Source organism: Brassica rapa, chromosome A08 (genome assembly GCF_000309985.2).
Source record: "Brassica rapa cultivar Chiifu-401-42 chromosome A08, CAAS_Brap_v3.01, whole genome shotgun sequence".
Taxonomy (NCBI): domain Eukaryota; kingdom Viridiplantae; phylum Streptophyta; class Magnoliopsida; order Brassicales; family Brassicaceae; genus Brassica; species Brassica rapa.
In genome coordinates, this window is record NC_024802.2 from 9,547,645 (window position 1) to 9,648,887 (window position 101,243).

The following is a 101,243-nucleotide window of genomic DNA, read 5'->3' on the forward strand; positions in this document are numbered from 1 at the left end:
CATTAATATGCAGATTTAAGTTAATAAAACAAAAAAAAAAACAAAATCTAAAATCTAACCCTATGAAATCAACTACTAAAAGACATAACATGTTAGAACCTTTTGTTTCTAAACTATGAACATAGTCTAGCACATGATAACCAAATTAGTATATATTCTTCAAAATTGTTCGATTATATGAAATTTTAATTTATTTACTTCATATTATCCATTATATTGATGATTAATTAAAAATATCACAATAATTATTTTTATACATTTTCAAAATTAAATTAGTAGACCAAATTAGAGTGTAGACTACAAAACAAGTCTATAAAGTAGACTTCGTAGGAAGTCTATATATATGTAGACTTCTTTTATTACGTGTAGACTTCCAAAGGATAGAAACGTAAAATACATTTATGTTTTTTGTTTGGTCATAAGGGTGAAATAGTACTTTCACTACTCCTTTAGGTTGGTTTTGCATTTGACTGAAAGTGGGGTACACTTTTACATTTGACTTGAATATTTGGGTTGGTTTTAGCAAATGTCCCTTTAATATATAAGATAGAGTAATTGGGACATTACGGCAGTACTGGCCCTGGGCACAAGTGGGAGAAGAACGTGCTTCCGTCCCTGTTCAGAATACATAAAATGTCGACCTTCTTTAGACTGTATTCTTTATTAGAGCAGTTGGTTTACACCTGTTGTTTGATAGTTTGGGGTTATGAGTTCGACTCTAGCCGGCCACCATATTATTTTTCATTTAAAAACAAGCTTAAATTTTCATTTTTTGCTTCCAGCCCATATTATGTCCGGGCCGGGCCTGATTACGGGGACGTGAGGGCTGGGTATGAGGATGTTTCGGAAGGATGCGAGACTAAAACTGACCCATGAGAACCCATAATTTTTATGGCCTTTCTACAACAACAAAAAAAAACTGATGAAGAAAACAGTAATTAAGTTGAAGAGGCACTTCACATGACTATAGAGTAATTGGGACATTTACAGTGTTTTTATAGTAACTAGCTGTCAGGACTGGGCACAAGGCGGTTACTTGCTATTTTGCGTGTACTTGCGACTTGACTTGCCTTGTACAAGTAATGAATTTTTTGACTTTTTTTTGCCTTGTTTAAAACGAGTACTTGTTATTTCAAGTACTTGATCAAAAATAAATTACTTGCAAGTTACTTGTCTTTCTCTATTACTTACTATTTACGAGTATTTGTGAACTAGTTACGAGTTTTTTGGAATATTTAAGAACTACGTACTAAATAATACTCTATTAGAAATAAACATAAAAATTTGTTTTGTTTATTCTACCTGAAAATTTAGTTATATGACTTGTTATTACATGTTACTTGTTTAGAGAAGACATTTTTGTTATCGTGGAAATTATACAATGTTTATATCGAAATATGCATATATATTTTTATTTGTCTTCTTTATGTAATACTTGACTAGAAGACAACGATTATTTAAAAGTCAAGATGAATACAAAACAAGTAACAAGTATAAAAAGAGTAATGAGTATTTGTGTCGAATCCTAAATACAAATAAAAGAACAAATATAAACAAGTAACTAATAGATCATGTAACAAATAGTAACTAGTGGGACAAGTAATGGGGCGTAACGAGTCATATACTAAAAATAATAATGATACTTGATACTTGCCTTGGTCTTGCAAGTAATAAAAATTATCGACTTGTTATTTGGCTTGACAACACTGAGTACTTGAATTTTCAAGGTGGGTACGAATCAAATACCGAATTTAAGGCGAGTAACAAGTAAGGATGTCCGGCCCTACTAGCTGTGGCGGAGCCATACAATGGTTTCACCGGGGGCAACACAAGATTTGACCTAAATTTATAGGAGGCATTAGAAAAATTTTGATCACCCTAAACCATAGAAATTTTAAATAATCAATGGAAATTTAAAAAAATTCAATATTTCATAGGGGGGCAACTGCCCCCTTCTTCATGCTCTCCCTCCGCCACTGGTAACTAGGTGAGAGCTTTTCGCTATGCCATAGAACCAAATATTTCTTCTCTTCCTCCTTTATGTGCACCAAAACACCAGCAGAGTCTGGAACAACCTGTCCGCTTCAGTTTGCTTCTAGAAGTGTTTAACTAGCATCCAAAAACCAATATGGGTTTAACCAAAAAAAAAAACACCCAATATGGTACGGTATGTCTTTTATAATTATAATTTTTTTTTTCTACGATAAGGGTGTTTAAGGAAAAATAAATTACGTTTTTGAAATTAAAAATACGGGTATACGGATTATAGATGTATTCATTCACATTATTTTTAATAACAAAAAATATAGAATACTATATATTTATATATTATAAATATAAATATATCTGTATTATTTAGAAATAAATAAATTATATACCATAACTTAACTTTTATGATAATTTTATATATAAATCATTTACTGCTCTACCAATCACCTTATTAAATATATAAATGGAAGCATACTGCTTTTATATTATACTATTTAAATACTTTATCATGAGCTTACAATCAAGGCCTAAATGAGTATTCACCTCGATTCGTTTTTTCTCTTGAATTTCTTTACTTTTTTCAAGTTAGCCAGCGTTGGTTAATAACACTCCTTCTAGCTTTGCATATATCTCATCTGATTGCTTATGCCTCGTGTGATTTCCCGGTTAAGTCAATCCGGCTAAGAACTTTCTCCTTGTACACATTCTTTTCCTCTATTACTCGTCTTACCTTCCTTACATCGTCCCATCTCTGTTATCTCGCGTGGATATTGGACATCAACACAAGAGCCCCGTCATGGTCAGGTTCCAGCTCGAGGACATGTTTAGCCGCGAGTTCACTGTCACCTAACTCAAGCTCTCCATGGACCCTACAAGCTGACATCAGTGATCCCAACTATCAACTGTACAGTTTGGAAGTATACTTCAGGATGGTTTGGGTTCGGTTGATTCTGATTGGTTTGGTTTGGTTCAGTTTTCTGCCACTCCTTTTTAAGCATTACCTTATCCGATACCCTTGCGCTTGGCCTCATACTCGGAAAGATCATTAATTTGGAATATGAGTCTGGTTATATGTTGAAGTAGACTAGTTGGTTCAGTTCTGATGATCTGATCATTATGAAAATATATAAATCAAATCAAAGTAAAACTCAAACTTATTGACAGAATGTGTTCTTCACAAAGGAAAACAGAGAAAATCCAGATTGATTTTTATTCTCACACAAAGATTACAGAAACACAAACACAACAGACGCACTGAAACTGAAGATGAAGATTCTCTTTTAGGAGAAAACTAAACAGCTCTCTTTTTATTTTTGGCGTCCCTAATGAAAAGAAATTGAGAAATTTTAAGGTGAGACAATTCAAGCCTGGAAGGTCATTGATTCTGCTTCTTTCCTTGTGGCATCGAATAGTACAGTCGACAGGTACCTCTCCCCGAAACTCGGGAACACCGCCTGTATAAAATAACAATTCAGTTGAGTTGTTTTAACCTCAGAATCAGTAACACAACAAAGACTCAGTTCGATTGCTTCTTGTTTCTTAGCTTTGAGAGTGATGGTAATGACATACAAAACCCAAAATAACTTACCACAAAAAGCTTCCCAGCATTTTCTGGCCTCTTTGCAAGTTTGATTGCTGCGGCCGCTGCTGCACCAGATGATATTCCCACCTACGATTTTTAGATAGATTTTTTTAAATAATGAAATGTGAATATGCAGCAAAGCCTATAAACTTAAAATGTATCAACTTATCTTAAGCAAAGATCAGGGAACCAAAAAGTACGAATTTGTAACTCTTGTCGAGACAAATGTGAAATACTTACAAGAAGACCTTCTTTAAGAGCAAGAAGCCTTGCCATGTCGATGGATTCATCACTTGAAACCTGTAGCAATCGTTACAGAATAAGATGGGAGGGAAAGCAAAGTAAGAATCGTAGCTCTCTTACATGATGCATTACAAGTTTCTGATCAGTAATAATATAAAAATTGGAGACTAGTAGTCTTACTTGAACAACTTCATCTATAAGATCAACCTCCAACACACTTGGTATAAAGCCAGCACCAATCCCTTGAATCTTGTGAGGGCCTTCAGCAAACATCAAAGTGTTAGGTAACTTCAATAATCACAAGAATAAGACACTTTACATGCATGAGTTATTGTAATAAAACGGACAGAGGATCAAACAGGTCACCTGGCTTCCCACCGGATAGAATAGCACTTTCAATTGGCTCCACTCCATACAGCTGAAAGAAGAGAAAAGAAAAATAAAGAAACTTGCAATTACAAATTTCTGAAGAAGACAACTTGTATGAGATAGATGCACACCTTAACGTTAGGGTTCTGTTCCTTGAGATACTTCCCTGCACCTGTGATGGTACCACCAGTACCAATCCCAGAAACAAATCCATCGATTTTTCCATCAGTGCCTTTCCATATCTCAGGTCCAGTAGTCTCATAGTGTATCTGCATTGAACAGCTTCAAAACCAAAAAGAAACATATTTCACCAAAAATAATAAGGCATTTACCTTTGGGTTGGCAGGGTTCTCAAACTGTTGGAGCATGTAACCATTGGGTGTTTTGGCCAAAATCTCTTCAGCCTTTGCGATAGCTCCTTTCATGCCCTTGGCAGGGTCAGTTAGGACCAACTCAACTCCAAAAGCTAAGAGAATGATCCTTCTCTCCACACTCATTGAAGCTGGCATAGTAATGATGAGCTTGTACCCCTTGGCAGCAGCCGTGAAGGCTAAACCAACTCCGGTGTTTCCACTCGTTGGCTCAATCAGCACACTCTAAAAAATAAGAACACTATCAAACACACAATGAACAAAGAAAATTATAGGGGTGGTTTGAAAGAATCAGGACCTCTCCTGGCTTTATCAGACCCTTTTCCTCTGCATCAGAGATCATGCTAAAACCAATCCTGCACAAGAAAAAAAGAAACAAAGTTCTCACATAACAGAAACTCAGAAATAAAATAAAAACACAGCAGAGTTTTTGGACAAAACCTGTCTTTGACACTGGAGCAAGGTTCCATCATCTCGAGCTTAGCAGCGACACGACCAACACATCCTTCAGCCACATTGTTCAGATACACCAATGGAGTGTTCCCAATCAACTGCGGAGAGTAAGCAGAATCAAATCATTACATGGAACAAAAGCCTCACACTTTTTTATTTATTTATTTAAATGAACAGGTGAAGAGCCTTACTTCGGTAACATCTTTAGCAATACGAGATGCCATGATTCAAGCAAGCAAGCTTCACTGCTTATATTCACAAAGAGAACGTTAAGACCAAAGGGGCCATAATAAAACAATCCACAGACAATGGTTCGTCTAAAACTTTTCCAAACACACATAATCAAAACATGAATCTCCAGATGTATGAACATAAATCTAAACAAGAAACCACTAGATTCAACATCGAAATCAGCTGAATACAACCAAACAGAGTCGAAATCAAATAAAATAAAAAATTTGGGAAGAGGAAGATGATGAGGATACCTCGTGAGTGAGAAAGAGAATGAAGAAGGTATGGAATAAAATCGTCAAATGATGATTTTATGGCTTTCTTTTATTCCTTTATTATACAGGTAGATGCCACATGCTTTGGATGTATTAAAACACGCGGTGGTTGTTAACCAAATTTCATTCACGGGTTTCGTATAATCTAATCCGGCTGAAACCGGTTTAATCCGGGTTAATCTAGTTAATCCTGTTAACACCGGTTTTAATCATCACTAAACTGGTTTAAACATGATTAATCCGGTTGATATGGTTTATCCTAGTTTTAATACAGTTTAATTGGTTTAATCAGGTAAAACTAGATTTTAAGCGCGGGTTTCTCTTTTTTAAACTATAAACAAAGTTTGATATAAATTAGTATTACTATTTTGGGATTGTTGTATATTTTATGTTACAAAATCGTATTATATTGAAGCATGGAATTCTTTTTTAAAATATAAAATATATAAACTAGTTTATTTGAGATTTTGTCTGTATATTTTTAAGTAATTCTCTCTCTAGACATTTTATTTGAATCCAAAAACACGAACAGAAACTGACGCGAAATATAGGTTCGGTTCGATTCAGATTCAGGAAAAATACCTATTGGTTATTTTTAAGACCCGCGAGTTTCGATTCTGGTCCAGATCATACCCGAGACCAGATCGAATATCTAAAGTACTGAGATTTTTTATATATTAGGTATGTTTGGATATTTCATATATGTTTTGGTATTACAGATATTCTTTTCAGTTTCAGGTATGGGTTTTCGTTTAAAGTTTCTAATTTTTGGGTAAAATTTCAAATTTTAAAAATAAATTTTAGGTATCCAAAGTACTGCGTACTTTTTGTTTCTCTGATCAGTTTTTAGATTTAAAAAAATTGGGTTTTTGGGTATTTAAATATATTTCAGGTATTTATTTGGGGTTTCCGGTAGTTTTGAGTATTAGATATTTTCTGGTTTACTGGCACTTGGATCCTAAATACCCAAACCTACCCGGATTCGCTACATACCTGAAAATTACATATATTTTACGGGTATTTGAGTTATTGATCTAAACTGAATCATAACCAAAAGAAACTGATATGGACCCAAACCAACAAAAAAATTTGGCATCACCAAATTTTTTTTATATTTTTAGATTCTCAATTGATTATTAGTGTATAAGAGAATATTCTTTATTTTATTAAATAAATTATATGGAATTAACTAATATGATTAATATATATATATGACAATCAATGATTATGAATAAAACATATTTGATAACAAATTTTGTATATTCTCTCTTTTTGTTTAGTTTTATATTATTAAAAGAAATTAAACAATCACATTAAGCATATAATAAGAAAAAACTTAAATTTTTTATTATATGTTATATTTTGAATTTTTTAAATGACTATAAATTACTAAATAAGGTAAAAAAGTATCTAATTGAAAATTTTGTGATCAATGGTTTATTTTTTTTTGTTCAAGCAACATACAAATGATAATAAATCATATGAATATGAAGTCTCATTAATAGATATTCATATATATTAGTATCATTTAAATTAAATTATATACTATATAAAATATATTAATATATTAATTTCACAATTTTCAGTGAAAAATTATTGAGATCTTAATATTTTCTAATTTTGAAATTTGTTTTGAAAAATCTCACATTAAAAGTTTTGTTATTAGCGGTTTAAATTATTGTTAGAAAAAATATACAAATGTTAATAAAATTATATGAGTAGGAAGTATCAATAATAAGTATTTAAATTAAAATATTATATATATATATATATGTATGTCAATATCACTAAAGTTTAATTATATACTATATAAATTAAATAAAATTATTTTTTATTTATTTACCAAAAACATGATTGTAAATTAATAAAATCTACTGGTTTTTATTTATCTGCTTACTCTAATGTATATACTTTTAGGTATACAAAATATTTTTAAAATAGGTGGTTTCTAATATGTTATTTGATCCTGACAATCTCAGAACTACACTTCTTCAAATTAGTGTGATTTTGAATATTGGAAGCACTATATATATATATATATATATATATATATTATTTCATTCACATTAAATAATTTTGTCTTTTTTAATTCATAAAAAGCTTTTAGTGAAATGTCATGACAAGATTCTAATCACCTCCTTTTGAGTTCGTACGAAGAATGACAGATTTGATCATTCGTCTAATATTTGTTTCTCCCTAATATCATATCTAGCTATTATAATTATAAGAATGAAATATTTGAACTATTTATTATAAGTTTTATGGTTTATCATTTAATAAATCAATCAGTTCTTAGTTTATAAATAGTTTACATATACTATAATGGTAAAGTATTATATATATTTTTATATGTATATTCTTAAGTAACTAAACCTCAAAAGTGTAGGTTAATAAAATAAATAATTTTTGTTGTTCTAGAATTAGATGATTTTTATACCGAACTGGTGAATATATATTAGACATACATTTATATTTCGAGTATGCACTTATATTCTATAACAATTTAATATATTAGGATTGAACACTAACATGTTAATAGAGTTTGCTCGTGATTTTCTTCAAAAAATTGATTCTTAGATATGTATCAAGAGTGGAACTAATTTTTACAGATGTTCATTTTTTTTAATAGAAGAAGTTACAAAAACAAACAAAACTCATATCAAAGAAACAAAAACGAAAACACAATTGTATAGAGGTAAAAATGAAATCATTTATGGAGAGTCAATAGTAATCAAATTGAAAGCAGAAAATTTAATTCCATTTCGTCATTTTATAATCGATGTTGCCTATCTGGTTTTGGTGATTTGTGTCAGCCGCAAAACTTAATTTCCTTTTGTGCATATAAATTCTTAAAAATAATTAAAATGAGTTGTAATATGTTAATTATTTAACAACAATGATACATTTAAGAGACCAACATTTGTATTCATGATGTTAGAATCGATAAAGATTGTAGTGTTTCAAAATATTAAAATAATTTAATAAACAAACATTAGTATTAAAAAAACTCACTCTGCGCATACACGCGGATTATCATCTAATTTGTAATTAATTTTGAAACACAGAAAAGTTTGACCAGTGATGTGGTGACAAGTAAGCAAACTAGTTTCTCAAAGAAACAATTACATTAAGAATCAATTTTATGTTTATTATAACACAATAGACCACTTTCTTCTACCAAAACACTTTCTCCCAACAGCTTCTCTCTTTCATAACAAATTAGTCTACATATAACTAAGTAGCTGACCAACCAAACCATTATTTAAGCGGGAATTAACCTCCACCACACATCACTTATCCAAATTGACTGTTCATATTAAATTTGTCTCTCTTGACAAGAATATCTGTCTATTTTTCTACTTATTAGATTTGCTTTTTCACTTTTTATTTTAACAGCCTAGATCTACTCTATTGGATAAAGCCAAATTCATCATCTCAATTTTTTTTGTGTTTTTGCTTGGTTGTTCTGAAAAAGTTCTTAAATCAAAACTTTAAGGAACTTTAATCATTACTTCATCTCTCTGGAATATTGCTGCTTAATGTTCCAGATTAAGAAAATTTTATTAATTTTCTTATTCTTTTCTATTTCATCATATTTTTCTTCTTAGATGAGTTTTTTTTTCAATTCAAGAAAATGACAAACCACTGCTATTGATAATAGAGATGAGGACAGAGACGACGGTGACGAGGATGAAGACAGCAAAGATGAAGTATGAATAAATGATTATAAGTTAATATTTAACGGGCACAAAAATTTGTCTGGCTCTTGAGATATCAACGGAGCCAAATAGAATAACCATAAACCGTACGGCGGTGCAAATGGCGACATGCCCGTGTATTCTTTTAGAGAGGTAATGGTGGTAGTCTATGTGGTCGCCTTTGTTCTTTTTTTTTCTAATTTCTTTTTGCTTTAGTATATTTTGAGAATTTGTTGTGTTCTTTGGTTAGATTGAGGTTGAGAATCCAATTGAGAACATTGGAGTGAAGATAGTAAGACGAGTGCTTTCATACTAATGACATATCTGGTGATGGAACAATGACTTTGGTTGTTCTTGCGCTAGGTATCATGATGAAAGTGTAAAAATTTGTAATTTTTGAATGTAGATATATGTCTTTGTGAATTACACAAATCGTTGATTGGTTGGAATGTGATGTGTAAATTGGACGTTTGTAAAAAGTATTCATAAAAATGTTTGTAAGAAGTATCCAAGTAGATGTTTTGCAATCAGTGTACACATTATTTTTTTATAATTGATGTACATGTCGAGCCAAGATCGTGTACACCTTGACATGTCGAGTCAATATCATGTATATATCCATGTGGTTACTCAATATACATGTGTACACATTAGTAAAGACATTATTAACCGACAATGTTCATTAATTTTTGGACAAGTTTGGGTGAACGCGAATACATGTTTGATTAGAAACTGTGTACAATTAGTAGGCAGTGTACGTAAAAGCAGGTTGTGATCCAGTGTACATGACGCCTGCTAATGAAAACGTCCACGAGTACATGTATCGTTTAACAAATGACAAGGGGTGTGATGGCCAATGTAATGAACATGTATTAAAATCAAAGAGTGGTTTTGTGGAAAATGGTGTACATTTGTTGTGTAATATACATGTGTACATATATTCTATGTATCGGTGTACATGGTTATGTGTTAAACAGCGTACAATATAACTGATGTGTATCTCTGCGCTGTGTACATATATTTTGGGGACATATTAGTGAAGACATTATTAACCGACAATGTTCATTAATTTGTGTACAAGTTTGAGTGTACTAGAGTACATAGTTGCTTAAAGTGGTTTCATGGGAAATGGTTGTTTTACTATGTGTACACCCCCGTGTGTACAAAATTCTCCATCCACGTGTACACTATATTCGATGTACAACATTACTAAAACACAATCCTTGCTCTCCTAACCGTCATATCACTCATCGTCAGCCTTTTCTTTCTCACGTCGGCTCCAGCTCCGTCTCCTCAGGATCTTTCTCGAAACAACTATCTCACAATTTCTTTCGCCGGAATTCGCCGATGTATCTCGTCTTCTTCGTAGACCTTTGGGTTTCTCTTTATTTTCTTAAAAAAACTATAATTTTTACACGTCCAGCTAATTAAATTTGATGAAATCTCTTCTCGGGTCCACCACTGATTTTCAAATTTCAAAAGACAAACCAAATAAAACCCACCTAACTAAAACATAATCAACCGGTTACGTTTTTTAAAGGGCGAATTGAGTCCTTTCACTTAAAAACTATCCAAGTAGCACAAACTGTTCTAGAGTATTATAAAAATTTGTAAATTGTCTTTGAGTGTAAATGACTCATTTTTCTTTACGTTTCTTCCGGGGAAAAATCCCCTCTCATCTGTTTTACGTTATTTTTTTTTTCTTCTTAACTTTTCCATTTCTTTTGTCATTTTAACTAACACAATCAACCGATTATGTTTTTTAAAGGGCGAATTGAGTCTTTTCACCTAAAAACTATCTAAATAGCACAAACTCTTCTAGAATGTTATAAAAATTTGTAAATTGTTTGAGTGTAAATGACTCTTTTTTTTTTTATGTTTCTTCCCGGAAGAAATCCCTTCTCATCTGTTTTACGTTTTTTTTTTTTTCTTCTTAACTTTTCCATTTTTTTTTGTTATTTTAATGTGGAGAACTGGTGGGAGAAACCATCCACTGCGGTTGCCCTTAATATATTGATTTTTACAAAACCCGTTAATGTATTGATGGACATATATGTTTTATTTTCATCAATATATTAATAGTTTTTTTTAAATCAATATATTAGATTAGGAAAACATTCATTTTAACACGGAAACAATTCATTTACTTGATACGGTAACTAGCACAAATTATTGTATTGAACCTTTTCTTAGATTCACTTATTGGTGGAGCTTAACGCTGATTCCACCATCTTTTCAGTATCGAATCTCTCTTTTTGTCTAGTTAGAGCTATGACAATTAATGGGTGAAGATTAGGAAACCATTAATTTAAAAGTAAAATAAATTAATTAACAATTAGTATATGATTTCTCTTTAGGTGCTTAGTGCTTACCTAATTCAGTAATAGCTTCGTTTCAATTTTCAATTATTAGCAAAATTATTAATAAGAGGAAAGCAAATGTTGGCAACAGACGTAAACTGATTAGGAAAAACACTAACTTATTATAGATGAAAGCAAAACAAATATTTGAAAATAAGGGGAGCCGTTTCTATACTAGGGAGTGAGTCATTCGTTTCAACACGGAAACGATCCATTACACCTTAATAAGGTAATCACACAAATTATTGAATGCAAGCCCTTTCTCACTGCCACTTATTGTGGAGCCTATAAATAAATAAAACGCTTGCTTCTTCTTCCTTGGCTTATCTTAAGACTTAAGATTACAGAGGCGATGGCGATTAACGGCGAAGATCGCATCTCCGGCGAACGCCCGATCATCATGGTCACCAACGACGACGGGATAGACGCGCCTGGTCTCCGTTCTCTCGTTCGCGTCCTCGTCTCCACCAACCTCTACGACGTCCGCGTCTGCGCTCCCGATTCGTACGCTCTCTTCTCTTAAATTATGTTCAAATGTATAGCGATTTTCGAGCTCGTGCTTTGTATACATTAGGATTCTGAATCGCCTTACCTTGGCCGTTGTGATTGTGATTGTGATAGGGAGAAGTCTGCTGTTAGTCACAGTATCATATGGAGTAGACCTCTCACTGCACACCGTGTTGAGATTGAAGGAGCTGAGGCCTATGCTGTTTCTGGTTTATTTCTCTTTGAGCACAGTTTTTTTTTTCTGGTTGTTTGTATGGTTTGAATGATTTGATTTATAGATTAAATGTATTTTATTATACATGTGAAGGAACCCCTGCGGATTGCACTGGTTTGGGCTTATCCGAAGCGCTCTTCCCTTCTCTTCCTGACCTGGTGATAACCTTCATTGTGCTGCAAATTATAATAGTGATCCTGTAGAATGTCTGTGTAAAATGGAAAGTGAATGACTGACTTGATTAATGTGTCAATATAACCTTGATTATAGTATATATGTTGTTTTTTTTTCGCTTCTATTGTCCTTTTTTGGAGATTGTGATGTCTGTTTGCTTTCGTCTTGCAGGTTCTTAGTGGTATAAACGTTGGTAGCAACTGTGGCTACAACATGTATGTCAACATTTCCTCCTTTGTTTCCACCAACCTCGATTTTTTTTTCTCTCTGTTTGGAAATTGCATTTAAGCTCCATAAAACTAGTAAGAAATTTGAAAGCTTTTTCCAAGATAAGAACAATATTTTGAGAATGTTAGAAAGAGAAATACTAGTTGGGATGTTTCACTTGGCCACCAAACTTTTTTCTATGCTTCTATGATCCCTGCCTGCGTTTTATCAAATTAGCTCTTACCTGACATGTTGATTCCATGGCAGCGTCTACTCTGGAACTGTTGCTGGTGCTCGTGAAGCCTTCATTTATGATGTGCCTTCTGCCTCCATATCTTATGATTGGTAAAAGAGTATAGCCTCAAGAGGCTTATATTTTTCTGTAGCCTTTAAATATTGTTATCAAAACCATCTATTTGTTTTCACCACTAATACCTTTTAATTCATTCAACATCCTTAATGCTCTCTCTAGGAAACGTGGAGACATCAATGTTAATGATTTTGTTCTGTCTGCCCAAGCTTGCTTGCCTATTATCAACGGCATGCTGAGTGCCATCAAGAACAAAACTCACCCAACAAACTGCTTTCTGAATATCGATTTGCCGACTGATATTGCTAACCATAAGGTAAAGTCCCATGGCAGATTTTAACAGATATTCTTTTAGTCACTGTTACAGTTACTGCGTTTGATAAGGACTGATTCTTTATCTAAATGAAGGGATACAAGCTAACTATACAAGGTAAAAGCTTGGGTAAAATGGGATGGAGACAAGTGGAGGAGGAAGCACAAGGTGCGAAGATGTTGTCAACAATGTCAATGGAAACAGATTCAGGAGTAGTCTCAGACAACAACGACACTTCTGCTCATCATTCAAACGATAGCCGTTTGTTCAAGAGAGAGGTATTCCTACTCCTAACTTCCTGTGGTGTACATAGAATTGAATCCCTTTGGTTATTTTTTGATTGAATAGCTAAGGACTGTGGTGGTGGAAGAAGGCACTGATCTTCACTTTCTGCGAGAAGGATATGTAAGTATCCTCATATAATATCTCTTGAACTCATCTCCACACTGTTATTCAAACTTGATGGTAAAATGCTATTTTGAACCACAGATTACAGTGACGCCGATAGGAGCTCTCTCTCAGGTTGATGTGGATTGTCAAAACTACTACAAAGAATGGCTTCCCAAGATTTCTTCATCCTTGTGATGTCACCAAATGAAAACATAAAACTCTTCTGATGATTTATCCATTATGGACCACAGTTTGTGGTAGACCTATTATCAGTACTCTTTTAAGTTATTTTATCTTGTGATCAGCTAGTTTTCTTGCAAGTCAATTACTGCCAGACATGTTTCTTTTTCTTTTAATTTATGCAGTAGCTTAACCTCAACTTAAAGCCAACGAGTCTACAATCATATTACATCATCTTGACCTGTTTACATTGACAGCTTAGAAGAAAAAACTGGAAAATATGTTCAAACCGATGTGTTTGTTACGTATAACATCACATCTACGTACTAATTGATATGCAGGCATCCAAAAATAATTGTGTTAGGCATCCAAACATTATTACTTACACTAGCTTTTGATATACCAAGCTTTTCGGTTTTAAGCAATGTTTGGAAACTCGATTCGGAAGCTGAACTAGATAATTTACCGGATCACCAGGTTATTGGATCAACCATGAATATTAATTAATTCTAATATATAATAATATATTAGTAATTGAAAAATATAAGAAAAGTTTTATGTTTTAAAATAATTTCGAAAAGTACTTAACTTTAGTTTTTTTTTTTTACTTTTTATTTTCATTTCACATAAAAATATATATATAAAAAGAGAAATTTTTTAGGATAGCCTTTTTTAATTTTTTTCAAAAAATAGCCCTTAATGAGAAAAATGACCAAAATAAGTTTTATTAAAAATAAAAAAAATACATTTATACCTTAGGGTTAACTAAGCTAGACTTAGGATTTAGAGTTAGGGGTGAGATTTTGAGGATAGGGTTTCAAATTTTTAAAAATAAAAATAAATATTAAAATTTTCAAAATAAAAAAGAACTATTTTGGTTATTTTTCTTATTGAAGTTTATTTTAGTTGAAAACAACTTAAAAGAGGATATTTGAAAGAATTGCCTTATAAAAAAATAGACTATTTAGCAATTTTGTAACAAGTTAAAAATTATGACACAAAATAAAAATATATCAAGAATTAAAATCTATAACTATTAAAATGTCAAATGCAAAAAATTAAATTAAAATTTAAATCCAAAATACACCAAAATTAAAACATGAAATTTTAATAATTTATCATTAACAAAAATAAATTAATGTCAAATCATATCAACTAGTTTTGTTAATAAAATCATAATCCACATGATCATATAATCTTTTTTAAACTAAAATTTAATAAAATCCAATCCAGTTTTCATAAAATCCAAATTAGATTACATACCGGATCACCGGATTTACCGTCGCTGATCCGGATGGGGTTTCGAAACACTGGTTTTAAGTGAAAACTGGATTGGATCTCCGGTTCAACCGGTCACATCATCATGATGAGAACCGTAGTGGGCCTCTATAGCCCATATACCTACACCGACGTCACTAGCGTTTTCGCGAGAAACTCTGTTAACTATACGTTTGCGGTTGCTTCGGAGTCTCTTGATTCCATATCTGACTTCCTAAAACAAAAGTCCAGGTCTCCTACTCCTCCTCTTGGTCTATCTCAACCAAACCCCACACGTCACGTTACAACAAAAAATCGCTTAATTGTTGTTTCTGCCCATCTCCCCCAATATCCTCTTTTAAAAACATCCGAATCTATGATAAAACTCGAATCATCTTTATCCTGTTGATATATATATAGTTGGTGACGCACGCATACTCACAGATGGGATCCGCCGCCGTAGCTAGTTCTTCTTCTGATGCTGCAATCTCAGGCAAGTTTCCCCCTTTTTAACCCTTGATCGATTAGGGACTATAGAGATGCCTTTCGAGATCCGAATCATAAGCTTTTGATTTTCAGTTAGTTGCTTTAGCTGAAAATAGGAAACTCACACCAACCAACAACGAGTTAGCCTAGTGGTTTAGATCATGAAGATCACAGGTTCAAGTTTCCTATTGTTGGGGGTTTAGTAATATAATCTTTGTTAAAAACTTTGTAGCTCTGCGTGAGAAGCATGAGAAGGAAGTGGAGAATCTAACACTCACCTCACAACCTCTCTATACATTGAAGTTGTTTTTCGAGGCTACTTTTCTTTACATCAAGCGGTCGATATTGTACCTACTTGCTCATGGAGGCTGGTTCATGCTTATAACCACTTTGTTGGTCGCATTTGGAGTCTTGCTTGTAACTGTTGATGGACCTCATGGAAAGGTACGACACTTTTTCTATTGGACTACTTCATACATTCATATCTTGACTGTCCAGGATTGTGTAATTTTGTTGTTACAGCATGTTGAAGAGCTATTAGAGTATGTTCGGTACAGCTTATGGTGGATAGCACTCGGCGTTGCATCTTCTATTGGTCTTGGTTAGTCAGTCACACTTGACTCCTTCTCACTCGCATTAAAAAAAAATAGTGATATTTTTTTCAAATTGTTGTTTTCTTCTTGTATTCAGGATCTGGTCTACACACTTTTGTTCTCTATTTGGGTCCGCACATTGCTTTGTTCACTCTAAAAGCAACGCAATGTGGACGGGTCGATCTCAAGTCTGCACCTTATGATACGATACAGCTGAAACGGGTTCCCTCGTGGCTCGACAAATCTTGTTCAGAGTTTGGTCCTCCATTAATGGTCTCAGCTGCTGGGTCTCGTGTTCCTCTCACAAGCATACTGCCACAAGTTCAACTAGAGGCCATCTTATGGGGTATTGGGACGGCTCTTGGGGAGCTTCCTCCTTATTTCATCTCAAGGGCAGGTTCGTTTATTGCTTCTCTCTCTCTCTATATCTGCGTGTGCATTCGTTTCTCATTGTTTATTATCATCAGCTAGTATCTCTGGAAGCACGGTGGATGGAATGGAAGAGTTAGATGCTTCACCGTCTGAGGATAGTGGAGTTATGGCTCGGTTCCTGAACCGGATTAAACGTTGGCTACTAACGCATACGCAGCACTTGAATTTCTTCACCGTCTTGGTTCTTGCTTCGGTTAGTCATATCATGTAATGTCCTGATTGGGAACTACTATTCAATGATCTATACTTACACACTGCTCTGCAGGTCCCAAATCCTCTGTTTGACCTCGCTGGAATAATGTGTGGGCAATTTGGAATACCGTTTTGGGAGTTCTTTTTGGCGACTTTAGTCGGAAAAGCCATCATCAAAACTCATATACAGGTGTGGAACCTCATTGATATTTTTACCTCTCTGGACTTGTTCTTAGACCTAAGTGGTTTTTTAACTTTCTTTTTGTTTGATTTAAGACAATATTTATCATCTGTGTGTGTAACAACCAATTGCTCGATTGGATGGAGAACGAGCTGATCTGGATACTTAGCCATGTCCCTGGTTTGGCTGCTGCATTGCCTGGACTCACAGCCAAACTCCACGCCATGAAAGAAAAGTATATTGATGCTCCACCTCCTGTTCCATCTCATATCAAGGTAAACAAAACCAACAAACCAACAAATTAATATTATTTGTATTGAATATGCTTTTGCGTTTTTTTTTGTTGGGTTAGGTGAAAAGATGGGATTTTTCATTTGCATCAATCTGGAATGGGATAGTGTGGCTGATGCTCCTCAACTTCTTCGTCAAGATTGTGACAGCGACTGCACAGAGACACTTGAAGAAGAAGCAAGAGAGAGAAATAGCTGCTTTGACTCATTTAGATTGATCTTTCTTCCTTATGCTCCAACATCAGAAGGAGCTAAACTAAACAAGACAATGACAGCTTTTCTTCTCATTTTCGCATCGTTGACACATTGTTCTGGTGGGATTTGTACTTTATAGAACATAAAAGGGTTTAGGAGGAATTGGGAGATTGCAGGAGGCTTATTTTGACCGTGTGATTGATTCCATAGAGAAAGATTTGTGGGAAGAATTTAGAAAAGAAAAGCCCTAGTTGCTAATTTGCTACTCTGCTTATTAAAATGGAAACTAGTGTTTATGGCCCAATCAATGACAATTTCGTTGTTTTTTTCCCTTTTTCGCTCACTGTCAACTTTTATTTTCAGTGATGCATGAAAGAAGGATATATGTTTGATTGTCAGGTGCCAATATGTTCAGTTACCGGCCCTGATCTAAAACACAGACGCCTAATCGACTAAGCATCAATGGCAGTCTACCGCCATGATTTTAACCAAATCGGTACAATTAATCGGAAATTCAATTAGCTGTGTATTAACTAATTAATCGCCGACTAATCGACTATAAATCGGATATAAACCGATTTAAGCAGTAAATATTGAACTCGGATGACAAATAGCCATAAAACAGGTCCATTTGTTTGAAAAGAATTGAGATCTTCTCTATCTATTATAGAAGACTTCAAGACTCTTTTTAGAAAAGATTAGTGGATGTGGGACAAATGCAATTGTTTTTTTATTTATTTTTTCTGATTCGCGCTATTATAAAAAAGAGAAAAATTGAGCACATCCAAACTTGGTAAGAGGCAAATCTTTCTAAGTGCAAGAAGATTGTGAGATCCAACTGGGTGTTTGCCATCAAGTACAAGAATAATGTGGAGATAGAGTGTTATAAGGTAAGGCTGGTGGTAAGGAGGTTTACTCAAACATTTGGAGAGGACTACTTGAATAAATTTGCACCAATCACCAAGCTACACATATTAAGAATCACCCTCTCTTGGGATCCTTGGAAGATGGTGTCAATAATGCATTCATATAATGTAAGCTAGAGGATTGAAGTGTACATGAATCCCCCACCAATTTGTGAAGACTCGGTAGCACAAGAGAAGGTTTATAGTCTTAAGAAAGCCATTTATGGGTTGAAATAATCTCCTAGAGCTTAGTACCATAGGCTGAGCTCAACCCTCAAGGATAGATGATTTAAAAAGTCTGAGACCAACAACACTCCATTAATCCTTCCAAGCCAAGAAGGTATTGTACTCATTCTCATTTATGTACTCATCATCTCTAGGAATGACAATGTATGTATTCAAACAACTAAGACATTCTTAAGTATGTATTTGGTATAAAGGACTTTAGTGAGATAGAGTACTTCATAGGGAAAGAAATGTGTAGCTCTAAAAGAAAGACTCTTTTTTATCTCAAAGAAAGTACACACTTTTGACTAAAGCAGAAAATCTTGGAGTCTTTCAGCCAAGACACCTCTTAAAGAAGGCTATAAAGTTATAAGATAATGAGAGGTTGAGGATATGTCATTTGAGGACGTTAAGCAATACATCAGGATGGTTGGTAAGTTGATCTTCCTAACCATCACTCAGCATGACATTTGTTTTGTTGCAAAGCAGGTGAGCCACTATATACAAACTCTCAAGATGTACCACTGGAACATAGTGGACATGATATTCAAGTATCTTAACGGAACCCCTAGTCAGGGTATTTGTATGAGATGCATTGAAAGTTCAAAAAGTGGCTATTGTGATGATGATTAGGCTGAAGATAAAGTGGAAAAGAGATACAACCGGCTATTACACATTTATTGGAGTAAACTTATTCACTTGGAAGATAAATAAAGATAAGATGGTATCTTATTCAGAATATGAGTATATATATAGCAATTCATAAGCTCAAATCAAAGTCGTGCATGTATATATAATTAATATAAGAGGTTGAAACTAAAATGTCTCGGATTTTATAGAAACTATAATAGTAAATAATATTGTCACAGAAAAAAAAAACAACGTAAACATCAACAAAATAAATATTTTTTTTCTAAACATAATAATGTTCTATTCTTTTATGCAAAATCGTGACTGAACTTTAATTTAATATTCATAAACAGTTTCTTTATGAAAGATATAACCAATTACTAAATATTTTCATTTTTTCACTAAAACTTTTCTATTTTAAATTTTTATTTGGTTATTCTATTATTAAAACTACGACCATGTTCATAAGACCATAATAATCAATATTTTCTTACTTTTTTTTATCTAACCCCTATTCAGCTTATCCAAATTGCTATAAAATTTGCAACACAAATCCATATAATCTATGTTATCTTCTATTATTTAAGACTAAAATAATATAATTAATAAAAATGTCTCTAAAACAATAACTATCACAAAATGCCCGCTTAATTAATGCCTTTAGAGGAAGTTCTGTAAGTGTAAAGATGATACCACAATACAGTAATCCAGAAGAGATAAATCAAGAGACAAAATATGATACAAGCAAACAACTATTACTTTATTAGAAATCGTCCGAACAAACTATACAAGACTTGTTTAATCAATTTTACACAGTCTATTAACACCCTAATAGCTGCTACTGTAAGATTCATAATCTACCCAAACATGTTTCTCCATTGTCGGTACTTCAACATTTGCTTTAGCACAATCCAAGAACACCCCTAAAACATTTTCACCCTTCCTCTATAATAATACCCCCAGTGTCTTATGGAATACACACGACTCCATAGTCATTTTATAGTGATCTCCGTGTTCCCAAAACCTTTTGTCCAAGAAACATGGATATGGACAACTTCCATATAAATAAGTACATTTTCTTTTTCTTGAAATTGTACTTATTGCTCAAAGCATAAATTTGCTCTCTAAATTTATATCTTGTATTTTCTCCGTGGTATAAACTTGCTTCTCAAATTTTATCCCACACCATCTTAACATTTTGCATCCACATGGTCTCCACCGCTCTGTATGCCTCATTCTTACATCTATTTTCATTTGATCGAAAGAAAAAGTAGTTGTGATTTTTTTCCAATTTTATGGCTATTAGGTAGATATAAAATAATTAAGACCTACAACTAATTTCTAAAGAGTTTTGAAAGAAGATTAACAATTTAAAGAATAATCAACAATTAAAAAGATTATTACTTCAATAATGCCATGGGTGTTAGTTAGATCAATTAGATCTGTTTGTAACTTAGTTAAATGGCAATGTGATTTTTGAGTTGGAGAAAGCTATTTTGAACATTAAACACATAAAAACCTGAAAGTAAAAAAAAAAAGAAAGAAAGAACCTGAAAGTATATAGAGAAAATGACACAAAGAACACTAAATGAAGTTTTCCTCCCCAAACTAGCACTCAGGATCAGAATTCACAAAAATAGGTTTCATTAAAGGGGCAATTTACCCTTATGCCCCCTTCTTTAACTAATTTAAAAAACAAATTTGAAATCAATTTGTCGCCGTCCTCGTTTCATCGCTTCTTCTTCTCGTCTCTCCGTCGTCGTCGTCGTTGTCTCTCCGTCGTCGTCTCCCCGTCCTTGTCGTCGTCGTCTCTCCGTCGTCGTCGTCGTCGTCGTCTCTCCGTCGTCGTCTTCGCCTCTCCGTTGATCCGTCGTCGTCGTCTCTCCGTTTATTTATCGTCGTCGTCGTTTCTCAATTGATCTGTCGTTTCTACGTCTATTCATCTCATTCTCTCTCTCGTGTGTCTGATTTGATTAAGGTTTGAATCATTTCATTTTGTTATACATTATCTAGGTTTTGTTATATATTATTCATTTGTTGATGATTTGAAGTTGATTTTGTAGAACAATGGAAGTTTTGTGCATCTGTGGACAATGGATCTCAAAAGAATCTCTCCAGTGGGAGTTTCTTGTTGATTTGAAGAGGAATGCATCAATCATTTCCATAGAAGAAGATCTACTGTATGAAGATTTGATGAAGATTGTCTCTGAAGATTTTAGTGTTAAAGAGGAAGAAATCAGTTTGAGTTATGGTTTTTCATTGGATATGAAATGTATTATTGAAAGTTTCCCCCCACTCTCGATAGGTAATACTCGTCAGCTCAGAACTTTCATTTCCAAGACTAGAGCATTTGATGGAACCTGTCGTTTGTGTGTTAAGGTTTGTATGATTTTTTCTTAGACTTTTCAGGATATGCTTCATAACCAAGTATTATGCCTTACAGAACTACTTGACTTATGCAGGTTAGTACTGATCCAGTTAGCTGTAACACTCAAGCTTCTGATACATTTGCTTCTACTGTTCCATTGAATGCCAATCCAGCGATTCTTTCTACTGTGCAGAGTGAAAAACAGGTACATTGTCCTTAATTCCCTTTTTCTGTTTGTGTTTGCATGATATGCTTCATAATCAAGTACTATGCCTTACAGAACTACTTGACTTTTGCAGAGTCTTCTATATGAAGGTGTTTCTACAGTTCCTCTGAATGCTCTTCCGGATTTTAGTACTGATTCAGCTAGCTGTAACATTCAAGCTTCTGATACATTTGCTTCTACTGTTCCATTGAATGCCAATCCAGTGATTCTTCCTACTGTGCAGAGTGAAAAACAGGTACATTGTCCCTAATTCCCTTTTTCTGTTTGTGTTTGCATGATATGCTTCATAATCAAGTATTATGCCTTACAGAACTACTTGACTTTTGCAGAGTTTTCTATATGAAGGTGTTTCTACAGTTCCTCTGAATGCTCTTCCGGATTTTAGCCCTGTCCATATTGGACTTTCACCAAACACGAGAGTAGCTGGCGATATTAAGGTGAATAGCTATTTTAAGACAAAGAGAGAGTTGATGTTGAGGATGAAGAAATGGGCTTTAGAGTGGAAGTTTGAGTACAAGACTGTCTCTTCTAACAAGTCAAGAGTGCTTTTGAGTTGTGTTGATGAAAATTGCACGTGGAGGATGCGTGCTATCAAGCTACCTGTTTCAGATTTTTTCGTTGTTAAAAAGTATGTTCATGAGCATACATGCGATACAACACACAGGAAAGCCAACCACAGACAAGCATCTGCAAAGTTGTTGGGTTCTTTGATTTCCAGCAATTATGGAGAAAAAAAGGAAGGTCTCAAACCGAAACAGATCATTGAACAGGTCAGGATGCTGCATGGTGTTCACATCAATTACAAACAAGCTTGGAGAGTGAGAGAAGAAGCTCAGATTTTGGTTAGAGGGACTCCTGAAGACAGCTATTACAATTTGTCTAGGTGGTTGTATAAAATCACAGAAACAAACCCTGGTTCCTTGACTTATCAACATGTTGATGCTGCAGGAAAGTTCAAGTATGCATTTGTGGCTTTTGGTCCATCGATAAGGGGATTTTCATTGATGAGGAGAGTTATTGCAGTAGATGGTACATTTCTGAAGGGAAAATTCAATGGGACTTTATTGGCAGCTTGTGCTCAAGATGGGAATTATCATCTATATCCTCTCGCCTTTGCAGTGGTTGACGCAGAAAACGGCGCCTCTTGGAAATGGTTCTTTAGAGGTTTGAGCCAGAAGATCCCGGACGCTTCGGATCTTGTTTTTGTATCAGACAGGGCTAACTCCATTTCTTCAGCGTTGGAGGATGTATATCCCTTATCTCACCATGGAATTTGCAGGATCCATCTGCTCCGCAACATCACTCCTACATATGCGAAGACTGGGTTGCTACCTCTGGTGGAAAGCGCTGCTGATGCCTATACGTGTCACGAGTTCTGGTTAATCTTCAAGGACATAAAGGATAAATGTCCTGAATTGGCTAAGTATCTGGAAGAGTCTGATTTTAGGAAGTGGGCACGAAGCTATGCGCCTGCGAACAGGTATAATATCATGACTACCAACATTGCAGAGTCTCTCAATTCTATGTTGAAGATGCCTCGTGAGTTGCCCATTATCTCTCTCCTTGAAACTATCAGATTGACGATGACCACTTGGTTTTTTGAGCGACGCGAAGCGGCTGCGAAACATAAGCACCTGGTTACTCCAAAAGTTGTTCAGAAATTGGTATCTAGGTTAGGGGCCGCAATGTTGTTGAATGTGTATCAAGTTGATCGAAGCGAGTTTGAGGTGAAGAATGAAACAATGAAGTTTGTTGTTGACTTGGAGAAGCGGCATTGCACATGTAATGTTTTCGACATTGACAAGATCCCCTGCATCCATGCCATCGCTGCTGCTAAGCATATCAAGAGAGATGAAAACCGTTTTGTTGATGCTTCTCACTTGACAGAAACGTGGGCTAAAGCTTATGCTGAAAGCATACATCCTGGTGGAGAGTTGTCAACGTCCACCTATCCAGAGAATATTGATGAACTGTCTTGCCCACCTCCAGCTACCAAAAAGAAAAGTGGACGCCCTCCTACAAAGAGAAAGAGATCCGTTGGCGAGTTTGGGGTTCCTGGATCTAAATCTCAGTCCCACAAGTGCAGCAGATGTGGCACAGGAGGGCACAACAAGATCACATGCCAGAGGCCTATAGGATGAAGTTCTACATTTTTACATTTTTATCGATTATTATTTGGATGTTTGGCTATTTGATGGTTACATGATATGCACAAGACCATATACATTTTTTCTTTTGGAACCCTATCCTGAATAAGTATGATTTCTTACAACTTTTGTAATATACAACATTATCTTTTGATCTCATTTCAATTTTTAGTTTAAACTTCTTTGCTAGAAAAAAACACAGTAATATTCAACTATTCTGGAATCCCATCCAACTTTTGTAACATCCAACTTTTGTAATATACAATGTATTATACTATAAATTGTATGGGTAAATTCAATTATGTGGAAGCAACTAACAGATGATTCTCCTCAGCCTAGCGGCTAAACCACGAAACCTATGATACCGAAACATTTGATCGACCCGGGTTCGACTCTCCTACGAGTAATGGGTGATTTTTTTTTTTTGTTCAAACATATATCTCAGGAATCACATTTGTCGCAATCGGAAGCCCATCCTGAACTATCAAAGATCTTTCCAATGTATTATACTATAAATTGTATGGGTAAATTCAATTATGTGGAAGCAACTAACAGATGATTCTCCTCAGCCTAGCGGCTAAACCACGAAACCTATGATACCGAAACATTTGATCGACCCGGGTTCGACTCTCCTACGAGTAATGGGTGATTTTTTTTTTTTTGTTCAAACATATATCTCAGGAATCACATTTGTCGCAATCGGAAGCCCATCCTGAACTATCAAAGATCTTTCCAATGTATTATACTATAAATTGTATGGGTAAATTCAATTATGTGGAAGCAACTAACAGATGATTCTCCTCAGCCTAGCGGCTAAACCACGAAACCTATGATACCGAAACATTTGATCGACCCGGGTTCGACTCTCCTACGAGTAATGGGTGATTTTTTTTTTTTTGTTCAAACATATATCTCAGGAATCGAAGAGTCTCTTCCAAACGACATCATGTAACTCAGTAACCGAAGAGTTTCTTTTCGTCAAGATTGGGTGTTATATGATTGGTTATTTCAGTAACTGACTTCAATAATCGAAGAGTTCCACAATAATCAAGAGTTTATTTTAACTGACTTCAATAATCGAAGAGTTCCTTTTTGTTCTATAAATATAAGGGACGATATCAGACCTTTTATTCACTCACTTCATTTCGCTTGATATATCCTTTTGCAATACAAGTTAGTTTTCGATTTTTCTCATTTTCCATTCAATTCATGAACTTTTTTCTATTTCTATTTTATCGTAACATCTTAGTTTCGATTTTGTTGCAGGACAAAGTTTCAATGGAAGGAAGTTCAAAGAAGATGATGAAGCGTCCCATAGAGGAGGTTTACGGATGTGATGCCGCCGAAGGTTTCAAGAAGGGGAAGAAGGAAACTGTGGAACATTACAGGGCTCTTCTTCGTTTGTCCAACGAATACAGGCTATCTGAGAATGATTGGAATCTTGCATCCAGCAAAGCAAATTCAATTGCTGTCCAAATCGAGTTGCTTGAAGATATTATCAAAGCTGATGGAAAATTTGATTTAACTGCTGAGTTGGAGAAACTCAAAGAAGAGCACTCGGAAGCGGAAGGAATGCTTGCTGATGTGAAGGTCAAAGTCCCTGATTGGGATAAACTTGGCGAAAGTTGGCTCCATCATGAGTAATTTCATGTTATCGTCTTCTCTTTTTATGTTTTTAAGGACCACATTATGTTTGATTTTCAGTTTTTATTTTAAATGAATAAGCACTTTTGTTTCTCTTGTGTTGTTTCTTCAATTAACAACCTAAATAAAAAACTTGTTCAATGTTTTTCACTATTTTGTAATGGTTTGGCCTAGTGTTCTTATAACTTGGTTATCTGATTTGCTTATTTGTTTTTGGAAAGCCATCCTGAATACATAAAATGATATCCAGATTATATAAATCTATCGTCTGTGAATAAATGAGTTCACATTTACTCTGTTATCGAATATCCAACGTAGCCTAGTGGCAAGCCCTTCTACTCTTAGTGTACCCTTATCACACAATAAGTCGTGTTCGATCCCCGTTGTGTATACTCACATTTTTTTTTGTTTTTAATTAAATATTCAAACGTTATTTTCGTTTTATTGTAGCTTTTGGCAAGTATAAGACCCTTGGTACAACGGCTGCACACTTGGATTAATCTATCGAGAGTTCACGAGTTCAATCAACATCAGATCACATTCTTTTTCATTTTTTTTTTGTAAACTTTAAAGGAATTTGTTTTTGGAAAGCTATCCTGAATACTTAAAATGATATCCAGATCATATAAATCTATCGTCTGTGAATAAATAAGTTCACATTTACTCTGATATCGAATATCCACCATAGCCTAGTGGCAAGCCCTTCTACTCTTAGTGTACCCTTATCACACAATAAGCCGTGTTCGATTCCCGTTGTGTATATTTTCACTTTTTTCTGTTTTTAATTAAATATTCAAAAGTTACAAGTTATTATCGTTTTATTATATCTTTTGGCAAGTATAACACCCTTGGCACAGCGGCTGCACACTTTGATTCATCTTTCGAGAGTTCACGAGTTCAATCAACATCGGATCACTTTCTTTTTCATTTTTTTTGTAAACTTTAAAGGAATATGCTAGGCTTTGGTGCATTTTGCTTTCTCACTCTTTTTCTGGAAACCCATCCTAAAAGTACCATAAGCATTTGACAATTCATCAATACATCCTAAAAATTTTTCAATAACAATCTAAATGAAAAAAACGTTAGGGATAATTCATTACAAACTTAAACTTAAACGTTAGGGATAATTAATATCAAAGTAGAAAAACAGTGTAGAAAACAGAACAAATATGACATTTTCACTTCCTTTGACCTTCCTGGAAATCTTTATCCATAAACTGGTCGAAGATCTCACAACATAGCTTGCTTCGTAAGTCCATCGCAGTTTCATCATTTATATTAGCCATGCTCTTCAATCCCAGTGACCTGCATTCCAGCATCTTCACAACAAAAATACCACAGTTGTATGGAAATTTTGTCTTTGGAAGCCCTTCTGCAAACTTAACTTCAAATGGACTGATATCTTCGAAATTAACCTCTTCACCAAGAAGTTCCATCTTTATGGCACTAATCAACACTGTCATAAATACCCAAAATTATACAATAAATCAATCACCAACAGACAACAAAATGAATATGTAAAAATGCATCACAATCACAAGCAGCAAGTGACAAACTTTTATTTTCTAAATTAGCTAATATTTTTACCTGCCAGTTCTTGGATTTGATTAAGAGCACGTTTGATATTTGCTTTTGGAAGACCACAATGGAAGAGTGTGATTGTGTTGTCCATCAATTGTATCTCCACCCCAATATAGTGACAGCTCAACTTATCTTCAATGACACCATATATAACATCAACATCTTCCAGCCATACCTTCTTTGGATGTATTAAACCTTTCACAAGTTCGCCTACACAGCCCTCCAATAACTTTTTTTTTTCTTATGTGGCTTCCTGACAGATTCATAAGCGTACCCAACCTCTTCTAAGAATTTGACTGGTACAAAGCATGCTGGTGGAAGATTGTTGTTGCGGAACCAAGCACCTTGCTCAACCCTCTTACAATTTAGCATTTCAAATGCAACATTTATGTGCTGCCAATGTAACAATATAGTTAGAAACTTCATATAGAACTGCTATAACATGGACATCTAGCATAGCTCAACTCAACCTCTTCCTAAACATATCACACAATCAAATAGAAGACAGAACAGAGTGTTGATTACCTCTTTGTTGAGATTGTTTTCTGCATCGTCCATTTTTTGAAAGAACTCTTTTTCAATTTCTTTTCCATTGATATAAAACGGTCTGTAGTTGATAAAATTAACTAGTATCAATCGAAACTTTTACAAAATAAATTAGGAATATTTATGCGAGGACAAAAAGTTGCTTACACACGATATATGCCCCGTAGATCCATCCAGTGTGTAAGCCTTGAAAACCGAGGAAATTCAGGTGTCACAAATGGATCAATTGGAAGGATTACCTCAGGTGTTACAGGTATAGGAGGGTTTCTAGGTCGTATTGGCCTCTTCTCTTCTCGCTGTAGAAAAGGAAGCAAATCTACTGGCTGAGCATTTGCTTTCTTCTTCTTACCAACATGTGGCTTCCCCTTTAATTAAAAATAAAGACAAAAATTCAGGATCGTTTTTATCTTTATACTTGAATGCCTTCCTAATATGAAGTAAAAATATTTTTTATACCTTTTTTGCATGATCGTCTTGACTTGGTTTCACACTCTTACCCTGCTTTACTTCTATCTGTGAAACAAAACCGATATATCAAACTATTGACCTGAACTTCAATTCAAGTGGATCTTATTCATTTTTATTACCTCTTTTGCCATTTTCCCAACACCATCTTCTGATGGACCAGCTGCTTCATTTTTCTTACAAGCGACAGCCTTCGCCTTCCCCTTTTTGAATGACAAAAATTCAGATACATTTATATCTTAATTCCTAGTATGATGTATAAATATTTCATACCTTTTTATCACCATCTCCTTCACTTGGATTCACACTCTGCGTCTGCTCTTCTTCCATCTGAAAATCAATACCGAGATATTAAACAAATGACATTATTTTTCAATTCAAGTGATCCAAGGCATTTGTTTTACCTTTTTTGTCATCTCCCAAACACCATCTACCCATTTTCTTGGTTTTCGCATCTCAGAATGGTGGAAGTAAATTTGTTCTTTAGAATTGTTCAAAGAGACAAAACACGAGCCATCAAACAAAATGACTTTAACTTTTCCAGCGCACCAGGCACCATTGTCGAACGCCTCCACGTCCTGCATTAGCTCATAACTTTTCTTCGCTCCAGATCTCTCAGGTGGTGGTTGAGGACGTATTCTGTCAATTGATACACGTGTCTCAACACTCCTTTTCCTCTTCTTTTCGTCCAGAGACGGGACGAAGTACTCAACTTTCACCATCTCAACCCCATCAACCAAATATGTTGCCAACACATTTCCTGGATACCATTTATGACAAGTATTGTCATCTTGTGATGAAATCTCCACATTTGCTCCGATCTCAAAGGGATTTTGAACTCTGCTTTCTACATCCTGTGATGGTTTAGATTCAAGGATATCCAGTCATTTTGATAGTTGCTGAGTATTTATTAAAGGTTTTAATGAAAGTAATACCTTATTTTGCTCTGTTAAAAGATTTCTGCGAGCTCGGGTATTTGGCTGTGTGTCGGAAATGTTTGGTGAAATGATCTCATTCATAAGCTCGTGAGTCTCCTGAATTCAGGAATGGTTGAATGAACACGTACAAGGGCTTCCAAAAATTACTTGAAAAGTCCAATTTTTTAAAGAAGGTACCTGCTGCGTCTGAATTGGAGTAAGGACTGGAGTCTCAATATTCTGTTGAGCTATTGGAGAACCAGGTGTCTCTTTCGTGATCTCATTCATAGGCTCTCGTGTATCCTGATGTCAGGAATGGGATTATGAACACGTACCAAATTCATAATTTTATAAATACCAACAGTTTTCAAAATTATACTTGCCTCATTGTTAAGTTGTTCATCTGCTTGATCTGCATTGGCTTCACCTTGTCTGGAAGCCGTCTCATGAAATGGAGTTGTGTCAGTCTGTGCAAGTACAACAAAAATTAGGAAGGCAAGCCTAAATATGTATAACATCTTCCAAAATTACTTGACAACTCAAAACTGAATCAAGAACTAGATAAACATTAATTTTAATTTCCGAAAAAAAAGTTACCTCATTGTTTGGAGTTTCATATGAAGTAACTCTTTGTAGTTTCTCTAGGTTTGTCACACGTTCTTTAATCTGTTTCCTGTCTTTTTCAATCAAACACAAACGATCGTTCATGATCCTTAAATTATCTCCCACCATCTCGCTGATTCTGTTGATCTTTGATTCCAAAGACTCCTCCTGATACGAAGTAGAAGCTTGACTCATCCCTCCATTCCCAAACAGTAAAGATGCTCTTCTTATTTCTTCATTAGCACCGTATAGGTCTACTGACATGTTTCGCCAATCTCTAATTTTAAACTTATAACCTCTCTTGGATAAATCGGCCATGTCATCCAGATCTTTATTAGCTTCGTCTCCCATGCAAACATCATCTTCTGGATCATTAGAAATAGGAGGTAGGATGCATGTGACCTTAAGCTGAAACCATAAAAATAATTAGCTTTTAAATGGAGAATCATAAGGCAAAACAGAAACAAGAAAAAAATAATGTAAAAACTTACATGATCTTTGATTTCAATTAGGAGAACATCTATCAGCTGTGGAGAAGCTATTTGAAGGTACTTCTCACACAAAAATATTGGGGTAGACGGTTGAACGCTCAGAATAGGAACAACTTGACTGAATGCATACTGTAGCAAAGGTACTGACTCAAGTATCCATATAAGAAATGCCATAGGGAACCCTTGCAAATCATAATTGTTTTTGTCGAGGCTTTTGTCGACAGCTCTCTGAAGTGATTTTAACAGCAAATTATAAGCTGTTCTCCCCCATGGGTATGTCATCAAGACATCCATATCCTGCGCTATTTTCACATAATCCAAAGTAAAAGTTGTGCCACCGTCGAGAAGGCTCTTCTGTAGTAGTATGCTCTCAATCAGGAGGAGCATTGCAAGGCAGAATCTCTCATCAGAAGCATCTTCTCTTGTGTTTCTGAGCTGCTTCTCCACGTCCTTTACTGTATGAGTACGCCCTTTTAGGAAGTCCCACTTAAATTTCTCGGTTCCCTCTCGTGGTTCTCTTGCTTCACCACTACATTTCAAACCAGTCACCATGTGGAATTCTCTTATAGAGAACCTCATTGGCTGAGCACCAAAATGGAACCATGCTTCGTGTCTCTTCACTGTCTTGATGCTTTTGGTGAGAACTGCGTGCACTATCTTAGCTGATAATTTCAAAGACCTCTCTCCAAGCTTGATCACCGGTCCCAAAAACGTCCCTCTTATTCTGTTGAACTCATCATTTCCTAGAATTTCCTTAACAGTTTTGATATAAGCAACTATCGAGTGTTGGTTTATCGATATCGTCTTCTCTGGCTCTGATCCAATCGGATACCTCAGCTCAGGCAGTGCTAGTCTTAATGGTAATGGATCTCCCATCTTGTTTCTATCCTGCGTAAACAAGAAAAATTTTATTTGTCTAAATTAATTAAAATCCAATTTTCAGGAAGGGTTTCCTGAAAAAAATACAAATCCTTCCCGAAGTCTATACACATGCTTTCACATGAACTAGAATTCTACGAATCATATTAGGTTAAAACGAGCAAGTCTATACACAAGCAAAAACCAGGAGACCAATCTCTCAGAAAGAAAACACACATAAGGTTGAATCTGCAACATACCTTCAAGAGATAGAGCTCTAGAAATGGTTTTTCTCGGAGAATAGAGAGAGCTCGCGTAAAAGATCGAGAGAGAGAGAGTTCTGGAGATGGGTTTTCGTCGGAGATCGAGAGATATGGAGATGAGAGAGAGATTCGAGAGGCGGAGACGAGTGAGATTCGAGAAGTTTGAAACGGCGAGAGTGTTGAGACGGCAAGAGTTTTGTTTTTTTTCAATCGAAATGTATTGTTTTGGAAACCTATCCTATATTAATTGGGTTAAGTATGCTTATGTAATATTCTTTAACAGATGATTCTCCTCAGACCAGCGGTTAAACCAAGGCTTTTTATAACTCAAAAGTCTCTCTATCCCCGGGTTCGATATGTGGTGGATTCAAAATCTATTTTAATTCTTTTTTGTGTTACAGTTTGGAGTTAAATAAAATTAAATGTAATCCATAACAGATGATTCTTCTTGGCCTAGTGGCTAAACTCCCACACTATCCAAATACGCAGACTCTCTCCCTCTGGGTTCGATCCTTTGTGGTTCTAAATTTTTGTTGTCTGTAAACATCACAATTTTAAGCTTACCATATACATGTCCAATCCTTAGTATATAATCTCATTTCATTCTTTTTTACATTTGAAACACTTAACTTTTTTTCTGGAAACCCATCCAGAAACAATATTTTAACCTTCCAAGATATATGATACCCAAATAAAATACTTGATATCCTTCCAATCTTTCTTATGTAACCAGACGCCAACAACATAACAAAATAAACAGTCATAACTAAAACCGAGTCTTAACTAAAACAAAAAATGTTTTCATGCATCATTCTCATTTCCCAAAGCTCTCATCCACAAATTGGTTGAAGATCTCACAAGACAAGGTTCTCCTTAGCTCCAATGCATTGTCATCATTAATCTTTGTCATGTCTCCTATCTTCAATGACTGGCACTCCAGAATCTTGACAAGAAATATCCCACAGTTGAAAGGATGTTTTGTCTTGGGTAAACCTTGTGCCTGCTCAATCTCAAATGGAATCATCTTCACCTTATCTACCTCATCACCAGAAGATTCCACCAGCAGATTAGAAATCAACACTGTCATATTTAAAAATCAATATCAAGATAGAATCAGTTGAATATTTCAAACCAAGAAACAGATGAATACATCAAATACAGATTGTTTATACATACCTGCCAACTTTTTCACTTGAGGAATATCAATGCTGTTGCTTTCCTTTTGAAAACAATCATATACTGTGATTCTTTTCTTCTTCAAATGAATTTCCATCCCAATCCAGACATTGCTTTTTTTTCCAAGAGTAATCCCATACACAACATCAACATCTTCTCCCCATGTCTTCTCTGGATATACCTTCCCTCTCACAGTATCTTTAAATAAATCGTTGAAAATCTTTTTACCTTTGACCTTTTCTTTCTTGTAAGCCAAATCATCAGAGAGCAAGCAATGCAAGAACTCCATAGGTAGGAAGCACGCCTTTGGAATCTTGTAGTTGTGGAACCAAGCAGCATTCTCATTTCTTCTGCAATTTAGCATTGCAAAGGCTCCATCAATGTGCTGCAAAAAAAAAGGCAAACATTATCTAATTTGTTACTATATAATTTCCTGAAACTAAACAAATCCTTCCTGAATTTTTTTTTAAAAAAAAAGCTCAAGGCAAGAACATATGTAAACAAATTACCTCTTTCTTAAGGTCCTTTTTTGCATTTTCCATGCTTTGAAAGAAAGATTTCCTTATCTTATTATCATTGATTGATAGGGACCTGCAGTCGATTAAAGATTCAAAGGAATTACCAAACCTCTTATACATAAATATAAGAATATATAGACAAGGACAGAAACATGCTTACGTTTCATGCATGCCGGGCTTTAATGTCATCCAATTTTGAAGCCTTGAAAGCTTATGTTCCGCAGGAGTTGAAAACGGATCAACTGCAGGTATAATCTCAGGTATTACAGTTAAAGCCGGATTTCTGTCAGACTTGAATGGAGTTTTTGTGTCTCTAGATCGTTTAGGCACCCTCTCGCTCCTTCTTAGGAAAACATTATCCATTCCTGAATTTTGTGATGAGGCAGCAGCTTTCCTTTTCTTATCAGGCTTCACCTTTAATCAAACAATAGACACCAAGCAAAATATTATCAAATTTGTTGCAATCGGAATTTCTGGAAACCATTCCTGAAACTAAAATGTATGTATATCAAACAATTCACGTGAAGTATAATTCTAGTTATGATTTACCTTATCTGCCATCTTCCAGACTCCATCTTTCCATTCTCTATGAATTCGCAAATCTGAATGTTTGAATAGAATAGTTTCCATAGAAGTATAGAGACACACCGAGTATGTGTTATCACCAAGTACCATGCTAATTTGTCCGCTGCTCCAGCCATTGTTGTAGAAGGCTTCTACCTTATCCATCATCTCAAAGGATTTTTGGTCACTAGTTGGTGTTGCAGGACGTATTTTGTCAGCCGTGATAGTATCCTGAAGTTTCTGAAGTCTATGTTGGTCTGTGAAGAGTGTCGTGTACTCAACTGTCAGCTCCTCTAGTCCTTCACACAGTTTAAGATCAACAACCTTTCCTGGATACCATATTTCGTCATCAGTAGACAAAATTTCAACCTCTGCGCCTATTTGAAAGTGAGCTAGAAGCCTGCTTACTTCAACCTATTAAAAATGAAGATTCAGTAACATCAGCGGTTTTAAATTGTTAGAATAATAATTAAAGATCAAATATACTCGATGCATACCTCGTTTTTTTCTGAAAAATCTATAGCACTTGTCTGAAGATGCTCTGTTTGCTGAGTAATAGGCGGCATCTTCGAAACATATGTGGAAACTAGCTCAGTAGTAGGTTCTGTAGTATCCTTGAGATTTTCTTCTGCTTGATTCTGCTCTGATGGTGTCTCATCGGATTGATCTCCCTCACTTGTCTGAAGGTGCTGTGTTTGCGGAGTAAGAGGCTGTGTCTTCGAAACATCTGTGGAAACTAGCTCAGTAGTAGGTTCTGTAGTATCCTTGAGATATTCTTCCGCTTGATTCTTTCTGCTTGATTGTGAATGCTCTCCTTCACTTGTAGAAAAATATTGGGTCGCAGTTTCTGTCTCACTCTATAAGACAAAAGTAAATGGTAAGAGTTAGTTGAATAGAAAAATATTACCTAAACATTTTAAATATTTCTTCTTACCAAAGCATTCTTATTTTCTTCAATAACTAGTGCAATTAGTGAAGACAATGGAGAGGAAGGTCTGTAATGCACAGCATGTGTATCCTCCTGTAATAACAGTAAAATAAAAGAGGTAGTTATGAAGAAGTTTCTACAATTTAAAATTCAAGTTGTACTTATGAAAGACATTTCTATGCTTACCTTTTTATTGTTTGCTGAAATGATCTCAGTCAATGGCTGTGTAGCCTCATACGTTTCCTCTGTTACCGTCTGCAAAAAAAAAAAAAAAAGTCAGGTAGGGGATCAAAAACACGTACAAAAGCTTTCAAACATTACTTGAAATCTCCAAGATTTTTTGAACATTTACCTGCTGTTTCTGAATTGGAGTAAAAACTTGAGCCTCAATACTCTTTGGAGATATTGGAGAAGAAGGTGTCTCATTCATTTCCAGTGTTTCTTTTTGCAAAACTTGAGTCTGAGCAGCAGGTGACTCAATCACAATCTGCAAAAAATATCAGGAAAGGCCATCATGAATACATTCAATTATAATTTCTAGAGTAAATATTACCTCATCATCTGGTTTTCCTTCTCCTTGATTAGTTTTGGGTGGCGTTTCATCAGTAGAGGTTTGTGTTTCCCTCTGCCAAAAATTAGAAAGGTCTATATATGTAAATCACCCAAAACTAATTGTAAACTCCAACTGTCATTGAGCATATACCTCTTTTGTCAGATTAGGAGTAAAAACTTGAGTATCAAGGGCAGGCGTGTCATCCGATGGCTCTCTCTCAATCTGTAAAAATTATCACGAAGTCAATCCAGAGTACGTTCTAAAGCTTCCAAACATTAACTTAAAAATCCAAGATTTTTTTTGACCATGTACCTGCTGAGTCTGACTTGGAGTATAAACGGGAGTTTCAATACTCTTTGGAGCTATTGGAGAAGAAGGTGTCTCATTCATTTCTACTGTTTCTTTCTGCAAAACTTGACTCTGACTAGCAGGTGACTCACTTGTTAATTTCTCTCTCACAATCTGCAAAAAAATATCAGGAATGGCCATCATGAATACATTCAACTATAATTTCTAGAATAAATATTACCTCATCATCTGGTTTTCCATCTTGATTAGGATTGGATGGCCTCTCACCGGTAGACGTTTCTGTTTCTTTCTGTCAAAAATCAGAAAAGCCTTTATATGTAAAAAAAAATCACCCAAAACTAATTTGTAAACTCCAACTGTGAAAACAATATCATTGAGCATATACCTCTTTTGTCAGATTAGGAGAGAATACTTGAGTATCAAGGGCAGGAGTTTCATCATCTGATTCATTCATTGTGTCCTGCAAAAATCAAGAATGCATTCTAGAATATGTACAAAAGCTTCCAAATATTACTTCAAAACTCAACAATATTTTATTGGTTACATACCTCATTTGTCAAATTAGGCTGTTGAGACATTGGAGATAAAGGCGTCTCACTCGATGATTGCGTGTAATCCTGCAAAAATCAGGAAGGCATTCAGGATTTTGTACAAGAATTTCCAAATATTTTCTTAAAAATTTTTGAGCATATACCTCATTTTGTTGAGACTTTGGAGATGCAGCTGATTCAATCATTGTCTCCTGCAAAAATCAGGAATGCATTCAAGAAGTACAAAAGCTTTCCAAATATTACTTCAAAACTCAACAATATTTATTGGTTACATACCTCATGTGTCAAATTAGGCTGTTGAGACATTGGAGATAAAGGTGTCTCACTCGATGGTTGCGTGTGAGACATTGGAGATAAAGGTGTCCCACTGGATGGTTGCGTGTGAGACATTGGAGATAAAGGTGTCCCACTGGATCGCTGTTTGTCAAATATTAGGAAGGCATTCAAGAATATGTACAAGATCTTCCAAAAAATACTTGAAAATGCAAATGTAAAAGAAGATGTTTTGAGAATTTACCTTTTGTGTCACGTTAGTGGGAAAAACATTGCTGTTTCCTTCCAACTCTGACACACGAGCTCTAAGATGTATGTTTTCTTCTTCCAGTAATGACATTCGATCCTTCATGCTCTTCAGATTCTCCTCCATTACCGTGATGATCCTGTTCACTTTTTCATTTACTGAATCCTCATCAATCGGAGTAGAAGCTTGGCCAGTCTCCTTATTTGCCATCATTTGAATAAGAGCATCCAATGTGTCAAATGTGTCTACACACCTATTTTCCCAGTCATCGGCTGTAATCTTGTACCCTTTCTTTGTTACATCTTTCACTGTTTCCAACTCGTCACTATATTTGTCTTCAATGGAGATATCATCTTCTGGATCATGAGGAATAGAAGGTAGTATGCAATGGACCTTCAGCTGAGAATATTTCAAAAAAAGACCAATGAGAAACATATTAAAAAGAAGAAGCCAAATAAACTGAGAAACATATACTTGGAAAAGCTTACCTTTGTATCAGCTTCAACCTGTAAAACCCTATCAAGTGATGGATTCTCTATCTCAGTGTATTTTTCACACAAGTAAGTCGGCCCAGGAACCTCAACTGTTGGTACACACTTACTGAACTTATTCCTTAGCAAAGGAATCGACTCTAGTATCCAAAGAAGGAATACTAGAGGATAACCTTGCAACTCAAATTTGGATTTATTCTCCAAATGATTCGCGACAGCGTTTTGAATTGACTTCAGGAGCACAATGTAAGCCTCTTTTCCCCATGGATATGTCATATCCTGTGCATTTTTCGCATATTCCAAAGGAAAACTCCCTCCTTTGCTCTTCCGCAATAATATGCTCTCTACCAGGATGAGCATTGCGAGGCATATTCTCTCCTCAGAAGCATCTTCTCTTGTGTTTCTGAGCTGGTCCACCACGTCACTTAACTTATGACTACGCCCCTTTAGCAATTCCCAATTAAATCTCTCGGTTTCCCTTCGTGGTCCTTCTAATGCACCACTACATTTCAAGCCTGTCATCATATGAAATTCTCTTATAGAGAACCTCATTGGCTGCGCACCGAAATGGAACCAGGCTTCATTCTCCTTGACAGAAACGATGCTTCTAGTGAGAATGGCGTAGACTATCTTTGCTGATAACTTCAATCCTCTCTCACTGAGCTTCATTACAGGTCCCAGAAATGATCCTCGGACTCTTATCATCTCATCTGGTTTTAGGATGCTTTTGACAATAGAGATATAATCTGAACCAGAGTATTGGTTGATTGCTGACTTTTCTTTTGGCTGTGAACCAATAGGATACTTCAGCTCTGGCAGTGCTAGTTTTAGAGGTACTGAATCTCCCATCTTGTTTCTATCCTGCGTAAACAAGGAAAAAAAAAATTTCAAACTTTTCTGGAAGGCTTTCCTGAAATAACACAAATACAAAACAACACAAAAGTCTTCATTTGCTTCGCTTGTTAATAAGAACGAGTAACACACAAATCAAAATCAAAACGCAAGCTTCCCAAATTTTAATTCAAAAACCCTAATTTTAAAAAGTTACCGATTTTGAGAGTAGAGAGTGTGACGCTGATGATTAGATAGCCGGAGAAGATGATTATCGAGCCGGAGAAGATGATTAGCGAGCCGGAGAAGACGATTAGCGAGCCGGAGAAGATGATTCCCGAGCCGGAGACTTCGATTCCCGAATCGGAGAAGATGATTCCCGAGCCGGAGACGACAATTCCCGAGTCGGAGAAGATGATTCCCGAGCCGGAGACGACGATTCCCGAGTCGGAGACGACAGTGCCGGTGAGGGTTTGAAGATTCCCGAGAGGAGACGACACGATTCGCGATCGAATGAAATGAAATGTTTTTTTTTCTATTCTTATAACAAAGGGTATAAAGGTAAATTACCTCTTTAATGAAACCTATTTTTGTGACTTCTGATCCTGAGTGCTAGTTTGGGAAGGAAAACTTCAAAAGGTGCTATTATTGACAATTGCCCAAGTATATATGTAGTAGAAAGTGTCTAATGATATAAAGTAAGTTTAGAAAAGTGTATTATTCTATAAATTTCTCATTTTATTTTTACATAAAGGGAATGGTCTTTGTTTTATATTTTGCTAAAGAAAAGAAGTTAGACGGGGCATGTGCCACGTACTTCTTTTGCTATGTATCAAAATGACACAGTCCAAGATTCAAAGACCAGAATCTCTTATTTTTGCTTCCTAAATTTCTCATTGATCTACAATCACAGTCTTCAAACCAAATTTTTTGCACACTAGATTTCATGGGAAAGCGAGTAGAATTGTGCCCTCTAAATGAGACTGAAACTCGTGTTCTGCTCTTGTCTCTCAATATTTTTGTTAACCTAATTAATTGACTCATAAACTTTGTATTTATGGAATAAGACGTCAAACTTCGAATATAGAAAGATCTGCGATATAGTGTTCATCCTTATCAAATATTTGAATATTCTCAACAAGTCTCCAATACCATATCAACGTATCATAAATTATAGTATATGTCACATTCCTCTTTATTCCCACGTCGTACCACAACAGTATTATGCAACGACTTCATGTATTACAAACAACTTGTTTTCTATGGTGCAAACGTTTGTTTACTACGTATGGAACTCTTTTAAACTGGTCCCAGAATTATTTTTGATTCATTTCTTCCTTTTTCCCATATAACTGAATAAAATTGTAAAGTTTGTGACCACCATCGATTTGCACGTTTGGGACTATTTCTGTGACGACTTTCTTTAGTTATTCTTCCACTCCCACCAACCATTAAAGTATCTTTTAATTAATAAAAACTAGACACTGATCCGCGCACCAGTGCGGCTATAAATTTTTAGTTTTTGGTTATTTATTTAATTAAATGATGTATTTATAATATTTGATGTATTATATTCACCAACTAAATATTTTTTTGGTATCTTAAACCATCTATTTATGACGAATATTCGATATCATATAAAAAATTGAACAAATAGACGTAATTAGAGAATTATAGACGATATATAAAATGTAAAAACAATGGTTATTAATGTAAAATATGAAGAAATATTATATTATGACTTAGTATGGCATAAAAGATTATAAATTAGTTGTACATGTTTAAAGAAAATACAATGATTTTTAAATTTCTATGAAAAATTTAACATATAAAAAAGGGCGATGAATTAGTCATCAAATTGTAAATAATTTCATAATTTTATTAATAATAAATTATTTATAGTCTTTATTTTTCGTCAAGATAATTATTAAATGTCCATAACATTAATATGTTACAAGGTCATATTATGAAAGCCTATATTGTAACCGTTTTTTTCCAGGAAGAATAACGAAAATAAATTACATTTAGCTCTTTGTTTTGTTTAAGTTAGGTGTCGGTAAAAGATTAAAAAAAATCTCTATCTTTTTCAATGTTCAATTTGAAGCTTATTATGCGAAAATCATACGCAAAAATAGGCAATTGTTGGAATCTCTATATCTTTATATTCTTACAAATTTTAAATTTATTGTTTCCTCTTCTCCAAGCAAATCAATTACCGAAGTAATAGATCAATTGGTTGGAATCAAATCTATTCTTATAATTAGTGTAATTATGGTTACAATTTATATATTTAATAGGTACATTAAAGATACGACATTGAAGATATTTTGTTTTGATTAATAGAAGATATTGGATTTTGAGTCTGTATTTATTGATTTGTTTTTTATAAAACTTAGAAAATCAATAGGATGATTGGTTGATCGATACATCCTATAAAGAAAACAAAAACTATAAGTGGTTTGAATATTGTACATCGATGCATGATGTAAGTTGACTATATAAAACTTGAGCATGATCATTTCAAACTAAAGTATAGGTAGGTTATATAGATTTTTTATATTGTAGTTAATATATTTAAAATATTACATATGTCAAGTGATTCACGTTTTCGTAAAAAAAAAAAAAATTCAAGTTCATTATTGGGCCGTACTTGTCCGTAATAAACTACATTAAATATATGATTTTTAATGTGTACTTCTATTTTAATAATATAGATAATTGATGTGTAAACATAATTCAATTAGGTTTCAGTTTAAGTATTTAATTAAGTTTGGCTGGTTTCTTTTCTCCATCCCTTGACATAATGTAGAAAACAAAATATTTATTGAGAATGATCATCTTCTTTATTGATAATTTTCATTATAGTCTGCAAAGAGCTTTATTGAGAATTTATACAGTGGTAGGTAGAAGCTCCTGATATATATATAGAAAGAGGAGTCATGAAGATGATCTTGATGAGGTAACTAAAGTGGGTTGGGTATTTTATGCATCTGCGAACTTCTTATTCTTCTCGAAGGTGAGGCTGGAGCGGAGAAAATCTTTCTTCAGAGGGTTCTTGATGGCAGGGCTTATGAACTTCTGATACCATTTTCCAGAAAGTTTGAGGTCTCTGTCAGTGACATTATTCCAATCAATGTAACTGAGTCCGAATCTGACGGTAAATCCTTTGTCGAATTCATAATTATCTCCAAGAGACCACGCAAAGTATCCTTTCACGTTGACATGCTTCTCCCTAAAAGCAAGAAATCATTCATTAGAGGTCATACATGCATACACAGAAGGAGAGAGGCATCAACTCACTTGATGACTTTACTGAGAAAACAGAGATGGCTGCAGAGATATTCGATGCGCTTGTAATCGAACATAGACTCATCACGCGTTTCATTACCGGGGGTACTGATTCCTAATTAAACCGTCATAATATGAACAATCCATAGTATTTTTTTGTCAATTTCTTGAACCAACCTCAAATTACATTTAACATTTAAAGATGAATTTAGAGATGGGTAATAGAACTCACCATTCTCAGTGACATAGATTAACGGGTTATAGTACTTGGTTTTGAAGTAGTCCATTACGTAATAAATGCCTTTAGGGTAGTAATAGGAGTTTTCGGTTTCGTCACTGTTTGCCTCGAACTGAGAATGGGAAGCAAATATTAATAAGAAAAAGCAATTTTTGGTTAACAAATAAATGAAGGATATGGGTGGATCATGCATACATACCAGTGGACCAATGTAATGATTACTTGCATTGATATCTGTAAACACAAGTTTGAAATAATTGATGGTCACCGATTATTGTAATTTGAAAAAAAAAGAGTGGGTAAATAAATTAAGTTTTTAACTAAGTGGAAATATATATAGTACATGTGAGCTTTGCGCCTGCGTCCATCATGGCAGTGTGATTAGCCCAATGAACTGGATTAGGGCTTGGTTGGGCATACTGAGTGACATAATAGTTGAGACCAAGAAAATCATATGAACCCTTTACGAGGTTGGATTCTTCCGGAGAGAACGATGGAAGCCGATCACCCACAGTGTCTATCATGATTTGAGGGTATGTTCCATTTGTTAGCGGGCCCATGAACCTGATGCACATACACATTTTCATCAGTTTATATATACAACATATGCTAATGTTAAGTTTATTTTATAAACATATACCATCCCAAGAAGAATTCTTTCATCCTCTCGGTTGCAGCTATGCTGTCTGGATCAGTGTCATTATATGGAAGAAACCATCTAGTTATCATCACAGGTCCAATCTTACCTCCTTGATGCTGTGGTCACGCAGATATATATATACACAATGATGTGATTAAAATCAGAATCAGATATGTTGGATTACTTTTTTGATAACTGATCAGTCAAATATGTTAGATTACACAAGTCACAAAATGGAGAACTCACCGAATAATTTTTCCTGTAAAGATCGACCACCGTGGCATGAGCGAGAAGCTGGTTATGTGCAACGATATAGGGTTCAGTTGAAGAATTACCGGCGTAACAGGTAGGATCAACCATTGGAGAACATCTACCGGGTGCATCTGATCCTGCTCCGTAGCCTCTCGTAGGCACTGTGTAGAGCTGGTTGATCGTGAGCCAGTTCTTTACTTTATGACCAAATTCTTGGAAACACAGATTCGCGTAATCTTTGAAATCGTGTCTGCGAATATTACAGAATCATTTCATTAACCCAATACCAAAACTTTGTATGTTTTCGTCTTTTCTTAATAAGCAGCATGCATGGCATAAACATGACATACATGATCTGGGGGTCCAAAAAACCTTCATATTCATCTTGTAGTACTTGAGGAAGGTCCCAGTGAAAGAGCGTAACGAAAGGTGTTATGCCCTTGTCGATGAGTCCATCTATGAGTCCGTGGTAGTAGTTAATACCATCTTTGTTTACTCCCCTGCTCCTCTTTCCTCCTGCTCATCATATGTATCGTACATTTATTCTTTCCAAGAAATCACATATATATACATGGATCAGTGATATGTGTACATACTTGGAATGATTCTTGACCACGCAATGGAGAATCTGTAACCAGTAGCGTTGAGTTCGTCCAGCACATCTATATCTTTCTGCAGTTTATATATATAGTTGCATGTCAAGTCACACGTAGTTGATAGATAAGTCAGTGAATAACATTAGTTAGCACACATGACACATATATATATATATTGTGAAATTTACCTGCCAGTATGAAAATGAGTCACAAGTAGTGTCTCCATTTCCATGATCGGGTCCTGATTTATCTGATAGTAAACAAATACATTACTATAAGTGTATATGAACATGTATGTAACCAATATTATATATATAACCATGCAAACAACAAACTTGGGTATCGGTGTGTGAAACCATCCCAAACGTTAAGTCCACGACCTAGGCAACCTTCAATCTGAAATGAAAAAAAAAACACATACAGTTTTGGATTGTAGTGTTTTAAATGATTTTCTTGTACGTAAAGTGACGTATGACAACACAATATTAGTGGTTTATTTGTTACACGCCTGGTAAGCAGAAGATGCAACACCGAAGATGAAGTCTTTCTCGAAGCTGCTACTGTTGAGACGATCAGGTTGACTACATTTGAATGGCAGGTTCTCTTCGCAAGTTATTTCTTCATCAGCTTTGCAAGTTGCCAGAGCTAGTAGAAAAGCTAATATGAGCCCAAGATGCTTCATGGTTAATTTGTAGATGTGTGTGTTGTGTAGTATGTAACCTTTGTACCAATCTAGGGTTTATATAGCCTTTACAAAGAAGAGTAACGTATGCATTTTCTTGTCTTAGTGTCTTGATTAATATATTGGAAGAGGTGTAGCCGTGTAGGTGACATGAAACCCGTGGCTTTTTACCGTGGTTGGCTCTTCAATCGATCATTTCATAAGAAAATATTGGATTTTTATGTCAATTGTGATCGGTTGATTACTATCATTTTAAAGTTAATCTGATAAATAACGATGGGGTAGAATTTTTATATTTATCAGAATAACTTGGCCAGAAAAAATACAAACAAGGTATCAAAAGAGTTGAGTAAGGTTCCATGAGCTTCTAATAATGAATGCATGGCATGAAAATTCAGTCGACCGGAAGGTGATATGCAAAACACACACTAATTTACAAAGAATTGATGAGTCAACGGTGACATAATGCAGCATATGGGTCAAAGGTTTGCGCAAAAGTATAACGACATGCATCAAGATTCCTTGTACTAAAGCTCCCCAATAAACGTTTTCTTCTAGTACAGATGATGTTCAGTGCCGTTTTACAATTGACTTGGAGTTCGAATTGACGCCACAAAGTTATTGAAAAGTCTATAGGGATACGTACTATACGTACTCTTCAATCTGAAGTAACAATGCCGTAGGAAAAAGAAAACCAATTATCATGTGATCCAAAAGGCCACATTCATCACAAGCCTCATCGGCTCACCGATGACAGTCACCGCATATTTTTTTCGCTGCTCGATGATTTATCACATGAAACCAGAGACTTTCTCTCTCTCCAACCGATAAAAGAAAGCAACAACCAACTCATATATTATTTAAATCGTTATTGATCATCTGCAAAACAGTTGTGGTGCAGGAGATGGACGACTTGCCGATTCGTTGCGTGGGATATCTAGCAGTGAGGTAATGTTTTTCTACATTTTACATAATCAACGAAAATTATGGAAATGTCAATTCTTTTATCTTGCCATAGTGCGGTCGGCCCGACTATTTAAGTGGCTTAAAGCTAATTAATAAAATTGTGATATTGAGTTTCACGAGACAGTACCTAATGATACATGAACAATAAATTAAAAGTAAGCTCACCATACTTTTCCATTTAGTAGATATTTGTTAATTTGTTTGACAAACATTTTTTAGGATAGAACTATAAATATATAACAAATATAAGACACGCAAATTGAATTATACACTTGAATTAATTTTCCAATAAATACTTAGACCAAAAAATTGATACTATAAGTATACATATAATGAATAACAAAACATAGACCGTAAAAGAAATGAGAAGAAAACTATATGAAAACACAGTAATAGATGACATAATTCTCGAGAGATGTTGAATTGAATTCCCACGTTAAGCAGATTTCTTCTAAAAAAAACATATTAGTCGGCTAAAAAGTTATGATTTGTGGCCTAGATTTGTATGTTACTGATTTTTTTTGTCAACGAGTTACTGATATATATAGTACCCTAAAGCATATGCTTTACATGTTATGTGACAGGACCGGGGGCCTGATAGGCTTATATCTTCTAAGCTATTATTACTTTCTAAGACATTTGATGTTTATAATCTACTAATTCGATTCTGTCCAAGTGAACGCATGTCTTTCATAAATGATTCTTATTCGTAGGTGAACAGCATTGTCCACTGGCGAGGTTTCTACTCCTCAATCTGCACGCAAGTTATATATTAAATTTACACAATAAAGTGCACATAATGTTTGGTTCACCTTGATCCCTGTATAATGAGGTCCGGAGGTTTGTTTTGTTAGGGGGGTGAGGGGAGGGGGGGGGGGGGGGGTGGGGGGGGGGGGGGGGGGTACTATGAAACTACGATAGCCAACTGGCCAAGGGAACCCCACGACATCCTGAAGAAGACAAGCAAAAAAATTGCAACTCATGATGGAGTCAAGATGAAGGTGGAGAGGTATGTACTCTTGTTATAGTTAACTTTAAAACTTACAAGTGAATCTTTGATGGCATTAAAAGCACAGCATAACAAGGGATAAGCTAATGTTGCAGTTTTTGTGTGATGTTTGGGTGGCAAGATTACAAAGACCTTTGGAGATAGCAATAACGGTTGGATGAACAAACGTTGCGCTTGCTTAGAGGGAGACCAACTTGATCAATCTGGTTTGGAGGTCTATAAAGACACTGAACCACTTTCCAAGACTTTCAAAGTTTGAGTTTGATCACGTACGAGACGTAGGCTTAACCAGCTTGCAATAGCTAGTTCCTTCAGCATTGAATTCATGTATAACAAATAGTTAATGAAAAATTACCAAAAATATCACATTCATAATATCATTTTTCATGTTTACACTAACCACTTTGACATTCACTTTTAAAGAGAGAAAACAGAAGTTGAACAAAAAAAGAGAAAAAAAAACATTTATATTCATAGGGTTAACTAATCTAGAGCGGTTTAGAGTTGAGAGCTGGAATAAATTTTTTAGAATGTGAAACTTAGGATTCTAATAAATAAATAAATAAATAGTTAAAAAAATTATTATTTTTTTAAAAAAATTAGAAAATATTTTCAAAAATAATTTTCAAATTTCAAAAAGAAATTATGAAAAAATAATTTCGAAAAAAATTATAAGAAAGTTTGAATTTGAAAAATTATAATTCGAAAACATAAAAAAAATATTTTTTATTTTTTATTTACTTGATAATTATTTATTATATATATGGAGTAATGGTATAAGAATCTTTTTTCCTCTTATAAAGAATGTATTTTTGAAAATATATTTTATTAATGGTAAAAATGAATAATAGTACCAATAGTGGTAAACATGCAGATCCCCCATATTTAATAGGTAATACCATAGAAGTCCTTTTTGTAGTCCTTACCATTCATGTTTTCGGTTCGGGTGTGCGTCTATAAAAGGGACTACAAAAATGACTTCTATGGTATTACCTATTAAATATCGGGGATCAGCATAAAGTTTTAGGTATGTGTATTTCGGGTAGACAAGTTTTAGACATATATATACATATAGATTTTAGACATATATATACATATAGATTTTTGGGATCTTCATAAAGTTTTGTATATATATATGTATATATATGGTATGTATATTTCGGGTAGACAAGTTTTAGACATATATATACATATAGATTTTTGGTTCGGCTTTCGATAGATTCTTGTATGTTCTGGATCAGTTTTGTTCTGAATGTTTAATATGTACCAACAAAGAACCAAATTTTTTGAAAACTTTAGTCATTTTTTTACTTGAAATTCAAATTTTATATCTGAATTTTTTATGATAAATTTAATAGAATAGCACTAAAAACTTATATCATAAATATAGTACACAAAAGTCAAAATAATCAAAATGTTTTATTAAAAATGTAAAAAATATTTATACCCCTAAAATTAGGGTTTAGATTTGAGAGGTGAGATTTTAAGGATAGGTGAGGTTTATGATTCAAAAATAAAAAAATTAATACTTAAAATTTAAAATTATAAACAATAGTTTCAAAATGATTTTTTGGATTTCAAAATATAATTTTGAATTTTTTTTTATTTTTTTTTTAAAAAGTTTGAATTGAGAAATGTATATGTCGAAAATATTTATTTAAATAATTATTTATTTTATATATCTATAAAGTAAATGTTGAAATGTCTTATATTTTTTAATAAAACATATTTTGGTAATTTTCTTTCTTGGATACTATTTTGGTCAAAAAATCATTTTAGGTAGAGTTGCCTATTTTTTACGTGTAGTGTAATTTGAATGTAAAGAGAAATTTTTTTAAGATTCATAAATTTGTAGATCAATACCAAATTAGATTATAAAATATAATTGTACTTCTCTCAATCACATTAAATGCAAAATAAAGAATATGTCATTCACTCAGAAGAGACAAATATATTGTTTTGATCTTGATGATAAAATATAATTTTACTTTTTTTGTTGGATCGGGGAAAAAAGGTAATTAGATAGTATTATTTATGTTAACATAAAATATAATTGAGCTGGATAAATAGATATGTAACCGTGAATTTGGACCAAGGCTGGTTTAAACCAATTAATTGGTTAGGCGGTTTACCTATTACACGACTACATTTTTTCAATTCTCGGAACAACACCATCGGTTAAGAATCCTTTTGGGTTTTTTTAAATGGCAAAATATTCATTTTTAATACTCCCTCCGCTCTTAAAAGTAGAATTTTCTAGATTTATTTTTTGTTCCAAAATAATATATTTTTTAAAATTCTAAAGTATTTTTAGTAGTTAACGTTGATAAGTTGTATACTTTAAAAAAACGTTAATTGAAAATATTTGAATTGGTTAAACACTATTGGTTGATAGTTATTAGAAAATGTATAAAGAAATAAATAATAAATTTAATTGTAAATATTTATTATATTTTTAATATGTGTGAATACTCTAGAATTTTTTTTCAGGAACAGAGGGAGTAAAATTTAGATAGTTAATTAATTCTAATTTTTCTTTTTAAAGTCAGATCAATAAAGAGGAGGCAGTATGAGTAGCTGATGGAGTTCTTGAAATACCTTAATGAGAAACTTGTTTCACCTTTTCTATTTTCTTTATTTTAATCTCTAGAAACTGTGTTAAAGCCTCACTTGTGAACGAAGAGGGATTATAATGGTGAAGAGGTAAACTTTATTTCTCTTAAACTCTCTTACATTGAAACTACGATAGCCAACTGGCCAAGGGAACCCCACGACATCCTGAAGAAGACAAGCAAAAAAATTGCAACTCACGATGGAGTCAAGATGAAGGTGGAGAGGTATGTACTCTTGTTATAGTTAACTTTAAAACTTACAAGTGAATCTTTGATGGCATTAAAAGCACAGCATAACAAGGGATAAGCCAATGTTGCAGTTTTTGTGTGATGTTTGGGTGGCAAGATTACAAAGACCTTTGGAGATAGCAATAACGGTTGGATGAACAAACGTTGCGCTTGCTTAGAGGGAGACCAACTTGATCAATCTGGTTTGGAGGTCTATAAAGAGACTGAACCACTTTCCAAGACTTTCAAAGTTTGAGTTTGATCACGTACGAGACGTAGGCTTAACCAGCTTGCAATAGCTAGTTTTTTTCCTTGAGCATTGAATTCATGTATAACAAATAGTTAATGAAAAATTACCAAAAATATCACATTCATAATATCATTTTTCATGTTTACACTAACCACTTTGACATTCACTTTTAAAGAGAAAAAACAGAAGTTGAACAAAAAAAGAGAAAAAAAAAACATTTATATTTATAGGGTTAACTAATCTAGAGCGGTTTAGAGTTGAGAGCTGGAATAAATTTCTTAGAATGTGAAACTTAGGATTCTAATAAATAAATAAATAAATAGTTAAAAAAATTATTATTTTTTAAAAAAAATTAGAAAATATTTTCAAAAATAATTTTCAAATTTCAAAAAGAAATTATGAAAAAATAATTTCGAAAAAAATTATAAGAAAGTTTGAATTTGAAAAATTATAATTCGAAAACATAAAAAAATATTTTTTATTTACTTGATAATTATTTATTATATATATGGAGTAATGGTATAAGAGTCTTTTTTCCTCTTATAAAGAATGTATTTTTGAAAATATATTTTATTAATGGTAAAAATGAATAATAGTACCAATAGTGGTAAACATGCAGATCCCCCATATTTAATAGGTAATACCCATGTTCGAAAACGCGGCGAGTTGAGCCGATTTCTCGGCGTTTAAGCGCTCCACGGAGCTTGGCCGTAGCGTTTATACCTTATTCGGATTAAAAATCGGACCAAAAAAATTCTGGGTTTTTCTTGTTTGAAATCGATAATTTCATCATGAATCTGTGACATTTTGTTATTAATAACAAAGAAACAAAGGTCAAGTGACTCAAATCATCAAGAAAATTGAAGAAATAAGTTAAAAAAAAACTCTGTTGCGGCTGGGATTAGAGCTGCAGCCTTGTAGGTCAAAGGAGGAAGATGAAATACAAAATTACATTTTTACCCCTCATTTAAAAAACGACAAAAAATCAATTAAAATCACCAGTTTTGGGCATTGAACTCTGAATTCTTGACTTACCACAACCCAAAAACCACCAGGCTACAACGATAACTTTGCTTGTTTATTGAAATATATTATATATAACTCAAAATATATTTAATATATTCACAAAATATACTATAGCTTTAAAAAAATCCCCGAGTACTCCCCGATTTTTTTCCGATTTAATGTTAACTCGCTAGGCCCGGTCGGTCCGTACGCGTTGCGCCTAGCGAATTTTTGAACATGGTAATACCATAGAAGTCCTTTTTGTAGTCCTTACCATTCATGTTTTCGGTTCGGGTGTGCGTCTATAAAAGGGACTACAAAAATGACTTCTATGGTATTACCTATTAAATATCGGGGATCAGCATAAAGTTTTAGGTATTTGTATTTCGGGTAGACAAGTTTTAGACATATATATACATATAGATTTTAGACATATATATACATATAGATTTTTGGGATCTTCATAAAGTTTTGTATATATATATGTATATATATGGTATGTATATTTCGGGTAGACAAGTTTTAGACATATATATACATATAGATTTTTGGTTCGGCTTTCGATAGATTCTTGTATGTTCTGGATCAGTTTTGTTCTGAATGTTTAATATGTACCAACAAAGAACCAATTTTTTTGAAAACTTTAGTCATTTTTTTACTTGAAATTCAAATTTTATATCTGAATTTTTTATGATAAATTTAATAGAATAGCACTAAAAACTTATATCATAAATATAGTACACAAAAGTCAAAATAATCAAAATGTTTTATTAAAAATGTAAAAAATATTTATACCCCTAAAATTAGGGTTTAGATTTGAGAGGTGAGATTTTAAGGATATGTGAGGTTTATGATTCAAAAATAAAAAATTAATACTTAAAATTTAAAATTATAAACAATAGTTTCAAAATGATTTTTTGGATTTCAAAATATAATTTTGAATTTTTTTTTTTTTTAAAAAGTTTGAATTGAAAAATGTATATGTCGAAAATATTTATTTAAATAATTATTTATTTTATATATCTATAAAGTAAATGTTGAAGTGTCTTATATTTTTTAATAAAACATATTTTGGTAATTTTCTTTCTTGGATACTATTTTGGTCAAAAAATCATTTTAGGTAGAGTTGCCTATTTTTTTATGTGTAGTGTAATTTGAATGTACAGAGAAATTTTTTTAAGATTCATAAATTTGTAGATCAATACCAAATTAGATTATAAAATATAATTGTACTTCTCTCAATCACATTAAATTTAAAATAAAAAATATGTCATTCACTCAGAAGAGACAAATATATTGTTTTGATCTTGATGATAAAATATAATTTTACTTTTTTTGTTGGATCGGGGAAAAAAGGTAATTAGATAGTATTATTTATGTTAACATAAAATATAATTGAGCTGGATAAATAGATATGTAACCGTGAATTTGGACCAAGGCTGGTTTAAACCAATTAATTGGTTAGGCGGTTTACCTATTACACGACTACATTTTTTCAATTCTCGGAACAACACCATCGGTTAAGAATCCTTTTGGGTTTTTTAAATGGCAAAATATTCATTTTTAATACTCCCTCCGTTCTTTAAAAGTAGAATTTTCTAGATTTATTTTTTGTTCCAAAATAATATATTTTTTAAAATTCTAAAGTATTTTTAGTAGTTAACGTTGATAAGTTGTATACTTAAAAAAAAAACGTTAATTGAAAATATTTGAATTGGTTAAACACTATTGGTTGATAGTTATTAGAAAATGTATAAAGAAATAAATAATAAATTTAATTGTAAATATTTATTATATTTTTAATATGTGTGAATACTCTAGAATTTTTTTTCCGGAACGGAGGGAGTAAAATTTAGTTAGTTAATTAATTCTAATTTTTCTTTTTAAAGTCAGATCAATAAAGAGGAGGCAGTATGAGTAGCTGATGGAGTTCTTGAAATACCTTAATGAGAAACTTGTTTCACCTTTTCTATTTTCTTTATTTTAATCTCTAGAAACTGTGTTAAAGCCTCACTTGTGAACGAAGAGGGATTATAATGGTGAAGAGGTAAACTTTATTTCTTTTAAACTCTCTTACATTGTTTTGATACAATACAAGTCTTTGTATAGAGATATAATTAGGTTTAGATGTCTACGCGAGCTCATCGCTTAGGGATTGGAATCTATTTGCCGTTGTGATAGTGTGAGCTGGAGCTGAGCTTGTTTTTGCTTTTACGGACGCCTGCATTGCTTTCCTGTTACTGACTTTATCCTTCTTGTTTTGTTCGCAGGTACTGCTTGAAGAGGAAGCACTTGCAGCTGTGTCGTTTTGCTCAAGTGAGCTTTTAGACCTCCAAGTCTGAGTGGGTTTGGGCTTCTTATTAATAGGCCCCTTCAAACTTTGCGTGGTAGGAAGGCACACGCCAAGTTTGCTTCGTAGACTTCGAAAGGGTTCTTGCCGGAGAGATTTCGTAAACACATCTGCGATCTGAAGTTTGTTGGAGATGTGTCAAACCTCAATCGCTTTGAGAGCCACTTGTTCTCTGATGCCAGCTTCGATGACCGTTTTCAGAGTTTTGGGACTTCCAAATCTGAGTGGGTTTGGGCTTCTCATTAATAACTTGGAGCTGCTCTAAATATTTGAAGGCTTTTATGCGGTCAACGATTTATTCAACCGAATTGGTGGTTTTCGCCAGGCTCACCCTCGGCCTAGCAATTATTGTCTGATTAATCGGCTAAGCCGACTAGTATTAGAACATGGCTTCCCAATCATCTTTAGCTAGTGTAGTTAGGCTAAACGGCAAATAGTTTAAAACTCTACATGTATTTAGTTACACACTATGCCGTTTTACCTTTGCGTAGACAGATCGCGTGTCGGTGTGAATGATACAATGGCGCTTCGTTGCTGACAAAATTGGCGCTTGCTTCGTCAGGGTTTACCAAAATTTTTGAAAACAAAACATCTTTCACTAAATCGTCAATCGGAGAATCAAGCCGCGAAATCGTCACCGGAAAAAAATGGTGTTTCTCTCTCGCAAAAAGCCTCCACCGCCTCCGCCATCTTCCTCATCTGCTCCGCCTCCGTCGTCTTCCTCAGCTGCTCCGCCTCCCAAATTCCCCCGGCCGCAAAAGAAATCCGCCGATGAACCCGACGCGGTGGAGAAGATGACTGCGATTCTAGCGGAAGCTGGCTGCACACTGAACAACCCGTACGGTCCTCCATGTCTCCCCTCCGATCTCCACGCCTTCCGCCGCCATCTCACGACTCGCTTTTCGTCTTGCTCCGCCAGTTCCGCCGAGAGAGATAGCGTCAGTGATCTCCGCTCAGTTTTCGTAGCTGGATTCTCATCGTACATTCAATCTCCGAGTAATCTTCGTAGGTCAGTTACTCCACTCGAATCCTCGAAATTAAAAACTGATATTCACACTCTGTAACCATTGCTTGATTCATTTGTACTGTAGAGTACTTTCCTCTTCTTCATCAACAAAGAGAGACGACTCATTAGTCCGTAACCTCCTCCTTGTATCCCCCATCCAGCTTGATCTACAAGAAACGCTTCTCGAGAAGCTTCCTGAGTACTTCGACGTCGTTTCGGGATGTTCCCTTGAGGAGGATGTTGCTCGCCTCATCATCAAGCATTTCCGCTGGCTCGACTTCATTGTTAATCCCGATGTGTTCACCGATAAGCTGATGGAAGTTCTATCGATCTCTCCTCCGCACTTGAAGAAGGAGATCATTGGATCGTTGCCGGAGATTATTGGGGATCACATCTCTCGCGCTGTGGTTGATTCTCTAGAGAAGATGCTTCAGGAGGATTCCTCTGTTGTTGTTCCAGTTCTTGATTCTTTCTCTAACCTCAATTTAGATGATCAATTGCAAGAACAGGTGAGAGAGAGTGTCAGCTTTAAAGGTTATGCATTTTACACGGATACTGATGGAATGCCATTTTTTTCTTTCTTTCTTGGAGGCGCTTACAGTAGCGATATCATGTATTAGAACAATCGACGCAGAGCATATGCCGTATCTACTTAGGTTCTTGCTTCTTGCTGCTACTCAAGCAAATGTTAGAAGAATAATCTCTCAGATACGCCAAAAGTTGAAGTTCACCGGAATCTCACAACCTTGTGCTTCTCAAAACAAACTCAAAGGAAAAGTACCTGCGTATAATTCAGAAGGTTCTATTCTCCATGCTTTGAGATCAAGCCTTCGGTTTAAGAATGTAAGTAGGTTTCGTTTTGTAGTAGTTTAAGAATGTTTTGTCATCATTATCTGGCGCCAATTTATGTTCTTTTGTAGATACTCTGTCAAGAAATCATAAAGGAGCTGAATGGTCTGGAGAAACCTCGAGATTTCAAGGTAATCGATGTATGGCTGCTTATTCTCATGTATATGAATGGGGATCCCATCAGGAAGAGCATCGAGAAGATATTTAAGAAGAAAGTGGTTGATGGATGCATACAAGAAGCCTTGCTTGATCAATGTATATGTGGCAATAAAGAGTTTGTGAAGGTGATCATCACAACATTTTTTGATTCCTGCAAAATGTGGGACTATTCTTTTGCAAAATTAACCAGGCTCATTTCTCTAGGATAACTTTGGATCGTTTATTTCTTTGGCTGAACACCTCTTGTCAAGCAAAGAAGAAAAAGCAAGGGAGTTTGGCTCGCATATCTATACTCGTCTTTTTGAAGGGTTTGCTGACAATTATTCCAGACAAGAGGTAGGAAGATGCTAACATTTCATCTCCTGGTATAATAACTTTTAGCATGATTAGTCAACTTTTGTTCTAAGTTGCATTGGTTGCAGATACTAGGTGCCCTAGTGACACATGTGGGATCTGATAACAAATTTGAGGTCAGTTCAGTCCTAGAGATGATGACGGTTCTGGCGAAAAAATATGCACAGCAACTCCTTCCCTTTTCTTCTCACATAAATGGTATTTTCTGGAACTTGTTTGTGTATACGCCCTACGCTGATCATGTGATTTTCTTATTCTAATTTCTGATTATTTCGTGTGATATAGGTATTTTGGACTACTTGGAGGGATTTAATGTGGAAAATTTGCATAAGGTGGCCATTTATCTTTTATAAAATGCCTTGTATTGTATGAAAAAATATATCGTATATTAAGTAAACACAATTGCAGGTCTATGAGGTTTTCAGTCTCCTCGCACTATCAGCTCGTGCAAGTCCTGATTCTTTTCGATCTTCAATTTCGAATGAACTTATGATGATAGTAAGGAAGCAGGTAATGTTATTATCTCACCGTCTTTCTTAGGAAATATAAGTTGATGGCAGCTCACTTTCATTTGTATTACTTTTATACCGGCAGATTAGTCATCCAGATCTCAAGTACCAAAAGATGGGGTTAGTTGGAACTCTAAGGATTGTTTCATCACTTGGGGATGCAACCAGTGTTCCGGACTGTTCATCATCTCAGGTAAGATCGAGCAAGTCCTAGTAGTTGAGTGAAATGATCTTCCGACCACGATTTCCAAGAGTTACTCTTGTTTAGCTGTTGCATTTTCTATGGATATCCATTAAATTTGTCATTTAGCAGGTTTCAGATTGTGGGGAGATTTTGGAGCTCTTAAAGACATCTGTAGACTCTTGCAGACAGTCTAACTTAGCCCTAATTATTTTCTATGATGAGTTCGCTGCCATTCTCAGCCAGAAACTACTTCAGCCAGAAATTATGGAGTGGTGAAGATTTCAGTCATTTTTTTCGGCTATGTTGTTTAGTAGTTTTCAAAGCTACACAGTCTTTATTGCTCTCGTGCGGATGATATTTTATACTGTTCTTCAGGATCGGGAAGCATCTGGGAGAATTTGAGTCACTATTTCTGGCCGATCTTGAAAACGGAGAAATGGCTAATAAGAGTTCATATTCTGGACTAGAAGGTGTAATACATATACTGACCATGGTTCTACTTAAGATTAATTGAATCTCTTCTAAGCATTGTATGGATTGAGGTTCTTTTTTTTTAATTATCGTATAGGGGATCTTTGGATGAACTTGGATGGTAGTATATCACCAATCTGTTTGAACATTTTGGCCCTGGCATCTTCATCCTCAGAGTTGGTTTTATGAGATTTTCTTTGCTCTTGATTAATTTAAAACAGTTCTCTCTGACAACTGAATCACTGATGACTGAATTAAAGATCCCATTACCTGCAGGTCTTGTTGTCTGCAGATTCTTCCTTCAAATTTTCTTTTGCTATCATCTGTAAGATTTTCCTTCCCTTGAAACTCGAGACTATTTCTAGAAACCAAAACAAGCATGAATTTTATTGTTAACAAGGTTGAGAGATTGACAAATGGTGGATCCCTTGCTGGAATTGATGCTCTGCTCGGATGCCCTTTGCACCTTCCTTCTTCCAAGGTGAGATGCAGTGTTCTTTTCAAGAATCATATCGCTAATGCTTTCAACTAGTGACAAGTTTCGACCTGCTCTCTGACTTCTGCATGACTGTAGAAGAAGTTTGTTAGGAAGTTTAAAATTCTAAATTTGAAGCCTGAAAATTCCAAACTGCGTAAAAATGTTTAATAAGCCTGAAAGTCTTCATATTTAACCCTGTCAATACTGTCCCTCCTAACTAATTTTTTGGCTTACCTTCTCAAATGTCAAAGTACTTTGCCGCAGCTGGATGGCAATCTCTGACAACAAAGCAGAGAGAAATCCTCTCTCTCTCTTTATATTATGCTGCAAACTGGATACGAGAACTCGTGAGTGACATGACCTTGTCTCTCTGCATCATTGCTGTGCTACAACTTTTTCATATGTTTTTGCTATCTTTTGCAGCTTAACGCCTTCAGTTCCCAAATTGACAAAAGGGATGGCTGCATTAGTCAGGCTACAGAAAAGGATGTGACAACAAAGCTTCTGATGCGACTCAGAAATCTAATGTATGTTCATGCTACTTTGTCACCATTCAAAGCTTCGTAATGTGCTGTTGTGTTTTACAATCTTGTTAAAGATGTTTTTAGGCGTCATAAAGCCTATTCTATATACAACTCTGATGAAACTAATACTTGGTGAAGCAGATTATTGGAAAGCTTATTGAGCAATTTGATTACGCTATCTCCTCAGTCTCTACCGGAGCTCCACCCTTATTCAGCCACAAGCCAACATACTGACCATCCAGAGAGGAAAACTGAGAAGAGGAAACTACAAGATGATGATGCTTCCCAACGCAAGGGAAACATGAAAAATAAATTGAAAAAATCAAAGCAGTCAAGTGTTGATGAACACTTGCGACAGCCAACTATTTTGGACGCTTTCAAGAAAGCAGGAGTAGTTACAAGTCAAACACAGCTACATGAAAATCCTTCCCCATCATCGTTAGATGGCAGGATAGCGTCAGGGTCAATGCATGAAACTTGTTCTGGTGATGAATCTCTAAGTGTAAAGATTCCTCAACTTTCCCCGGCCCTTGCAGCCCAAAGATTCAAATTCAGGCCTCTTCTTCCTCAATGCCTTTCCATCCTAAAATTTCCAAAGGTCAGCCTAGTGAAACCTTTTAATCTGGGTTAATATTGATATCTACTTCACAAATACTTTATATAAATATCCGACTGAGTTCACAATTAATTTTAGCCTGAGTTTTTAATATCTGTATCAACTGTGGGTGTTATAAAGACTTCTTATTACATTTTTCTTGGAATTTATGGACTTTCGCATACAGGTGCAGAGCCAAAATATACGAAACCCTGAATATAAAGCTGAGGTACCGAGATAAATAGCAAATTATTCTTTTAAATTCTTCTCGATATGAGAAATGGATCTTAACCTCTTCTTGTTTTCTGTGCTAGCTACCCCTGTATTTGTATCTTTTACAAGATCTTCATACCAAGCTGGATAGTCTTGTTCCTCCTGGTAAACTACTTCCTTTCAAACGTGGAAGCCCTCCAGGATATTTAGGGGGGTTCAAATTGGTTGAACTTGTCAGTCAAATAAAAGGACTTTTTCCAAGCCTCAGGATGCATTTGAATACAGCAATGTCCTTACTGATAAAAGGTATGACAAGTAGAGATCTCAACTTACTCAACCTAAAGGTACTGATGTAGCTTGTTCTAATTTGACCTAAATAATAACAGGTGAGGAAACTCCTCAAACTATTTGGAGAGATGAGTTTGCTAAGGCGGGAAATCCGAACACATCCAATATAGTAGTTTCTGAATCTCTGATTTACACAATGGTGTGCAAAGAAGTTTTATTCTGTTTCAGCAAGGTAATTATATCTCATCCGATACCAATTTTGTGATTCATGTGGTTCCTAACTTGAGTAGTTCGATATTGGTTGCATTTATTTCCTCTTAAACTTAACATACAAGTATGCTAACTTCAGTTCCCAAACTTTAACGTTATGTCACAGATGTTGACCCTCCCTGGGTTCGAAACAGACAAATCGCTGCTGCTGGATCTTCTGGAAGCCTTCCAGCCTACCGACATTCCAGTTGATAGCTTCGCGGATCTGCAACCTTTCCCTTCACCTGGAACAAAGGACTACTTGTTTATTGGCGTCTATTGTTTCTTTGAAGATATTTTAAACAACGGTAATTTATTTTGATTTACCTATTATTCCCTGTCATATTTTATCTTATTTTAACTCCCATTAAGACTGTTAAATGTTGCTGCAGCTTGTTCCTTCTCGTTTGATCTGGCCTTCGAATGTCTTCTAACTCTACAATTAGTGGTGACCTCTGCACAAAAATATATTGGTAAGGTATCTGAAGAAGTTACTAAGAACAGATATGTCGGTCCCATTCAGGGTCTTGTACCCAGCCTGCATGCCAAACTGGGAACTTCTGCTGAGAAACTTCTCAGGCATGAATGGATTGATGAAACTACTGATAACAAGGGTTTGAAGAACAAAGTATGATCATCTTGTGTCAAATTTCTAGGATATCACAATTTACGGTAGCGCGCTCAATATTGGGTTTCCGCAGGGTGAAATGGTGCAGAACATATTGCGAATATACCTGGAAACCAGTGGATCCACATCTGATTTGCTCGATGAACTTGCTTGTACCATTTTGCCTCAGGTACGTTGTAAAAAAATCTTTCTCTGGCCTTACTTTGATTGACTATTACATCCTACGTCAAGTCATATAAATTAACTCATTTGCGCACTGTCTCCGGAATTTGATTGCATTAGGCCTCTCTATCCAAGTCAACAGGAGAAGAGGATGCTCATGATCATGAATTCCCTACACTATGTTCAGCGACTTTCAGAGGATGGTACAAGACATTGGTAAGGCAAATTCTTAGATATCTCGTATGTATTCCAGTCTCCTGTAATAGACTAATAACCTCATCTTTGCTGGTGATTTATGCAGCATGAAGAAAATCTCGCAATTCTCAACAAACTGGTCAGTTATCCATCTTCGCTCTGTCTGATTCTGCACTGATTTACTACCTTCTCTGTCATACAATTTGATTTCTCGCCTTTTCTGTTCTACCTTGTGGATCCTGATTAGGTGAAGGTTGTTAGCTCAGAGAAACGGCAAAACTGTCAATCTGAAGCTACCGAAGCACACTTAAGAGACATTCAGAAGACTGTAAATGTGATAGTGTCTTTAGTCAACTTGTGTCGCTCGCATGATAAGGTGACGGATTTTCCTTGACATGTACCATTAGCATAGGCACATTGCTTGTGCAAAAACTGTCATATATAATGCAATGATGATGGTGTTATAATGACTTAAACAGGTTACAATCCACGGAATGGCTATCAAGTATGGTGGGAAGTATGTGGACTCATTTCTAAAAGGTATAATATCTTCCATCTTATCACACAAGAGTTGAATTACCTGACCTTTTGTTGGCTTATTAGACATTTGAAACAACAAATGTGCAGTTTTTGATTTCCTGGAAGCACATATTCAAGATCATAACGAATTAGTCATCCAGCTGGTAAGTTGGTGTTCTTCGCCTTTTCCTTTATCTCTCTCTCTCAGCCCACTAAGATCTCCACAACTGACATTTGAATTAGGTCAAAGATCTCCAAAAGGCTACAAGAACATTACAGACTCTTTGTTCTGAAGCTAAGGTTAGTTTCAGAAACCTTTTCTTTTTCCTTGTTAGAGATATAAGATGAAATGACTATGTGAGTTTGTTTTTAGGGTATGAAACAAACAGCCATCACCAGCAAAATACCAGCAACGAAGCGATCTTTAGAGCGCTTTCTGTTTCACGTGAAGGCTCTTCTCCATACAACATCACGCGGCTCCAACTTCTGGATGGGTACGACATAACTGCACGCTAATCTCGAAATCTCGATGGCTTCAATCATTACTGAATGCTGCAAATCATTTATATAGATTCTCTAATATTCAATAGCATTTAAACACTATTGAGTGCGATTTTGTACTTTGCAGGTAGCTTGAAACACAAGGACTTGAGAGGACAAATAGTGAGTTCGCAGGCTTATGTAGATAACGAAACAGATGAGGTAGAAGAAGAAACCATGTCCGGAGGAGAAGATCCCATGGAAGCGGATGAACTTCCCTCGTCACCTTAAGATTGCTAATAACTTAGTTTCTACGTTAATCATTTTTTTATCTTCCTAATTTCCGTAGCTCAGTGAGATTGGATCTAGATGAACACAAAAAAAAACTTATGTTTGTTTCTCACACTATACTTAACACATATATAGTTATTTTTGTTTGTTTTTTTTATCTATAAGAAAATTGCATTACTTTTCCAAGTTACTGGTCATGCCCCCATTAGCTGAAATCTTGAAGCTATAGATTTTTTGTCATTATCTTGATCACTACAAAACTTATATTTGCAATTAGTCTAGTCATTGACCAATGGGCTGTGTATAATATTTGCTCCCGAAAAACCAACCATGAACTGACCCGAAAATCAGTATCCCAAATCCAATTAGACCCGGACTAAATATTTGAACGTGTCCTAAACTGCAATATCCAAAAAACTACTGATATCGAACCTGATCCCATACTGTGAATCACATGAGTATCCAAACATAAAATATCATATATAAATATTAGTTTAAGAATACTTACAATTAAATTATTACCTAAAGTTAAATTTATAAATCAAATATATTACTTAGTTTGAATACTTATGGATAAAATGGATGTTTTGGACACAAAATATCCAAATCAAATTGTATTCATAGTTATTTTAAAATAAAATAACCGTTGTGAACTATATCTAACAAGTATTTTTAGTTGTTTGTGGGTAAGTTTAGATAGTTTGGATATAAAATATCAATAAAATGAGGGTAGTTTGGTTATTTCAGTTAAACTTATTTGAACTTGAAGTGGATATAACGGGTATAATAACAATCTATCAGACCATCTCCAATGACACTTTATAATTTTCTCTATATTTCACTCTAAAATAGAGTAACTCTATTATAGAGTTGGATTTGCTCCAACGGTTCACTTTATAATAGAGTTACTCTATAATAGAGTGAAATATAGAGTAATCTTGTTTTTTCACTCTATATTTGGAGTAAAAAAATAAGATTACTCTATATTTCACTCTATTATAGAGTAACTCTATTATAGAGTGAACCATTGGAGCAAATTCAACTCTATAATAGAGTTACTCTATTTTAGTGTAAATTATAGAGGAAAAAATAGAGTCCCTTTAGAGATGCTCTCAGCCGTAATATCTTCATTCAACAATAGATAACATATATATATATATATTTTATATTTTTAATGTTACTCCTAGATGAATGATTATTTTATCTATTCAATTTGAATATGTTTACCAAAATGAATTGAGAATTAGAACTAGACTCGCTTAGAGCATTTCCAAGGGGATTCTATTTTTTCTTCTGTAATTTACACTAAAATAAAGTAACTCTATTATAGTGTAACTTTTGCTCCAATGATGTTACTCTATAATAGAGTAACTCTATTAGACCATCTCCAATGGCTTACTCTATTTTTTATTCTAAAATAGTAACTCTATAATAGAGTTTGAGTTTGCTCTAATGGTACTCTATTCTAGAGTAGAAAATAGAGTGATGAAAAAAAAAACAAATTACTCTATAGTTGGAGAAACCTATTTTTCATTCTATTACAGAGTGAGAAATAGAATACAATTGGAGCATTTTTTACTCTAAACTCTATTTTATAGTGAAAAATAGAGTGAGGTTAGAGATGCTCTTATAGAGTGAAATATAGAGGAATATCATATTTTACTCTATATTTGAAGTGAAAAAGTGACATCCTCTATATTTTACTCTATAATAGAGTAACTCTATAAGACCATCTCCAATGGTGCTCTATAATCTCCTCTATAATTCCCACTAAAATAGAGTAACTTTATTATAGAGTTGGTTTTGTTCCAATGGTTAACTCTATAATAGAGCGAAATATAGAGCAATGTTGCTTTTCTACTCCAAATATAGAGTAAAAAAACAACATTACTCTATATTCCACTCTATTATAGAGTTAACCTTGGAGCAAAACTAACTCTATTATAGAGTTACTCTATTTTAGTGGAAATTATAGAGAAAATTATAGAGCACCATTGGAGATGCCCTAAGAGTAATTCTATAATAGAGTAACTCTATAATTGTGTAACTTTTGCTCTAATGGTGTTACTCTATAATAGAATAACTCTATTATAGAGTGAAATATAGAGGAATGTCATATTTTACTCTATATTTGGAGTGAAAAAGTGACATCCCTCTATATTTCACTCTATAATAGAGTAACTCTATTATAGAGTAACACAATTTGAACAAAAGTTACACTATAACTAGAGTTACTATATTTTAGTGTAAATTATAGAGAAAAAAAATAGAATTCCATTGGAGATGGTTTTAGTGTGAAAACTAGTAACTTATTTCTAGTTATATACACAAAGCTATTTCCTTGATTTTAGAAAAAAAAAGATAGGTGTAGAAAGATACATCTAAAATATCCAAATAACGGATAGAACTAAAGCAGACGAGAATTTTTTTATACTTTGGAGCTATAAGTATTTATTTGGACAATGTCAACATTTTATTTGCTAAAACGGACTACAAAGATTTTGATCACCATAATTTCGAAACCACATGCATCGCCAAATTCAAACTACAAATCATACCCCAAAGCCCAAATTAAAATGGGTCTAACTTATCGGCCCATGAGGCCTTTTCACTGGGCTAGGTTTTTTTCTCCCGTTATTTCCTCCTTCATTGAGTTTTTTTTTTTTAATTATTAAACCTAGAATTTTCACTGAAGCCGCCACCACCTAGGGTTTCTAGCGGCGATAGGAGAGAGAGGGAGAGAGAGATCTAGAGAAGTGAAGCAAAATGGTGAAGTTCTTGAAGCAGAACAAGGCCGTGATCCTCCTTCAAGGCCGATACGCCGGAAAGAAGGCCGTCATCATCCGCTCCTTCGACGACGGAAACCGTGAGCGTCCTTACGGCCACTGCCTCGTCGCCGGACTCAAAAAGTACCCGAGCAAGGTCATCCGCAAGGACTCGGCCAAGAAGACGGCGAAGAAATCTAGGGTCAAGTGTTTCATCAAGGTAGTTAACTACCAGCATCTGATGCCTACGCGTTACACCCTCGACGTGGATCTCAAGGAAGTGGCGACCCTCGAGGCTCTTTCGTCAAAGGACAAGAAGGTGGCGGCTCTCAAGGAGGCTAAGGCTAAGCTCGAGGAGAGGTTCAAGACCGGCAAGAACAGGTGGTTCTTCACCAAGCTCAGGTTCTGAAGACGTTTTGATCTTCTTTTTTATTAATTGTTGATTGAATTTTTCAGCGTCATTTTCGTTTCTACTGTTGAACAATGTTGATCTTGTTTTGGAAGATGAAAGATCTTTTCTCGGAATTTTTTTTTTTAATTTTGATTATTTACATGTTCATTTCCTTTGAATGATCTGCTTAAGTTTACAAAATGTTAGTTCATATTGATTGGTTAAATCTCGGTTAGAAAAGGATCAGGAACATTAGTCACTCAGGTTGTGTTTGATTCTAAAGCTTGTGTTTGGTTCTGTAAACAAAACCAGCAAATGCGTGGCTTTTGTTAATGCTGATCAGTTACTGAATTTGTATACAACGACCAATTATTTTGTAATTATTTGTCTGTTAATGTCAACCTGACTCGAAAGAAGATTAATTGACTCATAGCTGCACAAATGTTTCGCATTTTTACAAATCACCATTATCACTTGTGAATCAATAAATTGACGGCTTCCGACCATAACTGTAACTGCAACAGAGATAAGTTCCCGTCTGTAGGATGGAAACCAAACATGAGGATAAGAAACATATTTGTAAGATAATGTGAAAAAAGGCCATGGATGGATGTTCTTTTAGCTTCTGGCAATATCACACGCTCTGCATGTGTTCTTGCTGTGTCAAAGCTATGAGACGATGCAGCTGCAAAAGGGCACCAGAGAATCAAGCGGCAATGCTATTAGCTACCAGAGCTAAGGGTCCAACTAAGTTTTCAGAACTGAGTTTCCACAAGTGAGATGAGAAACATAGCTTTCGTGAGAGTATGTGAAAAAGCCATGGATGGGTTATGTTTTGGAAACCGCACCGGATGATGAAACCAGCAATATACATGAGTCATGGCTCAACCTGGTTTCACCATTGCAATAATAATATTTTGAAAAAATATATACATATAATATATATATATATATATATATATATTATATTCTATACTATTAAAACATAATCATTCTTAGTATTTTGCCCTTATTTTTTTTAGAAATAATTACATTATAATGCCACTGACTTTTTTTCTTTCTTAAAAAATAAATAAAAGAATATTCCAAAGAAAAAATCAAACGTATTCTCTGCAATAACCGGACCAATAAGATATAATTTGTGGGCCCATATTAAGTGTACTATCTCAAGTCATATACGTACAGCCCTGTGCAAGACACACTTAAACATATAGGATCTCAGTTCGTGAATGCTTTCACCACAAGTCCATAACCTACATAAGTTTCAAAACCAATCGGATTGTTATTGAGTTTGACCATCAACTACAAAAGTAATTCATTAGCTTAAATAAACACTTCTCCACAGCAATGTTAGGTTCATACACACTTCTCTTTCGCATTTAGGCATTACAAATGTGTCTAAGCTTTCATTACCAAGAAACAAAACCGTATATTGTAATGCATATAGTCATTTTGCCCTTAAAATTTTCAAGACTTACAAATGTGTACTATACGTGCTATCCTGTATGTGTATGCGTTCACATCATATATCAAAACTGTACATTGTAATGCATATAGTTTTTCTTTTTGCAAATTATACTCTAAGTGGATATTATGTTAAGTTTCTCATCTAAATCCATTATTTTTTTAATAGATAACTAAAATATCTAATACAAGGAGAATAAATGATTTGTATGATAAAATATAGGGAAAACACAATATATAATAGTATATAAAGACTACGAATATTCTTCTAGGTTTAGGTTAATACTTCCTCCGTTCCCGAAATTAAGATTTTCTAGATTTTATTCTTCTTCTACAAAAATAAATTTTCTATACTTTTGAGAAACATTAATTGTGAATATTTGAAATGATTAAATTTTATTGGTGAATAGTTATTGGAAAGTGTATTGAAAAATAAATTGTAAATTCAATTGTAAACATTTATTATATTCTTAATAAACATGAAAACTCTAGAAAATCTTACTTTCGAAAACAGAGAAGGAGTAGTAAAGATAGATATTAACTTTGGAAACAATCTAAATTTCATTTAAAACATGATCAGAAAGTAGAAAATATATAATATACGTTTCCAAAATAATCACACCGAATTTCTCATCATTAAATTGATATCCGCAAATATTTGGATCAATAACTATATTTTGATTCATAATATCTATCAAGTATATATTTTTGAATATGCTGAACTAGATTCCCCAAATATTGGTGATGCCATTTTTATAAGACATAACAATTTTTTTTTGGACAAAACATATTTTCGGTTGTTAATTAAATATGAAGATAAATCTTGATCTTTTATAGGTTTAAGTTTAATAAAATATTAAAAACTAGAGGGAAGCTATATGAATATTTTTCACAAAATAGTAGTTAGGTAAATTAAAAAATAATCCACTAAAATTATAAAAAAAGTTTAACTCTTCAAAATTAATTATATGAGGACAAATTTACATTTTTTTGAATAATTTATAACATCTATGAATATTTTTAAGATATAAAAACAAAAATGTATCTATACTATTAAACACATAATCTTATAACTAAAAAATACTTGTCTATTTAAAATAAGAAAAAAATCTCGCACTTTGAAAGCGCGGGTCAAAATCTAGTATATATATAGTTACATTCACATATATATTGTCTATTTTACGTGCATGACATGAAACATTTATAAAAACTTCTGTTTTCATATTATAAAATCTGATTTTTGCTGAATACATTTTTAGTGGTCACAATTTATTTAGTATTTATTTTTTTCTTAATTAAAAATAATTACCGTATCATATCTATCAAATATCAAATACATCAAAATCATAGAAAATCGCTAGATCTAACAAGTGAATTACTCAGATATTATTGTAGAAACATAAATCATAATATGAAATAAGAAAAGTTAAGAAATATTGGAGGTTTAATCAATCTCCAAAAGAGGTCTGATATTCTCTCCAAAAACCTCTCTAAAAAAAACTTAAACTAAATAGTGGCTGTAAAATAGAGATATATATATATAGGTTTAACACATTCATGGGTTTCTTGAAAGTTTCTTCGGTTTTGTCAAACCGCACTAGCGTTGATCGACGCTCACATCATATCTCGACTCTCATCTCTGCAAAACTACAAGTTGTCTTCTCTTCAAGCTCCATTTTACTCCATAATCTTCGATGTACTCCAAAACACACCTAAACTTGTAAATAATCTAAAACAGACGCAAAGTACATAATAAGGACTCTAAATATATATGGCCTACAATATATCCTAATAGTGGTAAATTCTGAGACCTATCAACTTCCATGTGAATGGTGGGTGCAGTCCATCTGAGTTAAACCACTTTCCAAGCATCTTCGTCTAATCCACGGATTATATGTCTCAGACAAGCCTTCCAATGACCAAACTGTCTTCATCCAACATGTAGGGGCTCAGTAGAATTACGAGTTCTCTCATGGTTTCAAAGACTTCCATAGGACCTCAACATGTATGTGGATAGAAAATCCAAGTGGCAACCTGCTATGATACCAAATGAAAAGTTTATACTAAGCAAAACCAGGAAGAACACAAGGGACTAGAAGCCATGTGTCTCTTATTATTAAGAATCAGTTAAACAATCTTACACATATTTATTTAATCTGAATTACTGAACGTTACACACGGCTTGAAACAAACCAATTATTAATCTACCCTTTTGCGTGACCATACCAGTTGATCACGTCTCCAGTTCACTCACCTCGATCTGAAACTCTAAAACCTTTTTTATGTCTCCATGAGAATACTACGCTAAAAATTTAACTTTTTCCCTAAGTCTAAGCTATGATATATATGATTTCAATGTTTCTTATAGTGCAATTTACCTTTTCCTAAAAAATAGCATCACCACATCTTCCAGTTTGTGATATGACTATCTTCTAGTTCGTTAATCACGTTCAAGATGAACTGATAAGAACTCTCTACATCACACGCTTAATAATTCTTTCTGTCCACGTAGATGTGGTACACATCATCTTCATCTTCATGTGTAACACAACAGAAACATACCAGATTTCACACTTTTGAATATGCACGAGTCAAATTCCAAGGAACCATGTCAACCAACACTCTTTCTGTGTCATTTCACCAAGATGTCAAGTTCCAATTAATTTCTTGAGGTTACAGATAACCTCAGTATGGTAAAGACTTTGATAAGAAGATATTGTCTAAAGTTATCTCATTTCAAAATCAGTTGGTTAGTCAATTGTCTTTTCTTATCAGTTGATCTCTTTGACTCGGGACTAAATGATGCTGGAATTCGTATTCTTCCGTAGAACTTCCTGGTTAATCTCATAAAAGACATCAATCTATGGCAGTATATTTCTATTCTACAAAGAAAGATAAATCACATCTACAATTACATTTATTATTTATCCACCTCAAAATGTTACCGTGACCCTGAGCTCTGATACTAATTTTTATGTTGAGAACCAGTGGCGGATCTAGGAGGATTTATAGCTGGGGGTACTACCTTAGAAATTGAATTAGCTGGGGGCGCTATCATATAATTTGAGTTAGTTAGAAAGCATTTGCATATAATTGGTTAAAGAAAACAAAAAATGAACCGGGGGCACGTACGTCCGCCACTGTTGAGAACATCAAAATGACCCTTAGAAACACAAAATCGACCCACTAAACCCCTAGCTAACAATCTCGCATCTCTCGTTCATGTTGGATCAATCATTAAAAAGACAATTTGTTGAGTTCTCAAGATTAAACCGATCAAATGTACGCCTTGGCAGGGATCTCTTCCTAGGAAGATTTGAATAGTTACGAAAAAAGAGAATCAAGAGAGAGATAGTATAAAGCTTCAGAATAAAGAAAGCAAAACTGAAGAAGTTGATTGACTTCTTCTTATAACTCTATTTCTATTAGCTAGGAAATAATGTTGTTGGTAAACTTTATTTGTCCAGCATTGAATTACTAAAATAAAAATAAATATATTTTAGGAAAAATAAAATAAAAATATCTTTTGATTTGCGGGTTTTTCATAACTTCTGAAATTCTTAAATGAATAACTTTGGAACAAAATATATGTTCAACCTTTAAATTCACTTCTCTTTTCAGGACCAATCAAAGTGATACGTAGATAATTAATTAAAAAATATTAAATTTATTTAAAAATAACTAAAAGAAAAGAATAACGTCAATTTTAACGATGATGATGCCGCCAGCTAAAGCGTAAACCCTAAATCTTAATTTATAAACCCTAAACCTTAAATTCTAAACCCAAACCCTAAACCCAAATCATAGATCTTAAACCCAAATTGTATACCTTAAACCCAAACTGTAAATCCTAAACCCAAACCACAAACCCTAAACCTAAACCATATATCCTAAACCTAAATCCTAGACCCCAAACCTTATAGCGTTTAGGTTTAGGGTTTGGGTTTAGCGTTTACGGTTTGGATTTTAAGTCTAAGATTTGGGCTTAGCGTTTACGGTTTGGGTTTTAAGTCTAAAATTTGGGTTTAAGGTATACAATTTGGATTTATGGTCTAGGATTTGGTTTAGGGTATATGGTTTGGATTTAAGGTTTACGGTTTGGTTTTAAGGTCTAGAATTTGGGTTTAGAGAATACAATTTTGGTTTAGGGTCTAGAATTTGGGTTTAGGGTATAGAGTTTGGGTTTAAGATTTACGATTTAGGGTTTAGGGTTGAAAATTTAAGATTTTGGGTTTACGGTTTAGCTGTCGACGTCAGCGTTGTTAAAATTAGCATTATTCCTTTTTAATTACTTTTAAAAAAATTTAATATTTTTAATTAATTATCTACGTGATACTTTGATTGGTCCTAGAAGGAGAAGTGAATTTTAAGGTTCACCGTAGTTTTTGTTCATAACTTTGAGCTTTATCATTATTCAAGTTCTCTAATTTCTAGTTGCACTGGAGGATTCTCAAATCCTCTTAAAAACTTGTGTAAACAAATAGAACGATTTGTGTTCAACAAAAAATAAAATAAAAAGAACGACAACAACCATTGCGCAGCGCAAGATTCACTTAGTAAAGAGAAGAGAGTAAAGCTATGAATCTAAACCAAGTGGCTCCCACTGAGGAACTCTCTTGGTAAAGAACCTCCAATAACTCTGGAATCAAGAATCTGAAGAGCTCCTCCAGATTTAACACATCTTGGTGTCTTGTACTGATTCACTGAAGATCCTTGTGAGATGCTAAAGTCCATTAAGGCATCAAAAGTACCCAAACTCACCACTCTTATCTCCAAAGCCCCTATTGATCTATCTTTGTTCCTGCACCTCCTGTACACGTAATCCAGACAATCCTCCACCTCAGAGCAACAGTCCTCCATCATCTTCTTGTCTAGCTTTGGTGGGTCATTGTCGTAACGTGGCTTCAGCTCCCAGAAGAGCACGTAATGCCCTGGGATTGATGACGTGTCCGCATAGCTCGTGTACTCGGTGAGCAAGAAGAGACCTTGGAGATGGTTGAGTTTGGCTTGTGTCACTGCCTTCATGAGATCTTCTTAGCTGGTTTTGTCTGTGTCGATGCTTAACACAACGTTTCTTCGCTCCACGAAACTGAATTGGGGTGCCTTGTTGTGGAAACCTGTCACCTTTAGGATATCTCCAACTCTGTATCTGTATAAACCTGTTTAGGAAAGATCCCAAGGCTACTTGTGTCACACGTTACTCTCATTACGTGAAATAATTAGGGGTGGACATTTAGACACCCAAATAAACTGAACGTGAAAACTTAAATCATTTTCAAAATTAGTTTTATTTCAAAAAATATAACAAATATTCTTAGTACAACGTTTAGGTGAATCCTTGCTAAACCTTCTCTTATATCAAACTGTAATTAATATTTTTCCAAACACATTAAGGTGTGTTGAAAATAAAACATTGCTCCATATTATAGATTTATATATTTATTTAAAATATATAAAAAATACATTTAATTTTACCAACCAGATGTAATATTAATCAAAATAACATTAATGTGTTTATTTATGTTTCTACTATGTTTTTAAAAATGAATTTAATACGAACTGAGCCAAATGCAAATTGTTGGTTTGGTGTACGTTTTTCAAACCCTAACTAAACCGGAACGAACCAAAAATGTCAAGAGATAACTGACCTGCGAATGTTGTGATGATGAGTTCATAGTACCGTCCAATTTCCACACTGACAAGATCGACAATACGGTCTTTGTCCGTAAGGGAAACATCATCCGTAGAACGCGATTCAAGTTGAGTCTCTTCATGAGACTTATCATCAACAGGCAAGAACTCAAAGTAAGCCATGTTAGGAAGAAGTGTGTAAGAAACATCGGATGGCTTACACAGAGGATTGATGTTGAGACCAAAGAAACACTCAGAGGAAGCATACATAACCGAAACCAAAGGCAAACCTCCGCTATAAAACTCGAGTGTCGGAATATACTGAGCCATCGATCCGGTCACAATCACCTCAATATACTTCGTCTTAGGCCAAATCCTTTTCAAGATTCCTTCCCGCGACTTCGCATTGAACAAAGCCTCGATCTCATCAGCCAGTTCTTGGTTAGGACCGTTAAGGATTGACAAAACCGAGTCTCTACAGCCCGAGTCAGTGATCCAGCTAGCGACAGTACCGGTTCTAATGTCAGCACACAGTTCGGTGAAATGATTCTCCAAGAACTTGACCGCTCGAAGAAAGGCGGAAGCGAAGATAGCACCGAGTCTTAGGACATCAGATCGCTGGACTAAACCGCAAAGAAGCTGACAGTACATGCTTTGCTGGCTGTCTTCACAAAGAATGGCATCGTTAGGGCTAGTGATGACATTGTACTTGTTGAAAGGCCTGTTCTTGAATTGTTCACTTTTGTAGTAACTGGTTAACACAGGACGTGCCTGTAGACCAGAAGGAGTCTTGATCTCTGGTTTTATGAACAAAAGGTACATTCCTTTTCCTTCATCAAGCCCATTCACAAACCTACAAATGAACCCACATTTAATCCATTAGAACTACAATGTTTATGATTTTTGTAAGGAGATTTGGTTTAAATTGAGAAAGTAGTAATATTACTTATTCATGACGGGCACAAGCATATTGTAGAAAAATGTCTTTCTATCCAACTCTTCAGCTGTAGAAGGCATAAATTTTGGTTTTCCACCCGAAGTCCCCGAGCTGCATCATATATTTTATCCAATAACCAAGAACTTTAGAGATTTCCCTAATTTTATATAAAACAGAAAGTTTATAAACTAATACTCAATAAATTAATAAACACCATAATTCGATAAACAATAATATAATGATATTTAATTAGAAAACTCTTAACTAAATATATGGTCCCATTAAAATCATAAACTAATAATTACCACATATATAAATTTTATTATAACATAAACAAAGGATTTTATTTCTAATTTGTATTCAAATGAATTTCATCTCTAATTTTTATTCAATATTTTGGTGTTATTTTATCTAATTACATATTAACGAATTTAGAGTCTATCATACATTTTTAACATACATAAAATGCATCAAATATTCTAATTAAATTATAATTAAAATAAAATATATAAAGTTTAAATAATATATATATATATATATAATATATTGTGAAAAAAATTATTTTTGTATATGAAATAATAAAATATCATAGTCCTAAAATTATTAATTTATACAGTTTTTACTGTACATGCTAAATAGTTATCTAAACTCTTTAATGTGTGATAATTTTTAGTGTACCATCCATGAAAATTTATCGTAATAGAATAATATGTTAAGACATTAATATTTTTTACCAGCATGAAATATATCAAGAGTATATTTGTAAGAAAATGATTGATTAATTATTTAAAAATTAAACCAAACAAGAATATTGCATATCTTTTTCATATACTTTTAATTTAATTATAAATATTTTTTTTTCTACATAATCTTATAAACATCATTTGACTCTGTATTCTTATAAATACTAAAATCAGTTCATAAAGAAATTAAAATAAAATTATAGACCAAAATTCTTTATTTTTATTTTAAATAAATAAATATTTATATGAGATATTGCCATAAATAAATAAATATTTTAAATAATTTTTTTTTTGAAAAGAAATAAATAAAACATAATTTTATTTATTTATTTAAACATAAAAAATATTTTTTATTTTTTATTTATTTAAATAATGAATTATTATAATATAGATAACAAATGTATAAGAATCTTTTGTCAATTAATGAAGAAGATATTTTTAAAATGTTTTTTTATTGGTGGTAAAGATGAAAAGTGATATCATGAAAGTTGTAAACTTAAAATTTCTCCTATTTATATTCTTCGTATAATATTAGGCCAAATGATAGTATTCACCATACAAAAATTTATAAAACGGGTTAAGTTTTTAAATTAAGTACTATTTTATATACAATTTTCATGAATACCATAAATAAAAATACAATTTATTTATAATAATATCTTTTATGAAAAATAAAATAAAACTAATCTCACATTTTAGACGCGCGGATCCCAAACTATTATCTAGTTATATAGGAATGTAATGTAAAACCACATAACAATATCTAACCGTTCTTTGTGTTACATTGTTAATTAAAATCATGTAGAAATATATATGTATAGACTTTTAGTTTATTTTCATTTGGTATTTATTTGCTAACATGATTTTTAAATATTGAAAAGCTTAAATCTGTAATAAAAAAGTACTCAAACAAAAAACTGACTTGTTAAAATTATTGTGAAAAACATATATATGGTGGTAAGATGAAAAAAAAGATTTGTAAATAATAAGTTTTTATTTGTTCTAAGGTTTCAAGGATAACATAATACTAGATTTTGACCCGCACGCCCGTGCGGGTGTATTTTAAAAAAAAATGTTATTTGCTTTTTATGTCACTATTTAGGGTTGGGCAAAAAACTCGAACTCGAAGAATCGAACCGATCCCAATCCGAATAAGTAGTACTAAATCCGAACCGGAATTGATTAAATATCTCAATTATTCAAAATTTTGGTATTTGAAGAACTGAAACCTAATCCGATCCGAACCGAAGTATTTTGGGTATCCAAAATAGATTTATATACTTATATATATTATTTATTTTTAGATTTAATATATATAAAAACATCCAAAATATATATGATATTTTTAAGTTCGCATAAAAGCTTGAAAATATATACAAATAATCAAACGTAAATATCTTAAATAGTTAAAAAATACTCAAAACTCCAAAAATACGTAAATAATTATTAATTCTCTATCCAAATATTTAAACCAAACCTATTTAAATTGGTTATCCAATTCCGAACCAAATCCTCAAAGATCTGAACTGGACACGAAATCCCAAAAAGGCCCGAAAACGAATCCGAACGCCCACCCCTAATCACTATTGTATATATATATATATCCTATATGTGTCATCATAGGTTACAAAATATGTGTTATCATATAATTAATCGTATTTTATATGTACCATCAAATAAGTTTTCTTATAATTAATAATATTGTATACGTACAATCATATAAATAACCACATATATTATATTTTAAAATTTAATGTGAAATATAAAAACCATAATTTAAGTTGGTGTTTGAAATTGGACTTTGTATTGTATTTTTATTATATATGTTGAAAACATTTTTATAATAGTTATTGGAAAATATGTTAGTAAAAATCAAATTTTGAATATATGTTTACTTTTGAATGAATTTTTGATATAAATCAATTTTAAATTATTATTTTGATTTGAATATATATATCAAGTAACATAGACCCATTATTTTTTAATATAATGTAATGGACTTTTAAATTTTTAGTAGCATAAGCCCATTATTTTTTTTTCCTAACCTACTGCTATCCATGTTTCCAAACAGTACTAATTTTTTAACTACTATCCATATTACCAAACAATCTTAATGTGTACTTCAACTTTAATAATATAGACTAGCTTTTGACCCGCGCGTCCGCGCGGATGTATGTTCGATGTAATTATATGTTTTGTTTATTGTAAAAATATTCATGTTATTATTTCATATGTTATTAGTTGTGACATTGGTGTATCTTGTTTATATTGTTTAGTGTACATTTTTAAGCTTTGAGGTTGTATTGTTCTTATATTGTAATTTTTTTTTTACTTGGTAAACTAAACATAAAGTGTATAATATTAGAACATTTATTTGAGATTTAATAGTTTTATTAAATAAGAAAATCTAAAATTTGTGATTTATAGCTTGTTTTAAATTTTTTCTTATATAGCTTTACAAACAATAAAATCGCTAGCAAATATACAAACAATTGGAAAAGTAACCCAAAAACATATAAAAATATGTATATCTCTATTAAATATTTACAAAGCCTAATTAGATTAATTGATTTGCGCCATTTTGTTATGTTTTTAAAATATTTATCATTTGTAACCGAATAAATAGTGGACCTGAATCACAAATCAAAATCTATGTAATTTTTTTTTTTTTGGGAAATAAACAGAAACACGTCTGCCCTGCTACCAGCTGCATTGATTTGAACATTTTTAATTACTCCCCATTTTTCAACTGGTATAGCATGCTGAACATGGTACATGTGTGTTCTTTTGCAACAGGCTTGGATTTTGTTTCCCTACAAAACAAAACAGAGGAAATATTAGTTTAGCTTGTTAAAGCAGTCACCTGTTATAACACAACAAATGTTTAGAAATATTGGTTTACCCATTAGTCTGTTAATACCATCTCAAAGGTATCTCTAGAAGCGGTGTTCATCTTGTAAGCACTTAACTTAAACTCGCTGATTATTTTTATAAGGCCTGAGTTTTGTGAGAGCATGAAAAGTAGTCATAGTAGATATTTTCGGAGGATTTGCGTTGAATGATATGGTGTTTAGATTATTAGGAAAGAGGTATATATAGCTAGTTAGGAAAGGTTAGAGTAAGTCAATATTAATATCTAAGATTTTGTCAGTTGTGAATTTTTAGTATTATATAGCGAATATCCTATACGATTTTATTCCAAGTTTGATTCTTTGCTTAAAGTAATAAACGAATATAAGTTGAGAAAATTAAGATATTTTACGTGAACGGCAAGATTAAGCACACAAAAAGATTTTGTGGTAGTTGATTGATATGATATTTGTTATGAATGCTTAAATATATGAATAGATTAGTGGTGGGCTTTCGGGTACCCATTCAGGTTTGGTTCGGGTCTATTCGGGTTTCAGATTTTCGGGGTCAAAGATTTCAGCTCCATTCGGGTATTTCTAAGTTTTGGTTCGGGTTCGGTTTGGATCTTTGGGGGTTTGGTTCGGATTAAGATAACCCATTAAAATTATTTTTAAAATTTTAAAATTCATTTTATAATTTAAATTTCTCAAAATATACAAACAAAATAATATATCACATATAAATTTGAATAACATATATCAAAATACCTAAACTTAACATATAATTTGATTTGGTTTGAATATTTGGATAAATAATCAATAGATATTTCAAGTATTTTTGGTGTTTTGGGTATATTTTAGCTATTTTATTCATTTACCTTTGACTATTTGTATATATTTTCAAGTATTTGATCAATTTAAAAATATCTTATATATTTTGGATGTTTTTAATAGAAATTAAATCTAAAATATATTTATATACGGGGTATACAAATCTATTTTGGATACATTCGGGTACCCGAAATACTTCGGTTTTGGTTCTTTAGATACCAAAATTTTGAATCCGTTCAGATATTTAATCAATTTCGGTTATGATTCGATTCGGTTCTTCGGATTCAGATTTTTTTTCCCACCTCTAGAATAGATAGTAGAGTAAAAATTGTTTTCATAAACATTTTTTAGTTGTTCTGTGAGTAAGAATTTGATTCCACGCTATAGGAATGTTGTATATATATTGTTTGGTCGAGTCTATAGGTTAAAAAAATCTTGACTAAATATTAGTCAAACATGATTTACACATTTTAAAAAGAATATATACATATCTTAAAATATTTAATAACAATTCTTTTTATTTTAATAGTTAATCAGTTAGGGTTGGTTAAGATAAGAGATTTAGATCTTGTACTATAAAATATCATACAATTAAGATGTTTTTTAAAAAAGAATTATTATATTTAGTCATACGTGATTTCACGTTTTGGAAATAGAATATACAAATTTTGAAGTAACACTAATAAATGTATTTTTACATTTCCATATTTTATTAGTTAATATTACCTTTTGAATAGAAGGCATTTGAAGTTTGAAAGGAATATATATGCCGATTTTATTTGTAAGATTGATATAGATTTGGTTATTGTGATAGCTTAAAAATAGGAGTCCTCTTTGGAATTTTTTTTTATATTAAGGTTCTACAAAATTAATGATATAGATTGTGTGTGCATCGAAAAATCTGCTGAATATAACATTCCAAATTTAGTATTTCATAAATGGTTCGGCTAAATAATATTAAAAACGTGGTTACACAAACCATATGTAAGTATGCAGTTTGGTATGAAAATCTTTTACAGACCACCAAATACTGATTATATACATATAATATTAATTTTCTTGATCAGAGTATATAATTGAAGTACACGTTTGGTTAAGTATTAGATGAAATATAGTAGACTTAATATATTATAATTTTATGTTATAGATTTGACAAACATGGTTCTTTATATTAGCAGTTTACGACTCTACAGCATTGGATAGATTGAATTTATGACGGCATTCAAATTTCTAACCGAGTTAAGGTTGGTTAAGGAAACACGTGATATTTGGTTAATTCAATTAATTGAATTAATGTTGATTTGTAATGTTGTTAAATGAGTCAGTGGCATGCAATGGTAATTATTGTGGAAAATTAAGGGTTAAGTACATTTTGTACTTCAGTTTTAATAGTTTAGATGGTGGTGACATAAGGATAACATCATGTGTGTCATTAATATCTTCTTTGTATTTATATAGATAACATATTCAGAAAGTCATTTAATTACCTTGTGAGAAGCTCAGTGATGGGTTGAGCAGAGAGGATATCGGATGAGTCTCCATCAGAGATTCGTTGGATGAAGGGCTTTATGTCTTCATAATTTACCACAGGGGCTTTGTTCTTGAAATTTTCTTGAATATTGCAAGATTCTCCATCAAGAAACGACCTGAGATATTCGGTTTCTGAGTTTTGAGAGAGTATTTGGTGGAGAACTTGTTGTTGAATTGCATCAGCATTTGTGGTTAGATCCTCAAGAAGCTGGAGACCAGCCTCTGTATCGTTTGGATCATAACTTGGTATCATTTTGTTGTTGCAACTATAAGTTTAAGAAAAAAGACTTTTTTTTTTAGTTGAGAGATACTCTTCAAAGGTGGGGGTGTCCGAGCAGAGGGAGGCAAGATATGGCTTATATAGTAAAGTAGTGGAAAGATTTTGGGAAATGATGAATATAAGAATATTTAAATAATTTCGATTTTAGCTGTTATAACAAGTAAATTCGAATTTGTTATCCAAGAAAACATGGAAGTAAGAAAAAAATCTTTTAAAATAAGGAAACATATACATTATTTGTTGAAAAAAACAAGGAAATTATCTTTTACAATTACGAAAACATGGAAGTAAGAAAAAAAATCTTTTAAAATAAGGAAACATATACATTATTTGTTGAAGGAAAAAATAAGGAATTTTTTCCAATTTTTAGCATTATATTTTTCAGTTTCTGATCAGTTTTAAATACACGTAAATATATTTGTTTATTCAGTTTTTCTTGAAACTTATATCTGAAACAAATATATATATATATATATATATATATATATATATATATATATATATTAAAAAAATTATATTGACATATTAGTGTACTAATCAGATTTTAAATGAAAATATAATATAATATGCTCAATGACACTTGAAAACATATATTACAAGATCAGAAAAAGAAGATGTGGATTTCGAAATAATCTATACTATCAGTCAAAACTCTCAGAATCAGAAGTCTTATCGCAATTAGGGTTACTGATTTGGGGGTTTTTGAGTCGGGGATTTCTGGGAGTTATGTCGCATGAGGGGATTTTAAAATCGGGTACAAAAAATCACGTCGTTTTTGCACCCTTCGTGTTATTTTTAAACATCTACGTGCTTAAATGAAACATCACATTCAATTTAATGGGTCTCTGTTCAGAATAGACGGCACCATTGATGGAGGATTACATACAATAACATTTCAATAGTTTAGGGTTCAAAACATAAAGTTTTAGTTGAAAGTTTTCCATCCAATCTAAAAATAGTTAGGGGTTTAACTCGCTAAAATCCAAGGGATTTTAAGCATCTCGTGTTGTTTCTGTAACTAAATGAAACGCGGCATTTCAGTTTAACGGATCTCCGTTCATATAAAACGATTTTGTTGACCGAATGTTAACGACATTAACGGGTTAATAGTTGGAGGTTTAAAAACATGAAGTTTAGTTGGAGTTTTCCATCTGATCTAAAAATAGCTGGGGGTTTAAATCACTAAAACCCTATTTATATTATATTTGGTTTAGTAATATTTAATCAGCTCTATTTTATTTAATATATATATATCACATAAGAAAAAATGAATCATCTATCTTTTAAAATACGTTTCTTTAGATAGTCAAAATCACTCATTGTGATAATTTCTGAAAAGAGTTGCCAAAAAATTTAAAAATATTATAATATTATGCCAATGATTTTTTTGCTCTTACGTTAAAATTAGTGCCTTTGAAGTCTTTATTAACTTTAATAAATAATTAAATTAGATTTGTTAATATATATAATTACCCATAATTTTTTAAAAAATTCATTAATTTCATAATCATCATTATCTAAAAGAATTCTATACAATGTTATCCAAAAATATTAACATCATAATCCCACTATATAAAAGGGGCTAAATCCCTGGTTCTTAAGCCTTGCCACATGGGCAAAAAAATTATGAGCCAATCAATATGCCATGTCACTAATGTTTTGGGCCCCATTTCCGTACCGGTTTTGGTTTGGTCTAATATTTCGGAGTTTGGTATGATTCTCTGGTTTTGTACTTAATTTGATTAGGGATTCATCGTTATTATTCTTCCACAGTTCAACCTAGCGTCACCGTTTTTCTAATCTGTAAACTAAAGTTCTTCCTCTCATCTCTTCACCTCTCCTGTCATTCAATGTATTCTTTAAATTTGGGATAATTGTTATTCATACTAAACCCAGTAACAATGTCGACCTCTCCGTTTCCTTCACGTTAAATCTATAAATAGGAGAGGGTTGAGAGTAGAATGGATCTTCATAACCTCTGTCAGTTTGTCTTCTTTATCAAGCGTAGATTCTCAAAATGTCTTCCTCCGATGCCGTTGTTGCGTAATCCGCCGTACAGATTGTTTCTGCCGGAGGAGTAAGGTGGCTGACGAGGTGGCGGTTGATTTGCACCACCGTTACTGTAACTTTTGCTCGTCTGAGGGTAGCCTGACATAGCTGGAAATGAAAAGGTAAGACACTTTGCAAAAGAGATGGAAGAAGAGAATGAGTTGACCTTAAAGATCTGTTTCTTTTAGTTTTTGATATACTTTTTTGTTTCTACATAAATCAGGAGAAAGAAGCCAATAAAAAAGCTTTGAGGAAGTATTTAGAGTTAGTGGAGTTCTTCACCAAAGGTAATGTTTCTTTTTTTTTTATATTACACCATCACTAAAACCAATCGCAACAGTTTCTGTATCAAATAGTTTGATCGGACATAATAATTTGATTTGTACTCCTTTGTATGTTCTGGAACGCAATGTGGGTTTCGAATGTAGTTCTGGTTGCTTTGTATGAGCAGAATGACAAGCCTTCCTCTGCTTTAGAGTAAGTTCATGGACACCTACTTTGTTTCTAACCGGTGAATATTAGTTTTTAAGAGAGTACCATAACTTACTGACTTATAATCTTCTACACAGGTGATAGCTTTTATTAACTTTATCCTAATATGAGTTAGGTCAAAGAGTATAATTTCATAATTTGTTTATGCTCCCCTACTATTGTATCCTTCTTTGGTTTTGCTTTCAGATTCATCCAGCAAAAGCTAGGAAGTCCTTCAGTTTCTGATTACAAGAAGCTTCAATCTGAGAAGTCTGACCTTCAAATAAAGGACAATGAGGTTTTTGCTAAACATCAAGGAACATTGAGAGAGGTATCCCGTCCTAACTTGAATATAAAAGTTTATCAGTAAACCATATATAATTGATTAGCACATGATTACATGCTTATGTAGTTTCTTATCCATTCTTTTTAGTTGTCTTCAGAATTTCTATATGATTGGTTGGAATGGTAATGGAGTATATAGAGTACTAAAGATAGACCAGCTTGATGCGTCTGAGCTTAACCTCAGTGAGGATTTCACTGCCTATACCAAAAAAGAATGCAACGAGCTGCTTAAACGGATACACAAAGAAAACAAGGCCACAGGCGGCCTCAAATTTGTCACTCTCTGTTATGGCATCATTGGTTTGTGTTCTTTTGTTTCAAGTTATGGTCGCTGAAACATACATTGTTTTACTTTTACAGCGTGTTCTCACAATTTGTTTTTTTTCTTCCCATTTTTGTGGTCTCAGGATTCATTAAGTTTTTGGGACCATACTACATGCTGGTTATCACTTAGAGAAGAGAGATAGGCCAAATTTGTGGTCACAGGGTGTATGAAGTCTCCAAGAGTGAGATCATTTCTTTGCGAAATTCTAGCGTGATTTGCAACATTTCAAATTCAAGAGACGAGAACAGGTGTTTTTATATATCTTTTACTATTTTTTTCCCTTTTTTTGTCTGTCCCAAGCTTATTGTCGAAGAAAGTTTCTGTTTTTCTTTTCTGTTTGGTGAAAAGAGAGTGAGTTACATGTGTTCATTTATTATACCCTTCCACCTTTTTATGAACTCAAGTCATTTAACCCTTGCGTTTCTTTATCTGGTGTTGATAAACAGGTACAAGAGGTTCCTGTGTAGCTCCTGTGTATGGTGGACCTTACAAAAGACTTCTTTTTCAGCTATTCTTTCAATATAATGTGTAGTTTCCAGAAGAATATATGTGTGTGATGTGACCATGAAAGTGGTGGTGCTCTCTATAAGAAAATATTTGCTTGGAACGAGTTCTTGACTCGGGGAATTCGAAATCATCTCCGGAATACCATGTGAACTGTAGAGCATTGATGTATGGTTTCTTTAACCAGGTAAGAATCGTATGTTTTTCTACCCCCCACTGCCAAAGAAAAGAAAGTCTTCCCTGAATCAAATGCATATCCCTTTTCTTTTCTCACAGCAGTAGTTTTGTTATTTGTATACCATTTTCTTCTGGGCTACAATATTGCTTCCCTATATCATGTTTTGTCCACTGAAACCTGCAACCCGACCATTTTCACAAAACAGTGCAGCTGTTTTACAGATTTTGAGTGTTTTTAACTTGAGGTTTGATGTTGTTTTGATGGTAGGATGATACATCCTGGAAAAGGACTTCCTTCAGAGATACTAAGTGATATGTTTGAGACACGAAATTGATGGGTCACACCTGATGGCTTAGGACTTAAGCTTTCACGGAAACTGCTGGAGCAGATGAATGGTAGTGTGAGTTTTGTTAGAGAAGACGAACGTTGTTTCTTTCAAGTGGATCTTCAAGTTAAGACAAGGTTAGGTGTTGAGACCAGAGGAACAGAGGCTGATTCAAGCATACAATAGAGATTATGGGTCCCAAAGGCATATAGATAATAAAATTTGATGAATTGTGCTCCTTTTATGGTCTGAATGTGTTGTCATTCAAAGTTTCCATTATTTATTTATCAATAAAATGTATCTTAGTCATTTATATAGTAGGATGATTAAGTAAACCAAAAAAAAGAAAAAACAAACCATAACCCAATTTACAGTACTTTGAGTCACTGACCATCATTATCAATTTATCTATCATCATCATATCTTCCTAAACTGAATATTTACGTTTGAACAAAAGGCAGTAAAGGGTTCGTTTGCATGTCAGCTTCAATGTGTGCTTTCACCGGTAAGAGGATGAGCAACTTTGTGAATGCTCCATGACCAAACCCGCTTTCCTTCATCAAAGAACATGGAACATGCCCATTTTAATTTTATTTAAAACTATGGATTTAAGTTTTACATATTTTAACGTTAAGTCCATTACAGCCAAACAAAATATTGAACATAAACTTTGTTTTTCTTTTTCCAAACAGAGTAGAATTTGATTGATCTTTAAAACACACAAATTCATGTGCCTTTTGCTGAAGTCGATAGTACAAGAAAAGTGAATTTGACAATTCTTCACAAAATGAAAATTTATTATAAACAACTCCAACAAAACAAACAAATCACTCCACAATACTTCCTATTACTTTATCAAAGTATTTCAAACACGTCTAATTGTCAATGACCCCGCGAAAGTATTACAAACACGTCTATTGTCAATAAAAGCAGCTAAATTGAAGTTTTTAAAGGTGTCATATAGGCAAAAAAATTGAGAACCAACTAATCTGCCATGTCATCCTGGACTGGTTTGAAAGACCAACTTTCGCAGCCCATTATTACTAAATTTCGGAGCCTATTTACACCATTCTCAGCATTTCATTTTAACAGCCCATTATTATTCAGATACTAAAGACCCTAACCCATTATTACTCATATACTAAAGACCCTAAAACATAATCCCTAACCCATTAATACTAAAAGCCCTAAAACATATAATTCTCTAAAAACTAAAGATCACTCATCCTCACTCTAGCCCTAATCACCGACTCCATCTCATCGTGATTCTCTTCCTCTTCATCTCATCTTCAACTTAAATATTATCATTTTTGAATGAAAACATTATTATTATTGAAATATTAATTATTTATCCAAAACTCTAATAAACAAAATATACAAGTTGTTAATGCACTCTATTGTTTGCAAAGAAGCTTTTCCTATTATTTCCCTTTTTCATTTAATGCACAAATACAAGTGTAGATTTTTCTTTTTATCTAGAAGATGTTTTTTAATTTAACATACAAATTATGAACCGTTTGACTATGTTTATCATAAATTTGGTTATATATATTTTTAGTTTTAATATATTCTTCATTATTTACATCTTATTAGTTTTAAACCATACAAAAAACATATATTAATTGCATATTTTAAAACTTACTTTATATTTTAAAACGATTAAAGTCACAATGACCAATTATTTTCCAGCACCACCAAAAACTCGAAAAACCCTATACAACCGAAATTTTATTTTCATATATTATTAAATTTTATTTGTTTATAATATGTTTTAAAAAACAAACCAAAAAAAATTGTGATAAAGAAGGAAAGTTTTGATAGAATAACCAAATTTTTTCATTTAATAGGTAAAATGACCCTTATACCCTAGATATATAAAATTTAATTAAAAAATATTTAAAAACATTAAACAAATAATAATTAAGTAATAGTCTTAGATTATACGTTTTCAAAATACAATTTATTTAAATAATTTTTTTAGTTGATTTTTAAATTGCAATTTTTCTCTATTTTTGTTTTCAATTTATCTTTTTGTAATTCTAGCCGAAGTTCACAACAAGTGGAGCGACAACCTCGGACCGCAACCAATTATCGCTAGGATCATTAGGATGTGGCCCATCACAAATCACACAAATAAAAATGCTTTTCTAGGAACAACTTTCATTTATCTTGACATCTAGGTTTGTCTTAAAAATACTTACTTTTAATTATTCTAACAACATTTCAAATAATTGCTTTTAACCACTCAACAGGACAAAAAATGGAATGGCGGGTGCCTATTTCTGACACAATGTACCAACGGTTCGAGGAAGGAAAAATTTATCACATTAAATATTTTAATCTTCTTCCCAATAACCGATGGTACATGCTTACCGTTCAACCATACTTAATCAATATTAATGAGACAACAACTATAACACTGATTCAAGAAAACATTTCACCGATTCCTTCATACATTTTCCGGCCCCAACGCTATCCCCAGTTGATCAGCTTAGCAAGTGCAACCAACTTCCTCCCAAATCAAAAAAAAAACCATACCTATCACACATACAAATAAATTCTCTATTTTTGTCGCTAAAAACAAATTATTCCCCACAGATGTTGTTGGCCGCATATGCCTCATCCAAGGAAGTGATTTATATAACCACAACACATATACAAAAATCATTATTGGATTGTGTTAAACAATAAATATATAATACAATAATTTTTTGTAGATCCAAATTGGTCCGTCTAACTATATGGGACAATGAGGCGGCTAATTTTAGGGAGTTAAATCGCATATCTACCAAGAAAAACCAAATCATAATTATCACAAGTATCATTCCAAGGTTACATGAAGGTAATCAACTAAACATAAAGTTTATGTCTAACTAAATGCTTATAAATATTTCACTTTTCAGGGAAACTATCACTCACAACCATACCAAGATCGCGCTTTTACTTTGACAACGACATAGATATCATACAACGCTTTCAAAAGAGAAATAAACTGTTATCCTAAGCCTGATGGCATACCTCCAAATGTGATCAAACCACAAGACGGAAACCGACACCAGTCAACTGTTTTAAAATTTACACTTCAATGCAAACAACCATATATTTTTCAAACTTACTATTGTTTAGAAAAAAGAAACTGATCACCGCATCGCATTCAAACAAAAACTCTATGGTTAATTCTACAACGAACAAAACTTAACTTCCAATATTTGATACTTAAAACTACAAAAATTTAAAAATTTACTTTAATAAAACATATTATCCGCGCGAAGCGCGGACCCCGGCTCTAGTCTTTTTAAAATAAATAAAAATCTATGTATATAGTTTTATGTATATATGACTGTTTCAAAAAATTTACGTAGTAAAAGATATTTTATTAAAATAAAAAAAAACTTTATCATATTTAAAAAATTAATATTAAATTTATTATTAAATATTTCAAAAACAAAAGAATAATTTATTTTAATAGCTCTGAATTGATAATATAATTTCTACAATTTTTTGTGTGCTTATTAAGTCCACAAAAAACTTAGTATATTATAATAACATGATTACAAAACTTAGTGTACAATATATGGAATTTAAATTTCCAAACATTTACGTAAATTGTAACTGCCACTCAATGCCGTCCCAAACAATTAGGTGGCTTAAAGCATTTGAAAAAAACGTTGCCCTCATAGAAATTTTTTTGTCTTTTTTAAAACATCGTCTCAAAGATAAAATTATGTGTGTCCATCGAGAAGGTCAAAGTTTTTAAAAGTCTTGGCTGGGAAAATTTTATTTTATTTGTTAAATAAATTAAATTTTCTTTTAATGTCATTTTGATAGCTATAACATTAGAAAATGGAAACTCGTAAAAAAAACGAGGATCATGCAGTTTTGGTATTAATATCAACTAAAATAAATGAAAAATGCTTGTATACAAAATTTAAGATGTGGCCTAAATTTTTTAAAAAAATTATGTGGCCTAAAGCTTGTACTTTTTTTTTTTGTCGACTACCTAAAGCTTGTACTTTAGCTGCCTTAAGGGAGGAACGGGCCTGCTGCCAGTGCCCAGTGTAGTACACTCTCTAAACCTGAGCTTGTTTTCTAAAATAAAATATTCACAGTCAACACATTATTTCTAAGAAAAATGGAATGACTTCAAATGCATTTGACCTTCTCTCCGGTCCAGAATTCCTTTAGACCATCTCCAATGGCTTACTCTATTTTTTTACTCTAAAATAGAGTAACTCTATAATAGAGTTTAAATTTGCTCCAATGGTACTCTATTTTAGAGTAAAAAATAGAGAGATGAACAAAAAAAAAACAAATTACTCTATATTTAGAGTAAACCTATTTTTCACTCTATTATAGAGTGGTAAATAGAGTGCCATTGGAGCATTTTTTACTCTAAACTCTATTTTAGAGTGAAAAATAGAGTGGTGTTGGAGATGCTCTTAGTTGTTTTTTTAAATTATTCTTAATATATTATCTTTTTCTTATTATTAATTTTTACCAAAACTCCTTACTTCTGTATATATATATTTCAGTTCAATATATTCTGTTCAGGTAAAAAAAAATATTATTTTATTTTGATATTAAGTAAAATATGCGGACCGTTTTACGAAAAAAATAATAAAAAGATAAGGGATGAATCAACACAATAATAACACAAGGTTCTCTCCAGAGAATGACACATCAGATTTTTAGAATCATGTGAGACTGCCATGTCAATTAATGAAAAAAGTAGAAAACCAATCAAAACATTTCATTTATACGCATAATTTTTAGTAAACTACACATAAGCATAAACATTTGTTTAATAAGCGACTTTTTTAATATCAAACCAATCTCGGACATAACCCATAGCTCCATCGTAGCCAAGTAGATTCTTCCTGCAATATTTTGGGTTTAACCGTAGATCTCGATTTCTCATCAATGTCACACATACCGGAAAGAAAAAAAATACATGAAATATATATACAATAAAGAGATAATTATATTTAGGATTTATAACTATTACTTGCAGCACAAGTAACTGCCAAGCCCCCTTGTATGGTAGACGGAGGGAGTTTCCACCACTAAAGCCGGTCGTGGCAGATCCAGAGGGAGATTACATGTCAGGCATTTCTCATCATTCGAAGCTCCAGCTGGCGCCTCACTCATTGCTCTTTAGGTTGTAATGGCCTTAATTATGGGTATCACACAGAAAAAAAATAATAATTGACAAGGCTTAGAACATGTATCAGCCAACTTACAAACAAAATTGAGGACATAAATTATATACAATAACACATCGCTTTTTACAAGTGATGAGACTAGTAGCAGAAGAAAGAAACAAACAAGCTAAAGAAACAAAACACACCAAATGAGGAATGAGACATAAGTACGGTACCTAACCTAAACCCGACTAGCAAGACAGAAGGAGAAACGAAATGGTCGCACTTTATTACAGCTGCACTAAGATTCCTTGTTAAGGACTCACGGGCTTGGTAGAAATTGGTAGGGCTTGCCAAAGCCTGGCTCCTCCTAACCGCAGAAGCCAAAGAAAACAAACCAAGGGATAGCAAAATAAACTAAAGCCACCGAACACGTACCTGAACTTATATGATATCTTCTTGAATTTGTAAAAAACATTTTTCTGAATTTAGCAATGTCTTCATAAATGTGTAAATCAATTTATTGAATGTAACTTGTTTGTATATTTTGGAAGTTCTTCATAAATGTGTATGACATTTTTGTGAATTTAATTTATATGAATATTAAAAAGAATATTATTTAAAAAGAATATTAAAAAGAATGTAACTTGTTTGTATATGGGGAGCCAGTCTCGGGGTTCGTCCAGCCATGTTCAGGATTCCGTTTCGCCCCACAGCTCCTACCATACATCTCCTTCTCCATTACCCGCTCCTGCTGCTCCCGCTCCCGCTGCTATACCCGCTCCTGCTCCTACGGGTCCTCCGGGAGTGATGAGTGTTGCGGAGTTGGTTCGACAGCCCGGTCGTGACCATCTTCCCTATCTCACTGAGTATCCACATGGACATGGTCAAACATGGTAATTAAACTTTTTTTTTTTCCTTAAAATTTGATTGATTATTAATAATTTGTTCTTTTTATTAGGTTCAACCGATCCGGGAACGGGATCAGCGCATGGATCAACCGTATGATGTACTCTGCCCTCGACAAGGGACATCCGACTTTCACTCACTTCCCCGTCGAGAAGCAGCATCTGTGGTTTCGTCAGTTTGCGGTAAGTATTCAAAATTTTTACTTATATTTTTTATTTATTAAAACTATTTTTTGTGATTATTAAACTATTTTCTATATTTATTAAACATTTTAAATATTTTAAAAACTATTTTTTTAATTATTAAACTATTTTTTATTTATTAAAACTTTTTTTTTGTAATTATTAAACTATTTTCTATATTTATTAAACTATTTTTTATTTATTAAAACTATTTTTGTAATTATTAAACTATTTATATTTTTGTGCTTAAAAACTATTTTTAAACTATTTCAGCAAGAATTCAACTGGAATTCCGATGATACGCTCTCTATCTATAACCATTTTGTCCATAAAGTTATGGACAACTATGGGAAGCAGATGTACGAGTGGAAGAAGAAATGGGAAGTAAACAAGGTAGTTTTTAATTTATTAACAATTTTTAATTTATTAAACTATTTTTTAAATTATTAAACTTTTTTTTTTTAAATTAAAAGGTCCCAAAGTCGATGAACGACACGGTATGGAAGGAGTTGTGTGAGCATTGGGAAAAGGAAGAGACGAAAGAAACTTCTTCCACCAACTCCAACAACCGCAGGAGCGACCGTAAAGGGAAGGGCATCTACAAGCATAACTTGGGTGCCCAATCTATTGCCACTCCCGCGGATCGCATGGTAAGTTCAACCGCTTTTTCTTTAATTATTTAAGTTTCAGAATTTTATTTTTTATGCATTTTTTCAAATTTCTAATGTTTGTTTAATTTATTTTTTTTTCAAGGCGGAAGAAAATGAGGGCGAGCCGGTTGATGATCTCGCCCTAATGAAAAGGGCGTATACCAACAAGAAGACCGGTCAGATTGATGATGGTCTTGTGAGGGACGTGGTCGACCTGGTCCAAACTCAGGTGTACGACGAAGTGTCTCAGCTTCAAACCGATGATGACGATTCGACGGCTTCGACCAACTTGTCCCGGGTTCGAATCAACGAAATCGTTGAATCGGTAAGTTTTTTTTTTAAAAGTTCAATTTATTTATTTCTTGATTTTTATTTTATCATCAATTTATATTATCTAAATTTGGTTTTTTATATTTCAGTCGGTTCCAAAGAAGAAGGGACGTATGGTCGGTTTGGGTCGTCACTCCCGGTCGGCTGCTCCTTCTTCTGCACCACCGCCATATGTTGATCCGGAAGTTCTTACGGCTCAGCTGAAGGACAAGGATGATCGGATATCTGCGTTGGAGACCCAGATGGCAGCTCAATAGGCGGGCTATGAGACCCAGAAGAAGCTCAACGAGCAGATGATGGAGATGATGAAGAGGATGTACCCGAACGAGGTGTTCCCGAACATCCAAGACCCGTAGTTTTTTTTTTTTTTACCAAAAACTCTGAATGTTTTATTTAACTTTGAATATTATCTACTATGTTTTATTTAATGTTTTATTCAATTTTAATTTTAATTTTAAATTTTTAAATTTAAATTTAAAAAATTTAAATTTAAAAAAAAAAAAAAAAATTTCGAAATTCCGAGGGAATGGTGTTCCTCGGAAAATTCCGAGGAACTTTCTTCCCTCGGAAAATTCCGAGGAACATATTTCCCTCGGAATTTTCCGAGGGAACGGAGTTCCTCGGAAAATTCCGAGGGACAAAACTCCCTCGGAATTTTCCGAGGAACTCCATTCCCTCGGAAAATTCCGAGGAATGTTTTGTCGAAACTTTCGAGGATTGGACCATCGAAATTCCATCGGTATATTCCGAGGAACCTTCCAACGAACATATGTTTCTCGGAGTTTCCTCGGAATTTTGTTTCCTCGGAATTCCGTCGGAAATTTCCGACGGAATTCCGAGGAAGTATGAATTTCCGAGGACTTTTTTCGTCGGTATGTCGTCGGAATAGCGTTATTCCGACGACATACCGACGATTTTTTCCCTCAGTATCCCGATGTTTTCTTGTAGTGCACTAAGATTCCTTGTTAAGGACTCACGGGCTTGGTAGAAATTGGTAGGGCTTGCCAAAGCCTGGCTCCTCCTAACCGCAGAAGCCAAAGAAAACAAACCAAGGGATAGCAAAATAAACTAAAGCCACCGAACACGTACCTGAACTTATATGATATCTTCTTGAATTTGTAAAAAACATTTTTCTGAATTTAGCAATGTCTTCATAAATGTGTAAATCAATTTATTGAATGTAACTTGTTTGTATATTTTGGAAGTTCTTCATAAATGTGTATGACATTTTTGTGAATTTAATTTATATGAATATTAAAAAGAATATTATTTAATGTATAATATATTTTGAAAATTTACAAAGATCCTTTTATATATGTATAATATCTTTATAAAATTTAGATATCAAATTCATGAAGGTCTTTAAAAAAACTTTAGGAAGCCGTTATGCATATTTAAAAATTGTTAATAATTTAAATTCAGTAATGTATTCATAAATATTTATATTCATAGCGGTTATTAGTTGTTGTATTTTAATAGATTTGAAAATTCTAACTAAATCTAGTGTAATTGGTTCTGTGATTTTCAAATCTGTATTCAAATCATGTGTTATTGGTTTAATGATTCATAAATTCTATATCAAATCAAGTGTTATTCAATCGTACGGATTTACGAATATATTTGAATGGATTTGTTTAGATTTTTTAGTTAAAAATACAAAGACTCAAATCCGAGGAAAAACCTCTCAGATTTGCATATTTTACTTGAATTTATAAATACTATATGGATTTCTAAATCAATCATAATATATAAAACAATAACACCTCAGAAAGTTTCATGAATTCACATTTAAGAATATACTTTTAAATACACATTTATGAAAAATTTCCAAAATTTTATGAAGATAATATACATATTATTGATCAATATCCTTCTAAACTTTACAAAAGAAATATAAATTTGACTTGTTGAATACAGATCTTAAAATATAATTTAATAATTTAAATGATAATATGTGAATAATAAACTACGGAACTAAAGATCTATTTTTCATAATAATCTAGTGTCATTAATTTAAAAGAAACCTAATTTATTAATTTAGACTTTTATATTTTCATCCCTCAAAATAATTAAGTTAAAGTATACCAAGGAAAATTTCCTTAATTTTAATAAGAATCTATACTATTATTTATGAAGTAATTTAACTTATTTGTCATGATTTTCATGATTTTAAGTAATTTTGCTTATTTGTCATGTTTTAATTAGGTTTAAGCTGAGTCATTAATTCATTAATAGTTTTTAGTTGAATCCATAATTTATTAATTTAAATAATATAACTATAAAATATGTAATTAGATATATAATTATTTTGATTTTGCTTATTTGTCATGTTTTCCATGATTTTAGTCAATTTTGCTTATTTTTCATGTTTTTATTTATGTTTTAGCTTAGTCACTCATTTATTAATAATTTTTAGCTGAATCACTAATTTATTAATTTAAAAAATATCTGTAATGAATTTTATATATAATTAAAAACTAATTTTGATTTAATAATATTTAAATCTATATGTTATATTAAAATTCTTATTTTCTTATTTGTCATATTTTATTAGGTTTTAAGCTTTTATATAGGTCATTGACTTATCATTAGTTTATAACTGAGTATTTATTAATTTTCACAAAATCTATAATGAATTTTATATATAATAAAACACGCATTTTATTTATTTAATATTAAATTTATATGTTATATTAAATAATTAGATATTAAATAATTAGGTATAAACTAATATAATAAAATTGTGAAAATAGATTTAAAAATTAAGAGAATTCTTATATATATTGTGTTGCTATCTGAAAACAATATTTTTTATTATAAAATTAAAAAACTAAGATATAAAACAGTTTATAATTAAATATTAGTTTATAATGCTGATTTTTGGATTAATAAGATATAAAATAATAAGTATTCGTAAGATGATTATACCCGCATGTGCGGGCAAAACACCTAGTATATAATAATTGAAGGCCTAAATACATTTTCTGACCTAAATATATTACATCCGGCCCTGGTGAAGACGATTTTAAGATTTTTCTTCCGTTCCTCTATCTATTATATTAGTCTGCGTCTGCTCTTGCTTGTTGCCTATTCACCGGACAAAACCTAACTCTCGTATTCTCTGAACGATAAGAGAACCTTGGAGATCTTTGTGAAGATATGGACGACAAGATCAGTCAATTACCTGATGACTTGCTCTTGAAGGTACTAACGTTTCTTCCAACGAAAGTTGCCGTAAGCACAAGTATTTTATCTAAGCGATGGGAGTTTCTTTGGATGTGGTTGCCTAAACTTGAGTACGATGATAGCGAATACTCGCCGGGAGAACGCTACAAATTATACTCCTTTATTGATTTGAGTCTGCCATTACATAAAGCTCCAGTCATAGAAAGATTACGTCTCAACTTTGACGTATACGGCAGATCATACCGAGCCTACAGTATCGAGAAGTTGGTTTTAATTGCAGTGACTAGATGCGTCCGTGAGTTAAGTGTCACACTTGTATCTATGCCTTATAAATTTGCTAGATTACCGAGTAATTTGTTTACCTGTAAATCGCTGGTGATCTTGGAACTTACAGGCCCGATTTTCGTGAATGTTCCTCGTATGGTTTATCTCCCCTCCCTGAAATTTTTGATCCTTGGATGTATGGTCTACTCAAATGAAAAATCTCTTCACCAACTTCTTTCTCATTGCCCTGTTCTTGAGGATCTAGTTCTGGAACGTAATGATGAAGACAATAATAGTCCATTTACATTGAGTGTAATTGTCCCGTCCCTGCAGAGACTAACCCTAAAGATATCTAGAGGATATCATTTTGAAGGGCTTGTGATAAACACTCCTTCTTTGATGTATTTCAAAATTCTGGATTATTTAGAAGAATATGCACGTGATGATAATAGTAATTACTCGTACTATTTTGAAGATACGCCTAAGTTGGAGGAGGCAGATATTGAATCGACATACCCTGATATCAACAAGTTTGTTAGATCGATCAGATCTGTTAAGAGGCTTTCATTATGCATTAGAGTCAATGCTGATGAGGAGGTAACAAGTTCCCATCTATCTATCTATCTACCTCATTTTAGAACACCAAACCAGGTTTTATTGATGCTGAAGCCTTTGTTATTATGTGCAGGCTTTATATCATGAGGGTATTGTATTTGACCAGCTTCAGCATCTAAAGCTATGTTCATGTGGTCCAAATTGGTCAAAATTACTTGTCCGGTTACTCAAAGATTCTCCTTTGTTACGAGACCTTGAGATCTATCTGAATGAAGTAAGTTTCTTCGATAGATCTATCCTTTTGGTGTTATAATTTACTGTAATATTTAAGACATAACTCTTTATTTTTTTTTCAATTTTAGGATCATACATCTTCTAGAGTGGATGCACCGGTTTCCTGGCAGAATCAACTGGATTGTGTGCCTACATGTTTATTGGCAAGTCTTGAAACTTTCAAGTGGACAGTGGTGTATGTGGATCACAAGAAGAGATAGATCTGGTGAAATATATCTTGAGAAATGCTCGGTGCTTAAAGGTTGCTAAAATCTTGTTTGGGCCATCGTTTTGTCAGCAAGAAGAGGAGAAACTTGAGATGGCAAAACAAGATTTGTCACTTTCTTTCAGAGGTTCAAAAACATGCCAAATCGTATTTGTTTGACGTATTTGATATGCATTTTATGTAGACATATATCTATATTCCCATTGCCAGATATTGTTTTTCCAACTTGGACAAATAGTATATGAATTTTGAAGAAACATTAAAGTTCTCCTTCCCTTATTCATCTTAAAAACTGATAAATTTTGTTTAAGATGATAAACTCATCCGTCCATCTGAGCATGCTTCTTAACACGGCTTTTGAACTGCCTAGATCTGCTCTTGTGCCTTGAGATAACTTATGTTCTCCCTTGCCCCTTGTCATATCTAAACCACGCTTGAACTGGATTTCAATCCTCTTGTTTGCTGAAAGCTCCCCTCCTCCGGGAATAATCTTTTGGTCTGCCGGGTTTATCTGCAACTCTTGCAATGCCAGCTGAAATTCGGGAACCATGTGACAACACATAAGCTGCTCCCAGCTTGAAGCATCGAAAAGAGTCTTCCAAGGGAAAAGAATAGTGTGGACAGACGCATCACAAGGATGTCAAGCATCGAGAAGGTTTTACTCATTGATAATTACGTCCATAAGAAAATAACGCTTAAAGAGTTCTTGAGGCACAGAACAAGGTACAAAGAGGAATCTGTTGGTGATTTCGATAATCAACCTGCATTGAAGTCTCCCTCGCCTTAAGCGAAGAAGATGGCACCTAGAAAGGAGAAAAAAAATGAACAGATATCAACATTTAGAGTTCAAGATTGTGAGAGAGACAACAATATCTTGTAACGTGGAGCAAAACTAAGTCAGAACTTTGCTGTTTGAATACAAAGGGTTTCTCTGTCGGCATGCTTTGATGATTCCGCAGATGTGCGGTTTCGCCAGCATCCAGCCTCATATATTTTGAAAAGGTGGACTAAAGATGCTGAGAGTGGAGCATTGGCTGGTGAAGGATCAAACATTCTTCTTATCGCATGGATCTCCCACATTGAGCATTGATGATAAGTTAGAAGCAAGACAGTTCTTCAATTTTGTCATCTCTGCTCACTGGGACACCGAGTTTCCATACGTCAACACTGTTCCCAGAAACTCCACCATCCACGATTTCTATGGCTTTCCTGATCCCATGTATAAGACTCTCCCTCTTCCTCTTTCTTACAAAGAAAAAACCCTAACCTTTGTCTGAACCTGATTCTAATATGGATAAGGTTCTGTCCTAAACCGTACCCATATAGCTGATCGTTGAAAAGATTCATCAATTTTCAATTTGGTGTCAATTACATCAAAAGTTTCAATCTTTGTGGTCAACTGGATCAAAAGTCTCAATTTTTACATAATGGGTCAGTTTTGATTCTTGCAGCTGAAGTATAAAGCACCAGGAGCTAAATGAACTGGGGAAAAAGGTTAAAGAGTTGCTAATGGGAGGAGGAGGAATGAAGCGTGTTGATGAAGATACAGAGAGAGGACTTGATTGTGGAGCTTGGCTGAAATGTTGTGTATAACTGACTAATTTGGGTTATGAGGCATTAGTCACAGAAGCATTTATGTAACATTTCACATTTGAAACACAAAATGTCGATGATGAATCTGGTCAGAAATCGATTAAGTGTGATTGGAAATTTCTGTTCTTAAGTTTAAAACGGACATTTATATTATAGATTTCTTAATATATACTTCTTCCATTTCATAATATATGGTTTTTCAAAATATATGATTGTTGAAATTTCTACGCTAATTTTAACTTTATTAAAAATTGTTCAACCAATTTCATTTTACAATATTTTTATGATTGTTGGATTATTTTTAATATATACTATGACTGATGTTTCCTTTTAAAGTATGTTTTTTAATCTTTGTGTTTTTAGGCATAATCTTTTTTTAAATATTTGTATTTTTAGGCATAACTTCTTCTTTTACATCAAAAAATTATCTTATATATTAAAACAGAAGTCACGATCTTGATTCATGTGTGATTTTTTTTAAAATGGACCTATTACTAGAAAGTCATGTTACATTTATCATATTAATTGTTTTGTCATTTATTTTCAAATTAATGTCACCTAAAATCTCACATTATCAACTCATCTTTTATTAATCGTGATGATTTCTTTTTACTATATAAAAAATCAATGACATGTGTCTCATAGACCAGATTTATTATGAATGACCATACATTTAATGTTACTAAAAGTATACATTAGTTCATAAATTTATGATAGTCTTATTTCATATGTCTCTGTCGTTTTCATTAAATACTTAATCGTGTACTATATTTAACCATATACAGATAAACGTATCTCATGGCCATAACTTCTATGACAATGCTTGACCAAACTAACTTTGTTACTAACAGTGTTTTATTTTTAGTAAACATGCTTCAATGATATTTGAGTTAGGATGCTCTTTGAATTTATTGTTGCACTTGTGTTAGTCTTATTTGAGTTATTGTTCTCTTTGTATTATATGATCTTTAATTTTTATATACTGAAACACAGACATCATTTGGAGAAGATGAAGTTAGCTGTATTCAAAATAATAAAACATCAAATACGGGTATATTCATTTAACAGCAACAATATTTGTTGTTTGTTACAAAAATCATATCTAAATGGTATAATCCTATAATTCTGTTACTGTAACATTATTGGAAAACAATCAGCATAATATCAAAGAAAAAATCTATTCCAATATTAAATAATATAATTCAAAAAGTTACTAAATTCAAATTACGGGTATATTATTTGCCCGCAACTATATTGGTCGTAGATTTAAAAATTTCACTAAACTTAAATTGATGGAGTCTTCCGGTAGTTACTAGAAAATAGTTTCATCTCACCATGAATTTCTATGTATATTATATCATGAAATTTTTTTAATTTAACATATTAAAAACAGATATCAGTGTTTTTAGTTTAATATTCAATCGTAATAATATTCAAATATTAGTGTAGATTAATATTTTAATATGTTCATAAATACAAATAAAATTACTAAATAATAAAATATTTATTTATATTACTTATAATTTTAATTAAAAAATTACAGGTAATATTCTATTTCAATAAAAGAATATAAATACAAATAATATTTAAATTTGTTGAACTTTGCATATATTAGTGAGAAAATCTAATAAGATAAATATATAAGTCACAATTACATGTAATAGTTCAAAAAATTTAATTGAATAGACAAACATGCACACTATAAAATTATTGTATCTAAAAAAGTATAAAAACTTTAAATATATGATTAATTAATAAAAAATATATACCAATAATAATGTAAAAACAGATGTATATGTTTATAAAGTGAAAATAAACACCCGCGCGGTTGTGCGGGTCGAAATCTAGTTTTATTATTAAAATTTAAGGTTGTCTAGGAATCCATACCAAAATAAAACAATCAACAAAAACAAAATTTCTATGAAAAGAGCGTGCAATTTTACCTAAAAAGTTTGATGTCCGGTTTTGGTTCCTTCCGAAAGTTATGTAATCTTCCTTGTAGAGATATCTGCCAGTTCGATCCAAAAGTTAATTTGGCCATATTGTCGGGTCTTGAATCATTGAAATGACATTTTTGCATTATGTCCTAAAAATGACATGTCGTGTATTGAACATATTCTACATCGACTAAATAAGTGCATCCAATCATCATGTATGCAACTGTAGCGTAACTTCTTATATTATAAAACAGAGAGTGTATTATATATTTATGGAAATAATTGAAAAGCATAAGTTTAAAAATAAAATAAAAAATGTATTAGCTAAATGATAAGGGAAGAATGTGGTTTTGGTGATGCACTATCTGTACTATTAAAGTAAAATCTCTATTAGGATTTTGCCATTGATTTTCAATTTATTTACATTGTCATGCCATTGTTTATTTTTAGGATTTGTTTTAATTAATTTCACCCATTTAATAAGGAAACAAATCTTTTGAACATATTAATTTTGTTTACATATACAAGTTTGTTTAAATTATTTGTAAATAACAAGTGTTTACTACGCTTATACTTAAGCAATTAATTATTGCTATTATTTAGGTCTTTTTAGTATTAAATAGTTTATGGATTTATTTAAGAGAAATTTCCAAAGATAGACATAAAAAAGTTTTTGTCACATATATAGACCTTAAGAATAAAAATGACCAAAATAGACTTAATATTTTATCAAAAGAAGTAAATATACACTTATGTAGGGTTAATTAATCTAGACATTAGAGTTTAGAGTTAAGGGGTGGGGTTTAGGGTTTAAGGTTAATTTAAGGTTTAGGGTTTATAATTTAGAGTTTAGGGTTTAGGGTCGAGGAGTAGGGTTTTGAGGGTAGGATTTCAACTTTAAAAAAATTTAAAAAATTTAAAATTTTTAAAATAAAAAATGTTATTTTGGTCTTTTTAGTTTTTGGGATATATTTTTGTGACAAAAACTTAAAAAGGTCTATTTGAGAGAATTGCTCTTTATTTAAACTAACATATCACATTTTACAGCACAAATATTTCTTTATTTGTCTTTTCAGGTTACAATATAAAATTAGTTGGAAATTTAAACCAATGATTACTATTTTCATAGTATTGATAAATTTTATTTAAATAAAATGATTACTATTTTCATAGTATTGATAATTCTACAAAAAACGTTTGTTTAGTATTTTGAAATATAGTTAGAAAAAAATGAAGTAATTTGTTTTTTTTTGAATAATTGATAAACATGAAAATTTATTGGGTTAGACTAGTTTATTTTTATTATATATTACATAATTTAAATCAAAATAATTTTATATACGATAAACTATTATAATATTTATGGCATCCAAAACATATACATACCAAAAATAAAAAATATTACAAAAATATTAGAATATTTAATATATGTTTACATAGTATATCTTTAGAATGGGTTAAAATTTAATATAATTATAGTATATATGTGCCAAAAATAATAATATTAACACAACAAAAAATAAAATATCAAAAATTAAAATTTTGTTGGAAAATAATCCCGCGATTTCAATAAAGATATTTGATTTCAATAAAAATCTAGTAATTTTCTTATAGGAAAAGGCAGACAATAAAGATATTTGATTTTCTTCTTTGTTTCGTGTAAGTACACGATTTCCTTTACTCATTTGATTTCACATGTTCCCGGTTGCCTTTAGTTATTTAAGTTTATATTGTTGACAAAAAGGAAAATCGATACCGTTTTACTCAAACTCTTTTATTTTCTAAGACATAAGGGTTTGTCCGAGGTTTATTACACTGATAAGAAGTTTTGAGTTTTAATTTACTATAGACTAGGTGTTTTGCCTGCGATGCGGGCTTAAACATTTTCATAAATTTTTGAAAAGTTCTTTGTACACTATATTCATTATTAAAATAACTCAATATTATATTTTAATTATATAATTAAAATTTTTATTTGATTAATATTTAATTATATAATTTATATTTTTAAGTTTTACTAAAATACTTTTACAGATAACAATACAATATATACAGAAATTATCTTCTTTTTAATTGTATTTTCAGATTTTGGATAATTCTTACTATTCTTAATATTAATCAATTATCTAATCAAATTAATTAAAATTTCGTTTTTATTTGTTACTAATTTATATATTTAATTCATTAAGGGTATAATCGATATTAACCACTCTAACTTTTAACGTGGGAGCTCCGTTGCGAAAAATTACTTCGCAAATAATAGTATAGATTAATATTTAATTATATAATTTATATTTTTAAGTTTTACTAAAATACTTTTACAGATAACAATACAATATATACAGAAATTATCTTCTTTTTAATTATATTTTCAGATTTTGGATAATTGTTACTATTCTTAATATTAATCAATTATCTAATCAAATTAATTAAAATTTCGTTTTTATTTGTTACTAATTTATATATTTAATTCATTAAGGGTATAATCGATATTAACCACTCTAACTTTTAATGTGGGAGCTCCGTTGCGAAAATTTACTTCGCAAATAATAGTATAGATTTTGACTCTTAAAAAGCGTGGATATTTTTTTGTTGACCATAAAACAAAATATTAAATGAATTTATAACTATTATTATATATCTATAATATTTAAAAAGTGTTCTATTATTATTATTTCAGTCTTGTACAATGTTTTTTATTGAATTTTTATATCCGAACCAGACTTGTGGTCGAACCAATAGATCCATTTACTCGTATATAACGAGGGTAGGATATAATAAAACAAACATGGTAAAAATACCTTTAAATACGGTTTATATCGTATAAGCTGTGGTGTCTTAGATGTCTAAAAGTATAGATAGGCGACAGGTTTTGAAAGTCAAAAGTGGGTCAAATAATTTATATAGTTTGGTAGTCCATGGTGTACGAATATTTTAAAACGGTTCAGTTATAAAATTGTGTAACCGATTTGATGGTTACAGTGAAAACCGGAGACATTAGTAGTGTTTAATGCTGGTCACATATTGTCATAATATATAGGGGAAAGAGATAATATATCGACTCAGCAGTTATATCATCATTTTCTTAATTTTTGGTATAATCTTATCAATTTTATTCTTTACAATATCCAGTTCTCCGTATTATTGTCCCATCATAAGAAACATAATCGTTGGATTCGTGTAAACCCAGAAACGATGATACAAGATTCTGCCAAGCATTAGCGAAAGAAATGCTCATTTTTTACAGCATGAGAAAAGAGCAACACATTTTGAAATCGACTCATGGTCGAGTATCCTGGTGACTATGCTTGTATATCATCCTTCAAAATCAAGTTTTATAGCATATAATCTGATTCAGTACAGAAGAAGTATAGTACTTCATAATATGGTAAGCTACAAACCAACCTTTTCGTTCTTGAGAGAATTACAAATTTGCTTTCATTTAGTTGAAAGTACTTAAACTACATTGTTTTAAACTGTCACGTTCATGAAATTCAAGTTTTTACCAAAAGAAAGAAGCTTACATTGGATTTGTTTTGCGGGATTAAGTGAAAAGATTTTTTTTTTTCTAATCTATCTGAAACGGGAGATTGTGGCTCATGCTCCTCAACTTATTGGTAAAGAGTGGGGGTTACATCTCTGTATAGAACTGGGATTATGAGATTGCAAGAGGCTTATTAATTATTATGATCATGCGATACCGCAGAAAAGGTTTTTTTGACTATCAAATCTTTGAGACGTACGAGGTTCCACACCTGTATCTGAATTTTGATGATCGCATTTTCTGTTAAAATTGCAAAAAATAATTACAATACATAATTCCAACAGAGCATTTCGGACCCTGCATTCAAATATAAGCATTATATGGACTTGCCCTTGAGATGAAATATGGAGGAAGAAGCTCTTTAAAAACTGTCTAAATGCCCAATAAGATTGCCCCTAATTCGAATTGTAGCTCAACAGGAATATTACTTGGTTGTACAAAGAGTAAGGAGTATTCAAAGTCTCGATGTTGGGTTATTGAAAAAAAAGGTATTTTTTTCTTGTTTTGTACCAAAAGCACAAGAAATAAAAACTGCTACGAAGGATACTGATTTGCAGATAATCAATAACGATGTTTTAAGTATATAATCTATATGGCTTGGTCTTACTTTTCTTTTATCGGTTGGAGAGACATAGTCACTCGTTTCATGTGATAAAGCATCGATCAACGAATCAATAGGATATGCGGTGCGGTGCGGTGAGGTTAGTTGGTAAGTGTGGCCTTTTGGAACACATGATACTCTCTTTTCTTACTTAACGGATGG

General features: G+C 33.0%; 12 protein-coding genes and 3 long non-coding RNA genes across 19 annotated transcripts; 8 read left to right on the forward strand and 7 right to left on the reverse strand.

Annotated features, from left to right (window-relative positions):
* Positions 1 to 3,112: 3,112 nt before the first annotated feature.
* OASA4 (cysteine synthase) lies at positions 3,113 to 18,465 on the reverse strand. 3 transcript variants are annotated; one of them, XM_033276712.1, is made up of 12 exons: positions 18,454 to 18,465; positions 14,270 to 14,273; positions 5,199 to 5,247; positions 4,996 to 5,105; positions 4,853 to 4,910; positions 4,516 to 4,779; positions 4,315 to 4,452; positions 4,181 to 4,232; positions 3,995 to 4,074; positions 3,812 to 3,871; positions 3,578 to 3,658; positions 3,113 to 3,443 (listed from the first exon to the last, which is right to left on the reverse strand). In XM_033276712.1, exons 3-12 carry the CDS (start codon positions 5,229 to 5,231, stop codon positions 3,351 to 3,353), a joined length of 969 nt encoding a protein of 322 aa, XP_033132603.1. In that variant the 5' UTR covers positions 5,232 to 5,247; positions 14,270 to 14,273; positions 18,454 to 18,465; the 3' UTR covers positions 3,113 to 3,350. The 3 variants fall into 3 exon arrangements, with proteins under 3 accessions (XP_033132603.1, XP_018509388.1, XP_009107806.1); XM_018653872.2 differs by lacking the exons at positions 14,270 to 14,273; positions 18,454 to 18,465 and adding exons at positions 5,282 to 5,330; positions 5,493 to 5,533; XM_009109558.3 differs by lacking the exons at positions 14,270 to 14,273; positions 18,454 to 18,465 and adding an exon at positions 5,493 to 5,635 and having other exon boundaries at positions 5,199 to 5,252.
* On the forward strand, positions 11,797 to 14,067 carry LOC103833477 (5'-nucleotidase SurE). The gene is made up of 9 exons (XM_009109559.3): positions 11,797 to 12,075; positions 12,193 to 12,287; positions 12,386 to 12,450; positions 12,638 to 12,681; positions 12,941 to 13,018; positions 13,146 to 13,299; positions 13,392 to 13,574; positions 13,645 to 13,701; positions 13,786 to 14,067. Exons 1-9 carry the CDS (start codon positions 11,924 to 11,926, stop codon positions 13,879 to 13,881), a joined length of 924 nt encoding a protein of 307 aa, XP_009107807.1. The 5' UTR covers positions 11,797 to 11,923; the 3' UTR covers positions 13,882 to 14,067.
* On the forward strand, positions 15,317 to 17,826 carry LOC103833481 (vacuole membrane protein KMS1). The gene is made up of 8 exons (XM_009109564.3): positions 15,317 to 15,616; positions 15,842 to 16,053; positions 16,132 to 16,210; positions 16,300 to 16,599; positions 16,670 to 16,827; positions 16,900 to 17,016; positions 17,103 to 17,282; positions 17,360 to 17,826. Exons 1-8 carry the CDS (start codon positions 15,568 to 15,570, stop codon positions 17,513 to 17,515), a joined length of 1,251 nt encoding a protein of 416 aa, XP_009107812.1. The 5' UTR covers positions 15,317 to 15,567; the 3' UTR covers positions 17,516 to 17,826.
* Positions 18,466 to 18,964: 499 nt separating the features above from the next.
* LOC117127203 lies at positions 18,965 to 24,425 on the forward strand. Of its 2 annotated transcripts, XM_033276714.1 has the most exons (5): positions 18,965 to 21,230; positions 21,316 to 21,631; positions 21,715 to 21,825; positions 21,920 to 22,081; positions 22,176 to 24,425. In XM_033276714.1, exons 2-5 carry the CDS (start codon positions 21,320 to 21,322, stop codon positions 23,985 to 23,987), a joined length of 2,397 nt encoding a protein of 798 aa, XP_033132605.1. In that variant the 5' UTR covers positions 18,965 to 21,230; positions 21,316 to 21,319; the 3' UTR covers positions 23,988 to 24,425. The 2 variants fall into 2 exon arrangements, with proteins under 2 accessions (XP_033132605.1, XP_033132604.1); XM_033276713.1 differs by having other exon boundaries at positions 18,966 to 21,631.
* A 1,232-nt stretch (positions 24,426 to 25,657) lies between these two features.
* LOC117127446 lies at positions 25,658 to 30,155 on the reverse strand. Its single transcript, XM_033277814.1, has 9 exons — positions 29,744 to 30,155; positions 29,530 to 29,613; positions 29,345 to 29,449; positions 29,165 to 29,263; positions 28,634 to 29,083; positions 28,503 to 28,559; positions 28,352 to 28,432; positions 28,221 to 28,277; positions 25,658 to 28,129 (listed from the first exon to the last, which is right to left on the reverse strand). The coding sequence occupies exons 1-9, from the start codon at positions 30,098 to 30,100 to the stop codon at positions 27,908 to 27,910; spliced, it is 1,512 nt and encodes a 503-aa protein (XP_033133705.1). The 5' UTR covers positions 30,101 to 30,155; the 3' UTR covers positions 25,658 to 27,907.
* A 1,900-nt stretch (positions 30,156 to 32,055) lies between these two features.
* LOC117127444 lies at positions 32,056 to 36,350 on the reverse strand. Of its 2 annotated transcripts, XM_033277808.1 has the most exons (17): positions 36,237 to 36,350; positions 36,104 to 36,151; positions 35,958 to 36,026; positions 35,795 to 35,869; positions 35,630 to 35,698; positions 35,413 to 35,562; positions 35,251 to 35,322; positions 35,101 to 35,172; positions 34,900 to 35,034; positions 34,734 to 34,802; positions 34,554 to 34,640; positions 34,117 to 34,476; positions 33,605 to 34,033; positions 33,216 to 33,469; positions 33,047 to 33,128; positions 32,538 to 32,922; positions 32,056 to 32,441 (listed from the first exon to the last, which is right to left on the reverse strand). In XM_033277808.1, exons 1-17 carry the CDS (start codon positions 36,348 to 36,350, stop codon positions 32,176 to 32,178), a joined length of 2,736 nt encoding a protein of 911 aa, XP_033133699.1. In that variant the 3' UTR covers positions 32,056 to 32,175. The 2 variants fall into 2 exon arrangements, with proteins under 2 accessions (XP_033133699.1, XP_033133700.1); XM_033277809.1 differs by lacking the exons at positions 35,101 to 35,172; positions 35,251 to 35,322; positions 35,413 to 35,562.
* On the forward strand, positions 36,023 to 36,947 carry LOC117127449. Its single transcript, XR_004450455.1, has 2 exons — positions 36,023 to 36,319; positions 36,362 to 36,947. It is a non-coding gene; the product is annotated as an uncharacterized LOC117127449 (long non-coding RNA).
* On the reverse strand, positions 36,358 to 39,077 carry LOC117127447. Its single transcript, XM_033277815.1, has 2 exons — positions 36,969 to 39,077; positions 36,358 to 36,879 (listed from the first exon to the last, which is right to left on the reverse strand). The coding sequence occupies exons 1-2, from the start codon at positions 37,818 to 37,820 to the stop codon at positions 36,385 to 36,387; spliced, it is 1,347 nt and encodes a 448-aa protein (XP_033133706.1). The 5' UTR covers positions 37,821 to 39,077; the 3' UTR covers positions 36,358 to 36,384.
* A 1,526-nt stretch (positions 39,078 to 40,603) lies between these two features.
* On the reverse strand, positions 40,604 to 43,755 carry LOC103833480 (myrosinase MA1). The gene is made up of 12 exons (XM_009109562.3): positions 43,325 to 43,755; positions 43,152 to 43,212; positions 43,005 to 43,066; positions 42,817 to 42,892; positions 42,571 to 42,736; positions 42,215 to 42,470; positions 41,969 to 42,084; positions 41,672 to 41,892; positions 41,528 to 41,562; positions 41,323 to 41,440; positions 41,103 to 41,205; positions 40,604 to 41,034 (listed from the first exon to the last, which is right to left on the reverse strand). Exons 1-12 carry the CDS (start codon positions 43,496 to 43,498, stop codon positions 40,785 to 40,787), a joined length of 1,638 nt encoding a protein of 545 aa, XP_009107810.2. The 5' UTR covers positions 43,499 to 43,755; the 3' UTR covers positions 40,604 to 40,784.
* Positions 43,756 to 46,143: 2,388 nt separating this feature from the next.
* Positions 46,144 to 60,262, forward strand: LOC103833479 (Fanconi anemia group D2 protein homolog). Its single transcript, XM_033277806.1, has 32 exons — positions 46,144 to 48,310; positions 48,406 to 52,927; positions 53,010 to 53,433; positions 53,516 to 53,767; positions 53,845 to 54,057; positions 54,137 to 54,268; positions 54,355 to 54,484; positions 54,572 to 54,618; positions 54,695 to 54,796; positions 54,881 to 54,988; positions 55,109 to 55,251; positions 55,355 to 55,449; positions 55,548 to 55,626; positions 55,727 to 55,775; positions 55,851 to 55,931; positions 56,180 to 56,275; positions 56,352 to 56,455; positions 56,594 to 57,050; positions 57,235 to 57,276; positions 57,362 to 57,566; positions 57,647 to 57,780; positions 57,925 to 58,105; positions 58,190 to 58,425; positions 58,499 to 58,594; positions 58,708 to 58,803; positions 58,889 to 58,921; positions 59,030 to 59,158; positions 59,262 to 59,322; positions 59,410 to 59,465; positions 59,545 to 59,601; positions 59,675 to 59,795; positions 59,930 to 60,262. The coding sequence occupies exons 2-32, from the start codon at positions 52,566 to 52,568 to the stop codon at positions 60,070 to 60,072; spliced, it is 4,464 nt and encodes a 1,487-aa protein (XP_033133697.1). The 5' UTR covers positions 46,144 to 48,310; positions 48,406 to 52,565; the 3' UTR covers positions 60,073 to 60,262.
* Positions 60,263 to 62,739: 2,477 nt separating this feature from the next.
* LOC103833482 (60S ribosomal protein L27-3) lies at positions 62,740 to 63,439 on the forward strand. The gene has a single exon (XM_009109565.3). It carries the CDS (start codon positions 62,839 to 62,841, stop codon positions 63,244 to 63,246), a length of 408 nt encoding a protein of 135 aa, XP_009107813.2. The 5' UTR covers positions 62,740 to 62,838; the 3' UTR covers positions 63,247 to 63,439.
* Positions 63,321 to 77,518, reverse strand: LOC103847622 (indole-3-acetic acid-amido synthetase GH3.17). The gene is given in 5 exon segments (XM_033277811.1): positions 63,321 to 69,321; positions 69,324 to 69,851; positions 70,341 to 71,176; positions 71,270 to 71,371; positions 77,171 to 77,518. Coding segments are annotated over 5 exon segments (1,815 nt in total). The 5' UTR covers positions 77,467 to 77,518; the 3' UTR covers positions 63,321 to 69,268.
* On the reverse strand, positions 74,220 to 75,722 carry LOC108872226. Its single transcript, XR_004450456.1, has 2 exons — positions 74,906 to 75,722; positions 74,220 to 74,816 (listed from the first exon to the last, which is right to left on the reverse strand). It is a non-coding gene; the product is annotated as an uncharacterized LOC108872226 (long non-coding RNA).
* Positions 77,519 to 81,200: 3,682 nt separating the features above from the next.
* Positions 81,201 to 84,335, forward strand: LOC117127448. Its single transcript, XR_004450454.1, has 2 exons — positions 81,201 to 81,374; positions 81,633 to 84,335. It is a non-coding gene; the product is annotated as an uncharacterized LOC117127448 (long non-coding RNA).
* A 7,485-nt stretch (positions 84,336 to 91,820) lies between these two features.
* LOC108870613 (putative F-box/LRR-repeat protein At4g15060) lies at positions 91,821 to 96,684 on the forward strand. The gene is given in 5 exon segments (XM_033278050.1): positions 91,821 to 91,842; positions 92,036 to 92,949; positions 93,041 to 93,181; positions 93,270 to 93,371; positions 93,374 to 96,684. Coding segments are annotated over 5 exon segments (1,371 nt in total). The 3' UTR covers positions 93,566 to 96,684.
* The last annotated feature ends 4,559 nt before the right edge of the window (positions 96,685 to 101,243 follow it).

Coding starts and splice junctions, on each gene's coding strand:
- LOC103833481 (XM_009109564.3), top strand. CDS start 15,568: ATGGGATCCGCCGCCGTAGCTAGTTCTTCTTCTGATGCTGCAATCTCA. Junction 16,054..16,131: donor TTGATGGACCTCATGGAAAG/GTACGACACTTT, acceptor TTGTTGTTACAG/CATGTTGAAGAGCTATTAGA. Junction 17,017..17,102: donor TCATCAAAACTCATATACAG/GTGTGGAACCTC, acceptor GTTTGATTTAAG/ACAATATTTATCATCTGTGT.
- LOC103833480 (XM_009109562.3), bottom strand. CDS start 43,498: ATGAAGCATCTTGGGCTCATATTAGCTTTTCTACTAGCTCTGGCAACT. Junction 42,893..43,004: donor ACTCATTTTCATACTGGCAG/GTAAATTTCACA, acceptor TATAAACTGCAG/AAAGATATAGATGTGCTGGA. Junction 42,085..42,214: donor TTTACAGGAAAAATTATTCG/GTGAGTTCTCCA, acceptor GCGTGACCACAG/CATCAAGGAGGTAAGATTGG.
- LOC117127444 (XM_033277808.1), bottom strand. CDS start 36,350: ATGTCTCACACGCAACCATCCAGTGGGACACCTTTATCTCCAATGTCT. Junction 36,152..36,236: donor AGCCTAATTTGACACATGAG/GTATGTAACCAA, acceptor TGATTTTTGCAG/GAGACAATGATTGAATCAGC. Junction 34,803..34,899: donor CTCCAATTCAGAAACAGCAG/GTAAATGTTCAA, acceptor TTTTTTTTGCAG/ACGGTAACAGAGGAAACGTA.
- LOC117127203 (XM_033276714.1), top strand. CDS start 21,320: ATGGAAGTTTTGTGCATCTGTGGACAATGGATCTCAAAAGAATCTCTC. Junction 21,632..21,714: donor CCTGTCGTTTGTGTGTTAAG/GTTTGTATGATT, acceptor TGACTTATGCAG/GTTAGTACTGATCCAGTTAG. Junction 21,826..21,919: donor CTGTGCAGAGTGAAAAACAG/GTACATTGTCCT, acceptor TGACTTTTGCAG/AGTCTTCTATATGAAGGTGT.
- LOC117127447 (XM_033277815.1), bottom strand. CDS start 37,820: ATGGGAGATTCAGTACCTCTAAAACTAGCACTGCCAGAGCTGAAGTAT. Junction 36,880..36,968: donor AGGTTGAAGCTGATACAAAG/GTAAGCTTTTCC, acceptor AAATATTCTCAG/CTGAAGGTCCATTGCATACT.
- LOC103833477 (XM_009109559.3), top strand. CDS start 11,924: ATGGCGATTAACGGCGAAGATCGCATCTCCGGCGAACGCCCGATCATC. Junction 12,451..12,637: donor TCCCTTCTCTTCCTGACCTG/GTGATAACCTTC, acceptor TTCGTCTTGCAG/GTTCTTAGTGGTATAAACGT. Junction 13,300..13,391: donor CTGATATTGCTAACCATAAG/GTAAAGTCCCAT, acceptor ATCTAAATGAAG/GGATACAAGCTAACTATACA.
- LOC103833482 (XM_009109565.3), top strand. CDS start 62,839: ATGGTGAAGTTCTTGAAGCAGAACAAGGCCGTGATCCTCCTTCAAGGC.
- OASA4 (XM_033276712.1), bottom strand. CDS start 5,231: ATGGCATCTCGTATTGCTAAAGATGTTACCGAA. Junction 4,453..4,515: donor AGAACCCTGCCAACCCAAAG/GTAAATGCCTTA, acceptor TGTTCAATGCAG/ATACACTATGAGACTACTGG. Junction 3,872..3,994: donor TTATAGATGAAGTTGTTCAA/GTAAGACTACTA, acceptor CGATTGCTACAG/GTTTCAAGTGATGAATCCAT.
- LOC103833479 (XM_033277806.1), top strand. CDS start 52,566: ATGGTGTTTCTCTCTCGCAAAAAGCCTCCACCGCCTCCGCCATCTTCC. Junction 54,269..54,354: donor ACAATTATTCCAGACAAGAG/GTAGGAAGATGC, acceptor CATTGGTTGCAG/ATACTAGGTGCCCTAGTGAC. Junction 58,804..58,888: donor GAGGATGGTACAAGACATTG/GTAAGGCAAATT, acceptor TGATTTATGCAG/CATGAAGAAAATCTCGCAAT.
- LOC117127446 (XM_033277814.1), bottom strand. CDS start 30,100: ATGGGAGACGAAGCTAATAAAGATCTGGATGACATGGCCGATTTATCC. Junction 28,433..28,502: donor AAGGAGATGGTGATAAAAAG/GTATGAAATATT, acceptor TCATTCAAAAAG/GGGAAGGCGAAGGCTGTCGC. Junction 28,278..28,351: donor TTGGGAAAATGGCAAAAGAG/GTAATAAAAATG, acceptor TTTGTTTCACAG/ATAGAAGTAAAGCAGGGTAA.